Source organism: Rana temporaria, chromosome 3, assembly GCF_905171775.1.
Source record: "Rana temporaria chromosome 3, aRanTem1.1, whole genome shotgun sequence".
Taxonomy (NCBI): domain Eukaryota; kingdom Metazoa; phylum Chordata; class Amphibia; order Anura; family Ranidae; genus Rana; species Rana temporaria.
In genome coordinates, this window is record NC_053491.1 from 253948115 (window position 1) to 254076207 (window position 128093).

At 43.8% G+C, this 128093-nt stretch overlaps 1 protein-coding gene across 2 annotated transcripts; it reads left to right on the forward strand.

Annotated features, from left to right (window-relative positions):
• Positions 1–1001: 1001 nt before the first annotated feature.
• On the forward strand, positions 1002–76812 carry LARS1 (leucyl-tRNA synthetase 1). Of its 2 annotated transcripts, XM_040344584.1 has the most exons (32): positions 1002–1110; positions 8562–8680; positions 12215–12302; positions 14323–14403; positions 14491–14628; positions 18345–18506; positions 19669–19781; positions 20994–21057; positions 22527–22594; positions 24497–24722; positions 26782–26869; positions 26975–27051; positions 27378–27431; positions 30263–30403; positions 30504–30581; positions 30732–30817; positions 37326–37391; positions 37471–37553; positions 39702–39840; positions 43149–43361; positions 45427–45484; positions 45571–45634; positions 47062–47245; positions 54831–54921; positions 57735–57875; positions 58545–58685; positions 62151–62261; positions 64611–64721; positions 66788–66892; positions 68727–68822; positions 73437–73569; positions 76051–76812. In XM_040344584.1, exons 1-32 carry the CDS (start codon positions 1105–1107, stop codon positions 76254–76256), a joined length of 3531 nt encoding a protein of 1176 aa, XP_040200518.1. In that variant the 5' UTR covers positions 1002–1104; the 3' UTR covers positions 76257–76812. The 2 variants fall into 2 exon arrangements, with proteins under 2 accessions (XP_040200518.1, XP_040200519.1); XM_040344585.1 differs by lacking the exons at positions 1002–1110; positions 8562–8680; positions 12215–12302 and having other exon boundaries at positions 14491–14627; positions 18343–18506.
• The last annotated feature ends 51281 nt before the right edge of the window (positions 76813–128093 follow it).

The window sequence follows — 128093 nt, forward strand, 5'->3', positions numbered from 1 at the left end:
TATATATATATATATATATATATATATATATATATATATGCTCTTTTTTTTTTTTGTGCAAAATTGAAAAAAAAAAAAAACACATTACGTCATTTGGAAATAACTTTGCAATGCTTTGTACAAAAACTATAATTTTTGTATTATTTTAAACAGGACAAATTATAAAATAAACTGCATCCATCTACAGAAACACTGTGTATTTGTAAAGTAAGGCCCCTTTCACATTGAGGCGTTTTTTATGCGGTACAGCGCTAAAAATAGCGCTGCTATACCGCATGAATGAATCTTGCCCTGCAGGCTTCAATGTGAAAGCCCGAAGGCTTTCACACTGAAGCGGTGCGGTAGCAGGACCGCTCCAAAAGTCCTGCTAGCCGCATCTTTGGAGCGGTATAGGAACGGTGTGTTTACCGCTCCTTCCCATTGAAATCAATGGGAAACCGCGGTAATACCGCCCGCAATGCGCCTCTGCAGAGGTGCATTGCGGGCGGTATTAACCCTTTTTCGGCCGCTAGCGGGGGTTAAAAGCTCACTGCTAGCGCCCGAATATTGCGGTAAATATGACGGTATAGCGGCGCTAATAATAGCGCGCCTATACCGTCACCGCACCTCCACTGACCAATGTGAAAGCAGCCTTACACTTGTTTGTGCTATAATATTAGCCTATCCTGCCCCAGATGGAACAGTGAGTATCATTAGTTACTGCAAACCTATGGACAATAACTGGAATCCAATCTGCACATATCAGTTCTATGGGGTTTATTTCCTATGGTCAGGAGCTCCTTTCTCTCCATGCCTAGTAACCAGCTCGCCATGGCTCTTCCAGGTGACAGCTGACTGCCATGTGGCCCGCCTCTGTACCATGTCTGAGAGGGCGGTGTAGTGTCACCGTTTGCTCCCTATCGCAGAATGCTCCTGTCAATAGAACTGATGCAATCTCCGGACAAGGGGAGTGCCGGGAGTTGTAGTGTGACTGTGGTGTAAGCCCATGACTCTGCTAGAGAGAGAAACTACAACGACCGGCATGCTGTGCGGGAAGGAGACGGCTTTCCGCTGACTAACCGGCAACGTGTGATCGGAGAGCAGCTGTGTGCCGGGAGAGTTAGCATGACGGTCAGTGTTTGGGGATCCCAGCTGTGTATGCTATGCCCAGGGATTGGAGATCAGGGGTGTGTGTAGAGTGTTTGGAGATCAGGGCTGTGGGTAGCGTGTTTGGAGATCAGGGCTGTGGGTAGCGTGTTTGGAGATCAGGGATGTGGGTAGCGTGTTTGGAGATCAGGGCTGTGGGCAGAGTGTTTGGAGATCAGGGCTGTGGGCAGAGTGTTTGGAGATCAGGGCTGTGGGCAGAGTGTTTGGAGATCAGGGCTGTGGGCAGAGTGTTTGGAGATCAGGGCTGTGGGCAGAGTGTTTGGAGATCAGGGCTGTGGGCAGAGTGTTTGGAGATCAGGGATGTGGGCAGAGTGTTTGGAGATCAGGGCTGTGGGCAGAGTGTTTGGAGATCAGGGCTGTGGGCAGAGTGTTTGGAGATCAGGGCTGTGGGCAGAGTGTTTGGAGATCAGGGCTGTGGGCAGAGTGTTTGGAGATCAGGGCTGTGGGCAGAGTGTTTGGAGATCAGGGCTGTGGGCAGAGTGTTTGGAGATCAGGGCTGTGGGCAGAGTGTTTGGAGATCAGGGCTGTGGGCAGAGTGTTTGGAGATCAGGGCTGTGGGCAGAGTGTTTGGAGATCAGGGCTGTGGGCAGAGTGTTTGGAGATCAGGGCTGTGGGCAGAGTGTTTGGAGATCAGGGCTGTGGGCAGAGTGTTTGGAGATCAGGGCTGTGGGCAGAGTGTTTGGAGATCAGGGCTGTGGGCAGAGTGTTTGGAGATCAGGGCTGTGGGCAGAGTGTTTGGAGATCAGGGCTGTGGGTAGAGTGTTTGGAGATCAGGGCTGTGGGCAGAGTGTTTGGAGATCAGGGCTGTGGGCAGAGTGTTTGGAGATCAGGGCTGTGGGTAGAGTGTTTGGAGATCAGGGCTGTGGGTAGAGTGTTTGGAGATCAGGGCTGTGGGCAGAGTGTTTGGAGATCAGGGATGGGTGTAGCGTGTTTGGAGATCAGGGCTGTGGGTAGAGTGTTTGGAGATCAGGGCTGTGGGTAGAGTGTTTGGAGATCAGGGCTGTGGGCAGAGTGTTTGGAGATCAGGGCTGTGGGTAGAGTGTTTGGAGATCAGGGCTGTGGGCAGAGTGTTTGGAGATCAGGGATGGGTGTAGCGTGTTTGGAGATCAGGGCTTTGGGCAGAGTGTTTGGAGATCAGGGCTGTGGGCAGAGTGTTTGGAGATCAGGGATGGGTGTAGCGTGTTTGGAGATCAGGGATGGGTGTAGCGTGTTTGGAGATCAGGGCTTTGGGCAGAGTGTTTGGAGATCAGGGCTGTGGGCAGAGTGTTTGGAGATCAGGGATGGGTGTAGCGTGTTTGGAGATCAGGGATGGGTGTAGACCAGAATGATATAGGAATCTAATTGTTAGCTATGGTGTGTACACTATGTGTGTGTAGATTAAGGATAAGCTCTGGCGTGTTCGCATAGAACACGTGCAGAGCCCGCCAGGAAGTGTGCACGGCGCTGCGCTAATCACAGCCAGGGAGACATTGTCCCGATGCTCGGCTGCAGGGATCGTGAAATGTCTCCCTGGTTGTGATTAGCGCAGCGCCGTGCACACTTCCTGGTGTGCTCCGCACGTGTTCTATGCGAACACGCCAGAGCTCATCCTTAGTGTAGATGTAGATCTGTAGCCTCTCTAATTTTTAGTGGTGTGCCTGGCTTTTGACAGGGGTATCAAACTGGCGGCCCTCTAGCTGTTGCAGAACTACAAATCCCATCATGCCATTGCTTGTGAGAGTCATGCTTGTAACTGTGAGCCTTGCGATGCCTCAAGTTTTACACCTAACCCTCAAACACTCTTATCTAATAAAAAGTGTTAGTGCTACAATTACTGTAGCTGCGGAAAAATCAGGAGGGGGGTGGGGACATTAAGCATTTGTTCACACCAGGTAAAACATATATTTGTCGGTGTTCATTGTATAGCGGCAGTACAATGTTCAGTTACAAACCATCACAGTCTACTTGCTTTTTTAAATCCTGTTGAAGTGTCACAAAATGATACTTCATTCAACACTATGCATCAGTCCATTGCAACAATGTTGCACTGCATGAAAAAAAAAATACATGTTACATTTTATGCAGTGTACGCTAATGGCACACATGGTGTGAACAGAGCACAAAGAAAACAGATAAATAAAGGCTCCACCTCAGGAGGCAGGAAATACAAGGGGATTAAACCCATAAAGGGCAGCTACCGTCCCTCTTCCCCAGTCTTTTGTGTTTCCTCTACTGGAGGGGGAGGCTGGATGGAGCGCATGGTTCCCCAGAACCTAGGCATGGCGGGAGGGGAAAGGTGGTCTGCTTGTATCTTTAGGGGATGGCAGACTTCAGAATTTCCCGGTCAGGCTGCAGGAAGCTGAGACTGGTGCCCTTCTCCATATTGGCTCAGGGAGGGCTGGCGCTTCCTGCGTGGGTCTTCCTCTGGCTGGATACTGTGGTATCGCCTGAGGGGGACTTCTTTGGCACGTCACGGGTCTGTTCACGTGAGGAGTGTGGATGCCGGTTTATTTAAACGCCAGCTGGCGGTCCTGGATCCACCAACAAGCGTAGCAGCGATGCTTCAGGACGACGGCATGTACACAGAGTGGCAGTGGTGCCTGCTCAGGTAGGTAGACATTGGGGTGGTTTGGTCTACAGGGCTGGGGGAAGGGGGTGTGGACCTTCCTTTGCCCCCGCATATCCCACCCCCCGCTAATGCAGGATCCAGGCTAAAGAGTGTTGCAAATCTGGTCAATGGCTGGTGGGGGTGCACATAGGTATTGGTGGGGGCACGCTCGCTGTTGGCAAGGGTATCTGACAGCAGCATGTCCTTTGTTTTGCCCCCTGTTCTCTTTCTCTTGTTTCAGGCTTAGCCCAAAGAACCAGAGCGAAAGAAGTGCCTGTCTTGCACAAATAAATTCAAAGAGGGGTGAAACGAACCACTCTGCAAGCCTTGTATAGATAATTTGGTATACAAGCAGGTAACGGGGGCATGTAAGAACTTGATTTCTGGCATGAAAAAGGAAATGAAGGCAATTAAATCAATGCTGTCGAGCCTTGAGACCCCTAATCAACCAGCTGAAGTACCCCTCGCTACAGCCCCAGAGGCGGGTGACGGAATGGGGGGATCGGATTCTTTGGAGGAGCTGAGTGAATCAGCATCGTCCAAAGACATTCCGAGTCAAGAGACCAAGTCACCTAGATTACAGGCTCTTGCTCGTGGAGGTGGATGCCTTGCTGGGTGTGAGAGATTAGGAAGAACAGGGCCTCCTTGTTCCTCCACCATCAGATGTACCAGACCCTGAAAGAAGATCAAGGCAAGGTATTTTGGGTACACAGCGCGCTATCGGACTCTGTTAAGAAAGGACATTTTTACCTAAAAGCTTGAAAAGGTGGTTTCCCATTAGTGAGGATCCCTCTTGCATGTGGAACAAGGTGCCAAAATTGGATGTAGTCCACAGACTTCGCATTTAAGGACATGGGCAAAAGAATAGATGTGCTGTTTATACGGTCATGTGATGTAGTAATGACTAATTTAAAGCCAGCAATGGCGACAACCGTGGTGGCTCATAATTTAGAAGTCTGGCTGGACCAACTTCAGGTCCAAGGAGGGACCTCACGGAAAGAAATCCTGGATTCCCTACATTTGCTGCAAAAGGCGGCTGGTTATATGGCAGATGCTTCTGTGGAATCTGTCGAGCTCTTGGCTAAAGCTGCAGCCCTAGTAAATTCTTCTCACTGGGCACTATGGGTAAAATCTAAATCAGGGTACCCGGCCTCAAAAGTAAGGCTTTGTGGCCTCCCTGTTTGGGGTGGGGGGGGGGGGACCTTTTGTTCAGACAGGATGTAGAGACAGTCTTATAACAAACTGCGGTAAAAAGAAAGCTTTTCTGATAAAAATAAAGAGGCCCCAGGAAGACGTGTTTTTTTTTTTTTTTGTTCCCAAGGGCAGGGGGGGTCACAGGGGCAGACTCCTAAAGGATCAGCCACTAAGAAATAGTGGGTAGGGGGAAACAGAAAGGTGGTATCCTGTTTTTCCTCTCCTAAGAAAACCACAAAATCCCAATGACTTGGTCCCCGTGGGAGGGAGATTGGGGCAGTTCCTTCCTCCCACAGTGGGAAAAGATTCCCTTAAACGGATTCATATGGAGGATATTCAGGGATGGCTACCGAATTCAGTTCAAGGGCACTTCCCCCGCAAGGGCGTTTGTAATTTCTCCCAGAGATCCTCAGAAGGCGAACAGCCTTGCTGTCCCAAATTGGCGACTTGATAGACCAACAGGTCCTCATTCCGGTGCCACAGCAAGAAATAAACCAGGGTTTCTATTCACATGTTTTCGCGGTCTGGAACCATCGGGCAAATTCCGTCTGATATTGAACTTGAAGGCACTAAACAGATGGGTGGTCTACAAGACTTTTTATTTTTCGCCCCCTCCTCCCTCCAATTGTAAGGGGATCTGTGGGCGGCCATTTACTTCCTGGAAGATCTGGGTGGTTGTTAAACAGAGACGAATCAAACCTGACCCCACCACAGGCTTTGCGATACCTAGGGTTCTTGGTGAACTCGGTGATGCAGAAAGTCTATCTCAGGGAGGAGAAGGTGGAAAAGGTAAAGGCAACAGCAGCTTTTTTTTCAGAACAATTTGGTGTTTTTTGTCCATTCATCCATGTCTGGTCTAGGTCCTCTAGCAGCAACAATCCCATCTGTACCGTGGGCAAGGTCCCAGTTCAGGTGTCTCCAGGACAATATTCTGAGAAGCTGGGGTGGGACACAACAATCGCTCGACGTGACCTTCCGCTTATCTCCAAAAACCAAGAGGTCTCTGTGGTGGTGGAGGAATGAAGAAAACCTTTTTGCAGGGTCTGCAGTTGTCTTTTCCGGTGTCTGTATCACCACGGACGCCAGTGCCTGGGTTGTGGGCGGCCCACTGGGGGTCAAGAGTAGCCCAAGGGCACTGGGCCAAAACACAGTTCCAAAGATCAGCCAACTCGTGGGAACAGGCAATCTGGGAGGCACTGAGGGCATTCGCCAAAGTGTTGAAGAATCGCCATGTACAAGTCCTCTCGGGCAGTGTGGTGGCGGTCTCTTATAAACAAATGGGGGAACATGGTATCCTTCCTTAATAAAGCTGGTGAGCACCATTTTCACTTGGGCGGAGGTGACCCTGTGTTAAATATAAGCAGACCACCTAAAGGGAGTGGACAATCATCTGGCGGACTTTGGGTCGACACCAAATGTGCGAATCAGAATGGTAACTGAACAGGGACATCTTCCAGCTAGTAGCAGGGAAGTGGGGCCTTTTAGAGCTAGATTTATTCGCCAGCAGGGCAAATACCAAGGTTCCAGTGTACTTCTCGTTGGAAAGAGAGTTGTGAGGGCCAAGGGGATAGATGCCTTGGCTCAAAAGTGGGCATTTCGCCTATGATATGCTATGGCTTTCCCCCGGTCCTGAGAAAGTTTGCACCACAATAATTCTAGTGGTTCCGTATTGGCCAATAAGGCGTTGGTTTTTCCACACTGTTACGCCTTACAGCAGAGCTCCTCCTCATGCTGCCTGAGAGGGACGATCTGCTGTTTCAAGGCCCAGTCCTGTTGCCAAAAATACAGAGCCTAAAAATGTCGACCTGGTGTCTGAGGAAAGCTTCCTGAAGTCTAATGCCCCGTACACACGATCGGAAATTCTGACAGCAAAAGTCCAATGTGAACTTTTGAACAGAAATTCCGACCGTGTTAATGCTCCATCAGACTTTTGCTATCGGAATTTTCGCCAACAAAAAAATCCTATCGGAAAATCCGGTTGTCTGTAGCATCACTGCACATGCGCGAGTCATGCTGTGCTCTGCTATTGGTCAGCCAATCTTCTGGAACCTATGACGTGTCCAAGAAGATCGCTGGCAGGGAGAGGCAGCCTAGGGCGAGAGGAGAAGTCGCCTCGGTGGCCAAGAAGAAGAAGGAAGTGGGACAGATGAGGGTTCACTGATGGTGATAAAAGCTTCTGTGTGCAAAGGCGACCCCCTCAGCCCCCCTTATACTTACCTGAGCGCCCTCTCAATCCAGCAATTTGCACAAGAGCTCAGCTTCCCCCAGGTCTCTCATTCCCTATTGACTGAGTCAGTGGGAGCGATTGGCTCCTACTGCTGTCAATTACAGCCAATGAGAGAGCGGGGGCGGGGCCAAACCACAGCTCTGTGTGTCTTATGGACGAATAAAGTGGGGCTCAGGAGGCGAGCACTCACCAGTGCCCCCAAAGCAAGTGGCTTGTTATTGGGGTCACTGGCTGATTAAGAAGAGCACCGGCAGGGGCTAACAAAGAGGATTGGGGCTGATCTGTGCAAAATGATTACACAGAGCAGGTAAATCTGACATATAAATATATATATTCTCACTTTAAGAGTCTGTAAGGGCTGTGATGAGCTTGCCATATGTGGTAAAAATTATAATAATAAAAAATGTATAATACCAACAAAAATGTGTGACACTGAAGCTCATCTAAAGGCTAAACAATATGATGTCTGATGAGAGCCAAAAAGGCTGCAGTTTGCGAAAAGTATCCACTTTTATTGGCACAGTAAAAACACTTAGATTTAGCACCTTGACACAGTGGGGACAGAGAAAAGGGTTAGCGCGTTTAACGCCATACCATCGCTTCCTCATGACAGTCGTGGAAATACAATGTCAGACAATGCGGTTGATTTTCTAAATTAGTAGTGCATGCCCACTTTGCAAAGCGAATGGGGTAAAGTTGTGCTAGCTTAAGTCATCTAATCACGTGTGACCAAAAATCCTGTTTTTAATTGGGTATTCTTTGCAAAGTGAAATTTCACTTGACGTCACCTCATTCATTAAGCTGAGTGAAAATTCATTATGCTAAGTGCACATGCTCTATTTCTTTAGTAAATCAACCCCACTGTCTCAAGTTCTTTCTGAAGTTCTGCACCAGCATTCAAACCCGATAGTAGTGCCCCTGATGAGGTTCAAGCTGAGGGTCCAGAGCTCCAACACAGCATTGCTAACCACTCAGTGACTACGCAGCGACATTAAAATGTCTGCAACTGCTTACTGTTTTATGAGCAACAACAATCCTTATATTCAAGAGCACACCTTTAAACAAAAGCAATAAACCTTATTTGTTGTATGTGGTTAGCACATTAGGGTTGTCTGTTAAAATCCCAAGCACGGCTCTACCTGCCTGGAGTTTGCATGTTCTTCCTTTGCCTGTGTGGGTTTCCTCTAGGTACTCCGGTTTCCTCCCACACTCCAGAGACAGGCTGGTAGGTTAATTTGTCTCCTGTCTAAATTGGCCCTAGTATATGTATGTATGAATGAGAGTTAGGGGCCTTAGATTGTAAGCTCCTTGAGGGCAGTGACTGATGGGAATGTACAATATTTATGTAAAGCACTGTGTAAAATAATGGCGCAATATAAGTACTTGTAATAATATGTTTTTGTACAGGAAAGAAAGGGAACCGCGAAAGTTGACTTCCTAAAGAAAATCGAAAAGGAAATCCAGTTAAAATGGGAAAGCCAAAAAGTGTTCGAGGTCAACGCATCGGATCATCAGAATCAGAGCGGGTGGGTCTCTACTGTTTACATAGTGTGCCTAGCATGTTCTCCTACATTACAGTACTCCTCCATAGCTCATTATTAGCATTGGTATTTGTTCTGTATGGTGAAATTTAATCAGTCTTGTAATGTTTACTCCTATAAAATTAAGTTTGTGCAACCACTATAACGTAGAGCTCCATCCTAAGCGTATTGCTTAGTTTTGGATAATTGGAAACATTTAAGGGAGTGGAAAAGTTTTTTTATCTTAATGCATTATGTGCACTAAAGTTAAAAAAAAACTTATGTGTGTAGTGGCCTCCCCAGCACCCCATAATGCTTACTTACCTGAGCCCCATCTCTGTCCAGCAATATCCAGGAGTCCTTTGGCCATCCGGGACTCTCCTTCTGATTGGCTGAGACACAGCAGCGGGCCATTGGCTCCAACCAGAGGAGAGAGGGGGCGGGGCCTAACGACAGCTCCGTCTCTGAATGGAAACCCAGAGCTGCAGCACGGCTCGGGTGCCTCCGTAGCAAGCTGCTTGCTTTGGGGGCACCCGACAGGAGGGAGGGGCCAGGAGCAGCAAAGAGGGACCAGAGAGGAGGAGAATCTGGGCTTATGTGTGCAAATACACTGCACAGAGGAGGCAAGTATAACAGGCTTGTGTTGTTTAAAAAAAAAAAAAAAAAAAAAGACTTTCATTTTATTTTATTTACTGTGTTTTTACTGAGAAGATCTCACTTCCTGTTTGGTTGCAGAACATACAACAGGCACAAACATAAGTGAAGAAATCTCTAACGGAGATACAGACAGCAATAAAAATCTATTTATTCCAAAGAACTTCTATAACTGAGAACTTATATAGTCCACCACTTGCAAGAAAATGAACTCTAAATAATGTTTTACAGCATCTGCATATAATATGATTGTAATTAAAGTTCCTTGAAAATTGTTATTGATATTGTGGATGAACAAGGAGTCCCAACGTGGAGTCCAAATTTAGATAGCCTTTTAAAGCCTAAAAAAAAAGCACATGGGAAAAGACTTGCCTTCAGTCTGGACCAATGCCCTACAAACCACGTGGGGAGTGTCCACCCCCCCCCCCCCCCAGGAAGGTTTCACTGTAAAATTACAGCCTCTCCATACCAATTCTTTGCCCTGTGTACTTCCTCACTCCCATTTACTTCCCCATTCCCACTACATGTCATCAGATTTTTATTCCAGGAGTATAGAATGAGTTTGGAAATTCTAGAGAAATGCTTAACACCTTCCCTACCGAGCCATTGTAAAATGACGTCGGCGGGAACCCTTCCTCCTTCAGAGTGGACGTCATATGACGTCCTTGCATTCCCGGCCGGCTAGGGGGCGCGCGCCCCCGTCGCATTGCTCGAGGCCCGGTGTGCGAGCCTGGCGGCCGCGATGTCCCCCGGGCACCCGCCATTACCGCAATCACGGCAGGACCATGGATCTGTGTGTGTAAACACACAGATCCATGTCCTGTCAGCGGTGAGGAGACTGATGTGTGTTCCCAGTACAGAGGAACACACATCGATCTCCTCCCCTTGTAAGTCCCCTCCCCCTTACAGTTAGAACACACTTTAGGGAACATATTTAACCCCTTCAGGGCCCACTAGTGTTAACCCCTTCCCTGCCAGTCACATTTACACAGTAATCAGTGCAGTTTTATAGCACTAATTGCTGTGTAAATGTGAATGGTCCCAAAAATGTGTCAAAAGTGTCCGATATGTCTGCCGCAATGTTACGCAGATCGCCGCCATTACGAGTAAAAAAAAAAAAATATGGCATAATTCTTTTCCCTATTTTGTAGGTGCTAGAACTTTTGTGCAAACCGATCAAATACGCATATTGCGATTTTTTTTTTTTTACCAAAAATATGGTAAAGGAGGAAGAAAAAAGTTTTTTTTTTTTTAATTATGATATTTATTAAATCAAAAAGTAAAAGATATTGTGTGTTTTTTTTTCAAAATTGTCGCTCTTCTTTTGTTTATAGTTCAAAAAATAAAAACCGCGGAGGTGATCAAATACCACCAAAAGAAAGCTCTATTTGTGGGGAAAAAAGGGTGTCAATTTTGTTTGGGAGCCACGTCGCACGACCGCGCAATTGTCATTCAAAATGCGACGGCGCTGAAAACTAAAAATTGGTCTGGGCAGGAAGGGGGTGAAAATGCCCTGTATTGAAGTGGTTAAATAATGCACTACAATTTAAACCTATTCGATTTTAGTTTCACTAAAATGTACTGGGGATTTTTGTAGACTAACTTACGACTAAATGCTATGACTAAAACTAGATCAAAATTTGACATCAAAATTTACACTGATTGTAAACCCCTCACCTTGTAAAATAACCCATTCGGTTTAAAATAGAAATGAAAGGCAAAACATTTTTGTATAGCTAAAAAAAAACATTATAAATACTTTTTTCCCATTTTTTCTAAGTGATCACATTCCCTCTCTTCTCTGCTGCATAAGAGCTGAGGGAGGAGAAACAACAGGACGCTGAGATTGCTAATGAATGGCTGTGCAGCGGGGGGTTGTCAGGACAAGTCTGATCTTTTGGAGGAAAATACATTGAGCTACCAGCATAGCTAGAGAACCGACCACGGTGTGCTCTCCTGCTTTGTGTGATACATTTTTAATAGGAAAGAAAGGGGGCCGGTGGGAACATAAGGAATTTCACATAAAGGAAGCAATACAAGGACAAGATACTTTCTCATACAAGTACAGTGGAACCTCGGATTATGAGCATAATCCGTTCCAGGAGAATGCTTCTAATCCAAAGTACTTGCATATCAAAGCGAGTTTCCCCATTGAAGTCAATGGAAAACGAAAAAAATCTGTTCCGCATTGACTTCAATGGCATGCAATACCGCATGCGGCCAGATGTGGGGGGTGCGGAAAGAGCCTCGGGAACACACAAAAAGGCCAGAGGACAGCTCGGCTGACCTTGGGAACGGCGTATTTTGGAGACTTTCTGATTTCCAAATGGCGCCGTTCAGCTCCGCTCTGCTCTGGCGCCCCCCACCTCAGGCCAAACACGGTACTGCACACCGCTTTGGCTTGAATCCTGCCCATTTTGCGAGACAACACTCGCAAACCGAATTAAGATTTTTAAAAATGCAGTGCTCGTGTTGCGAAACGCTCGTAAACTGCGTTACTCGCAATCTGAGGTTCCACTGTACATGGAACAGCATCAAATCAGAAATATGAAGTGCTGGGGTGACATGCGCTTTAACACCGTTTGTGAATGCATTAATTTCCATTGATAACATTTGGATTATTGTGTATAACTTTTGGCTATTCCATGTCCTTATGGAAGCAATAGAAATCTGATGGAGGTTCTAACGTTTGTCTTGTATATTAAATACTAAAAAGAGTTTTCACGGAGCTCCCTCTATAAAGGTCAGATCCAGGTGTTCTCTGATAACTGATGGTTAAGTTGCCATTTTATTTTTGTAATTTGTGCAGTGCTGTACAATACAACAGTGAAGTATTGTGTTATTTTCTATGGATGGGAAAAGAGGTAACATTCCCTTTCATTACAGGAAAAGCAAGTACCTTGTGACTTTTCCTTACCCTTACATGAATGGGCGTCTTCACCTTGGTCACACGTTCTCCCTCTCTAAGTGTGAGGTAAGAAAAATAAAGAAATTGGTCACCTACAATTTTAGCTGTTTGGTAATGCAGTTCTTTTTTAAGAGGTCAGTTGTTTGCAAAGTTTTTCCATTTAATTTGGGAATTAACCCTTATTCTGGCAGGTCCACACACTTCTGGTGGCTGCAAGCTGACTTCTGGCTGTCAGATGGGAACAGTCGGCGCCTCCAGCGGCACTGAATTGCTTTCATTCCCCATGGTAGTGGGTGCACACGCCCCTGCCATGTATTCTGGGCTCTGCTTGCCCACCTGTGGTCCTGGGACTTGTCTGCTCTCCTCCCCTTCACCTGGGTTTCCTTGTAAGTTTCTATGGGCCAGTATGGCCAGGAAAATATCTAACGCAGTGCAATCTGCATTACATTCATTGGAGCACAGGGGAGACCTCAAGTAAGAACCTGTCCCCAAAAAATCATCACATAGGGGACTATGTGATGGGGGGGGGGGGGGGGGGGAGGGAGTGGCGAAAAAAAATAAAATACATTTAAGTTACGCCCAAGTATTTAAAATTACCCACAAAATGTTTTTTTTTTTTTTTTCACACGCCGAAGTGAGAGCAATATTTCTAGCACCAGACCTAGTCTGTAATGCTAAACTGCCGACCTATAGGGTGCTTTTAAAGTGTACTCGGCATCACACCGCCAGGAGGTGAGCAGGCCGGGGTCCAGTAGCAAATATGGGATATAGAGATTTAGCAGAAGCATTGTCAGTAAACAAGTCAAAGGTCGGTAGGAACAAGAGGAAGTGTAGTCGAGGAACAAGCCAAAGGTTGGTAGGAACAAGAGGAAGTGTAGTCGAGGAACAAGCCAAAGGTCGGTAGGAACAAGCCAAAGGTCGACAACTAATGGTTGCAGGTTGGGGAGCAAGTGGAAGAGTAGTCGAGGAACAAGCCAAAGGTCGACAACTAATGGTTGCAGGTTGGGGAGCAAGTGGAAGAGTAGTCGAGGAACAAGCCAAAGGTCGGTGGGAACAAGCAGAAGTGTAGTCAAGGAACAAGCCAAAGGTGGACAGCAAATGTTTGCCGGTTGGGGAGCAAGTGGAAGAGTAGTCGTGGAACAAGCCAAAGGTCGGTAACCAGTGGTAGTGGAGAGAAGGACAGCTGCAGGTACACAAAGGAGCAAAATATCGGCTGGCGAGAGCACAACAATCAAATCAAACAGGAAGTGTAAAGACACCTAAATCGGGAAGTTGATGGGAGGAACAAAGAGTTCAAGGTTCAGAAACAAGAGACAATCCAAGATTGTTCTAAGAGATCAGAGAGGGAACTGTCCAGTGTCTCACACATAGCAAGTCCCATTGGAAATATTTTCCTTCCTATGCGGTGGAAAGGGAAAATCGCCCCATATGTGGACATATGCATTAATAAAAACCTTTCCCACATTTTCCAAAAGGGGGAAAAAAATATTTTGACTGACGTTTAATTTTAAAGTGGTTGTAAACCTCAGACATGAAATATGACCAAAACGTATCCCTTTATAGTGTGTACTTTTCTCAATCCAAAACACTAAGTGTAATTTCTATCTGCTGCTTTGTTCCTCTGCTATCACAATGAGTCAGTTCTGACAAGATTTCCTGACACCAAGAGAAAAATGGTGACGGGGAGGGAGCCCCAGATGATTGACAGCCTCAGCTCTTTTCCTGCGTGTCACTGCCCTCCAATCTGCTCTCAGACCTCTCATTGATGTAACTTTAGCTCTATGCCCACTTTTTTTCAGAGCTGAATGATTGTAGAGGAAAGGCAGCTATAGATGAAGAGGTACAACTTGTGTAGGAGGATTTGTTTCATCTCTGAGGCCAGTCAGTTCACTGGGTATATGTAAGGGTTTAAGACCACTTTAAGTAAACCTGTAATTGATAAAATTCTGAGCATTACTGTGAGATTTATAATGGAGAATACTTCACTAATGCTTTAATTATTAGAAAATGTTCACTCTGCTGTATAACTACAGCCTTGTAAGTGTAACTCGTCCTGAAAATGAATGACCTTTTACTGTTTCTTTAGTTTTCTGTAGGTTTCCAGAGAATGAAGGGCAAGGTTTGCCTTTTTCCATTTGGTCTACATTGCACTGGCATGCCTATCAAAGTAAGTTCTCAAACGTTTCAATGCAGGTTTGATGTTGGCCAGATGTGTATGCACCTTTACCAATGTCTGCTAACTTATTCTTTTCAGGCATGTGCGGATAAACTGAAAAGGGAGATGGAGCTATTTGGCTGCCCACCTCAGTTTCCTGAAGAGGAGGAGGATGAAGAGGTACCGGCAAAGAAAGAGGAGGAGCTGGTTATTAAAGACAAAGCCAAGGGAAAAAAGGTAAATTGTGAGCTCCATACCTTCTAACAGACTGACATGAATCTGTTATGGACTCTTAAGGAATAACTTCAGATATGGATCTTTTGACATAGTTGCTTTGGCCCAGCTTGGACCAATGTAACCTGCATATACCATACCTGTGAGATTCCTCTAGGAGCTGAAAATCAGTGTAGCAGTCACCACTACTATAGTGATCTCTATTAGCTTCCAGGTCCCGTCCCAAGCTGCTGCTGCAAGAGGTTGGCTGCTCAGAACAGGCTAAATTCAGATATTTTCTGAATGCATGCAATGCATTCTCTAATTGGATGAGGTGGGACAGTGAGGTCAAGCTCTTTGCCTCATCCAATCAGAGAATGCTTTGCAATCTGAGAAAAAGCAAAGCATTCTATGAATGGTTGCAATGCCCAGCGAGTGACCTGCAGCTCAGCACAGGACCCAGAAGCTAGTGGAGATCACTATAGTAGCTCTATCTACTACAGCGGCTTCTAGAGTGATCTCACAGGTATGGTGTATGAAAAGTTTCATTCATCCAAGCTTGACAATGTAACTATATAAAATGATCTATACCTGGAATTCTTCTTTTGAAGTGATTGTAAAGTCTCTTATTTAAAAATAAAAATGTTATACTTGCCTGCTCTGTGCAGTTGGTTTTGCATAGAGCAGCTGCTGGATCCTCTTCTCAAGTCCCTCTTTACTTTTTGTAGCCCCTCCCTCCTGTCGAGTGCCCCCACAGCCAGCAGCTTGCTATGGGGGCACCCAAGCTAAACTGCAGCTTTGTGTGTCCATTCAGACACGGAGCTGCTGTTCGGCCCTGCCCCCTCTCTCCTGATTGGCTCACTGATTTTGACAGCTATGGGAGCATATGGCGCTGCTGCTGTGTCTCAGCCAATCAGGTAGGAGAGTTTCCGAAGGCTGAGGGACTCGGGGATATCGTTCAACAGACAGGGGCCTCAGGTAAGTATTAGGGAGTTGCTGGGGAGGCTGCTACACACAGAAGGCTTTTTATCTTAATGCATAGAATCCCTTTAGGCTTCATGTACACGGACGTTTTTACAACCCCTCCTGAACGATTTAACTTGACAGATAGTAACCCATGTTTAAAACGTCAGTTTTGCAGTGTTAACATGCCGCATTTAGCGGCATTTTGCCACGTTTGTGTTTAGAAGCTTTTAAAAAAATATATTTTTTTAAATGGCCAAAAACGGGTTACCGCGTTTAGCCGCTGAACTGATTTTTGTTGCCTTCAGAAAAAGGCCTATAAACGCAACTGCCTAAAAACGACAGTAAACGAACCGGTGTACATGTACACATAAGATAACATTAAATGTTGAAAAAAGCGTCCAACTGCCTCTGAACGTCCGTTTAGCAGCAGCAGTGTACATGAGGCCTAAAGCTCACCAACACGCCTTACAATCTTCTTTAGATCCACCAACAACTAACGTATTTTTCGCACCAAAAGACGCACCTAGATTTTAGAGGAGGAAAATATGGAAAAAAAAATACTCAACCAAATGGTGGACTAAAATATTTAATAAATTGTAACAGAATAATATTTCTACACTGACAACCAATGTAAGGGGGCATCCTACACTGATCCCCAATGTAACTGGGATATTTACGTGACCTCAACACAACAGGCGTATTTGCATATTGAGACATTTACACTGACCAGTGATGTAAATGGTGTATTTACAGTAACCCCCCATCTCTCTACTAATCTCTGCATTCTCATCTCCTTCTCAGTACAACATTGCCCCTCTAACTCATCTGCTAACCTCTATCCCTCAAACCCCTACTCTGCTAATCTCTACAATCCAACCCCTCCTTCCCATTCAACTCTGCACGCCTCTGCTCACCTCCTCTGCACCTCAAACCCCCCTCTTTGATGCCCCCTGTATTCGCCTGTATGCTGTTCACACCTTCTAGGTGATCGGCATGCAGAGGTGTGACCGTAATTTGCATATGAATCGTGGCAGCTGGCCTCATAAACGTATCAATGCCCGCACGATTTACATACCAATGCCGATCCTGTGGGGGTTAAATAAAGAACAATACCCTTTTGTTTCTCACCCTGTAGCAGCTGAAGGCAGGGGGGAAACAGGATTTAGCTGCATAGGGCATCGTTCTGCCGCCGAAACGATCCCCTTTCAGTGGCTCTCCTGGTCAGTATTCGCTCCATAAGACACACACATTTCCCCCCCGTTTTTTTGGGGGGGGGGGAAAGTGCGTCTTATGCAGCGAAAAATACGGTATGTGGTTCAAGGGCATGTCTGATTGGGTATTTTAGGCGCGTAAACGATGTACACTCAGATTGTAGTGCGTACTATGGAAAAAAGCTGGTTTCAGAATGCAAATTTTTATACTCGACAGTATTGTAGAGCGTTATAAGTCCTCAACCAGCCAGCCAGTAGAGCAACTGCTGCTTGCAATCAAAGATCATAGTACAGAACCCTTATATTCCTCTTTTAATTATGTCAGGAAGAGTTCATTGGTGCTTCCCGACAATCCATTCTTTTTTTAGTTTCCATGTGGAAAGCCTCTTTAAACAATATGAATATCTCCATTTTATATTGATCTGTGAGAAAGTCCTTTGTTTCACTAAAATCACTTAAAGGGTCACTAAAGGATTTTTTTTTTTTTTAGCTAAATAGCTTCCTTTACCTTACTGCAGTCCTGGTTTCATCTCCTCATTGTTCGTTTTTGCTTTGATGTTGCTGTAATTCTGCTCTGTTCTGGACACTTCCTGGTTGTCTGTTTCCTGATCACCACAGTACTGGGAGATTTCTCACTGTGGTGATTAATCAAGGAGGTGTGTCTAAAACCCCTCAGCACCAATCCAGTTTTGTTTTGCAAAACCTTCACTGCTCTCTATTGGCTCTCTGGCTCTGTACATCAGAGAACCAGGAAACAACAGCAAAAAACGAAAGTAAACTGCAGGTACATTATATGATTGGTTTTTATCTATTTTTAATCATTTTTAAAAGGAATCAGTTAACTTTTATGTCTCTATACCCTGTAAACAGTCATTTCAGCAAAAACATTTTTTTCCTTTAGTGACCCTTTTAAGTCTCTGTTCACACTTGTGAGACTTCTCATGCGACTTTGGATGTGTCAGCTCATTGTTTTCAATGGCACCCATTTGGGTCTGTGCAACTTTAAAACGATCCCTCCACTACTTTGATGTGACTTGAGTGCTAGAGAGTGTAATTGGGCCTCTTGCACACTGCAGCTTGAAAAAGCTCTGTATAGATTTTTTTACCATTAACTGTAATGTGCCTATGCACACAGGCGCATAAACGAGAACCGTGCATTCTTCAGTAAAAAAATAAAATAAAAAAATTTGCATTTTTGGTCAGTAATCTACACCTCATGCGTGCAAATGTGTGCACATATCCATTTACATATTGTGTGGAACAAAAACGTGAGAATACGTTTTCGTGCACGAAAATTGTGCGAACAAATATGTGCAAAAATGCATGAAAAAAAAATCTGAAAAAGTAGATGATCGAACAGGAGTATTGTGTGCAAGAGGCCTTAAAGTCGCACTGGAAATTGTGCGGCTTTGAAGTCGTGAACAGAGCCTAAAAACAAATCGCATCTTCTGCTAGAGATCTTGGATGGCAACAGACTGTTTTATAACTTTTTTTTTTTTTTATACCTAAAATTTTTTAATGACTAAATGTATGTTGTTTTTATTTGTTGTTCCTGTTTAACAGAGTAAAGCAGCGGCAAAGACTGGATCATCAAAATATCAGTGGGGAATTATGAAATCCTTAGGACTCACAGATGAAGAGATCGTACATTTTTCTGAAGCTGAACATTGGCTTGGCTATTTCCCTCCTCTAGCAATAGAAGATCTAAAAAGTATGGGGTTAAAGGTAATGATTACAGTAGAGCGCTATGTAAGGGTACCCAAAGACGTGAGATTACTGCTTTCGGTAATGTCCATTTCTGGCCAATCATTGTAAGGTAAAACCTTAACTGGGCAGATCAGAAAGCTTTGAATGAGAACATTCAGCCAGAGTATTCCTGTTTGTGGATCCACCTGGCAATGTTGATGCCTGAGTTTGGTTGGATGATTTGGGCACTTCTGACTGCCCGTATAGAGGTGGCTATTTGAAAATAACCCTAAAATTGGTAGACTGATCATAGGACTACACTACTGGCATATAGCAGTGCCTGCATTGTAATCATGTGACCAGTTCACAGATGTTCGTGGACTGATATACAGTATGTGCATCAACCTATCTTGTTGTACAGAATCCGTCATTATCTCAGATGCAACAAAAGGTCCAAGAATTGACATTTATTGTTATCATTAGGACTTTGTGGTCAAAATCTGATTTGGTTTTTCTCCTATTTTGCTTGTTGGATAAAAAAAAAATCTAAAAGCTAAAGCCCACTGTCAGCTGCCATCAGAGCTTGTCTAGGCTCTGCAGTGATCCGATAATTATGTCAGGATCCACCCAGATGCCTAACCAGCAGCTGGCTCAGCCTCTCGGTACACACCTGAGTGCCTAAGCCAGCTGCCGCCCGCCCCCTCTACAGCCTGATGCTCCAGTGAGTGCTGGAGGGGCAGAGGAGAGAGCTTCTGATTCAGTCGCCATTCTCTGCTCAGTGAAGACCCAGAACTGGGCATTCAGTGGTCATGTGATCGCTTGGTGTTTGAGAAAGTTGCAGTAAAGGTTATTATACAGATGCTGCAGCCATAAAGGTGTGTGTGTGTGTTTTTTTTTCTTTTTTATGTCTTGCCCCTTTATTTTATTTGATTAGCTGATGTTCTTGCACTTTAAAAGGATGCAAATAAGCGATAGAGTAAAAATCTGACTGTAGTGTATTGACATGTTTGGGTGCAAAGAATGAATCCATCTACTGAAATCTTTACCTCACCTGAAATGTAATAAATTATGCGTATAACATTTAGCAGACTTAAACCTTAATTTTTTTTCTTTTTTTTTATCAATTGCACAATAATTGCCTGTGGTTAATGTCTCTTGAGAACTGCAGTTGCATCTGAAATATAACTTGTCTTTTTTATAGGTGGATTGGCGTCGTTCTTTTATCACCACCGATGTAAACCCTTATTATGACTCCTTTGTAAGATGGCAATATGTAACCCTACGGGAAAGGAACAAAATCAAATTTGGAAAAAGGTGTGTTTTTTTTCTTTCCCCTTCATTTAGCGACGCAGCAGTACAGAGGAGCAAGTATAAGCCATACATCCCTATTGTTTGCGGAGAGAAAAGATTTTCCTCCTATGAAGAGTCCTGTGTTTTTTATGCACAGATGTGTGTGTGTGTGTGTGTGTGTGTGTGTGTTTGTTTTTTTTGTTTTTTTTTAGTAGATTCAGCCTGTATATTAATAATTTTATTTTTTCACCTAAAAGTTAATATATTCGGACACATTTACAGTGTTGGCAGAAACAGTTTTGACGTGTTTCACACACAGTGGTACTTGATTATAAGGCTATGCTGGTGACATTTACAATATTAAAATCCATGTGAACCCATCAAGAAACACTTACAATTAATTAAGAGCTGCACCAGGAACACTAAGGCTATTTCTGCTGCCAGTTGTATTTGGGCCTCATGCCATCACTCTTATCTCTCTGACGATTTGTTTTGATGGTATATTTAGCTGTGGCTAAGGCAAGGCTTTGTAGTAGGTTTTGGTGTATAGGATCCCTGACGCTAGCAGCTTTTCTTTTGACTGGAAGTTTGGAGGTAGAAGCTTAGTATTTATTTTGACTAGAACAGCCATTCTCAACCAGGGTTCTGTGGAACCCTAGAGTTCCTCCAAAGGTTGCTAGGGGTTCCTTGAGATGTGATTGATTGTCCTTCCATAGTTTTAGGGCCCCCTTGGGAAAAGTCATTAGCAGGACACCAATGATTCTATCTATCTATCTATCTATCTATCTATCTATCTATCTATCTATCTATCTATCTATCATATATATATATATATATATATATATATATATATATATATATATATATATATATATATATATATATATATATATATATATATATATATATATATATATATATCTCTATTTATAAAAATCAAGCTGCCTGTAAACACGGCATTCTGACCACCACTGTAGGAGTTTCATTCTTCTTATTGACCATCAATATAGAGGGCATTATCCCATTGATCTCCTGATTAACTGGTTTAGGTAAGGGATCCCAGGGACCTGAATATTATTTTAGTGGTTCCTCTGGAGTAAAAAGGTTGAGAGACTGGGTTAGAAGTTCAGGTTTTGCGGTTGTCCAGTTACAGGTGTAGTAAACCAGAGGTTATTTGTGGGACTTCAGGTCATTTTAAACTATACTATTTATAACCAATACTTTTCTTTGCCTCAGGTACACCATCTATTCACCAAGAGATGGCCAACCATGCATGGATCATGATAGACAGACTGGAGAGGTTGGTATTGTGTAAAATAGTTTTTCAGTCATTATTTTGCAAAAAAATAATTGATTTTCCTAAAATTTATTGTGCAGTACTGGTTTAGTTTAGGCAGACGGTTCTGGTCTTTGGTCATAAAACAGACTGAATATATTATACAGCTAATATCTCCTTTAAAGAGCATGTGCTGTGCTAGTCTTCTAGTCGACATCCTATTCCCTATTTTCCTAAACATTGAAACTGACTCAGAGCTAATTAAAAACACAACAGAAAGGATTTCCAACTGTGTCTTTAAGGCCCCTTTCACACTGGGGCGGGAGCTGCGTCAGCGGTTTTTAGCGGTGCTTTACCGCCAATTTTGCAGCGCTTTTCCGCCGCTAGCAGGGCTAAAGGGTTAAAAACCGCCGCAAAGCACCTCTGCAGAGGCGCATTACCGGCGGTATAACCGCGGTGCCCCATTGATTTCAATGGGCAGGAGGCGGTACACACACCGCTCCAAAGATGCGGCTAGCAGGACTTTTTTTATTGTCCTGCTAGCACACTGCTCCAGTGTGACAGCACCCTCGGGGCTTTCACACTGGAGACACAGCAGAGGCTGTTTCGGGTTGGTTTGCAGCGCCTGCAAACCACTCCAGTGTGAAAGGGGTCTAACTGTAGATCGGCTGTTTTTTTTTTTTTTTTTTTTTCAATATCCTTCTTGCAGCTTTCCTAAGACAAGATGGAGTTCAGTTTCTAATGATGGTGAAAATGTAAATCCATCCTAAACTTTGTTTTTATGTTTTTAATAGAATTAGGAAGGGTCAAATTTGTATAGCTGTCATTTGTTACATTTGGAGAATTTTTCATTCACATTCTGTCAAGGTGACCACTTTCCTTAGAACAGGAAATAAAAGGGATTCTCCCCAACAGAAAAGCAAACAATAAAAGCCTGACAGAGGTTTTAAACCTTTGCCAATCACAAAAAGTTTTTGCTGAAGTTCCATTTAAGGAAAACATCCTTCCCATATTATGAACAATTGCTAGGTTAGCCCACACAAACATAAGTAGAGACAAGACATAACTTTAACGTATTTTAGGTTGACTGATCCTGAATTATTGCAATGTATTCATTCACTGCTCTAATTATACGCATAAAAGAGGTATTGAAGAGTTGATTGGGCCATCCTTCTTTTTTTTTTTTTTTTCTTTGTTATTAAGGCAGTTTGTACTCTGGGCTAACCCCATTGAACCCTTGGGACATAACTCCCCACTATGTGACGCTAAGCTGTAGGTGCATTCTTATGCTGGAGTGCATTATTAGGTGGTTACAACCAATACATTTGTGGGAGAATGTAATTATTATTTTTTTTTGATCCCTGAAAACATTGCATGAAATAGACATAGCAAATGCAAGTGATTCATGCCAGTTCTTTGTAGATAGTAAAAAATGTAATCTCTCATTCTCATTTAGCTGTGGTCAAATTTTTGTTCTTTTTTTTTTTTTTTAGGGTGTTGGTCCCCAAGAATATACTCTTATTAAAATGAAGGTCCTTGACCCTTATCCAGCAAAGCTGAGGTAGGTCGGATTATTATATTACTGCATAAGTGGCCTAGGTTTTTAAGGGAATGATAGATTGTGGCTTTAGGATCCACTTCCAGAGCTCTTTTCACATTTGTTTGGACAGACTTGGCATACTAGGACAGCATGAAACACATTGAGGCAGAGGTATGGCTAGAATTTTCCCATATTATTGAACATTTTTTTTTTTTTTTTTTTTTACATTGAGAACTCAGAAATTGCGGCAGAAATGTAACTTTTTAGATAAAAATACTCCTATAATACTGATGCTTAGTGTAGTCTACTAAGGGTATGCTGTAAACGAAGGGTCGTTTTGTATATGTGCAGCATTGTTTTCTTGAGTAAGTCCCAGCATACCATGGCCCTCTGAAGCCACAGTGTATTACTTTTTGTATTTTGTGCATGCTGGGCCCACATGCATCTGCCGATCTCACACATGCACGGTGCAGCATAATAGCTCATAGGTCGGGTTTGCCTCTTGCCTTCTGGGATTGATGACCCACATCCCCCAGGAGACATTGCAAAGCCAGAAATGACGTGCAGGGCCAGGGGCCGTGGCCACTAAGGAGGAATTGGGGAAAAAAAAGATAAATGAAAATGCTGAATTACAGTAAGTAATCCCCCCCCCCCCCCAAAAAAAAAGCCAATTAGTTTTAAGGTTACATATTAGTGTTGGATGGAGTGTAAAATGCGGGTGGAACTCCGCTTTAATGATTACAGAACTTAAAGTGATTTTTAAGGTAAAATGCAAAAACAAAAAAAATGTCTATACATGCATGCTCCGTGGAATTGCACAGAGCGGCCACGTACCTCCTCTAATCGGGTCCCCCACCGGTGCTCCTGGCCCCTCTATCCAGTGCCCCCATGGGATGTGGCTTCCACCAAGGACTTGCCTCATCCCCCGCTCCCTCGTCACTGACTTTGATTGACAGCACTGGGATTCAATGGCTCCCGGTGCCCCAGCAAAGCCAACGAGACCCAGAAGTGAGGGCAGAGAAGAGCTGTAGACATGCATGGCACGGGATCGAATGAGGGCTCAGGTAAGTAAAAAGGGGGGGGGGGGATAATGACACCTAAACATGTTTTACCTTGAGACAAGGAATGCATTAAGGTAACAAATGTTTAGGCTTTGCAACCACTTTAAAGTGGTTCTCTACTTTTGGACAGAAAACACAATATACTACTGCTTGGGGGATGGAGGTCTACCTGTTATCCCTGCCAATCAGCCATTTTAACACTCGAGAAGCTCTGAGGCGTCCACCCTTCAATGTTTCTGGGCTTTCTTCCATGTAATGCAGACAGATCAATCTGCTGATAGCCTTTATCTGGGCAGCACAGCCTAGTGGAACGAATGGGTTTCTGTGTTGTGTTGCAATGAACAGCAACAAGAAAACTACCACCAGCAAATCAGCAGGGGTTATAAATGAGGAAAATGGTTTCTTATTTAGGCTTTAGTAGATAGAGAGTTAACCCACATGACAGGTTCTAATCTCTTTGATGCTCTCTAGGTGATATCTATGTGCTTGAGTTCCTCGCTCTGAATACCTCTTATTGTCCATTATGAGGTTTCCCCACCTTACCTGTTGTTGAAATATTAATTTTATGTGATGTAGCAGAGAATGCAACAGTAGTAGCTGAAATACTTAGTTTGGCAGAAACTCCCCATACTTCCCAGCTGCATATGAATAGGGTCAGACATTATGGCAGGCAGGTTTGGCGGTTGGGAGTATGCAAAACATGTAAGAAGCCTGGGCCTGACTCAGAATGCTAAACTCCACCTGTAAATAAAATTGTGTTTAGATGGATTTGCCATATAAAGAATCTGTTGTGTTTTGTATTGTACTGTGATGTGTGTGTAATATATATATAATTACAGTAAATCTCTCTTATTTTTTCTAGTGGGTTGAAAGGAAAGAATGTTTACCTAGTAGCTGCTACAATGCGCCCAGAAACCATGTTTGGACAGACAAACTGTTGGCTGCGGCCCGACATGCCCTACATTGCATTTGAGACTGCCACCGGTGATGTATTTGTGTGCACTCAGAGGGCAGCAAGGAACATGTCTTATCAGGGTTTTACCAAAGACAATGGGGTTGTTCCAGTGGTCAAAGAGCTCATGGGAGAGGTCAGTGCAAAAGTTAAAAAGATGGAAATCTTATTTTTTTTCCTTGACTAACTTCTACCTACACTTACACTTCTTTATTCGAGATCCTTTTTCTTATTTTTATGAAATCTGAAAAAAATATCCTTTTCAAACGTGTGTGTTTTGACCTTTGGTGTTATTTTCCAACCTTTCTCTTTTGCCTCAGTCTCCTCTTTGCATAGTGGGGTTAATTTACTAAAACTGGAGCGGCAAGATCTGGTGCAGCTCTGCATTGAAAGCAATCTTTTTATTTTTTTTGTCAAAGCTTGAAGTGGTTGTAAAGCAAATTCTATCTAACTCGGCAAAGCAGCAGAACTCATCTGCTCACAGTCTGGCTGGGAAAAGAGCAGCCCGTCATCTGTAATCCTCCCCACTTTGCTACAGTAAAAAAATCCGACACCTGCAAAAAAAAAAAAATGTGTCACCACGCCTCCTCTCCTGTGATTGACAGACTTAATAAGGAGAACATGAGTGAAGGGAGCGAGTCTCCCGCGGCCTGACTGAGGTGTACGTTTAATAAACCGTGATAAGCCGAGATCATGATGATCACGGCTTATCTCGGAGCATTGCCGGTTTATTAAACTGAGATAAGGAGAAAAGAACATGTTCTTCACTTCTCATCACAGCACAGTTTTGTCACAAACGGACAGCTTAATAAACTACGATCTGAAGATCTCACAACCCTTCCACTGATATATCTCCATTCCAGATTCACCAGCTCAGAGGTGGAGAATCTGGGAGAGAAGCTGGTGTGATAAGAGGAAGAAGGCTTATTTCTTCCTAATATCAGCACTAGTGGGTTAAAAATGAATATTAACCACAGAGTATGTATGTGTATGTATGTATGTATGTATGTGTGTATGTATATGTATGTATGTGTATATATATATGTATGTATGTGTGTGTGTATATATATATATATATATATATATATATATATATATATATATATATATATATATATACACACGTACACACACACACGTATGTATATACAATTGTGAGGGGTCTTGGCCAGCCGAAGGGTGATCGCGCCAGCCTGCCTTGAGCACAGTGTGGAGTGCTCTGTGCACACAAGACTAGCTGCTGTACGTGCTGTTAAGCCGCACTAGGGAGATTTCTGATGGCGTGTTACGGCTGGGAGGGGAGTTCAGTGATGTCACAACTCCACCTCACCTGCACCGGGCAGTGGACACGCCCACAGACCGAGAGTTATTCATTGGGCTGTAACAGGAAAAAACTACTAAATACTGAGGTACACATAATGCTCTTTTATTGTACAAACTGTAAAAAGAAGTGAGTCTTTTGATAATTGTTGCACAACCACTTTAATTGAACAAGCTGAAGTTGGAAACAAATTGGTTACTATGCAGAGCTGCACTCTACAGGTTTAGTAAATCAACCCCAATGTATTTCTGTACTAGTGACTTAGCTGACTACTTCACGCTTTCTTGATATTTTCTCTAAGCGACTCTACAATTGAAGTTTCAGGAGTTCTCCCTGTTACCTGCAGCTGCCTCTAATACTCAATTGACAGGATTCAGTGGCCTCCCTGTTACCTGCAGCTATCACTAATACTCCATTGACAAGATTCAGTGGCCTCCCTGTTACCTGCAGCTATCACTAATACTCCATTGACAAGATTCAGTGGCCTCCCTGTTACCTGCAGCTATCACTAATACTCCATTTACAAGATTCAGTGGCCTCCCTGTTGCCTATTGCTACACCTGAACTTCCTTCTTATAATGGTGGTACAGATAATTGTAGTACTGCCTTCTTCTGACTATACCTTCTGATAAAATAATGCTTTCAGCGTGAGTCAATGTGTTTTTCTCTGTGTGATTTAAGCACAAATTGAAAATCAAACTTTTCATTGGTAACTTTACTTTAAAAGTAGACTTTACGATGCATGGCAGGCTTGCAGTACCCTTCTCAGTATACCTTTTTGCACTAACTGAGCAGAAACCAATTTTTTTTTTAGTAGACCTCAAACTGAACCAATTGTAGGTGCTTCCTCTAATACCCTTTACTGTTCTTGCAGGACCTTCTAGGAGCTGCTTTGTCCGCTCCACAGACTTCTTACAAAGTTATCTATGCCCTTCCTATGCTTACCATCAAAGAAGACAAAGGTAAGGGTATTGCTCATCTATTTTAATAGATCCACTATGGAATAATTATCGAAGTAATTGATGCTTTCTGCGGTTATCTGAGACGAGGTTTGTGTTATCTTCCAGGCACTGGGGTGGTAACCAGCGTCCCTTCTGATTCTCCAGACGATATAGCAGCCTTAAGAGATCTGAAGAAGAAACCGGTTAGTTTCTAGTCATTTTATGTTCTTATGGTAACTTGTCAGATATCAAGTGAGCTCATTTACTGACACAAGGACTAATGGGTCTCCCTTAATGCTGGAGGAAGGGACTGGAAGGCAATGCCTTTAATATTCGAACTGATGTTTGATTTAATTTTCAGCAGGGATCTGATTGGGTGCCAAGGCTGTAATACATATTCATTCTTCTCCAGGCTAACATTTTAAATGAATGTGCAAATGCCATACAATTTTGCTGCAGGTGAAATCAAGGAATGCTTCAGTCTCATTGTTTACATGCATTTCTATTTCTTTCCTGTCCCTTTTTGCAGGCACTCAGAATGAAATATGGAATAAAGGATGAAATGGTATTACCCTTTGAGCCTGTGAGTATATAGTATTTAATTTGTCTATTTTTGTGTAATGGCTATACATACTAACAACAACTAATTTCTGCTACATTATTTTGGTGTTACACAAGAACATAACTATTATATAGGAAGAAAAAAATGCAAATATGCAGTTAAAGCGGAGTTCCACCCAAATATGGAAGTTCCGCTTTTCGGAACCCTCCCCCACCGGTGTCACATTTGACACCTTTCAGGGGGAGGGGGGAGCAGATACCTGTGTAATGCAGGCGTTTTGCTCCCCGAACCACCTGTGGGTATCTACACGCTCCCCCGCGCTGTCTTCTGGGAAACACACAGGTCCCAGAAGACAGCAGGGACCAGTGGCATTGTGCAGCGCGAGTCGCGCATGCGCAGTAGGGAACCAGGAAGTGATGCCGCAAGTCTTCATTTCCTGATTCCCTTACCGAAGACGGCGGCATCCAACAGCCGAGGGATCGATCGGCTTCGGGTGCCAACATTGCGGGTGCCCTGGACAGGTAAGTGTCCTTATTTTAAAAGTCAGCAGCTGCAGTATTTGTAGAAAAACAAAAAAACGGCGGACCTCCGCTTTAATATAACTAACAAACGTGGCAGGCTGACAAGAACTATTACTGATACATAAAAAAAAAATGCTACGGTAGTGTAAAGTAAACCTGTACCAGTCTATAATCAGTTGAACACAGAAATATTGCACAACAACTTTAGGGTACCTGCTTTTATTTTCTTAGCACTGACCCCATTGATCTGCTTACCAAGTCCCCAATGTAAAATACAAATATCCAGGCATGAGACACCGCTACATGCACATTTTATCTACATCATGCTGTACTCAATAACTGCTGTGGCTAAATTTGAGCATTGTTACATGGGGTAGAGGTCTGCTTTCAGGGCTAGTTCACACCAGATGCAGTTTTGTGTGCATTTTTTCTGCACTAAAAATGCATGCACAGTGTTTTCTATGTATTCCAATGGCTTTAGTTGGCTCTAGTTCACACCATGCAGTCAGTTTCCGTTGCAGAAACTGACCGGAAACTGACTGCATGGTGTGAACTAGAGCCATTGGAATACATGGAAAACACTGTGCATGCATTTTGTGCAGAAAAAAAGCACACAGAACTGAATGGAACGGCGTCTGGTGTGAACTGGCCCTCAGACTGTGTATTTGCATCAGAATTGTAAGGGTGCAGTAGTGGTAGGACAGGGAGGCAGGTTGACCTGAATGGTTTCAACCTATTGCCTACATTTGATGAATTATTTTCTTATAATTCTTTAACCATTTCCCACCCACCCTATAGTCAAACAATGGGCGGGGCGAGACATTTGTAATTCTGGGTTGACACCATATGATGTCCTCCTGGAACACGCTTCATGCAAGCCCCACAGGCCGTGCTGTGGCATGATCTGTAACCCGCTGTGTCCACTGGATACAGTGGATGACTGATCAGTGTACCGGCCGCTTCCGGTACCATGTAAGTGCTGTGGCCAGTCACCGCAAATCACATGACAATTGTTCACAATGAATGGCTTTGATTCATTGTGTACTATTGTATTGATCTCTGTGATTGGTCACATTGATCATATGGTACAGACAAGGCAATCACAGCCTATCGGTACTATGTGATTAGCTGTTGCCAATCGCAGCTAACCACAGTAGTAAACATGGAATGAATCCACTTCATTCAGTTAAAACGCATGTTTATAACCATGAAATTCATTGATATACAGTATATGCAATCACAATGTGTAAAAAAATTTTATAAAAATCTTGCTCTTTTTGTGTGAAAAATATGATACAAATTTCACATGGGCACAGTGCTGCATGACTGCTCAATTGTCATTCAAAGTGTGACAGCGCTAAAAATTTGCCTAGACAGGAAGGGAGTGAAAGTGCCCTGAATTGAAGTGGTTAAAATGCACCTTAAAGTGACACTAAAGCCCTGTACACACGATCGGTCCATCCGATGAGAACGGTCTGGTGGACCGTTTTCATCGGTTAACCGATGAAGCGGACTAATGGTCAGTCGCACCTACACCATAGGTTAAAAAAACGATCGTGTCAGAACGCGGTGACGTCAAACACAACGACGTGCAGGAAAAAAACTAAGTTTAATGCTTCCAAGCAAGAGTCAACTTGATTCTGAGCATGCGTGGATTTTTAACCAATGGACGTGCCTACAAACTATCGTTTTTTTTTTCTATTGGTTAGGTATCCATCGGTTAAATTTAAAACAAGATTTTTTTTTTTTTTAACCGATGGGACCCACACACGATCGGTTTGGTCCGATGAAAACGGTCCATCAGACCGTTCTCATTGGTTTGACCGATCGTGTGTACGCGGCATTAAGGTTCAAGTTTTTTTTTTTTTTTTTTTTTAAATAACAAACATGTCATACTTGCCTCCACTGTGCAGTTAGTTTTGCACAGAGTGACCCCGAACATCCTCTTCTGGGTTCCCACGGTGGCTCTCTCAGCTCCTCCCCACAATGAATAACCCCCTCTGGAAAGTTCTCTCCCGAGGGGGTTACCTTGCGGGCGCGCTCCTGTGTCCTCCTGTGACTCTGCGTCGCCCCCGGCTGCTGCATCATTAGATTTGATTGACAGCCGCGGGAACCAATGGCTGCGCTGCTATCAATCAATCAATCCATTTAAGAGCTGAGAAGACCTGAGAGATAGCAATGCGGGATCGCGCCCACTGAAATTCGGGGTTAGGTAAGTAAAGGGGGGGCGGACACTGCAAGGTGTATTTTCACCTTGATGCATTAAGGTGAAAAAACGTGAAGGTTTACAACCCCTTTAAGCTAGTATGTTGATGATTATTCTCATTCTAGGTGCCAATCATCGAGATCCCTGGCTATGGAAACCTGTCTGCACCTCAGGTCTGTGATGAACTGAAAATCCAAAGCCAGAATGACCGGGAAAAACTGACTGAAGCCAAAGAGAGAGTCTATCTGAAAGGATTCTATGAAGGTGTATGTATACTTACAGGATGTAATTCTTGTATCCATATATATTTCCTAATGGATAAATGTAATGTGAATTAATGTTTACATTTGTGCTTGCTCTCCTTAGATCATGTTGGTTCCTGGATATGAAGGGCAGAAAGTGCAGGACGTCAAAAAACCTATCCAAAAGAAAATGGTTGAAAATGTAATTTGAACCTGTTTTGTACAACTTCTGCTTTTAATGTGCAAAATCATTGGAACATTTGGGAATACACATTTATATTTGCTTTGACACTACTCCTGTAGTAGTTGTTCATTATTTTATATATATTTATACTTTCATTGTCTCTTGCAGGGTGAGGCTATGATTTACATGGAGCCAGAGAAGCAGGTGACCTCCCGTTCTGCTGATGAGTGTGTAGTAGCCCTGTGTAACCAGTGGTGAGTACATTGTTGAAGCATTACAGCTGTTTTCTATTCTTCTCAATTTATATTTGACATTCATTAAGGGAACTGTTTATTAGAGAAATATTTACTGTGCTATTGCTGACCTTCCTCTGAAAAAGTTAGTTACCTCGTTGCTTTCATACTCGTTCTTTGTACTCAGAACTTTCTTAGCAATGACTACAAAGCAAGTCAGATCTGTTGATTCACATACTTGTATGAGCATCAAAACAAAGCAAATGGTGGTTTCAGAAAGTGGTTTAGAAATGCAGCCGAGATAGATATAGATATAGATATATAATATATATATATATATATATATATAATGTTAAGACCTGCAGTGGTTATGGTACTGCGGCCTTCTTTCCGTCCCTCAATCGCCGAGCATAAGTGATTATCGCTACCATAGAAGGTAGGGGGATAGTGGAGATGAATGCAGTTTCCAAGATGAATGTTCCCCCCCAAACATGAGCCAAGACTTCATGAAGGGTGTCCAGATATTTAATAGCTTTAATGAGAGGCAGGTCTTATATACAGCAAAAGGAATACTTGAAGTAATCAGATGAACAATGACAATCTCCTCACACAACATCATACAATGGTTTACTAACGACCTCTAAGGAAACAGACGTCCTGTCTCCGATGTAATCCACATGTGTTAATTACTGGTCAGTTACCCAGACGAGGTGATGCAGAGATAAGCTCTTCTCACCTGCTAAACAATAGAAATTCACACAATGAACGCTTCTTGAGAGACAGACGAAAGTTCATTTACATGACACCGCAGACGATATTATCACAGCAAGCTCTGCCTGGGAGATATTGATATCAGTTAAGGAATAAACCAATTATCTCCAGGCAGAGAGCACCCCAAGTCTCCCAAAAGTTGGAGCACCCCTTTCCACACAAGGTATCCCTACAATTACATATCCCCTGATAGCTCCGATCTGGGGGATCAACATATCCAAATTTCACCCAGATCGGTCCAGGGGTTCTTAAAAAACAAACAGAACCTATGAGAAAGTCCAGAATAAAGTCTATTTTCTTCACAATACTCCCCCTTAGTTCCATGGGTCGGCATACCCGCCTAGACCCTGCCGGGTTGGCTAGGGGATGTCCGGGTCAAAATTATACTTCCAAGTCGGTTTGGCGGGAAAGCCCATCCGCATTGCCGTTCTGCTTGCCCGGGCGGTATTGCAGTGTAAAATTGTAGGGCTGCAACGCTAGACTCCAGCGCAGCAACCGGGGATTGTCTCCAGAGACTCGGTTGAGCCAGATGAGGGGGTTGTGGTCAGTGAGTAGGGTAAAGGCACGGCCATAAAGGTACGGTTGGAGCTTCTTTAAGGCCCATACTAGAGCTAGGCACTCCTTTTCCACGGTGGCGTAGCTGACCTCCCGAGGTAATAACTTGCGGCTGAGGTATGCCACCGGGTGCTCCATGCCGTCTTCCCCCACTTGGCTCAGTACGGCTCCCAGCCCAAACATGGAGGCATCTGTATGGACGAGAAATGTTTTGTTAGGGTCTGGGGCCGCCAATACTGGAGCTTCACTCAAAGCCGTCTTAAGTCCCTGGAACGCTGTTGCACACTCCGGGGACCAGGCTACCTGCTTGGGTAGGGACTTTTTGGTCAGGTCGGTGAGGGGCTTGGCTAGGGTGCTATACTCCGGGACAAACTTTCTATAATACCCTGCAGTGCCTAGGAATGCCAATACCTGCGTCTTGGTGCGGGGCTGGGGCCAATTGGCTATGGCCTCTACTTTCGCGGGTTCGGGGCGCTGTTTCCCAGACCCTACTCTATGCCCTAGGTATTGAACCTCTGCCATGCCCACATGGCATTTCTCGGGTTTCAGGGTGAGACCGGCTTCTTGTAACCTCCTAAATACCAAAGCCAAGTGCGTCAAGTGCTCCTCCCAGGTGCCGCTATAGATGGCAATATCATCCAGGTAGGCACATGCGAAGTCCTGCATTCCCTCCAGAAGTTGGTCTGCCATCCGTTGAAACGTAGCCGGGGCATTTTTCATCCCAAAAGGCATAACCCGAAATTGGTATAGCCCGAATGGGGTGACGAATGCCGACTTGAGGATGGCGGCCGAGTCTAGCGGAATTTGCCAATACCCTTTGCACAGGTCCAGGGTAGTTAGGAAGTGACCGCTGGCCATGCGATCGAGCAATTCGTCGATCCGTGGCATGGGGTATGCGTCAGTGATAGTCCGGTCGTTCAGTTTCCGGTAATCAATACAGAAACGAATCGTACCGTCTCGCTTCGGTACTAAAACCACTGGGGATGCCCAGGGACTTTGGGAAGGCTCAATAACTCCTAACTCCAACATTTCTTGGATTTCTTTCCACATGCTGGTCCGTACTGCTGCCGGGATACGGTACGGCTGCTGTCGTAATGGGGTCTCCCCCTGCGTCTCCACCCGGTGTACTGCGGCGGAGGTGTATCCGGGTCGGACCGAGAACAGCCCATCGTGTTCCTGCAGCAGTTGTTTTGCGTCCGTCTGCTGTGTGAGATTTAGTTTCTCCCCCAACCCAACTTGCTCTAGGCTACCTTGGTTAGCTGCCAGCAGGTTGGGTAAGGGGAGTCCTTCAGTATCGTCCGTGGACGGGGCACAGATAGCGGCCACGTCCTCGGATCGCTCGAAGTACGGTTTCAACATGTTCACATGAAAAGCTCGTCTGATCCTTTCATCCGAACATTTGGCCACAATATAGGTGGTGTCGCTAATCCGTTCCACCACTTTAAATAGCCCCTGCCACGCTGCCTGTAGCTTGTCCTTTTTGGATGGTCTGAGGGCTAATACTTTTTGCCCTACTTCCAGGTTCCTATCTCGTGCTCCCCGGTCATACCATTGTTTCTGTCGTTTCTGGGCCGCCTGTAAGCTCTCCCGAACTGATTCGGTCAGTGCCCGCAGGCGGTCCCGGAATTCCAGCACGTACGGCAAAACCGGGATCCCTTCCTCTCCTGTGTTGCCCTCCCAGTGCTCCCGTATGAGGTCCAGGGGTCCCCGGACTTTTCTCCCATATAGGAGTTCGAAGGGGGAGAACCCAGTCGACGCCTGGGGCACTTCCCGGTAGGCAAACAGGAGATGGGGTAGAAATTTCTCCCACTGACCGCAGGACTCTGTGAACGCTGTAAGCATCTGCTTAAGCGTGCCGTTGAATCGTTCACAAAGGCCGTTGGTCTGGGGGTGGTAGGGGGAGCTAAATAACGGTTTCACCCCGCAGCTCTGCCACAACTGTTGAGTGACAGTTGCCGTGAACTGGGTTCCCTGATCTGAGAGTATTTCCCGGGGGAATCCTACTCGAGAAAAGATCCTGACTAGAGCCTCTGCTACCGTCTCCGCCTCAATGTTGGAGAGCGCCACAGCCTCAGGGTACCTGGTGGCATAGTCCACCACCGTGAGGATGTAGCGCCTTCCGGAGGCGCTGGGTTTGTTGAGGGGCCCTATCAGATCTACTGCCACTCTGTAGAATGGTTCCTCTATTATAGGTAGGGGCCGTAACTTGGCCTTGGGGTGGTCCCCCCTTTTCCCTATCCTTTGACACGTGTCACATGTCCTGCAGTACGTCTGCAAGTCTTTTGATATCCCTGGCCAGAAGAACGTCTGGGTAAGGCGATCCTTAGTTTTCTTGATACCCAGATGTCCGTCTAGCGGGATATCATGGCTGAGCTTTAGAAGCTCTGCTCTGTATTTGCGGGGTACAATTAGCTGCCTTTTTATAACTTGTGCTGCCCCACTTCCCACTCCCCCTGTGACCCTATATAGCAGTCCCTTGTCCCAGTGGAAGTTCTCTTGAGCATTACCTTCCTTAGAGGTACCTACGGCCTTCCTGTAACCTGCTAAGGTGGGATCTGACTGCTGGGCTTGGCCAAAGTCTTGTGGAGTGCCCCAAAAGGGTATAGGGTCAGGGCATACTACAGGGTTTTCGGTTCCTACCTGTGGTTCCTCGGAGTGCATCTGTCCAGCTCGGCGGGCTTGCGCCCTGGTAGTCACAGGGCAGGTTCCAGCGGGATCTGGGGTAAGCAGCTGTGAAGTTAGGCACCCCAAATCGTTCCCCAACAATACTTCCGCAGGTAGGTCCGACATAATGCCTACTTCCATCTGCTTGACTCCGGTGCCCCAATTTAACTGCACTTGGGCTGTGGGTAGTTTGTGGATGGCGCCTCCTGCCACTCTTACTGCAACAGTCCTGTTGGTGCGTGCCTTCGCAGATACGGTGTGAGGCTGCACCAGCGTGAGGGTGGCCCCAGAGTCTCGTAGTGCCTCAGCCTCCTTTCCATCTACTGTGACCCATTGTCTGTGGTGCATCCGGTTGTCCCCCTCGGCTTGTGCTAGGTTCACCTCATGTAGTACGGTCCATTTCTCAGATTCAGGACTGTGGTCTTCCAGCGGCTCATGCTGATAGTGATGGGCGGCTGCCCTTGGTGGTGATGGCCGCTCCCAATTGCCTCTGCTCCGCTGAGGGCAATGTATCTTGTAGTGCCCTGGCTGATTGCATTGGTGACATACCAATGGCGGTCTCCGGTTAAAATTAGGGGGTGTCGTGGGTGGTACCGCGTTCGGTCGGTGGTGGGTCACAGGACCTGGCGTTGGGGTGCTGGACCTTACCAGAGGGCGGTTTCCACTAGCCTCTCCTTTTCTTCCCTCGTAATGCTCGTCTGCCAGCTTGGCCGCTTCCTCGATTGTGGCCGGCTTCCTGTCTCTGACCCAGTCCTTGGTGTCTGCAGGTGTGTGGTCAAAAAATTGTTCTAGCAAGAAGAGTTGTAGCACCTCCTCTAGCGTTGTGGCCTGGCAGCCCTGTATCCAGTTTTGGGCCGCCCGATACATCCTAAAAGCCCATTCGGTGTAGGAGTCTCGGCCCCCTTTCCGTAATGCCCGAAACTTTTTCCTGTAAGTCTCTGGGGTCACGGCATACCTGGCTAGCAGAATGTCTTTTACCCTGGCGTAGTCGTGTATGGCTGTATCAGGAACTGCTCGGTATGCCTCTGCTGCTCGGCCCGTGAGTTTGCTGCTTAGAATCGTGGTCCACTGCTCCGATTCCAGACCCTCCAAAGCGCATTGACGCTCGAAATCTTGTAGGTATGCGTCAATTTCCATTTCTCCATCCGAAAAACTTTTAAACGCAGCATAGTTGATCTTTCTCCGCTGCCCTCCATTTATAGATCCGGCTAAGGAAGCGGAGTCTCCCTGGTTTACGCTTGCCTGTTGTGCTCTGCGTTCTGCGCTCACCTGCTCCAGGACTTGCGTCACCATCTCTGGTGGGGGATTTGGCCCATATAGGTTTAGCCTCCACATCACCTTCTGTTGGAACTCTGCTTCCTCCTGGCTGACATTTGCCATGCTGCTGGTTTGGTCCCCCTCCATAAGTTCTGCTATGAGGGTAGCTTTCTTTTTGTTGCTTGCCACCTGACCTCGGGCTTCCAGCAGATCCTTTAGCGTAGTCCTCTTCAGTCTCTCGTAATGCTGGGCCATTCACCTGCTGTCTTTATGCGTCCCATTCAACCCCGCTGCTTGCCACCAGTTGTTAAGACCTGCAGTGGTTATGGTACTGCGGCCTTCTTTCCGTCCCTCAATCGCCGAGCATAAGTGATTATCGCTACCATAGAAGGTAGGGGGATAGTGGAGATGAATGCAGTTTCCAAGATGAATGTTCCCCCCCAAACATGAGCCAAGACTTCATGAAGGGTGTCCAGATATTTAATAGCTTTAATGAGAGGCAGGTCTTATATACAGCAAAAGGAATACTTGAAGTAATCAGATGAACAATGACAATCTCCTCACACAACATCATACAATGGTTTACTAACGACCTCTAAGGAAACAGACGTCCTGTCTCCGATGTAATCCACATGTGTTAATTACTGGTCAGTTACCCAGACGAGGTGATGCAGAGATAAGCTCTTCTCACCTGCTAAACAATAGAAATTCACACAATGAACGCTTCTTGAGAGACAGACGAAAGTTCATTTACATGACACCGCAGACGATATTATCACAGCAAGCTCTGCCTGGGAGATATTGATATCAGTTAAGGAATAAACCAATTATCTCCAGGCAGAGAGCACCCCAAGTCTCCCAAAAGTTGGAGCACCCCTTTCCACACAAGGTATCCCTACAATTACATATCCCCTGATAGCTCCGATCTGGGGGATCAACATATCCAAATTTCACCCAGATCGGTCCAGGGGTTCTTAAAAAACAAACAGAACCTATGAGAAAGTCCAGAATAAAGTCTATTTTCTTCACAATATATATATATATATTTATAGTTTTATTTTGTTCTTGAATTTACTCTGTTTTATAGAAAAATATTTTTAAGGATGCTACACCATGACCCTAATTTTCAGAAAGGAAAACAATTATACATTTTTACTTTTCTGCTTTAAATGGATGCACTCACCAAAATGAGAAATACATAGGACTCTATTACTAAGTAGTTCATTATTACAGAAACATACAAATGTCTGACTATAGTGAAATTGTCTGTTATTTTGCAAAGGTATTTGGACTATGGTGCAGAAACCTGGAAGACTCAGACTAAAGGGTGTTTGGAGAACCTGGAAACGTAAGCCAATTTTATATAGCTTTCCTTAAGAGATGCTTTTTTCGTTTTAAAAGGTTGACTGTTGTCATCTTTTCTGAAGGTTCTGCGAAGAGACCAGAAGAAACTTTGAAGCCTCTCTTGACTGGCTACAAGAGCATGCCTGCTCTAGGACGTATGGTCTGGGTATGTAGCGTTACCTCAAACAATCTGCCATAAACAAAAAACAGTTGTCGTATAACATATAATGCATTTATAACAATAAAGCATTAATAAACAATATATGGGGCTAAAGTATATTCAATAAATCTAAATGCTGTTCTATAGTGCACCTTTCCCTTCCTTATTCTGTTATAAGATAAGCCAAACACCAACCCCTTGTATAATAATTTATGAATGATATTGTGCACATAGTTGTAAATCAAGTAATACGTATGCTCTCCATTGTACTATAATGCATCTCTCTTGAAAGAAATATATAATTGTCCAAAATCCAATGTGCTTTAAAAATTCAATGTTTTTGTGCCGTATCCACACTTGAGCTCTTCCTCCCTGTGTCTCAAATACTCGCCAAAGTTTTAGACCACAAAGGAAAAAATGATAAATCAGCGCTTGTTCTCATGCTCCTGATGACAACCATAGTATTGACGAAACACATTGGGTGGGACCTTCCTATGTTACCTTTGCTGATTTGAAATGCACATTTGTGTTCCACAGACTGCACTTTTAATTTCACAATTTAAGTGCATATGGAGTGTTTTTAATTGTTAATTTAAAAAATGTGGGATCACACTATTTCTTGGGTCTTCCCTGTTTTTTTGGTGGCTGGCATGTTGGAGAGGAAGATATTGATCTCGGAAGGTGTGGATAGAAAGCCATAACCTGGTTTATCAATGGTTGGAGAGATATCTAAAAAAAAGATTCACAGGGTAAGGAAAATAAGTACTTGATGATTCACTTATTCATTTTGGAGAGTGTTTGAGACACGAGGAAAAAGCATTGTGCATATGACGCTTACAGTAGAAGAAGGTAATAAAGCACATTGGACAATCATATTTTTGTTTCACGAGAGATGTATTATAGTACAGTGGAAGCATACATATTGTTTGATATACAAGTGTGTGCACAATATCATTCATAATTATAAAACAAGGGGTTGGTGTTTGATTTTTGCTTTGACATATTTCACCCCATAGGGGCCCCAACTATTGGTTGGGAAAAACATGTTAGAGGGAGTTTTCCCATGTGTGGGAGAACAAGCTGAAGCCATTTTTCTACTAAGAGGGGCTCACTATATGCAGAGGCAATGTGTGGACGGCCATTTTGCAGCAGCTAAGGGTATTGAAGTACAGTGTTTCCCCGAAAATAAGACCTCCTGAGATTTTGGGGAAGGGCTGCAATATAAGCCCTACCCCAAAAATAAGCCCTAGTTTAGTGTTCTGGAATCCACTCTGTTGCAGTATTGTATAGTGTAGACTAAGGGGGTTATTTACGAAAGGCAAATTTACTTTGAACTACAAGTGCAAAGTGCACTTGATATTGCACTGAAAGTGCAGTTGCTGTAGATCCGAGGGGGACATGCAAGGAAAATAAAAAACGTAATTTTAGCTTGCACATGATTGGATAATAAAATCGGCAGAGCTTCCCCTTATTTCAGATCTTCACCTCAGATTTACAGCCACTGCACTTCCAAGTGCACTTTTCACTTGTAGTTTGCACTTATAGTGCAAAGTGGATTTGCCTTTCGTAAATAATCCTCTGTGTGTTTGGATCAAATTGTGCCAAGTACCTTTGGAATAGCTGCTCGGCGATCAGCTGATCTCCTGCTGCTCTCCTCCTCTCCTCCCAGCTGTCAGCAGGGGATTTCAGCCTCCCTCCCCAGTGCTAGGAGCAGGGAGAAGAGGTCTGATGAGCCAAGGGAAGTGGTGAGCTGCGCTCAGCTGATATCCCCCTCTCCAAGCTGTCAGCGGGGATCTCGGGGGGGGTGGAGCGCTGGAAGGTCACAAAACCGCCCAGCGGCGCTATAAGAAGATATGTAGCACTGGTTGGATTGCAGAAACATCCACCATTTGCATTGTGTGATACTGTAATGGAGTGGAGTCCAGTATTTTACAAGCACTTTTACACAGGGGATTCCTGACAGGCAGGGAGAGAAAATAAGCCCTACTATGTCTTTTGTTGCCAAAATTCATACAAGACCTGGGCTTGTTTTCGGGGAAACGCGGTAGGAACAAAGATGCAGGATATATTATGCATTGCCGTGATAAACAATAGTCATGTTTTCATTTTATAATGCTTTTTAATGTTAATTTATTGCACTTGTTGCTGTTGTAGGATCTCGCCTGCCTTGGGATGAGCAGTGGCTGATTGAGTCTCTTTCTGACTCTACGATATACATGGCCTACTACACGGTTTGTCATCTCTTACAAGGAAATAATCTTAGCGGCCAAGGAGAATCTCCTATTGGCATCAGGTAATTTGCATAACTTTTTACTTTGATAGTATTTCTCAATTTTTATTTGAGGTTGTTGTTCTGGCCAGGCTGCCAAAAAATTTGCTTTTTAGCTACCAAAACAAAGGAGATAAGCTCACATGCTCTGGTACAAAACCTATTATTAAATGCGCAATAAAAGAAATGCACTCGCATACGTGGGCAGATTCATAGTTACATAGTAGGTGAGGTTGAAAAAAAGACCAAGTCCAACCTATTATGTGTGTGATTATATGTCAGTATTGCCTTGTATATCCCTGTATGTTGTATTCGTTCAGATGCCTATCTAATAGTTTCTTGAAACCATAGATGCTCTTTCCGCTCTTACAGTAAAGAAACTGCTACGTAGTTTAAGGTTAAACCTCTTTTCTTCTCATTTTAATGAGTGACCACGTGTCTTGTTAAACTCCCTTCCGAGAAAAGGTTTTATCCCTATTGTGCGGTCACCAGTAGGGTATTTGTAAATTGAAATCATATCCCCTCTCAAGCATCTCTTCTCCAGAGAGAATAAATTCAGTGCTCGCAACCTTTCCTCATAACCAACATCCTCCAGACCCTTTATTAGCTTTGTTGTCCTTCTTTGTACTCGCTCCATTGGGCATTAGAATCCACAAAGGTGCATCTCTCAGCTGGATGGCTTCCTGCCGTGGGCTCACAATGTTCCAGGGGATAAGATGTACTTGTCAGCGTGCAGCCACCGACAGGCTGCATGCTGACCGCTCGCCCTCAATGGAAACACGCCGACTGTATAGTACACAGAGCTGCCTTACGTGTCACATGACCTAGAGGGCTAACAGCTGGCCTAGTGCGTTTATGGTAGCGTGCGTGGTTGTCAGGACTATGCATTTAAGAGGGTGTGGCCTCCTTTATCGGGTCCCCCATTGTGTTTAGCTGGTTAGTGGGCATGGGGGAGGAGGGGGAGGGAGGGAGTGGGCTGTCATTTACCACTGTGTATACACTCACATGTGTTACTCTATAGTCACATGGGATGTTCAGATGTGATAGGGAGGAAATGCTCAGCATAAAAACTCGCTGAAAACTAAGCATGTGAAGAGCTGCCAATACTGCTCTGCAAAATGCCTAACTGCAATGGGGACATGGACAGAAGGGGGAGATAGAAAACAGGATCAACCAGGTTTTTTTTTTACGGATGGGTCATATGTCCTCTTTAGGAGGTTGGAGACTAAGAAAAAGTTGTAATTTCTGAGCACTGAGGGAAGGTGTTGAATATATCATATTTTACTAGTTCCTCTATACTACATACAGTGCCTTGAAAAAGTATTCATTCCCCTTGAAATTTTACACATTGTCATGTTACAAACAAAAACGTTAATGTATTTTATTGGGATTTTATGTGATGGACCAACACAAAGTGGCACATAATTGTGAAGGAAAATGATAAATGGTTTTCAATTTTCTTTTACAAATAATTATCTGAAAAGTGTAGCATACGTTTGTGTTCAGCCCCCCTTATTCAAAACTTTGTAGAACCACCTTTCACGGCAATTACAGCTGCAAGTCTTTTTGGGGATGTCTCTACCAGCTGTGCACATTGAGAGAGCCCGTTCTCCTTTTCAAAATAGCTCAAGCTCTGTCAGATTGGATGGAGAGCGTTTGTGAACAGCAATTTTTAAGTCTTGCCACAGATTGTCAATTGGATTTAGGTCTGGGCTTTGACTGGCCCATTCTAACACATGAATATCCTTTTGATCTAAACCATTCCATTTTAGCTCTGGCTGCATGTTTAGGGTCGTTATCCTGCTGGAAGGTGAACCTCCACCCCAGTCTCAAGTTTTTTGCAGACTCTAACAGGTTTTCTTTTGCGATTTCCATGTATTTGGCTCCATCTGTCTTCCCATCAACTCTGACCAGCTTCCCTGTCCCTGCTGAAGAAAAATATCTTCACAATATGATACTGTCACCACCGTGTTTCGCGGTGGGTTTGTGTGATCAGGGTGATGTGCAGTGTTAGTTTTCCGCCACACATAGCATTTTGCTTTTAGGCCAAAATGTTTTCTGTGTCCCCCACATGGCTTCTCGCAAACTACAAACAGGACTTCTTATGGCTTTTTTTCAACAATGGCTTTCTTCTTGCCACTCTTCCATAAGGCCAGATTTGTGGAGTGCATGACTAATAGTTGTCCTGTGGACAGATTCTCCCACCTGAGCTGTGGATCTCTGCAGCTCTTCGAGAGTTTCCATGGGCCTGTTGGTTGCTTCTCTGATTAATGGTCTCCTTGCCTGGCCTGTCAGTTTAGGTGGACGGCCATGTCTTGGTATGTTTGCAGTTGTGCCATACTCGTTCCATTTTCGGATGATGGATTGAACAGTGCTCTGTGAGATGTTCAAAGCTTTAGATATTTTTTTATAACCTAACTCTGCTTTAAACTTCTCCACAACTTTTTCCCTGACCTGGTGTGTTCCTTGGCCTTCATGATGCTGTTTATTCACTAAGATTCTCTAACAAACCTCCTAGGGCTTCACAGAACCGCTGTATTTATACAGAGATCAAATTACACACAGATGGACTCTAGTTACAGTACTAATTATGTGACTTCTGAAGGCAATTGTTTCCACTAGATTTTAGTTACGGGTATCAGAGTAAAGGGGACTAAATACAAATGCATGCCACACTTTTTAGATATTTATTTGTAAAAAAAAAAAATGAAAACCATTTATAATTTTCCTTCCACTTCACAATTATGTGCCACTTTGTGTTGGTCTATCACATCAAATCCCAATAAAAAACATTTCCGTTTTTAGTTGTAATGTGACAAAATGTGGAAAATTTCAAGGGGTATGAAATTATTTTTTCAAGGCACTGTATGTACAAATGAAAGGTATATCAGCCAGTTTAATTACTTGTACTCGTGTTTTCCATAAAATGCCACTATTTTATTGAATACAAATCTGAGAATACACTCACATTAAAAAGTGCACTACCACTGGTGCACTACAGAGAAAAACACGTAAATCCACTTTAAGATCACCACTGGAGACAATTTTATCTATGAAGGCTTTAGCTTGTTGAACAATTGCTGTATATGATATGATCTTTAACACTGTCCCTTAAGTGCTGGGTTTTCTTAAACAATTCCTTGGCGTTTTCTTCTGCCCTTCTCTAGGGCTATCATCCTACGTCACCAGCTCTGCCCCTTGCGTGTGTATGCCACAGGGTGTGGCTTCATCTTAACTATAGAGCTTTTAAAAAAAATGGTTTAACAGCTACTTATTGCTTGCATTTAATCCACAGGCCATTCCCTTACCCCCACTCTCCATTTTCTCCACAGGCCAGAACAGATGACCAAGGAAGTATGGGATTACATATTTTTCAAGAGTGCTCCATTTCCAAAATCTACCATCCCCAAGGAGAAACTAAACAAGTTAAAGAATGAGTTTGAGTTCTGGTATCCAGTAGACTTGAGAGCATCTGGAAAAGATCTTGTCCCAAATCACTTGTCCTATTATCTATACAACCATGTGGCTATGTGGCCTGAAGACAGGTGGGTGTGGCTACTACAGCATTACTAAATTATTATTGGCCATCGAGGAAAGGGGTGTTATGGAAAATAAAACCTAGAAACTTTGTCTTTCATTACTTACCATTTTACAAAACCACTACAGCCCCATTTTTTGCATTACGGCACTGCGTTAATTTAACTGACAATTGTGTGGTCGTGCGACGCTGTACCCAAATAAAATGTATGTCCTTTTTTCCCCACAAATGGTTTTCTTTTGGTGGTAATTGATCACCTCTGCGGTTTTTATTTTTTACGCTCTAAACAAAAAAAGAGCACCAATTTTGTAAAAAAAAGTTAATTTTTTTACTTTATGCTATAAAATACATCAAATAATAATGAAAAAAAATCAATCACTTTAGGCCAATGTGTATTATGCTACATATTTTTGGTAAAAAATCCCAATAAGCGTATATTGATTGGTTTGCACACAAGTTACGCCGTCTACCCCCTTTGAGATTTTTATGACTTTTTTTTTTTTTTACTAGTAATGGTGGCAATCAGCAAATTTTAACATTGTGGCGGACAAATCGGACACCTAACTGACACTTTTTTTGGGAACCAGTGACATTGTTACACTGATTAGTGCTACAAATATGCACTGTTACTGTACTAATGACACTGGCAGGGAAGGGGTTAACGGGCGATCAAAGGGTTAAGTGTGTCCCAAGGGGGTGCTTGCTAACTGTGTGAGGGATGCTCTGACTGGGTAAAGACAGAGATCCGTGCTATTGCTTAGCAGGAACACAAGATCTCTATCTTCTGCCCTGTCAGAACGGCGATCTACCTTCTTTACAGTACATCTGCGGTAGGCAACTGGTTAAAGTAGAACTATAGTCAAAACTTTTTATTTTTTTCCATTTTGGATAACGAAAGAGCGGGTTATAAACTGTAAGATTTCTTTTCCCCATTTTTGTCCCATTGCGGAGATTTTCCTTCACTTCCTGTCCCAGAGCCAAATGGGAAGTGAGAGGAAAACCCTGCCAATTAAGGAAAATCCTTGGGGGCCTCCCAGCTCACCAGAACTGGTGTCCCCTATGAAAGATTGGAACAACCCAAAATTTGGGATTTCTTTCACTTTCAATAATAATGGTAAACAGGACAAATAGAGAGGGTGACTCTCCTTAGCGGGATCACAGACCGCAATGAAAACTGACAGGTGTTCTACTCCCTCTCCACTCTATCCAAAACTAACAAAAAATAATTTTGCCTTTAGGCCCCTTTCACACTGCCGCGACTTCAAACGTACACAATTTTGTGGCGATTTCAACGAATTTTTGCCGCAATTTCAGGAAAAGCCATCGCCATCAGACCATCGTAGTGCAGGGACTACTTTGAAGTCGTTCTAATATAAATGGTTGTCATTGGAAATCATGGGGAACAACTTGTCATGCGACTTTGCAGTCCGAAATCGTATGACAAGTCATACAAGTGTGAAAGGGGCCTTAGTTCTACTTTAAATGGGACCTATACAGGTAGAAATATCAGGGCTGCATTTGCTGTCTTATTATTATTAATATTATTATTATTATTATTATTATTGTTATTTATATTTTTAAGTCCCTGCTTCGGTACATGGTAAGTGACTGATTTGGAACAAGTATGTGCATATTGGTTGTCCGAAGAATTTATTGGCTGCTTGCTTGTTCTGGGTTGGTAATTTTATGATGTTAAGCAATGGTGGTGTTGAAAGCCCTAAAGCCTTTTACATTCAAATATTGGTCAAGAAATTATTAAACTTCAATTACACACCACAGATAATTTTGGAGATCTGCATAATTGTGTTGGAGTACTTCCCTTTTAAGAAATCTTGTTTTGTAGATTTTTCTGCCGTCTGCTAGTTATTTTATCTTGAAATAGGTTGGAAATTTTTACAGCACTTGTCTTGTGTGTTGGTGTTTTTTTTTTTGTTTTTTTTTAAACGAGTTGGTAAATAAATTCTTTTACAATTCTATCACATGATTTAAGACGTGCATGGCTCTTTTTGACTAAATGTTTTTTTGCAAACTAATTTAAACATAACATTTTTTGTTTCTTTTCCCTAAATTAGTGGCAAATGGCCTGTAGCTGTCAGAGCAAATGGACATCTTCTACTGAATTCAGAAAAGGTATGATGGTATATTTGCTGGATCGTATATTATGGATCTAATTGCAACATAAATCACTTACAGTTTTCTTTTTATTGCTTTTCCAGATGTCCAAGTCTACAGGAAACTTTCTCACATTAACTCAGGCAATTGACAAGTTTTCAGCAGATGGTTTGTGCATTTTAATATTTTCTGCCTCAACCTAAATGAATACAAATGCAGAATTCTTTTTTTCTTGTTGCTCATTGAGAGACACAGTACTACATGTTGTATGCTCTGCTTATAGGAGGATTGCCACTAACAAAGTTGGCATCACCATTAATGGGAAATGGCACCAACTGATTAATTTCAGTATGTCTAAGAGGATGGTATTCTAGATTTTTGCTGATCTATCTTTCATTTGTTCATATGTACTGTAGAGGATCTAGTAAAGTTATTAACCCAGTGTAAGCTCTGACATAGAATTTACACAGGGAGTAGACTCCAGGCTTTAGCAAGCAAACAGGGAAGGGAGCATAGAAGCTAAGTATCAGTGGAGGCGGGGGGGGCTGGTATCGCTATAATGAAATACAATTTTCTTATAGAATGGTGCTGGGCTTTGCAACGTACATAATTCAGGTTACTGGAATACTTTTTCCATGTTTGAGCTTATCTGCAGAAAGAAAAATCTTATGTAAATGTTTCTACAATAAATATGCATTTTATATATAGATATATATATTCTAACTGTATGGGGATAGGGCTGACTGGGGGAGGGGCCTTATCGTTCCTACTTAGTAGGAACAAACGATAGGTCTGCTCTCCCCTGACAGAACATCCCTGTGCTGGCTCTCATGCACGCGATTGTGCCCGCTGGCCACGTGCATCATGTCCCCCGCCGTGCAGCCCTCTGGTGGCTCTTGAAGGCAGAGCCTTACCAATATGGGGGTTTTGCGTAGCCCTGCCATTTTGCCGCAGTATATCTGCGTGAGCAGGTCGACAAGCGGTTAAAGTTTAGCTCCTGGCAAAAATGTATTTTTAAATGTTTTGCACAGTAGCCCTAAAGGATATAAATCCAATATGTTCTTATCCTAGAGTTCAGCTTAAGGGCAGGGTCACAGTTCTGTGGGTTGTGGGACTGCTTTTAAATTGCACGCTTAGCTGCACCTGCAGCAAAAATGCACCACAGTTGGCATTAATGGCACCCGCACGCACTGGAAAGCACATCCCTTTTTTCCAAGCCAGGAGCCACATAACACTATGTGGTTTCCCTGCAGCAGCGATTGCGATTTTAAATACAAATCTAGCCATAAAAACACTACAGCGTGGAGTTAAAACTTCTGAAATGTTGCTTGACCAAGGCAGCATTCCATAAATTTGCCAGCCTTGCTGTATGTTTCTCAGAGCACCAAGTATGGACTTCTGAATAAAGCCAGTAACAGGTTCTTTGATGCCATTTGTTATTACTGTGTCAGCGTTGAATTTTGACAGGTGAATATTATTTCCCTGTCTTGGCTGCTGAAGTCCTGAATAGTATACATCCACTTTTTACATATCACTTGTTATGTTACATGTATTAGGTGCATTGTGAATAATACGTTTTGCTTGCTTTCCTTCAGGCATGCGTCTTGCACTTGCTGATGCTGGAGATACTGTGGAAGATGCCAACTTTGTTGAAGCCATGGCTGATGCTGGTATTCTGCGGCTGTACACATGGGTGGAGTGGGTTAAAGAAATGTTAGCCAACTTCGACAGTCTAAGAAGTGGTCCGAGCCATACATTTAACGACCGTGTGTTTGAAAGGTATGGTTTAAAAAGAAAATGTATTTAGGGCCCCAGCCCTCTCGTAAACATAGATGCATACCACACCCTCCTGTTTGTAGCTCATTTCACCAAACTTGATGAACTGCAGTGCACCAGTAGAAAACCCAGTTCATGGTCCCTTTAGAATGGGGTATGAGGGGAAGTTGACTCTAGTAGAATACAGCCCCTACACAACTGCCTGATTGCTTTCTGTGACCCTTTTGGTCTGCACTCCTTAGGCTTCGGGGGAAGGCAGGGGAGACATCAGGGGTCTAAAAAGACTCCTATCTTACATAGTTATAGTAGGTGAGGTTAAAAAAAGACACAAGTCCTTAAAGTCCAATCTATTTGTGTGATTATATGTCAGTATTACCTTGTATATCCCTGTATGTTGTGGTCGTTCAGGTGCTTATCTAATAGTTTATTGAAACAATCGATGCCCTTTGCTGAGACCACCGCCTGTGGAAGAGAATTCCACATCCTTGCTGCTCTTACAGTAAAGAACCCTCTACGTAGTTTAAGGTTGAACCTCTTTTCTTATTTTAATGAGTCGCCACATGTCTTTTTAAACTCCCTTCTCTCATTAGAGAGAACATGTTTTAAAAATAGTATATCGCATAGGGGACTTTTTGTTCTCCGTGTGATATAAATGCATGTCCACTCACACAAATGTAAACGCACCCATAAGGTGTGTCCACCTTTGAAAACATTGCTTGTGATACATGTTACATATCGCCATGCATGCTGGAGCGAGAACAAGAATTCTAGAGTCACTATTCACGGTTAACTGTAAACGAATGACCTGTAGGGGCTTTCTTTATCGTACATCACGGGACACAGAGCGGCATTCATTACTATATGGGTTATATGGAGTACCTTCAGGTGTAGACACTGGCAATCTCAAACAGGAAATGCCCCTCCCTATATAACCCCCTCCCATAGGAGGAGTACCTCAGTTTTTACGCCAGTGTCTTAGGTGTTAGTCATGGTTTAGCTTGCCTCCGCATCCTTGGGATTAGGTGAGCTACCGGTTCTGTCCAAAAAAGCCTCAGCGCTAAAGTGGTCAGTAACCGGACCCCAAACCCTTGGGGTATAGCCCATAATGCTTTTCTTTTTAGAGAGCTGGACCCTGGGCCCAGAACTTAGAAACCTTTGGGTGCCTAATGCTTTCTGTTGCCAGGGTGCTATATGGGCCCAGGACAGTGGATCCTTCATAGGAACCCAGGGCCTGAAGGTCTAGACATCCCCACGGAGATGGGGGAAGATTGGGCCTCTTGCTTGGCAAAGTCCTGCGGCATGGAGCAGGTAAGTGAGGGGAAAACTTGCGGAACTTGGTTCTTAGCAGGTTTTTTCTGGGGGGTCACAGGGGACATGCCTAAAGTTATGCACTGCATCTGGCAAACTAGTCACATATCATAAAGATAGGATGGCTCTCTATGTATTATTCCCCATAAGATGTGACCTCCCTTGTAGTGTTGGAAAAGCATTGAGTGGGGCCTGTGTTATATAAAAATATATGTGTGTGTCAGAGAGCTGTGCTTACCTGCAAGCCTCCAGGCGATGCTTCATTCAGTCTTCCTCCTCAGAGCCTGCAAAGCAGGCAAAACGCTGACCTCCTCATGGTTCCAGGCTGCAGGCTGCAGTTTGCTGGAACAGAGAGGTCCCTTCCTCCCAAATCCTGTCGGGAGGGGCATTTCCTGTTTGAGATTGCTGGGGGGGAAGGGCGGGTCAGTGGCTTAAGGAAGGGGCGGCCCTTCCTTGTTTGTTCCATTCAATACTTTGGAACTGAGGAGAAAGACCAGAGCGGCAGCAGGGGGCGCCGAGGACACACAGTGGCCAGAAAGGATATTGCAGTCTTCAGAGGACTGTTTTTTCAAGCCTAGAAATAGGCTATTTCTTTTCCATCTCATAGTTTTTCTTTGCAATACTACTCAGGGGGACAGAATGTTTTTTCTTTCCTGGATTTGAAACAAAAACGAAAAAAAAAAAAAAAAAAGTCATCTAGGGGAGAGGAAGCATTTTTTATCCCCCAAACAGGTGTTTGGGCAATTAACTTTTATAGTTCCAAATACCAATAGGTAGCAGGTGTACCTCGGTATTGTACCATGACGCTGCTTTCCCCACAGGGAGCCTTGGGGCCATCGGGATCTGGGGCTGGAGCTGACGCGGGTCAGTCCAACCCTAAGATGGTCACAGAGGAGGTATTACTCACCTCTTTAAAAGAGATGCAGAAAAGCATGGGTAAAATGATAGCCGCAGCTATGCGGGGCAGTAAGCGGAATAGATCTCCGTCGCCCGAGCGCGGACCCTCAGAAGAGGAGGTCCTTTCCTCAGGGGAATTGGACGACCTCTTGGACAAGGACCAAGTAGGTTCAGGGATCGAAGATCCGGATACAGAGGAGTCTGGGGCAGTCTCCCTGAGGGAGAGCTGGTGGATTCAAGGATTGTCGGACTTGGTCCATAGGGCATTCAACTTGCCAGTACCAGATCTCCAGGTATCGACGGTTTCAGCTTTGGGCTCACTGAGGGCGCCTCAAAGCAATGCTGTGTTTCCGATCCATCCTCTATTAGAGGGAATTTTGTTCCAAGATTGGAACAAGCCAGATAAGATCTTCTTACCACCTAAAAGGTTCTCTGTCCTATATCCTATGGAAGAAAAATTTTCCAAAAGATGGGCTACTCCTGCAGTGGACGCAGCCATCTCATGTGTTAACAGATCGTTAACATGCCCTGTAGAAAACATACAGGTGTTCAAGGATCCAGTTGATAAGCGCTTGGAAGCACTACTTAAGAACTCCTTCACTACTGCAGGGGCAGTAGTACAGCCAGCTGTGGCTGCGATTGGGGTCGCTCAAGCATTATCGGATCAATTTAAACAGATGCTTAAACTTATTCCGGCCCAGCAGGCAGAAAAATTTTCGGATGTCCCTAAGGCCATATGTTTTACGGTAGACGCAATCAAGGATTCTATCCAGCAAGCGTCACGTTTATCGTTATCCCTTATCCATATGAGAAGACTCTTATGGTTAAAAAGCTGGGAGGCTGAGCCCCCATGCAAGAAGCTCCTGGTAGGGTTCCCCTTCCATGGAGGACGACTCTTCGGAGAAGACCTAGATAAATACATTCAGACCATTTCTAACGGCAAGAGTACTCTCTTGCCAACTAAGAAGAAGGTTCAGGGACCTGCGTTTAAACGACAGTATTCCCCTGGGCAGGGGCCCTCTAATGCCAAGCAGTATCGACGGCCTCCTGCAAAAGCAAACTTCGGCTTCAACAGCAGATCACAAGGACAGGCTGTTAGAGGCAAAAGGCAGTGGTTTCGCAAACCAGCAAAACCAGCCCCCAAGCCAACCTTATGAAGGGGCGCCCCCACCCACGAAGGTGGGGGGAAGGCTGCGACTCTTTTCAGAGATTTGGGAAGCCAGCATTCCCGACGAGTGGGTACGGTCTTCCGTGGCCACAGGCTACAAATTAGATTTCCTAAGGTTTCCTCCTCCTCATTTCCAGAAGTCGAGGATTCCAAACGATCCGGAAAAGGGAGCCGCATTAAGATCGGCATTAGATCATCTACTTTCCCAGGAAGTAATAGTAGAGGTACCAGTCCTGGAACAGGGGCTGGGTTTCTACTCCAACCTATTCATCATCCCAAAATCCAATGGAGATGTCAGGCCAATTTTGGACCTAAAGATGGTAAATGCATATCTAAAGATCCGCTCATTTCGGATGGAATCCGTGCGGTCAGCAGCTGCCACACTCCAGAAGGACGACTTCATGGCGTCCATAGACATAAAGGATGCCTACCTTCATGTTCCAATTTATCAGCCACATCAAAGATATCTACGCTTCATGGTGGCTTCGTGTCACTTCCAATTCGTGGCGCTTCCCTTCGGGTTGGCTACGGCCCCCCGGGTGTTCACGAAGGTCCTAGCTCCGATCCTAGCCAAGCTAAGGATCCAAGGGGTCACGATCCTAGCATACCTGGACGACCTCCTAGTCATAGACCACTCGTCTCCCGGCTTGGAGCGAGCAGTGGCCCTCACGGTCCAATACCTCGAGGGGTTCGGCTGGGTCCTAAATCGAGAAAAGTCAGCTTTCCAGCCCACAAGGCAGTTGGAATATCTCGGCATGAGATTAGACACAGAACAACAAGGAGTGTTCCTACCTCTGAGGAAGGTAAAAGCCATCAAGGAATTAATCCTACTGGTTCTAAGCAAGAAAGAACCGACTATTCGCCTATGTATGAGGTTACTAGGCAAGATGGTGGCCACATTCGAGGCGGTACCATACGCCCAGAGCCACACTCGCATCCTACAGGCAGCCATCCTGTCAGCATGGAGCAGAAGGCCACAGGCCTTGGATATCCCGTTGCCGCTCTCATCAAGAGTCCGACAAAGTCTGTGTTGGTGGTTAGACCCTCAGAATCTACTGAAGGGGAAGTCTTTCAGCCCAGTGGCTTGGAAGATAGTGACCACAGACGCCAGCCTGGCGGGCTGGGGAGCAATTTTGGATGGTTGCACTCGCCAAGGTACTTGGGCAAAGCCAGAGAAGCAGTTGCCCATCAACATCTTGGAGCTCAGAGCTGCTCGACTAGCCCTCAGGGCTTGGACGTCAAAATTGCAGGGGTTCCCGGTGAGAATTCAATCAGACAATGCCACGGCCGTGGCATACATAAATCACCAAGGGGGAACCAGGAGTCAAGCCGCTCAGAGAGAGGTGAGCTTGATTCTCCTATGGGCAGAGGCTCATGTGCCCTGCATATCGGCAATATTCATTCCAGGAGTGGACAACTTTCAGGCGGACTTCTTAAGCCGCCAGACTCTATGGCCGGGGGAATGGTCTCTGCATCCACAAGTCTTTCAAGCACTCTGCCAAAGATGGGGAGTGCCGGACGTGGATATCATGGCATCGAGACTCAACAAGAAACTAGACAGGTTCATATCCCGCTCAAGGGATCCGATGGCCTGCGGAACCGATGCGTTGGTTTGCCCTTGGCATCAGTTCAAACTTCTTTATGCGTTTCCCCCGCTCCAGTTACTACCCCGCCTGCTGCGCAGGATCCGGGTGGAGCACATACCAGTCATCCTGGTAGCTCCAGCATGGCCCAGAAGGGCATGGTACTCACTAATCTTAAGGATGGTAGTGGGAGACCCGTGGACTCTTCCTCTACGGCCAGACCTGCTATCGCAAGGTCCGATCCTCCACCCTGCCTTACGGCATCTAAATTTGACGGCCTGGAAGCTGAATCCCTGATTCTCAGGGGTAGAGGTCTGTCTCAGAAAGTAATCTCTACCCTAATCAGAGCCAGGAAACCGGTCTCTAGGGTGATTTATTACAGGGTCTGGAAGGCCTATGTAGGCTGGTGTGAGTCCAAGCGATGGCTTTCTCGCAAATTTACCATCGATAGAGTATTAAGTTTTCTCCAGCTAGGAGTGGATAAAGGATTGGCATTAAGCACAATCAAAGGACAGATTTCTGCTCTGTCAGTGTGGTTTCAGCGGCCGCTGGCCACCCACTCGCTGGTTAAGACCTTCCTTCAAGGGGTCTTACGTATTAGACCTCCAGTTAAATCCCCGCTTTGTCCGTGGGATTTAAATCTTGTTCTGTCAAGTTTACAGAAACAACCGTTTGAGCCGTTGGCTGATATTCCTTTGGTTCTACTGACAAGGAAGTTAGTATTTTTGGTTGCCATAGTTTCCGCAAGAAGAGTTTCGGAGCTGGCAGCCTTATCCTGTAAGGAACCATATCTTGTTTTTCATAAGGACAGGGTCGTTCTCCGCCCTCATCCTTCCTTCCTACCGAAGGTCATATCCAGTTTTCATTTGAACCAGGATTTGGTATTACCATCCTTCTTCCCTAAACCTACTTCCAGAAAGGAAGGGTTGCTGCATACCTTGGATATTGTCAGGGCCATGAAGGCCTATCTTAAAGCTACAAAGAAGATCCGGAAAACAGATGTGCTGTTCATTCTACCGGATGGGCCCAAGAAGGGGCAGGCAGCTGCAAAGTCCACCATTTCTAGGTGGATTAAGCAATTAATCACTCAGGCCTACGGCTTGAAAGGGTTGCCTCCTCCAGTATCATTAAAGGCTCATTCTACTAGAGCCATGGGCGCCTCCTGGGCAGCACACCACCAGATCTCTATGGCTCAAGTTTGCAAGGCGGCAACCTGGTCTTCTGTCCACACGTTTACAAAATTCTACAAGTTGGACGTAAGAAGGAATACTGATACTGCCTTCGGGCAGGCAGTGCTGCAGGCTGCAGTTTGAGACCCTCGGATTCCGGGGGCTCCTCTTGTTTGAGTTAAATTTAAAATTTAAAATTATTTTTCTCAACTAAGTTGGATTTATTATGATTTGAGTATTTCTCTAAATTAAATCCTTTTGTCTTGGAGATGTTCTCCCTCCCCTCATTGTAAGCATTGCTTTGGGACATCCCATATAGTAATGAATGCCGCTCTGTGTCCCGTGATGTACGATAAAGAAAAAGAGATTTTTAATACAGCTTACCTGTAAAATCTTTTTCTTGGAGTACATCACGGGACACAGAGCTCCCACCCCTCTTTTTTGAGGACCATTTTGGGAGGCATACTGCTTGCTACAAAACTGAGGTACTCCTCCTATGGGAGGGGGTTATATAGGGAGGGGCATTTCCTGTTTGAGATTGCCAGTGTCTACACCTGAAGGTACTCCATATAACCCATATAGTAATGAATGCCGCTCTGTGTCCCGTGATGTACTCCAAGAAAAAGATTTTACAGGTAAGCTGTATTAAAAATCTCTTTTTTAAAGTGTCGCCTATGGGAAAAATTAAGGGTACAAACGTTTGTGGCCGTTTACAGACACAAATTTTAAAGCATGACATGTTGAGTATCTATTTGGTAAATCTTTCTCATTTATATTTTTATCAATATCTTGAGTAAGATATTGCAGTTTTGTGCCCTAAAGTGAACGTAAATGTATTTGTAAATAAAATATTAAGCGAATACTAACCAGGGAACACCATTTTATTTTCCCTGGTCTCTGCTTTGGCAAAATATCTAATGTTTGCAGCTTTTATTTAATCTTCAAGCCTAACATGTCTACATAAAAACACAAATCTAGCCAACCAGATGCCTATCCGTACACAATTTCCTTCTTCAAAAGCAGTCGGATGTAGACTTAGCCAAGTTTTGCATACTGTACTTGCATGCTGTTTTTACTTGCCAACACATAGCGTACTATATACACCTCTGTACCTTACAGTGGAGTCACCCTGTGGATTATACACTTTATTTCGGTTCTTTGTGTAATCTAATATTTAATATAAAAATTACCCTTTTTAATCTGTTATTCCAGATAGATATTTTTTTGTAGGAAATAAAATGGTCTCTGGTGCTGAAGCCTGCTTAAGCAAGAGCAGAAAGAACAAAAGTGCATAAAGGGCTAGCTATGGTTATGACAATTGAGTCATTTTTCACCATCATATAGAGTCATATACAGTGCATCTTGACCCCCCATGTAAGACTGCTGTTTTCCCGTGAGCTGGCTTTTTTATGAATCTTTTATAAAACGAAAACATTTCTTTTACCAATTTTACATGTTTCCAGTGAGATCAATGCAGGAATTCTCAAAACTGAGCAAAATTATGAAAAAATGATGTTTAAAGAGGCTCTGAAAACAGGATTCTTTGAATTTCAGGTACGTGTGGTAGACTATTATTGAGCATGTGATATTTAGTGTTATTAATTTAACTCCATATAAAAAATTCCTCTTCTGTTCTGTAATTATTATTTTCTGGATGGTTTCAGTTTTCTTTGAGCTGATGGTTTTCCAACATTTATTGAATGGGTACCGTATATACTCGAGTATAAGCCACGTTTTTCAGCCCTTTTTTTTTTTTTTAGGGTTGAAAATGCCCCCCTCGGCTTATACTCAAATCAGTACCTGAATTCTTGCCAGGCGTCCATTTTTTTTAAAAGTCGCGGCTTCCTCCTGGTGTTCCGTTCCGTGATAGGCATTTGACACGGAGTTCCACCTATCACGGAGGTCCTCTCATCCTCGGACAGTTTCCCAGCAGACACTGTGTTCATTGTTCTGCCAATCGCGGACGTCCTCTTGTTCGAGGATAAAAGAATGTCCGTGATTGGCGGAACACTGGACACAGTGTCTGCTGGGAAACAGAGTCCGAAGATGAGCGGACCTCCGTGATAGGCGGAACACAGTGTCAAATGCCTATCACAGAACAGAACACCAAGAGGAAGCCGCGACTTTAAAAAAATGGACGCCTGTCAAGATTGCAGGGCACCGTGAGGTATGGCACAGTGAGACTGCAATGGGCACAGTGAGGTATGGCACAGTGAGACTGCAATGGGCACCGTGAGGTATGGCACAGTGAGACTGCAATGGGCGCAGTGAGGTATGGCACAGTGAGGTTGCGATGGGCGCAGTGAGGTTGCGATGGGCGCAGTGAGGTTGCGATGGGCACAGTGAGGTTGCGATGGGCACAGTGAGGTTGCAATGGGCACAGTAAGGCGTACAAAATGGGCATTGTTGACCCTCTTTTCAGGTTACAGTAGCTTCTGCATTCTCACCTTAGGATTATACTCGAGTCAATAAGTTTTCCCAGTTTTTTTGTGGTAAAATTAGGTCCTCGGCTTATACTTGGGTCGGCTTATACTCGAGTATATATGGTAATCCAATACAATACCAGGCTATCTAGTTGTCCCCAGTATATAGTATGGTTTTGAGTAAAAGTGGTTTTCTAAAGCATTCCTTATGAAATAAGGGAAAAGGAGAAGAAAGCTGGGTTAAGTTGGTCATATTCGGATAAAAATACAGCTGGCTTAGCAAGGACTTGAATCGGTATGTGACCATCTTCGCTCAAAAGAATTTGATCGTTTAGCCATGATGGAAAATGTTCAAATGCTTTTGTGGATGGAGGAATTTTTTACTTTTTTTTTTCGGATAGTAAGCTTTAGCACAAAACTTTTAATAAAAAGAAAGGTAAAATAGATTAATGTTTTTTTTACATCTTCTTTTTTATTACAAACTAGAAGTTCTTGTTTAAGGTAATGATTGTAGCCAGCATTAAATAAGACTTGTTTTTGCCATCTAGAGGTTCTAGAAAACCACGTTAATCTAAAATCGGAGAACATTATTTCTTGCTAGAAAAATGATTGCACAAAAGTGGATTTTAAAACCTCATCAAAGTGGCAGAATGGATATCGGCAGTTAATTTGAATTTGAAATGAGAACAGTTGACTTTTCAGCATAGGGGAGCTCTAAACACACATTTCAAAAGGTTTCATCAAAATAGCTGTGATAATACAAAACATGCTATAAGATAGGGATTGTTGGAGTAAAAAAAAAAAAAAAAAGATCTATAGATCATATCATATATCATTTATTTATTTTTTCCCCAGAAATAAGATGGATTACGATGTATAGTGTTTTTTAAAATGTAAAGTTGACTTTAGTTTGGTAATTTATTTTGTCGATGTAATTTGTTCTGTGTTGATTTTTTTTTCTATGGTGTGTATATGTTTGTTGGGGATTTTTTTTTTTAAAGTAATAAAATATGAATATTAACCACCTGCCTACTGGGCACTCTGAACCCCTTCCTGCCCAGGCCAATTTTCAGATTTTAGCACTGTCACATTTTGAATGACAATTGCGCGGTCATGCAACACTGTACCTAAATGTTTTCACCCACAAATAGAGCTTTCTTTTGGTGGTATATCATCACCACTGTTTTTTTTTTATTTTTTTACTAAACAAACAAAATAAGATTGAAAAATGTTGAAGATTTTTTTTTCATAGTTTATTATAAAATTTTGTCAATGGGTAATTTTTTCTCCTTCACTGATGTGCGCTGATGTAGCTGCTCTGATGGGCAGACTCAGCGATCAGAGTGTGCCGCAGGGGGCAGGGAGCGCGGTCACGGGAGGACGTCAATAGACGCCCACCCAGCAAAACTAAGGCAGGCAGTTAATTGTACAGTTTCCAAAACCTAAAGTTTATCTACATGAGCATGAACTGCCCTGGTGTGAAAGTAGTATACATAAAACCGTGAAACAGATACACAATGTAAGTAGCATAGCAGGTACTTTGTTTACCCGTGATGCTGGGCTTTGGGGCTTTATTGACCACCAGGAACCTCTTTTGTACTTTTTGCATTCTACTTGTCTTTTCATGCACAGTTCAAATTTGGTAATCATTTATTGCATTTGTTTAATTCACCCTAGGGTGTTTCTAAGGAGATCAGAAAATGTGAACCTTTTATTTTGGAGTAAGAAAGTGTTAGAATCGCCTGTGTAGTTTGTGAATGTGATATCTGTAATAGAAATAGTACTAATGAAAATTATCCTAATCATTCAAGCAGGAGCCATTAAGCAGTTATTATTATTATTATTATCGCATTGCAGCATATTGTTTTTAAAATTCTGTATACCAAAGATCATTTGGGAGTTTGGAAGTCTTTATGGATTGCTGGATCAATGATTTTGTTGCAGGCTGTCAAGGATAAATACAGAGAACTGGCAATTGAAGGCATGCACCGTGACCTTGTGTTCCGGTTTATCGAAATCCAGACTCTCCTTCTGGCTCCTATCTGTCCACATTTGTGTGAATATACATGGTCATTACTGGGGAAGGTATGTAATTTTATTGGCTGCCTTAACAGCTTGATCCATTAAAGTATTTGTAGCTGCTGACTTTAAATTTTTTAAGTGAAGTTCTTTTTTTAAGTACCTGCACTTACATGTGAATGCATATCTTAATATGCACCCTGGGCAATGTGTTTTTATTCAGAAATCTTATGTAATACCTCTTCTTTAACGCATGTTCACTTGAATGAGCAAGGAGTAAAGGCCCCCCTTTTTATGAAATCACCCCGCATTAAAATGTATGGTACTTTTTGTTACCATGCATATTGGCACAAGATTTCTAACATTTGCACAAGTATCAACCTAGCCCTGTGCCAGTGGTTGGTTTTTTTAATATATATATATATATATATATATATATATATATATATATATATATATATATATATATATATATATATATATATATATATATATATATATATATATATATATTGCTTTATTTTCTAAATGATGCATCAATGCCTAGGCACTGATCTTGTACATGCACGTCATCCTTCTCAGTACCTCCCACATTTTACACTTACTGCACGGTTTAATGTTCCAACACACACAGATTGTGTTTTAGCATGTATTTAAGGTTTGATACTACTTGAAGGAACAGGGATGAGCCTGAATATATCCAGTAAAGTCCTGTATTTGCTGCTTTTATTCCAGACTGATTCCATCATGAACACCTCATGGCCTGTGGCAGGTCCAGCAGATGAAGTGCTTATCCGTTCCTCCCAATACATAACAGAAACTGCTCATGACCTGCGAATACGCCTCAAGAATTACATGGCTCCAGCTAAGGGGAAGGTAGCCAATGATGATGATTTTTTAAGGCAATGTACAGAGGCTTTAAATGCGTTTTTAAATATTTATTTAATGTAGCAAAGACTAAAAAATACAACTGTTATTTTTATGCTGTAAGAGCCGGTTCACACAGGGGCAACACGACTTCCAGCACGGCTTTGGGAGGCAACTTGGACACGACTTGAGTATGAATCATCAGGCAACTTACAAGGCAACTTCAAGTCACCTCCGGGACAGGAGGCTTTCCAGTGGCCAATCAAACAATCAGCTCTGTGGGAGGGAGGGGGGAGGGAGGGGTTTGCCTGAGAAATGTATGTTATCTTCCTGTATTGTTGCTTCAGTTAAGACAGTGATCAGACTTCTGAGGCGACTTCCATTGAAATCAATGGGTACAAGTTGCCTACAAGTCGGATTGAAGTAGTACAGGAACCTTTTCTGAGGTCGGAGCGACTTCAAACATTAAGACGGCTCCATTCACTTCCATTGATTTTCTCAACCACACAACTTGGGACGACTTGGGGTAACTTCAAGTCGGATCCCAGGTCGCCCCTGTGTGAATCGGCTCTAACTATATATTTCAGAAGTATTAGGAAAACTAAAACACCATTGTAAACACTTACACACAAAATAATTATGTAATTACATTTACCCAAACCATTGTAGATTATCTGCATTGTCTATATTTTATTACTCTTTTCTAGTGCTTCTTTACACTTGGTTCATGTGATATGTTCATGTGATATGTTCATGTGATATGTTCATGTGTTATGCATAATACAGCATAGCAATAATAGGTGCATAAAATTATTGTATTATAATAGAGAAAACCCAGCCAGTTCGGGGGACAGAAATGTTATGACATTCGCATTCTGTTAACCGTAAGGTGCATATGCACACCTACATTTAATTATTTTTTTCATTTCTTTTAAATTCATATTTGTGTTGAATAATTAACAGTAACCTATGAAAGCTGAACGTTGGGTTGAAGCCAGTATGTTAAAGTAGTTGTAACCCTAAACAAATACAATAAAAACTAAATTGATCCTGTTCCTTTAAAGCAGGGGTCTCCAAACTTTCTAAACAAAGAGCCAGTTTATTGTCCCCCAGACTTTAGGGGGGCCATACTGTGGCCATTGGGGGTCGAAATTTTTCTTGCCATCAGTGGGAGTAAACATTGCCCCATTGTTGGTTTCATTGGGAAGAATATACCTCATTGTAGGTGTCAGTAGGAGAAATGGTACACCATAGTTGATATCAGTTGGCAGAATTGTCTCGTCTTGGTGGGAACAAATGGTGCTCCAAGGGCCGGATAAAGCCAAGCAAAGGGCCACATCTAGCCCCTGGACCATAGTTTGGAGACCACTGCTTTAAAGCATGAATAACAGCACAGTGCTTGTGCTGTGTTTCGCTCTTTGTATCATCTAAAATACCTTGTTGATCCTGCCTGGTGCAGCCCTCCTGTTTGTAAACTGACCACGTTTATCATGGCTGCTGATCCATGATAAATGTGGTCAGTTTACGTGCCTCCGTCATCCCACTGTCTCTCCTTGCTCCCTCTCTCCCCCTTTCTTCCCTGCCTGTCAGCTAGTGTCAGTGCTGACCCCTCCTGTGCTATCATAACTGGTGTGATATTTCTGCAATCCACTGTGTTACATTTAAATGATGTGCCCAGTGTATGTGTTTTAAAAATCTTAATCTTATTTATCTTAATTCATAGCGGCACTCGCGCGACCACCTGCCGCTTTACTCCTCCCGGCTGACAGCGGAGTATTCTCAGCCCCTCCCGCTGTAGTTATCAGATTGGGAGAGGAGAGAGACGAGCAGGGCTATGAAATAAGGTATACAGCCGCATATTTTTTTTTTCTAAACGCATAGACTGGGCACGTCATTTATTGTAACCGTGGATTGTAGCAATATCACACAGTGGCTTTACAACCATAGAGAAAATACAATACACTCCAAAGCGGGTCACTTAAAAGTAGCACAAGTTTTTGTTTCTTGCCAGCACTGTGTGGTGTAGCTTATCTACCCGTGTAGAGGTCACTAGTGCCATCTAGGCACAACTGTTCAGCCCAAGTCTCTCCCCTTTTAGTGGGGGAATAAACCTTAAAAGGAGAAGTATAACTAAAGCTTTTTTAGAGTACTTCTCCTGTGGATCACAGAAGTGCAGTTTGTTCTGTACTCCTGTGATCCGTTTTTAGCCTCTCAGTACAGGCTCTGGAAAGGGATCCGCCCAGAAGCCTGAATCAGCAGCTGGTTCAGCCTCTCGGCGATCCATCGAACGCCTGAGCCAGCCCCTCCCACCCCCTTAACAACCGAGCACTCCAGTAAACACTGAAGGGGAGAGCAGAGAGCCGCTGACTGTCAGTCACAGCTCTGTGCTAGGATTGGAGGGAGAGAACTGAGCGATCAGCAGCACTTTATACCTCAGTTTTTACTACAGAACGACTGGGGCAGATACAGCATTGAAACAAATTTACATCCACCTAGGTGAGCATAAATATTTAGTTTATTTTTTAAGCCATACTTCTCTTTTAAACCTGATAATTACCTTTTTAAAGGGGTTGTAAAGGTAAAAACATTTTTTCCCTAAATAGCTTCCTTTACCTTAGTGCAGTCCTCCTTCACTTACCTCATCTTTCCATTTTGCTTTTAAATGTCCTTATTTCTTCTGAGAAATGGTCACTTCCTGTTCTTCTGTCTGTAACTCCACACAGTAATGCAAGGCTTTCTCCCTGGTGTGGAGAAAGCCTCTTGAGGGGGCGAGCAAGAGTGTCAGGACGCCCACTAACACACAGCTCCTTTCTCTATCTGCAAAGTAGAGAGTGTCCTGACTTGCCTTCTTGCCCCCTCCCCCCTCAAGAGGCTTTCTCCACACCAGGGAGAAAGCCTCACATTACTGTGTGTAGTTACAGACAGAAGAACAGGAAGTGAGGATTTCTCAGAAGAAATAAGGACATTTAAAAGCAAAATGGAAGGATGAGGTAAGTGAAGGAGGACTGCACTAAGGTAAAGGAAGCTATTTAGGAAAACATTTTTTTACCCTTACAACCCCTTTAAGCACATTGTCAAAGATGAGAGCACCACACATTTGTAATCGGTTAAGCAGGAGTTTCCTATGCCCAATAAAATGTCAGAAAGGAAGGCCACATTTGGGGGACACACTATTGCAAGATAGTGGAAGTTATTTAATCAGCAGTGCGGTCACCAGCGGAGAGTGCAAATTGATTGCGCTGTCATCTTTCACACTCTGCTCAGACAACTTCATGGACCGTCAAGCCCCCCTCATGTACAAGAGATCTGCTTCTCGCTATCTGGTTATAAAACTTGATTTTCCCTTTTGAGCTCGGCACTCATAATACATCTTTTTCTATACCTCAGGAGTATAAAAAAAAGACATAGCTAGTAGCTAGGCAACTCTTGGTTCACAATAAGACAACCTACAGATTTTCACTTTGTTTTTTTTAGAAAGCAGATAAACAGCCACCTCAGAAGCCATCTCATTGCATAACCTATGTGGCCAAGACATACCCCCCATGGCAGCACATCACACTATCAACTCTTCGCAAGCATTACCAGGTAAACTATTGATGTCTCATAGATGTGTAGAATGATCTTCATTTCCCATGTTCTGTTGTATTTACAGTAAAATGAAATGCCTTATTTAAAATGTTGTTTTATAATTAATAATGTATACTAGGGAGCTGCGGTGGCTCAACGCGATTGGCACTGCGCTGACAAGCCATTCACCTCTGCAGCTAGGGGTTCGGATCCCGGTCTCAGCTACATGTGAATTGAGTTTGGTGGTCTCAGCCCGGCTCCCGGTGGGTGTGCTATGCGAGGTAAGCCTGCGCTTAGTACGCCCACCCCCCTCCCACAAAAACCACCACACTTACACGCACTCGAAATTGGGTTAACATGCACGCACTTTGACCACACGGTCTCTATAAAGAGAGGCAAAGGACTAACGGGGCTGGTTGAGCGGGCTAGATCCTCTCACTCCCTTATAGGGAGTCCCTCTGCCCCGTTGGGCTTCAAAGCGGAGCAGGTAGGGCGGGCTGTGTGGGAGGACCCCCTCACACACCCACCATTGCCACCCGGGGCATGGAGAAAGGTGGCAGATTGCCTCTGGGGGAGGCCTGCCTACTCCCAACTCCTGCAGTCCGGCTCCTCTCTCGAGTACACGCACAAAATACACTTAAAAAAAAAAAAAAAAAGAAGCTGATTGGCTACCAAGCATAACTGCACCAGAGTGCTAAAATAAAAAAAAAAAAAAAAAAAAAAAAAAAAAAAAATAATGTATACTAAACAATTGTCTCTTAAAGGGGTTGAAGGTTCGTTTTTTATTTTCTAAATAGGTTCCTTTAAGCTAGTGCATTGTTCGGTGGTTGCGCTGTGCAAACCATTGCACAGAGAAGGCCATTATAAGATGTTTATTATTTAAAAAAAAAAAAAAAATAATCAAACCTGCAGAATCACTAAGCTCCTTGGGCAGACTTTGGATTTAATTCCTATAGCTTAAAAGGGGTGAACACAGCATCTCCCCAAAGGGATTTAGTCCCAAGGGAGGGGGCGAGTACGCTGACTAACCCCCAGCCAGAACATGGGGGCAAGCTTACTGAGGAGAAACAGGAAGTGAAAAATTCAGACAAAGGGAAATGGAAGGAAAAGGAAAGTGAACCAACAATGCACTAGCTTAAAGGAACCGATTTATAAAATAAAAAACAACCCCTTTTAAGCTATATTATTAAATCCAAAGTCTGCCCTTAGTGATTCTACAGGTTTGATTATTTGTTTTGTTTTTTAAATAATAAACATCTTATACTTATATGCTCTGTGCAATGATTTTGCACAGCGCAACCACCGAACCTCCTCTTTTTGAAGTCCCCTGCTGGCGCCTTTCGTAAATAACCCCCATGTGTCAATGTACATGTAGGCTTTTAGCAGAGTTTAGGAGCTGCTGCGTTTTAGGTAAGCTTCAAGCTCCTTCTCGAATCGCGTTCAGGATAGGAACACTTTGACCGCCGGCCAGGATTTTACCGCATTTTGCCACGGTTTATATAGGCCAGTGTACATGAAGCCTAATGATGAACTCCAGCCACAGCAAGTTAGTTATATAGTTATATGTTTGCCTTGCACTGATCTCTGTTTTGATTTCACTGCACTACTAGACTGTGGGAAATGTTTCAATTCAGAAGCGATTCAGTTCGCATGCGCCGCGCTTTATAAGTTTTTCATTCATTCATTCAATTGTATTCATGTTGCAGTAAGGCGTTGTGAGCGAGAATGGTCTTGATCTCGCACCTTCTAGGTTCCCAAGGGTGGTCTTGCAGAATAATTGGTAGCTTCATCCTACAGTTCTAATATTTACATGTCTAAAAAAAAAAAAAAAAAAAGTACAATTGGTAACATCTTGTATTTGGCTTGCTATTCTGTATAATATCAACTAAAGCGTAAGGTAAAGCTGTAATAGATTTATCTTAACTAACAGCTAAATACATAACATACATACATAACATACGGCACATGCGCGGCCTTTGTGATTTAGTCCCCCATGTAGGGGTGTTATTTGATCTGACATATCACTGCAAAGCAGAATGGAAGGGTGATTTTCTGGATCGGTTACCGTAGAGGCATTATTAAACTTCTGAAACATCATGAGTATGTCAGTATGGATGTATGTTACTTTGGCGGTGATCAGCTTTGAGCATTAGTAAACCTAAAGTACGTTATACTTACAGTAGCTTTGCATACCATCCTCTAATATGTAATGGGAAGTTCTATTGCCTTTGTATATTTGAAGATATTGGACATTCATGATAGCGTTGTAGTTAAGTTAATCGTTTACCATTAAAGAATGACTAACCAGTAATTATTCTTGAGTGTAGCATGGTTTATTTTATTTGTTCCGATTTTGTCTTTTATTAGGCAAATGCTGGTAGTCTACCAGACAACAAAGTTATAGCCACAGAGCTAAACAGCCTACCAGAGTTGAAGAAATACATGAAGAGAGTAATGCCTTTTGTTGCCATGATCAAGGTAATCTTGCATTCAATTGTGTTCAGTATGACATCGGTTTATATTTATTTGGACAAATAGTATGGGCATTAGATCTTTGTTCAATGCAGATAAAAGCACAGAATTGGAAGGTCTTTTGGGTAACGGATCTCTAATGAACTCTAAACCATCTGTGTTTAGAGATTGCATTTCATAGCCTAAGACAGTGTTTCTCAACTCCAGTCCTCAAGACGCCCCAACAGGGTCATGTTTTCAGGCTCTCCATTATTTTGCACATGGTATTTGATCAGTTTCGCTGCTTTAGTAATTACCACAGCTGTTTTAATCTGAGGGAAATGCTGAAAACATGACCTGTTGGGGTGTCTTGAGGACTGGAGTTGAGAAACACTGGCCTTGAGAAACACTGGCCTAATGAGAGGTAGGTGGGGCCGAGAACTAGGTGCTGTAGAATGTGGAAAATAACAGACCTAGGAGATTGTCACCTTTTGCAAGAAGGAATCTCTAGGCAGCAGAGAGCTAGCATGTTTATTCTTGGCAAAGAACCCTATGGATCTGATTATCTATTGTGATACTTCAGAGGTAGTCAGAAGGAACTTAGCTAGCTAGCCCATAAGGAACTTCCAGACCCAGACAATGAAGATGTCCCAAATGTTTTCTTGCAATCTACCAAACTCCCCATTGGCAGACGAGACTTTTTGGGGACGTTTCTACTGTCCCGGCATTTTTATTTCATATCGTTAAGGAAGACAAAAGGGGGGAACATATGTTTTTAACTGACAGTAGGGGAAGTGTTTTTTCAAAATTTGTGGGGGTTTTTTTGTTCGTTTTTTTGCCTTTTTTATAGTGAAGATTAAGCAAAACCCAGTGGCTATTGAACATCTCCAAATGCAAAATCTGTCTCATAAAAAGATGTAAAATTAATTGTAAAATGTATTTGGATACACTACTGCAGAGCCAAGTAGTTGCCAGTTAACCTCCCTGGCGGTATGATTCTGTCAGAAAAAACATGCTAAAAGCGGTACCATTATTTGCAAGGAAATTTGGCGTTTTATATTGTAGGTCTGTAATTTTTAGAAATAACTCACTTAAATCTGACCAAACAAGATTCTAATAGGCATCCCGGGTATGACATTTTTTTAAAAACAAAATTATAAATTATAATATAATAAATAATTATAAATAATTATAACAAATAATAATATAATTATAATAAAAATTATTCAATAATGTAATCAAATCAAAATCACTGAAATTTGCTCAGTTGCAGAATTGTCGCTGTCATTATTTTTTTTTTTTTATGACGAATTTCCCCACAAATCGCTATCGCACAATTCTGCAAGTGATTATAATTTATTATCGCTGTTTTCTAGCTGATCTAAAACTATTTTTGACATAAAGGGACACTTTTGGTTGCTATGGACAATCTACAGTTTGCAGGGAGAAAGAAACGTTTTTATTATATAAAATGACATGCATGACACAGGACAGACCACTAGGGACAGGGGGGGTGTGTATTTTTTACATACAGTACTGTAATCTATAAGATTACAGTATACTGTATGTAAGGTGTTTGTTTACTTTTTTGAATTTGGCGCCGTTCTCCGTCCCCGTGCGTCGTAACGTCGCAGGGAACGGAGATCGGCGTCACACGGAGGCACTGTGTGAATCGAGCGAGGTCCCACTCGCTCACACAGCGCGGTGGCATCGCTGGATCCAGGGACAAGGTAAGTAACTTGTGCCTGTGGATCTAGCGAGGCAAGCCCGAGTCTGACTCGGGGTTTCCGCTCGCAGCAGGAAAATCTAACCCCGAGTCAGACTCGGGAAGACCGCCAGGCAGGTTAAACTATCACAGTACTAAAGAATGGCCTGATAATAAAGGGATCTATACAGGGTAGTACTTACTTTTGCAGCATTTTATGTTGTTGAAGTATACTTTTAAGGCTTTCAGATATCCGATTCAAGAAGTGGCATCATTTTAGCTGTATAAAAAGAAATAAGCATGGTAGAGCACACTTGCCACATATGCATTTTGTTTAGTAACAGTGCCGGTGTTTTATTAACCATTCACTTTTTGTTTATCTTTATAGGAGAACCTTGAAAAGAAAGGACTTCGTATTCTGGACCTAGAGTTGGAATTTGACGAGCGGGCTGTTCTTTTAGAAAACCTTGTCTACTTAACCAATTCACTAGATGTTAGTATTCTTGGAATCTTCTCCTTCCTGATCTGTTTATCTCTATAAAACTTCACATAATTTAAAAAAAAAAAAGATCAGTTTTCTTAAAAGGTTGTTTAGTTTGTGGGTAAATTGAAAGGATTCTCTTTTTATATTAAACAGAAGGGAACTCCAAATCACAACATGGCATTGGCTAATAGTTTTCTATTTCTGCTTGGATCGGTCAGTTAGGATTGTTGGCCACTGTGCGATTCTGTCCATAGACTTTCGCATCTATAGGCACATCTTTAAAGCCCTGTACACACGGCCGAGATTCTCGTCAGGAAAAAAATGTTTTCCTGACGAGATTCCTGGCAAGATTTTCTTGCCAGCTAAGTGTACACACGTACCATTCAAAAGAACCGCCATTCTTTTGAATGGCATGAACGCGGTGACGTCATCGACTACGACGAGCAAACGCTCGTCACATTCGATGCTGTCGCCGCCATCTTGCTTCACCCTACTTATGCCTTGGAAGCTACCGCGCATGCGTCAAAGTCATTTCGAGCATGCGCGCGTTTCCATTGAGACAGGAATACACACTCTCTGGTTTCTCGGCAGGAAAACACTGCTGAGAATCACGATGAGAAAATAGAGAGCAGGTCCTCTATTTTTCTCGTCTAGATTCTGGGCAGTTTTCTCGACGAGAAACCTCCAAAGCCTCGTACACACGCACGGTTTACTCGGCAAGAAAGCTCTGCCAGCATTTTTCTTGCCGAGAAAACCGTGTGTGTGTGTGTGTAAGGTTTAAATCTGATGGCAGCTGAATTTTACACTTTGACTGCTCTGTTGATACCAAACTTTGCTTAACTAATTTTACTATAGGCCAGACGGGAGCTTACTGGGCGAACGTCATATGATGTCCTCCCAGGGTTGCGCCCCATGGACCATGCTGCGGTGCGATCTGCCGCCCGCTGTGTCCATCGGACATCAAAACGGTGTATCCACCCGCTGCCGGTAATATGTGATCACTGTGACCAATAATGACAATTGTGCATTATGGATGGCTTCCATTCATGCCAATTATTGTGTACTGTTGGGATGATCTCTGTGATTGGTCACAGTGATCACATGGTAAAGGCAGGCCCAATCACAGCCCACCTGTACCATGTGATTAGCTGCGGCTAATCACAAGAGTACACACTGAATGAATAAATGAATGGATTTCACTCAGAAAAAATAGTTGTTTATAATGGGAGATATTCATAGTGTGTAAAAGTGAACAGTACAATGCGCTGGGATCTGTGTAATCAACACTGCGCTGATCTGGCCGCACTGCACCACACACCAACCGCTGCATGAACGGCTGGTGTGAATGGAATTTTACTGTGTCCCTCTTACTTTTTTTGGAGTCTATTGCAGGGCATAGGTCTCGCACACCTTTGTCTATGAGCATGTACTGAGTACTGCTTGGTTACAAAACTGAGGCATGCTGGTAGTACGGAGGGTTATCCTAGGCTGGCCTACAGTGTGTTTTTTTGTTGTCTGCCAGTGCTCCTATAGACTGTAGCATTACCCAAATGTTAAAAGCCTATGTGTTCTTTGAATTGACTCCAAGAAAAATATTTCATGGAAAGTACAAAAATCCTATTCAAATCAAGGATTGAAAGAATTGTATGAATCCTCCAGCACAGGATTTCATAATTTAATAAAAATAAAAAAAAGTTTTTACGTTTGCACTAAAATATTTCAGCCTCCGTATATACAGTATCTTCTTTCCCTTCATTAACCACAATTGTTCTCTCCGGTGTTAACTGATTAGTCATTTGGAAAGACCTAAACATGATTTATGTTTGATTTTTATTTTCCCCAGCTGGACCAGCTTGAAGTGAAATTTGCTTCGGAAGCCGATGATAAAATTAGAGAAGAGTGTTGCCCAGGGAAACCATTTTCTGTCTTCAGAACAGAGGTGTGTAAAAGAGGGACCCATCTTAAAGGTTACCATAAACTTCCGTGCCTAAATTGGCTGCTTGCAGGCTTGCCTTTGTTAATTTTGTTATACCCTGTTTTCTCATATCAATTCCATTAGAATGGCTTTCAAGAGATTGCATCTATGAGTATTGACTTTTTCCTTTACCTAGTTTTCAGGATTTATGTGGAATGCGCACTGTTGTGGGTTTTCTTTTTTGAGCAGTTATTGTAAGACTCTTATGAAATTATTAGTCACATGTTTTAGGCTTTTTATGCCGCTTGTGTTTTCTACAGTAGGCCTCAGTCTGCTTAAAGGGAATGTACAAGATCATATGTGTTTTAAACATGTTTGAGGTTATAGTTTGTGGTTTTACTTGTACACATAAAGGCATAGTCACTTTCGAGTGCAACATATTAATTTGCTTCTGTGGTATCTGTATAGCACAGAAGCTGATTCTATTGCCTGTGCTTGATATTGAACGTTGTTGTTTTTATTATACAGGATTTTAGAACTGCACGATTAATCGCGGAGAGAATCGCGATCTCGATTCTCCCCGCCCGCGATCTCCCCGCGGGATGACCCGCGATTCTTTTGTGTCACCGCCGGTTCCACGTAACCAGCGTGGAACACAAATGGCGCCGATATCGGAACCGACGTCCACCTGCGCCGCTGGATGGATGCCTGGGCTTCTCTCACAGTTCTGTACAACTGTAGTGTGTATCCATGCGCCACCCAATGGTTGCTGGCGGTACTGCTTCTGATGTATAAAAAAGAGACCAGTGATATGTCTCTATAATGTTAAAGACCATATAACTCCTATGAAAAAAGCAGTATCAAAGTTTGATTCTGCTTTTTTCATAGGAGTTATATGGTCTTTAACATTATAGACACATCACTGGTCTCTCTTTTTTATATATTCACATTTTCAGATAAATCACGGGTTTATTTATTTGGGGGGGGGTTCTGGCATTCAGTTTTTGAGAATCGTGATTTTTAGTCTAAGCAAAAGAATCGCGATTCTTCTTTTGACCAGAATCGTGCAGCTCTGCAGGATTTATATAGCGCCAACAGTTTGGTAGCGCTTTCCAACATGAGGGCCAATAGTACAGTTACAATATGGGAGGAGTCGGAGGGCCCTGTTTCTTAGAGCTTTCAATTCTTAAAGGCTAAGAATATGATCGTTATTACAGATACAGACAATCCTTGGATGTCTTTTGGGACATCTTTACTGCAAAGACACAAATGCTCAGCTCATTACCTACATTCTCCCACTTAGTTTGATTTTTCATAAAACATATCGCAGGCTGCTCAAACATTTTGTTTATCAACTGTGTTCGTGTGTTGCACAGCATGTAAAAATCATTTTAGGCTCGGTTCACACCAGTGCGACTTTACACTCTCTGGCACTCAAGTTGCATAGAAGTAGCGCAGGAACGTTAAAGCTGCTATATGGTGGCGTACTCAATGTTAAGTATGGCCGTCCTTCCCGGGTACAATTTTGAATTTTTTGCGTAGGTCGTTCGCGAATAGGAATTTGCGTAGAATGACGTCAGCGTCGTAAGCATTGGCTGGTTCCGGTTTAATTTCGAGCATGCGCACTGGGATACCCCCAGGGACGGCGCATGCGCAGTTAAAAGAAAACTTTGTTTACGTTGGGTCACGACGTATTAACATAAAACACGCCCCCATCACAGCCATTTGAATTCCGCGCCCTTACGCCACGAGAGATACACTACGCCGCCGTAACTTACGGCGCGGATTCGTTGTGGATTTAAACTAAAAAAGATAAGTTGCGGCGTAGCGTATCTTAGACACAGCCCTGAACACAGGTCAGAGAGTTTGTCACTGGAGAAATGTCAAGATTGACGTCAAGATCTTCAATTCAAGTTCTCATGTCCAGGAAATGTGGGACTCTCCACTTTTGCATGAGAATCTTGTGTCTGATGTTAAGCCTCCTTTTGAGGCAGTACCTTTGCCAGTATCTCCAGACCTCTACAACACAACATTCTATTGTCCAAGGACAAGCTAATCTGGTCCATGAACAGACTGATTCGTTGGCATCGAGGACCGGATTGTCACTGGCTTGGTGGCTCACAGATCCAACTTGTAAATTGTCTTTTCAAGACCATGAAAAAAAATAAAAAATAAGAGTAGACAAACTTACATTGTAGACAACCATTATTCCAGCATATTGGTCAAATTGAAAACGGTAAAATCAATGCCGAAGATATTCTAAATTGCTCACACAGTAAAAAGTGCTGCCTATGAACTCCATGGAAATGTAGTTTGTAGTCAAGCAGGTTGGACATGGTTTTATCCTCCCATCAGCGCAGGGGAACCAGTATTGAATTTAGCAAAGAGTGATGACCTCACAGCAATAATATGTTGTATACCTGCAAAAATAAATGTCTGATCACTAAATCAAAAATACTGTTTTATTTGCTGTATATTTTGAGAGCTGTGACTAAGAGCTAAAATAAATCCTGACGTTGAGCTTTAAGTATAATATTAAAGCTTTATCTCCCTTCTTGCTTGCTATTCATGCACTATGCTTTGCGTCTCATTCTACTATAGTTGTTTCAGACAAGAAAACCGCCTTTCCATAATTTGCACTGGAAAAAAAAAACAAGGCAGTTGATTTCTTTTTATGAAACGCACCATTCTTCCTTTTGACATTTTGCCAATTTAATGCAAAATTGTCTCATCAGCAGATGAAACCCAAAATAACTCCAGTGTTAAATAGAAGATACCCCACTGGTGTCATAACTTTCCAGTAACAAACCTGCAAACCGTAACCATTCATTCACTTAGGCCTCGTACACACGACCGAGTTTCTCGGCAAAAACCAGCAAGAAACTTGCTGTTTTTTTTTTTTTGCAGAGGAAACCGGTCGTGTGTACATTTTTCGACGAGGAAACTGTTGAGGAACTCTTCGAGCCAAACAGAGAGCATGTTCTCTTTTTCCTCGACGGGAATGGAGAAAATTGGCTCGCCGAGTTCCTCGCCTGCCTAACAAGGAACTCGACGAGCAAAACTATGTGTTTTGTCCGTCGAGTTCCTCGGTCGTGTGTACGAGGCCTCACCCTATTAATAAATCTGTACTTTTAGGCATGGTGCACACATGCATGCTCCCTCATGACCACCTACAATGTAGTGTTTAGTGGTCAAGAGGCCCAAATAAAATATATAAATAATCAAGCCCTGTCCTCATGGGGGTGTCTGTGGCTTGCCTAGCAGTACATAAGTGTCTACTTCTAGAAAAGTCAGTTTTTCTTCCATTCATTGAAGCCAGTTTGTTGTTGCCAGGACACATGTTGCAACCAAAATAAAAATACGCCCTAGGGGTGGTCCCCTGCTGGTGGCCATACCTCCTATCTGCACCACACAGCTCAGTGTTTTGGCATAGGGCTTAGGAGTTAGGACCTATGATTTGTTCCTTCCTCCTTGCTTTCAGGATTTTGTTTTTTCCAGTTGGTGGATTTTTTTTTCCTCTTCAATCAACTACAGTCCTGTGTGACAGGCTGGATAAAGATAGTCGTCCCCCCAGCATTGATATTGAGCACATGCAGTTCCCTGCTGTGATGGGATTGGCTGTGACAACTCTACTGGAGCGACCTGACTCCTCTGGCTTGTCCTTCTGTCATGGCAGTCAATGTTTGCTTAAAGAGGGGGTTCACCCAAAAAACACATTTTTAACATTAGATTGAGGCGAGTTGTTAGAAGCACAATCGTTTTTTTTTTTTTTTAAATCTTTGCAGTACATACCGTTTTAGAGATAGATGTTCTCCGCGGCTTCCGGGTATGATCTGTGGGACTAGGCGTTCCTAATTGATTGGCAGGCTTCCGACCATCGCATACAGCGTGTCATGAGTTGCCGAAAGAAGCCGAATGTCAGTGCGCAGGCGCCTTATAGAGCCGACTCGCAGTCCGGTGATCTGCCGATATGGTTCCGGCTAACGTGAAAGTTCCTGCGCAGGCGCAATCTGATATGCTGATATGGTGATATGGTTCCGGCTAACGAGAAAGTTCCTTTAAGGTCCTTGAAGGATCTTTCTCGTTAAGGGAACCTTAAGGACAAGTCACCGGCTTCTTTCGGCAACTCGTGACGCGCTGTATGCGACGGTCGGAAGCCTGTCAATCAATTAGGAATGCCCAGTCCTGCAGATCATACCCGGAAGTTGCGGAGAACATCTATCTCTAAAACGGTATGTACTGCAATGATTAAAAAAAAAACACCCGATTGTGCTTCTAACAACTCGCCTCATTCTAATATAAAAAAAATGTTTTCGGATGAACCCCCGCTTTAAGCTCTTTGTGGGGCCTGCAGTGCTGATCATCATGGTGGATAGGAACACAAGCCTGCCTGCTATACATCAAGGGTTTAGTTATTTAAATTACTGAACACCTGCCTTTAGTTGTATATATCATGTTGTATATATTGTGTATTTGCCAATGAGCTCTATTCAAGGAGTTGTCACTGTATTGTATTTTTTTTTATATTGGGTAATGTATCACAGCAAAAAAAAACTTTTTTATTATTGCCTTTCACTTTATTTCTATGTTTTATATTGTACTGTGTTCAACACATCAGATGCTCGTTATGTTTTGTAGCCTGGAGTGCCTGTATATCTAGTGAACCCACAGCCCTCAAATGGCCACTTTTCCATGAAAATTGAGATCCGGCAGGGAGACAGCAGAGACTCAGTAATAAGACGCCTAATGAAGACTGATCGGGGGATCAAAGGTAACTTCCAGACAGAAAGGGGGCAGTAGAGTGATGAGCTGGGAAGAGTGTTCTTTATGAGTCTCAGAGGATCTCTACAAATCACTTGCAGTAAGGATGGATTTAATGAGCAATTATTACAGCCTGAGTGGAATACAGTTTTTATGATCAGAATTGCAAAGGCAGAAGACAACGACTTTCCGTAACCATCCTATTACCATGCATAATGACCAAACACCCCTGAGATCCTGGGAAAGCTCTGTGTAGTGCTTAATATGGGTCCTAGCAATTTGCAAAGATCATACAGAATGTGTTTAATTCTCTGCACATTATTAGCATTTTTTTTAAGTTTAAGATGGATTGGCTCACAATTACATTGTAACCCTCCTGCAGCAATAGATACCTTTTCTTGGGATTTAATGATGTGCATTTGTAACATGCCAAAAAGAATTTCAGTGAAGCATCTAAAATTGATCGTATGCAAGGAAAAAGGGCAAAGTCAGACTTAAAGGGCAACTGTAGTTTTAGAGAAAACACTATGCTGCCATAAAGACGGGTATGAGAAACGAACGAGGCTTTGTATTGTTTTTTACACTTATGAAGGATGTAGACTATTTAGGAACAATAAACCAAAAATGGCCCTTAACCACTTAAGGACCTTGGGTGTTTTTCAGATTTGGTGTTTACAAGACTAAAACATTTTTTTTGCTAGAAAATTACTCAAAACCCCCAAACATTATATATATATATATATTTTTATTTTTTCTAACACCCTAGAGAATAACATGGCGGTCATTGCAATACTTTTTGTCACACCGTATTTGTGCAGCGGTCTTACAAGCGCACTTTTTTTGGAAAAAATTCACTTTTTTTAATTAAAAAATAAGACAGCAATAAATTTGGCCCAATTTTTTTATATATTGTAAAAGATAATGTTTGCCGAGTAAAATTATACACAACATGTCACGCTTAAAAATTGTGCTCGCTCGTGGCATGACGTAAAATTTTTACCCTTTGAGCTACAGAGTAGGTCTAGGGCTATAATTATTGCTCTCGCTCTAACGATCGCGGTGATACCTCACTTGTGTGGTTTTCATATGCGGGCACTACTCACGTATGCATTCGCTTCTGTGCGCGAGCTCGTCAGGACGGGGCGCTTTAAAAAAATTTTTTTTGTTTTCTTATTTCTTTTTATTTATTTTATTATTTTTTACACTGAAACAAATTAAAAAAATTGATCACTTTTATTCCTATTACAAGGAATGTAAACATCCCTTGTAATAGAAAAAAGCATGACAGGTCCTCTTAAATATGAGGTCTGGGGTCAAAAAGACTCATATTTAGACTTAAATGCAAAAAAAACAAAAAAAAGTGGTTAGGGGTTGTAAAGGTACAATTTATTTTTTCCTAAATGGCTTCCTTTACCTTAGTGCAGTCCTCCTTCACTTACCTCATCCTTCCATTTTGCTTTTAAATGTCCTTTAGTTCTTCTGAGAAATCCTCACTTCCTGTTCTTCTGTCTGTAACTCCACACAGTAATGGGAGGCTTTCTCCCTGGTGTGGAGTGTTGTGCTCGCCCCCTCTCTTGGACTACAGGAGAGTCAGGATGCTCTCTACGTTGCAGATAGAGAAAGGAGCTGTGTGTTAGTGGGCGTCCTGACTTTCCTGTAGTCCAAGGGAGGGGGCGAGCACGACACTCCACACCAGGGAGAAAGCCTTGCATTACTGTGAAGGAGGACTACACTAAGGTAAAGGAAGCTATTTAGGGAAAAAAAATTGTACCTTTACAACCCCTTTAACTCTTATGTAAATGCCATATTAACCTGCCCCCCTCACTCACAATTGGATTTGTTTTTGACATTTTTTAATGCCTTTTTTACATAGGCACGCATGAGCTTTTTTTTTTTCAGCACGCTTGCACGTGAACAGATGTGCCACAGAGCTTTGGTTTCTGAGTGAGCCTTGTGGCACATCTGTGCACGCCCAGGTTTTAATGTGCATGTGCAAAGATTGCAATTTCGGAAGTCCCAAACCTTTGCCATCTTTGATCATGCATAGGAAATCTCCTGCATGTGTGCAAAGGTTCTGAAGAATACTGCCAGGACTGGAAGGCAGGGCAGAACCCTTTGGGACATCTGCACACATGCCATAATGGTGGTCAGAGGTCAGGGACAGAGCCAATAAAGAGAGGACTGAAGTTTTTTTTTGAAACGACAACTGTACCTTTGCTACAAGTCACCCTTTTAATGAATACAGCCGCTTCCCTTGCTGTGAGTGTATCTCGCCTAGTTGTATACAGTTAACCATTACGTCAACCTTACACGGTACCCTCTCACTTACACTGTACCCATTTATCATTCTGTAACGCAATGCTTCAATGACTGGATGAGTGTGTACGATGAAAAGTTACTATTTATTTTCTGTGTGCAGTTTTGGTGAAATTTTTAGTATGTTGTTGCATGAATTCAAATAAACAAGTGTTCTAACTCTAATTCTTTGTAGATGTTGCAAAGGTGAAGCTTATGAGGTATGATGACCCAGTGCTTGGTCCTCGTCGTGTTCCAGTACTGGGAAAAGAAGAAGCTGGTAAAACTGTCATCTCCCCACAAGCTGCCTTCCACATTGACCTTAATGAGAAGAGAGTGCACATAGCAGATAATGGTCTAAAGGTGGACATTGGAGATACTTTGGTGTACGTGGTTGAGTAAATGGAAAATATGCTAAATACAGAGATGCATTACCATAGCCTGATATTTTATTAAACCCACTCAACATATTGTGTTAGAGAGTCCCTCTACACGACAGTAGATTCAATCACAAACTAGCTTCTCATATTTTTCAGACACTCTGGAGATATTTTGTCAGCTCAAAGCCTCCACTGTTATCAAGAGTCTTTTCTTTCATGTCAGAATTTTATATAAAAAATGCAGTAGAAGGAGTGAGACTCTGAGGTTGGGAGAGGGGAGGAACCTGGAACTCTACAAAGAAGATCTTGCAGCTAGAGTGTAGGAAAGATATTGGAAGCCAAGGGATGTTAGTCCACCCCATCTATACATGGTTACAATCTTGACTATGGACAGATGGATCCTTTAACAACATTGTGTTATGCATTTGATTAGGTTCCAGAAAAGGGGAACTCCGTGCTAAATGTACTGTTAAACATCAAAATGATACCCTAAAGCATTCAGTGTTCTCTATCTTATGTATTTACCTCTGTTGTCTTGTTTCTCAAATATTTAAAATAAAACCGGATCTTGTAATAAAGCATGTCTTTGTTTTTTTATTGGTTTATTATGAAAGTTAGATTGTGTTCCAGTATTTTCTTTACCATTTTATTTGATGGAAGATGTTAACGTGGACGTTAAGTGAAAGTTTAGCTCATCAGCATGTCACGCCATCATCCTTGCTTTAGTATCAATAGTCTCCTACTTGTAGCTGACCAACACTCTAGATTCTGTCACCAAGACCCCATTTATAGAACTTATGTGACCCTCAAAGTTTATATTAAAGACATTTTTTTTCCCTTTTTTTTTTTCATTAACAAACATGTTGTTATACTTGCCTGCTCTGTGCAGTTGTTTTGCACTAAGCAGCCCAGATCCTCCTTCTCTTGGGTCCCCGGTCGGAGCTCCTGGCCCCTCTCTTCTGTCAAGTGCTCCCAGAGCAAGCAGCTTGCATTGGGGGGGGCATCCAAGCAGGCACGCTTCCAAGCTTCTGCTCTGTGTGTCCATTCAGACACAGAAGCTCAGCTTGACCCCATCCCTCGCTTTCCTTATTGGCTGTCTGGCTGTGATTGACAGCAATGGGAGTCAATGGCTCCTGCTACTATCTCAGCCAATTAGGAGGGAGAGGCCACGACAGTGCCAATCACTGCCTAGCAGCAACACCTGTCAGTACCTCATCATCAATGCCACCTATCAGTGCTGCCTATTGGTGCATATCGGTGCCCATCAATTCTACATATTGGTGCCATCATAGTCACTGGAAATTTGTATTAATAAATGTTCATTCACTTTTGTAATTGCGATACTTTATCCTTGTAAATTTTTAGATTATTTACATTTTATAGATGTTAATCCATTTTTGATACTGCACAAGTATATCCTTGTCATCTCATTTAGATGTTATACCTATGAGTAGTTCAGTAGGATAGTAGCAAGGCATAGGGGGTTAATTACGAAAGGCAAATCCACCTTGCACTACAAGTGCACTTGGAAGTGCAGTCGCTGTAGATCTGAAATGAAGGGAAGCTCTTCTGATTTTATCATCCAATCATGTGCAATCTAAAATGCTGTTTTTTATTTTCCTTGCATGGCCCCCTCAGATCTAAAGCGACTGCACTCCCAAGTGGATTTTCCATTCATAAATAACCCCCATAGTCACTTGCATTAAATTTAGCATACAGTTAAGGTAGAGCAGGCGCTGTCTAATACACATTCTATACAATTTGCCCTCCAGTGGGGATAATATCTGACAGCAGTGACACATACAGTGCCATTATTCCAAGACGCAAGTGTTTTCCGTTTTCCATTTGTAACTTGTGTACAATACATCCAGTAATAAAGTGAACTTCTCATAGGTGCAGTCCAGGTAATATCAAGGTGATCCCCAACTTCACCACTCTATGGATGGAGTGGACTGCCGGGGACTGGAAGAGAGATACAAATAGACATTAGTGATTAGACATTAGTACATGGCAAAGAATTCCAAGAGCATTAAAGCCCCGTATACACGATCGGAATTTCCACAAATGCTGACAATACTTGCAGATCCCTGCCTGTGGTATTAGTATGAGAACACCAGCAATTGTATTCACATAGCTTTAGGTGCACACTGTGCAGAGAGCACAGTACACCAAGTGAAAATACTTGCAGATCCCTGCCTGTGGTATTAATATGAGAACACAATTGTATTCACGTAGCTTTAGGTGCACACTGCGCAAAGGACAATAAAACTGAATACTGTATGTCCCTGCCTGTATTTGTATGAGAACATCAGCAATTGTATTCAGGTAAGCTTTAGGTGCACACTGTGCAAATGACACTAAGTGAAAATACTGCAGCTAGCGCAATCACCTGCCTGCCTGTCAGTATATTAGGAAGAGCATACAGGAACGAATCTAGCTAAACTCAAGACAGTGTATAAATATAAACCGTATTTATCGGCGTATACCGCGCACTTTTTTGCCCTGAAAATCAGGGCAAAATCGTGTGTGCGCGGTATACGCCGATACCCGCTTTCCCGCGCCGAGTTTGAATACTGCGCCGACATATACCGATCGCAGTATACTCGGGTATAGTCGGGCAGCCTCGGCTCCTTCCGCGCTCACGTTCTGGACGTACAGGACGTCAGCGCGAGAGTTGCCGAGCCTGCCCGACAATACACGAGTGTACTGCGCTCTGTATATGTCGGCGCAGTATTCAAACTCGGCGCGGGAAACGAGCGGGGAGGACGCCAGACCCGACGAAGAGGACACCCGAAGCCGCAGACGGACGCCGGACCCGACGAAGAGGACACCCGAAGCCGCAGACGGACGCCGGACCCGACGAAGAGGACACCCGAAGCCGCAGAAGGACGCCGGACCCGACGAAGAGGACACCCGAAGCCGCAGACGGACCCGACGAGGCCGCTGATGGACGCCGCGCAAGACACCAAAACTGTAAGTACAAAAAAAACTTTTTTTTCCCACAGGATTCGGGTCAACTTTAGGGGTGCGCGGTATACCGAGATAAATACGGTATACACAACACCTGGGATGCATATATATCCTCTACACACTGTAACTGACTCGCATGCCTGCCTGCTCTATCTAACAATTTAAATGACACTGTCTCTCTCTTTCCATCTTTAACCACTGCCGTAACGACCTTATATAGTGTGTGCCGTGTACTAAATCCCCTGAGGCATAATTGGCCAAAGCCACCCTAGCTTTGGCCAATTACGGCTCTCTGTACAGGCGGCGCTGTGATTGGCCAAGAATGTGGGTCATAGTGCATGCTTGGCCAATCATTAGCCAGCAGTGCACTGCCGCAGTGAATTATGGGCCGTGACGCGCCACTCGAATTTGGAGCGAACGACCCATAATCTTCGCAATTCGACGAATAGTCGAACATATGATGTTCGAGTTGAACATGAGTTCGACCATAATAAATAAATAAAGGTTATGTAAAAAAACAATTTACATAAAGAATCAAAGTGTATCTTAACACAATCAGGTTATGTTCAAAACCTCTATACATATGGACCATATAAATTGGAGATATTTTCCCAAAAAGTGATTTTTATCTGAAATTTAAAGCGATTAATTTATGCTACCATGTTAGTATCTAATTAGTGCTTAGCAGAGTTCTTCTTTAGGCTTGCTTCTCCTAAGCTATAAAGGCAAAATAATAAAATACATTTCAGTAAGTGATACCATAGCTCTATAAAGAAAAAACTTGTGTGGATTTATGGAATATTTTTTTATTGCTATTGTTTTATTCTTTGCCTGAAAATACATGCCAATTCTGCAGAGTAATCCGTCTGTTGTACTTTTACACTTACACAATTGCCAGTGGAAAAAGTAATACCAGATCATTTATTGCTGTGCATAGCGTGTGGAGTACATCAGACAAGATTAATTCACACCTACTTGCTATTATTCCTTTAAAATAAGACCTAAAGCAAGAATTTTAAGATGTTTAAAGCATCCAGAATGCCCATCAAATAAAATTGCAATTCATTTTAAGATCTGAAGCATATTACGGAACTAAAACATAAAAGAAACAAAACCAGCATAGATAAATAAGATTGAATAAAAATGTTATAGTTATTTTATTATTATCGGTGCCAGGGGCAGATCCAGAGTCTAGTCTCGGGAGGGGCACTGACAGAAAATACATTTTTTTTGTGGGCAGTTTATCGGGGAAATGACTGGTGTTGGTGCTTCAATCATCTCGGCACCAAGGTTGTTATGGTGTCAGGATGAAGCGCATTATTTTTATTATTACATTGTAATATAAAAATAAATGGTTCAACTCACCATAATGCCGAATCAATGGGAGCCCTGAGTGTGTCACTTGCCATCATCGCCTGCCAAAACTTTGTGAATTGTCACTTGCCACTTCACCTGCCACATGTTGCAGATTGTCACTTGCCTGCCACCAGATGCAGATTGTCACTTGCCACATCACCTGCCACACCTTGCGGATTGTCACTTGCCTGCCACCAGATGCAAATTGTCACTTGCCACGTCCCCGCCACATGTTGTAGATTGTCACTTGCCACGTCACCTGTCACACCTTGGGATTGTCACTTGCCTGCCGCCAGATGCAGATTGTCACTTGCCACGTCACCTGCCACAGTTTGTGGATTGTCACCTGCCACATGTTGTGGATTGTCACCTGCCACATGTTGTGGATTGTCACTTGCCACACCTTGTGGATTGTCACTTGCCACCTCTTGGGATTGTCACTTGCCTGCCACCAGATGCAGATTGTCACTTGCCACAGTTTGTGGATTGTCACTTACCACGTCACCTGCCACATGTTGTGGATAGTCACTTGCCATGTCACCTATCACACCTTGCGCATTGTCACTTGCCTGCTAAGGTGATATTTTGCTTGTCTCTTGCTGTGATAATGTAATCTCTCTGCTGCCCACGCCCTTACTGTGCAGACACAGATCTTTTTGCTGGAATCGCCAAGTGCAGTGTGATCTGGGTCAAGTCCCCTTCTATGCGGACATTTATTTATGAACTGTGCAGTGCCGTCAGCTTAAGATTTTGGCATCCACTTTTATGAAGATTGTTGCATACATATTCTACAGCCGCCTTACGTTATCACAGACGTATAGTCTTTGGTGTTGTTTTGCAGTTTTATTACTGTATTTGTTACACATTTATGATATATATGGTAATTTTCACTATAGGTGTTATTTATCATTAAGAATAGCCATACAGTTATTGTCATGGATCTTAAGATATTAAAGTGTTTCTACTGGACATCTGTTACACAGGAGAGGGACATTCAATGCAAGGACACCGGCTATTGAAATGCTAAGTGGAACCAGCTTGTGAAATACCTTTTATTGTGTTCTGCAGGTTAAGAGCGGGTGTCGGAGACACTCCGTCTGGCTAAAAAACTATGGATTGAAGGTTAATTGAATCTAGAATGTATGTGTGAAGATGTATGTGTTTATTGTTCTAAAGGTCAGAAGCCTCCTGTCAGCTGTATTGAATTAGCATTCTATTGTCTAAAGCAATGTAACCTCTCAGAGGTAGTAATTAAGTAGCCCGGGTTATTGTGTACATTGATTACCCCCTGGGGCTTCTGTCTCAATACACAAGTCTTTCTATCCAAGCTATTGGACCAATCCCTGTTGACAATTTCAAGTCCTCATTTGCATGGTCAAGGAGGACTTGAGTGAAGACTGGATATACTTTACAATTGACCAATAGGAAAGCGGTTGTTGGGAGTGGGATGTTCCAAAATTCTGTATAAAAGTGTGCTGTGTACTTGAAATAAAGAGTCCTGTTGGAACTTACATACAGCCTGCCTGGTGTTTGTTCTTAATGGGTCCGAATGGCACATAGCTGTAATTCGGATCCCGGAACCTTGGATGACTGGACCATCAGACGTTGCAATCTGCAAGCTGACTCACTGGTAGCAGAGGAGTGTCGGGAGAGCAGGACCTGGGCGAGGAAGGATCTCGTCACATTGGTTGGCAGCGGTGGGATTTGCTCTCCAGTTACTGGGACAACTCCAAACCACCACCATGAATGACCAGCTATGCAGCCTGGAGGAGAACCATGCTAAAAGACTTGCTTGAGAGCCGTGGAGGGACCGGTGGGAAGAACAAGGCCACCCTGATCATTGCGCTAGCCGAGATGGATCAGAGGGATGGTGATGCAGGACCCCGGTCAGTTGAAGACTTGTTCCAGCAGCGAGTTCAACAGCGGTTGGCATTATATGGTGCGAACCCATCAGAGACCGCCATACAGAATACCATTAGAGACCTCCAGCGGCAGGATGAGAGAGAACGAGAGCGACAACAGAGAGAACGAGAGCGGCAACAGGAGCTGAGAATTGCAGAAATACGGCGATCGGTGACAACGCCTAAAGAAGCAGCACCAAATGAAAGAAGAGGAGAGGTACAGATATCAGTAACCATGGAAGAGGAATTCAGAAGGAGGTTGCGAGAGAAGCAGATACAGCGCAGAGGACCAGTATCAGAGGAGGTCCTGCTTGGATGGTCTGATTCGATCCGCTGCGAACTCTGGAAAGAAGCGCTAGCCCGCGAGCAGCGACACCAGGGAAAAGCTCTCCCCTCCATCCATGTAAGGTACTGGTCACAGTATGAAGTACGGATGCTGTTATTGGGGGAACAACCAAAGCAGGAGTGGACAGCAGAGTTAAGCAGGCTGATCCGGGAAGAGATGCGGTTGGACGAGAGCTACAGAGCCCTCCGGTGGTATGTAGTCCAAGAGTGCCCGTGGTCAGCGGATGACAGCCCCACGGAAGGCTTTGACTATGATGGCCTGGGATTGTTGTATTGGAGGATGTCCAGGGATCCCAACTTTGGGAGCGATCGGGAGTGGCGTTGGGAGGAAATAATGGAGCACAGAGAGCGAAGACTGAATGTCCCGGAAGTGCACTGGTTACAGGAAGATTTGGAATTCCTGGCCGCTCAAGAATGGGAACTGGAAATCACCTACAAACAGCTGCTAGACTCCGCTCAGCAGCAGGGTGAGGTTCCCTTTACCTGGGACTATGAGGAAATATCAGCTGACAGTGATGAAATCCTGGCTGATGAATCAGCAGTGGAAAATCGGGAGCTTGCCATTCCCAAAGCTGAAGTGCTGACCGCACGGCCGAGCTCTGCTAACCTCTGCTCAGTACCCATAGCATCTTCTGGGTTCCATGGACAGGAGATGGTGAACCTCTATCCCCAGACACCAGTTGTAGAGACAGGGGATTGGATAGACTTTTCTGCTGAGGAAGAACAACCTGGGGAGCCTCCAACAGAAGAGCTGGTATCAGGGCCAAACTTCACTGTGCTCTGCCCAGCACCAAGTACAGTATTTGTGGAGTTACAAGGAACTTCCCCAGCTGAAGCGCTGGTCACCGGACAGAGGGATCAAGACCTCTGCCCCACCCCTGTGGCAGTTCCGGAGGCTCAGGGTGAGAAGATGGCAATCACTCCCCAGCCACAGATTACAGAGTGTATGGACTGTTCAGAGGATGTTATGGATTATGCACCCCCAGCAGAAGTGCTGGCAACAGGGCAGAATGCTAGCCATCGCTGCCCAGCACTGGGACCAACTGTGGAGTTCCAGGGAGTCGGGGCGGTTGGCCCCCCTCCCCAGCAACAAGCTGAGGTGGTAAAGCTCGTACTCCCAGCTGAATCACTGGCAGAAGGACAGGATGCTACTGGCGGCTGCACCCCACTACAGCTTGAGCGGATATCGGTGGATGGGACTGTGGTCTCCACTCACAGCAACCCAGCGGAAGAGCTGGCAACAGAGCAGGGTGCCCCAGGCCTCTGCTCTCAACTAACAGGAGAGGGGGTTCCTGTGGTAGTGGATGGGACTCCGATCTCCATGGACACAACCCCAGAACATGGTGCGGCACTGAGACAGGAGGATGTCGGCTTTGCTTTGCAAGCACCGGGGGATTTTTACCTAGCATCAGTGGATGGGACTGCAGTCTCCACTGGTATACCCCAGGAATGGTGGCCAGTTGGCCCAGATTCCCAACGGCATGATGAACTGAGCCCAGCCACCCTGTCTTCTCTCCAGCGGCTGAAAGGACTCCAGGGAGCAGGGCCAGTCCAGGCCTCTCCCCAGCGGCAGGCGTGTTCTCTGAGAGAGGCAGAGATTGGCTGGGTGAGTAATGCTCTGTTTGGGACAAGTTATCTGGGGTACTGGGTGGGTACCGGAATTGGGGTCTCTCCCAGTGTTAGTCTCCTGCCAAAGGGGGAGATGTGTGACAGACCTAGCCGGGACAGGGGCTTTTGGAGAGGACTGAATGTGAGCCTCTTGCCATCCGATTATGGGCCAGGACCTCAAAACAGGAAGGCAGATGGGTCATCCCAGCGGACAGTCCTGGAACCTTAAGACTACTTTTCCAACATCCTCGAGTTGACCCGTTTGGGTCCCACTGCGGCTGTTGGACTGTTTCCCAGGGGAAGTAATGTCATGGATCTTAAGATATTAAAGTGTTTCTACTGGACATCTGTTACACAGGAGAGGGACATTCAATGCAAGGACACCGGCTATTGAAATGCTAAGTGGAACCAGCTTGTGAAATACCTTTTATTGTGTTCTGCAGGTTAAGAGCGGGTGTCGGAGACACTCCGTCTGGCTAAAAAACTATGGATTGAAGGTTAATTGAATCTAGAATGTATGTGTGAAGATGTATGTGTTTATTGTTCTAAAGGTCAGAAGCCTCCTGTCAGCTGTATTGAATTAGCATTCTATTGTCTAAAGCAATGTAACCTCTCAGAGGTAGTAATTAAGTAGCCCGGGTTATTGTGTACATTGATTACCCCCTGGGGCTTCTGTCTCAATACACAAGTCTTTCTATCCAAGCTATTGGACCAATCCCTGTTGACAATTTCAAGTCCTCATTTGCATGGTCAAGGAGGACTTGAGTGAAGACTGGATATACTTTACAATTGACCAATAGGAAAGCGGTTGTTGGGAGTGGGATGTTCCAAAATTCTGTATAAAAGTGTGCTGTGTACTTGAAATAAAGAGTCCTGTTGGAACTTACATACAGCCTGCCTGGTGTTTGTTCTTAATGGGTCCGAATGGCACATAGCTGTAATTCGGATCCCGGAACCTTGGATGACTGGACCATCAGACGTTGCAATCTGCAAGCTGACTCACTGGTAGCAGAGGAGTGTCGGGAGAGCAGGACCTGGGCGAGGAAGGATCTCGTCACAGTTATGGTTTCATTATAGTCACTTTTCATGGTTGATGGTTTGGTCCATTGATCCATTTCTCACAGCGCTACACTTTATATTACATACACCACCATTTATTAACCTCATCATCTCCCGACTACTGTCCCACCACCATTTATTACCCCCATCATCTCATGACTACTGTCCCACCACCATCTATTAATCTCATCATCTCCATCTATTACCCTCATCATCTCCAGACTACTGTACACCACCATCTATTACCCGTGATGGGTGACTCTGCCCCCATCTGACGCCACAGGAAACCCCTGTGGCATCAGAGGGGGGCGGGGTCACCTGCGTACGTCATGGGTGGTCCTTAACTATTCATCTTTTTATCCTTTTTTCCATCTTTTGGTCAGGGTGTAGTTTACTATACTTATAAATCTTATAGGAATTTCTGTCACATTTACTCCTGATAAATGGAGATATCTACGAAACACGTCAAGCTTTGTTGATGCCACAGCCAAATCACATCACGGAATCTTGCTTACTCATTACTAATCATTTCTGATGATGCTGCTATTGTACAACTTAGTATGGTTTTATATTTAATGTAAACAGACATGCCAGTATTGGGCATGTTGCCGTTTGTAGTTTTATGCCATGTGACCATATGTATATAGATGAATTTATAGTATTTATTCATTTATATTTTTAGACTTGCATTGTGTATGTACTATATCTGTATTGTTATATGAATAAACACTTTACAGACACACTATGTTTATTTGCGTCCTTTTTGCATGCTTCATTTAAAGTCCCCAAAACCCCTTTGTTCTTTCATGCCAATAGGGATGGAGATGTTGGACTAATACGTCCTACACCTCATTCAAAGTCCTAAATGTTCTCTTTTTTTTTTTTATATCTATACAGGAGAGTGCATAAAGGGGTTGTTTCTTTCTTTATTATATTTTGTAATATCAGAAACCTTATCTTGTGCAGCCTGGCTATGAATCAGATGGCTGAACACTGACATCCAGTATTTCTCTACCAGTGTATGAATACAGCTGTAAGCCATTGTAACCTTCTGACCAGATGATTCACTGATAATCACCCTGCTATCATCATGTTGATGACAGTGTGGCTGCATGTAAAATGGATTAGTTGAAGGGTGGAAAAACAAAGCACGTTGCTCATCCTACTAATTTCAAATTGATTGAAGCATACGTTTCTCTTTTCTTTATAATGATATATGTTCTTAGTTCTTTATCGTACATCACGGGACACAGAGCCGCATAGCCATTACATGCGGGTTATAGAGTCTACCTTCAGGTGATGGACACTGGTGTAATCAATTAAACAGGAAGTTCCCTCCCTATATAACCCCTCCCCTACTGGGAGTACCACAGTTTTTTCATCAGTGTCTAAGGTGTTGGTCACAAGTTAACATGTGCTCTTAGGAGCTCCACTGGAGGGATCCATGCTGGATGTAAAAAGCCTCCATAAATCTGGATCCGTCCAAGGTGCTTCATAGCCAAAGTGGACGGTACCCGGGCCTCGGTACGAAGAACGAGGTTTAGCCTATAATGCCTCTCTGCGGAGGGCTGGATCCTGGGTTCCAGAACTTTGTGCCTTCTAAGGACCAAATGTTTTTTCTGCTGCCAGGGTGCTATATAGGTCCAGGGGTGTGGTGTTCCTGCCATGGACCCCCGTCCCTGAAGGTCTAGGACTATACCCACGGTGAAGGGGGAAGATTGGGCCTCTTGCTTGGCAATACCCTGCAGCGTGGAAAGGTAAGAGAGGGACCTACGGGACTTGGTTCGACAGTAGGTCTTCTGTAGGGGACTATGGGTCTCGCCTATTTTATGTTTCTATGCATGGGCAATGTAAACCACAATGTCTTCTGAGACAAAATGGCTCAGGGCACCCATATACCTCCCCTAGCCGGCATGTAGCCTGGGCCACTATGTCTGTTCAGACAGGATGGCTGTAGTACCCATATATCTCCCCTTGAAGGGGCTGGTACATAAAAAATGCCCTTAATCCTATGCAAAGGATTGTCTTCCATGAGTAGCTGCAAGTCTTATCTGTTTTTCCACTACTATGGGCAGTAAAAGACATGCCTGATGTTTTTGCTTACCATGCTTTCCAAAAATGGAAGCTTAAGTGTTAGCTGGTCTATTGTGCGTCCCACTTCCTCAGCTTCAGGCTCTACCATGTCGCACGTGCTCACCGGCTCAGTGCAGTCGCAGAGAGGGCTCTTCAAAAAGGCCCAGACGTCAGAGCTCTGTAAAGCTAGGGGGACACAAACGTAAGCACCTTGTGTGAGTTGGATACAGATTCATCTAAGACGCCTACTCCGCATATAGCTGTGCAGATTAGCAGGCATTGTTGCTGCCAGACTAAGTTTAGCTGTTGATGCACCTGGGTTAAGTTCCTCTGTTTTTAGCTTAGGACTTTTGTCTCCCCATTGAATAAGGTCAGGGGTAGGAATATAAAAAGGAATCGCCACCTGAACCTGGTGGCCCCTTATTCTCCCCTGTAGAGACTTAAACAGCTCACAGATTGAGCCATCAGGCCTGTCAGCCAATGCAGCCTCCCCCAACATTGCAGCCACTCTGCATGTGTTTTGTTTTTTTGCATCGCATTTGTTGTTCTACAAGAGGTTAACTGCTATGTTCGCAGCATCCTCACAAGAAGCAAAAAAAAAAATAAAAGCAGGGTGTGTCCCTTTCATGCTTTAATCCTTAAACAAAGAGATTAGAAGAGCTGGAGATGAAGGTTCACTGTCAGAGGACAGGAGACAGGAGCTGCAGCCTAACGAGGAGAAGCTATCAAAAGCCCTACAGGTTCTGATTGCACCTGCAGTCTTTTCATAGATTCATGCTGCATATAACTTCCCTCTGCCTATTCGGCCAAAGCCTCTATCTTCTCCTTAGAGTGTAAAGAGAGTTTTTCCTATAGGTGGCTAGTAAGACCTCCATATGATCCTCAGCCTGGTGTCGGCTTCAGGCTAACCAAATGCACATCTGAGGGATGCACAGTTGCTGGTACACATTGCCAACGTCTCTTAATTGAGGAAACGCACATCTACAGAGGATAACTTCCTCTTTACCAGTCCGCATGTTGCATAAGATACATGAGTTTGGAATGCATGTGGGATAAAAGCAAGTAACAGAGCATGTTTTATTGTGGATCGCATAAGGATACATGTTTCTGTCTGTATGGTGTTGCATGTTTGTTAGAGTTGCATAGAAATGCTTGAGTGCATAAAGATGCTAGTTACCTGATCACTCAAGTCCTGGATTACCCAAGGATATTTGGTCACGCAGAGAGACTTGTTTCCACAAAAAGGCCTAAAATCACATAAAGACGTTTGTATGCATAAAAATGCTGGATCACACATGGTTACCTGATCACCCAAATCCTTGATTACCCAAGGATGTTTGGTCACACAGAAGAGGTTTGTTTCCACAGAAATGCCTAAAATCGCATGAAGTTGCTTGGATGCAAAAAAGATACTGGATCACACATGGTTACCTGATCATCCGCGTCCTGGATTACCCAAGGATATTTGGTCACACAGAGAGGCTTGTTTCCACAGAAGTGCCTAAGTTCGCATAAAGATGCTTGTATGCATAAAAATGCTGGAATCACACATGATTACCTGATCACCCAAGTCCTTTATTCCCCAACGATATTTGGTCACACAGAGGCTTGTTTCCACAGAAATGCCTAGAATCGCATAAAGAGGCTTGAAGGCATAAAAATGCTGAATCACACATGATTACCCGATCACCCAAGTCCTTGATTACTCAAGGATATTTTGGTCGCACAGAGAAGCTTGTTTCTACAAGAATGCCTAAAGATCGCTTAAAGATGCTTGAATGCAAAAAGAAGCTGGATCACACATGGTTGTCGGATCAACAGCGTCCTGGATTACCCAAGGATACTTGATCACATAGAGAGGCTTGTTTCACAGAAATGCCTAAAGTCGCATTAAGATGCTTGAGTGCATAAGGATGCTGGATCGCACAGGGGTGCTTGGTCACACAAGAGTCCTTGGTCACACAAGGGTTCTTGTCCGCACAGTAGTGCTTAAAATGCATAAGATGTTGATCGCATGGAAGATGCTGAATCGCATAAGGATGCATGATTACTTTAAAGTTGCACATGGCGGCCTAATTAAGCAATGCAGGATTCCTTGTGTTTGCATAGAAGTACGTGTCTGCATGGGTTCATGTTGCACATTGTTGCATAACACGTTTATAGCGCATGCTTGCTTGCAAGATGCTTGTTCCAGAGCACACATGCTATATGCATGTTTTGCTTAAAACATATTTATATGAATTCATGCTTCCAGGAACACACGCTGCCATGTACACACACTTCTATTGAGGCATATGGCTTTAACACTTGCCACATACACATATGGGGAGCCAGTTGCATATGTGTTTATTTACTTGGGTCTGCAGAGGTTGTCTGCGTTTCGCAGGGGAACAGCACTATCTCCAGTTGGTGGTCTTGCCCTTTTGGGTTAGCCTCCGTGCCTGGGTTGTCAGGGTGCTAGGGCCCGCCTCTAGCAGGTCTGTAGGCCCAGGGTATAGCAGTAATGGCATACCGAAGCAAACTCCTGCTGATGGGTCAGTCAGTAGCATGGCTGGACCTAAGGGTGTCCAGCATGGTCAAGTATCTGGAACTCCTGGGTTGGGATTCCAGTCTAAAGATACATTCTTTCATTTGACAAGAAGCTGGGTATGTTTGGCACAGTCCAAAAAGGAGAATTTTTTGGCCTCAGACAAGACCATCGCTATAAGAAAACTGGTCTATGTGGTCACGGCAAGGAACAGTTCCTTACTTTTGGCCTTTTGATTAAGGCACTAGGGAAGATGCTGGCTTCATTCAAGACAGTTCCCTATACTAACTTGTATTCAGGGCTGTTATAAACAGTATTTTGTCGGCATAGAAAGAGTGGATCTTGACCTAGCATTATCCAAAGAACCCGGTCCCAGAGATATGCTGGAATTCCTCTTGGTGATTCTTAACTAAAAGGGTTTGCCAGGTCAGGAAGAGACCATGGCCCAGGGGAAGTAGTCAAGCTCCAAGGGAGCCTTATCTGTCAGCTAGAGCTACCAATGGAGCATCTGGCTTAGGGGCCTGAACGTTCAGGTGGCAGGTTGGTTCTGTCAGAGTACAATCAGACTATGCCATACTAGTGATTTACTTAATTTACCAAGGAGGAGCTTGTGCCTTGCCTATTGACATTCGTCATTTCATGAAATGCAGAATTGGCAGGCGATTCGCTGGAGCCGTCAACAAGTGTCTCCGGGAGAATGACCTCTACACCCCGACTGTTTTCCTGACCAAATGTCACAGAAATAGTACCCTGTACATAAGATGTATTGGCGTCCAGGCTCAACAAGAAATTGAACAGCTTGGGGTCAAGGACAAAGGATCCACTCGCATGCGGGGCAGATGTGTTCGTAATCCGGGGGGACCAGTTGTCACTGGTTGTGTCTCTCCCCCCAGTGCCGCGACTTTTGTGGCTTCTATGCAACATTAGAGGAGAACGGAAGCTGGCCTGATTACTCCGGCATAACCCTGATAACCTCTCGGTGCAGGAACAGTAAGGGTGGTAGTAGAGGACCCACGGTCCCTTACATCTTGTCCAGGCCTACTTTGCAGGGGGTATTACATCCTGCCTTACAACAGGTGAATTAATGGTCTGGCTATTATAGCCCACATTCTCGAGGATCGGGGCTTTCAGAATCAGCGGCAATTCCCTTGATTCATACAAGAGAGCTGGCCTCCAGGACCAGATATCCTACGGTCTGGAAGGCCCATGTTCCTGGTGTGAAACCAGATGGTGGCATCTGTGGAAGTTTGTCAACGATAAAATTCCTGCCTTCCTACATTTGGAAAGGTGACAGAGCTAGCCTTAAGTTATATCAAGGATCCGATCTCGGCCTTGCTTCCAAAGGTCGCTTGCTTCACACTCTTTGGTCCGGGCTGTTATACAAGGGGTGACGTGCATAAGTCCACCAGTTGGGTCGCCCTTGTGCTCGGAGGATTGGCTCTAGTTTTGTCGGCTTACAGGGTCAGCTCCTTGGGCCGATGCACCATATTTCCCTTCACTCTTTAACAAGGGAATTGGTGTTCTTGGTTGTGGTAGCCTCCAAGAGAGTTTCAGTATTGGCAACTTTCTTGGTATAGAGCCATACTCAATTATTCTTACAAGTAGAGTGATTTTCATCCTCACCCAACCTTATTTACTAGAAGGATCTAGTATTCATTTGAATCTAGATATTCTTACCTTGCCTTTTTTCAAAACCTTGTTTCACGGAAGGAAAAGTTATTGCTTTTCTCTCAATTGAGATGAGAGCAGTTAAATACCTATCTGAAGGTTTCAGATATAGAAAGCTGACGTTTTTATTGGGCTGCCAGAAGACCCTAGATGGGCAGGCAGTGTTCAGGTCAGCTATTAAAATGGTTACACTCTCTCTCTCGTTGGAGTAAGAAGGGTCTAGGCCTATCTGAAGCGGCTGCTCGGATACGGAAAACTGATGTTGTGGCGCTACCAGGAGGCCCCAGGAAAGGGCAGGCAGCGTCTAAAATCAACTGTTTTTAAGGTTGATTAATCAGGTTATTATTCAGGCTTGTGGTTTAGTGTAGGATTCCCCGCAACTTGGTCATCTGTGCTTACGTTCACTAATTCCTATCAGGTGAACATAAGACGGCAAGAGGATGCAGCTTTTTGGCGCAGTATGCTGCAGGCAGCATTATAGGTCCTCACGTCTGATGGCGGTCTGCGTTGTTGGTGTCTCCCTCCCCTCAGTAAGCATTGCTTTGGGACATCCCACATGTAATGGCTATGCGGCTCTGTGTCATGTGATGTACGATAAAGAAAATAGGATTTTTATAACAGCTTACCTGTAAAATCCTTTTCTTGGAGTACATCACGGGACACAGAGCTCCCGCCCCTCTTGTTTGGGGATATTGGGACACTTATTGCTTTGCTACAAAAACTGAGGTACTCCCAGTAGGGGAGGGGGTTATATAGGGAGGGAATTTCCTGTTTAATTGATTACACCAGTGTCCATCACCTGAAGGTAGACTCTATAACCCACATGTAATGGCTATGCGGCTCTGTGTCCTGTGATGTACTCCAAGAAAAGGATTTTGCAGGTAAGCTGTTATAAAAATCCTATTTTTAGCAGGTACTTACCAAATTCCCTCTGGTGTCAGTCAGGTTATCGTAAGAACTCTTTAAGTATAATTTTTGTTCATACTATCTCCAGTATATATCTAATCCTTATGCTTCAAAAAAATAAATAATCAAAATTAGTTCTCCAATTAGCCCTTATATAAGATTTGGTATTTACCTAACTTTCAAGGTGATACAGACAAGGGGCGAACCTAGAGCATTTGGCACACGGGATCCTATATCTGCCACCCCCCTCCACGTTAAAATGTAAAAACACCCACTGTGCCCCCTGCATACCTCTGCATCCCCCAATATCTCTTTGTCCTTACTGTGTACCCCCTCTCCACAACTGCACCCTTTTACATTACACAGCACCCTGCACCTCTGGACCCCTTTACATTACACAGCACCCTGCACCTCTTGACCCCTTCACACAGCACCCTGCACCTATTGACCCTTTTACATTACTAAGCAACCTGCACCTATAGACCCCTTTACATTACACAGCACCCTGAACTTTTGGACCCCTTTACATTACACAGTCCCCTGCACCTCTGGACCCCTTTACATTACACAGCACTCTGCCCCTCTGGACCCCTTCACACATCACCCTGCACCTATTGATCCCTTTACATTAGACATCACTCCGAACCCCTTTACATTACACAGCACCCTGCACCTCTGGACCCTTTTACATTACACAGCACCCTGCACCTTTGGACCCCTTTTACATTACACAGCACCCCGCACCTCTGGACCCTTTCACACAGCACCCTACACCTATTGACCCTTTTATATTACTAAGCAACCTGCACCTATAGACCCCTTTACATTACACAGTCCCCTGCACCTCTGGACCCCTTTACATTACACAGCACTCTGCCCCTCTGGACCCCTTCACACATCACCCTGCACCTATTGATCCCTTTACATTAGACATCACTCTGAACCTCCGAACCCCTTTACATTACACAGCACCCTGCACCTCTGGACCCTTTTACATTACACAGCACCCTGCACCTCTGGACCCCTTTACATTACACAGCACCCCGCACCTCTGGACCCTTTCACACAGCACCCTACACCTATTGACCCTTTTACATTACTAAGCAACCTGCACCTATAGACCCCTTTACATTACACAGCACCATAAACCTCTGGACCCATTTACATTACACAGTCCCCTGCCCCTCTGGACCCCTTCACACATCACCCTGCACCTATTGATCCCTTTACATTAGACAGCACTCTGAACCTCCGAACCCCTTTACATTACACAGCACCCTGCACCTCTGGACCCCTTTACACAGCACCCTGCACCCCTTTACATTACACAGTCCCCTGCATCTCTGGACCCCTTTACAGTACACAGCACTCTGCACCTCTGGGCCCCTTTACACAGCACCCCCACCTCTGGACCCCTTCACACAGCCCCTCTGGACCCACTATATATTACATAGACCGCCCCCCTTCCTACCTTAATCATGCAGCCAGAGGGAGAGACACAGCAGTGCTGAACAGAGGAACTGCTGAAGTTATTTTTCATATTAACAAGCTAATGATTGGTTGCTGGGTTTCTAGGACCACCTAGCAACCAATCACCTGCTGGTTAACTTAAAACGTTAACTTCAGCAGTTGCTCGGTTCAGCGCTGCTCACTGTGTCTCTCTCCTCCTGGGGCATAGGAGGAGAGAGAATGTCTTCTTTCTCCTGCACCCCTCGGCCGGCTCTGGATGTCACCCGGGTAGTGGTGTGTTCTACACCCAGCCTGGGCACCCCCTGCACCCTGTCACAGCTTGGCTCTCCTTGACTGCACTGTCACCGCTTCACCACCTCTGTGGTTTTTATTTTTTGCGCTATAAACAAAAAAAGATCTAAAATTTTGAAGAAACAAAACAATATTTTTTTACTATAATAAATATAAAAAAAAAAAAATCATTTTAGGCCAATATGTATTCTTCTACATTTTAGAAGTGTATATTGATTGGTTTTCACAAAAGTTATAGACAAAATAGGGGATAGATTTATGGCATTTTTATTATTTTTATTTAACTAGTAATGGCGGCGATCTGTGATTTATTTTTAGCGGGACTGTGACTTTTTTTTAGCGGGACCATTGAAATTTATACCGGGATAAGTCACTGGCAGGGAAGGTATTAACACTAGGGGGAGATCAAGGGGTTAAATGCTTCCTCATGAGTGTTTGCCCTGTGGGAGGGGGGGGGGTGGGACTGACTAGAGGAGGAGACATATCGCTGTTTCTGATTACTAGGAACAGGCGATTTGTCTCTCCTCTCCTGTCAGAATGGGGATTTGTGTGCTTACATACACAAATGCCCATTCTGGCTCTTGTGCCCGCGATCATGGGTGTCCATCGGGTATCGTGGCTGCCGGCTCTTAAAGGGGCCAACGTACAGTAACGACAAATCGCGGGAACGAGCTGACCTGCTGCAGTGTAATAACGGTGGCTGGTCGGCAAGTGGTTAAAATATAACTAAGGCTTCATTTCCACTGGCGTTTTTACAGCCACTGTTGTTAGCCTTTTTTACAGCTTAAAAACGCCTGTCCATGTTTATTTTGTAAAAAAAAAAAAAAAAAAAAATTTTTTGGTGAGCTGGAGCTTTAAAAATGCTGCGGTAGCGTTTTTGAGCGTTTTCGAGCGTTTTTTAACGTCTGGCGTTTTTACAGCTCTACTCTGGAGCTTCAGAACGCCCTGGTCCTGCGTTTTTTTTTACAGCTCAAAAACGCCTATGCCATTTGCAGCTCAAAAACGCCTATGTGGGCATGATGCCATAGAATAACATGGACAGGCATTTTTAAGCTGTAAAAACGTCAGTGGAAATGAAGCCTTAATGTTTTTGATTAGCTTTGGATAGAGTGGAGACTAATTAGAATATCTGTCAGGTTTTTATTGCTGTCTGTGCCCCATTAGGGGGTTTTATCCTCCATATTTGTCCTGTTTACAGCTTAAACCAAAAGTGAAAGTAAAAGAAAATCCCAGATTTTGGATTGTCATCAGAGCAGTAATAAAGAGAATCCTTCCAATAGGGACACCAGTTTGGCCAACTCTGGCGACAGCCAGGGATTCCCTTACTTTGAAGGGGTTTCCTCCTTTCTGCTTTGGCTATCGGACAGGAAATCCTCACAGTGGGATATAGATGGCACTTTGCCACCATGCTATCCAAAATAAAACAAAACACGTTTTGCATTTAGTTCTACTTTAAAATGTTCTAAAAAGAAAAAAGTATAACACATCACATTATATCAGTTTATATCAGTTCCAATTGTCGTTAAATTATTATATTTAGATAAAACCAGTGGTTCCATTTTGTGTTTTAAGTTGTCTTGTGGGGTTATTTTTTATTTTTTTGTTCCATAAAGTTTTTATTGAAAGAACATATCATCATAAACATAAACAAACAATGTAACAGTGACAAATTCTCCTGAATGTAATAGTATTACATTGGTAATGTATTACATTTTACTTAAGGATATTACTATTGACATGTCAATTAAAAGTTAACAGGTGAAATAGAAGTAAAAAATGTATGCGAATGTTATGCATGTGTAGCGGCCTGCTACCTTTAGCTGGCGCTGCTTTAAATTTAGAGGGTAGTCTGAGGTCTCGTACACACGACCGAACATGTCTGCTGAAACTGGTCCGCGGACCAGTTTCCGCGGACATGTTCGCTCGTCTGTACGGCCGACCGGACCGAATTCCCGGCCTAGCGGACAGGTTTCCAGCGGACAAATGTTTCATAGCATGCTATGAAACATGTCCGCTGGAAGCCTGTCCGTCGGACATGTTCGGTCGTCTGTACAACTCACCGGACATGTCCGCTCGGCCGAAAGCCCTCGCATGCGTCGAAGTGATTCGACGCATGCGTGGAAGCATTGACCTTCCGGGGTCGTGCACGGCGCCGCGTCATCGTCGCGGCCACGTCACCGCGTTCGCTGTCCGCGGGGATTTTGGTTTGATGGTGTGTACAACCATCAGACCAAAATCTCCGAGCGGACATGTCCGATGAAAACGGTCCGCGGACCGTTTTCATCGGACAGGTCCGCTCGTCTGTACGTGGCCTTAGAGTTAGGCCTCGTACACGCGACCACACATGTTCGCTGAAACTGGTCCGCGGACCAGTTTCCGCGGACATGTTCGGTCGCGTGTAGGGCTTACCGGACAGTTTTCCGGCCGAGCGGACAGGTTTCCAGCGGACAAAAGTTTCTTCGCATGCTAAGAAACTTGTCCGCTGGAACCATGTCCGTCGGACATGTCCGATGGTTAGTACAACTCATTGGACATGTCCGCTGGTTATGACGTGTAACCAGCGGCCCGAAATCTGTTCCAGCCATGGCTGTACTGTGAGTGACCACAATTGTTGTCTGGGGTGTCGTTACCACCGCAGGCCAAGGGTGGCAGCAGTCAGGTCAAGGTGTTTTGGGTGTTCCCCTTCGGCAGCCAATCAGTGGGGGTTGGTTGTCTCGCTGTACATGCTGGGAGGAGTACTTAAGGGACAGATGTCATTGGACCAGGGTCGTCGATCCTGGGTCTGTCGTCCCACCACCCCCCCTGTGTGGCAATACTGGCCGTGAGTCCATGTTCAAGTGTTCCTGGCTCTGGGACCACGTTGGTCTGGGTTGTGATCTACTAAGTAGGCACGGTAGTAATAATAAAAAAAAAGGACATGGGGGAGGCAATGATTTGGAACAAGTATTGAAGTATATGCCAGTGAATCCTTATTACACGCTACTGTAAATAGTTTAATCTATTATATATTGAGTGTTTTATTGGCTGGGGTGTTTTTAATCTCTTGGAGTGCACTTGAAAGTTCGGTCCCCTAAATGCCTCTGATTGGAATCAAATAGGGTATAACACAAAAACAGCCTCCCCAAACGTACTCGCGATGGAGGCAAATTATAAAATATTAACAAGATGGTACTTAGTACCGGCTAGGGTAGCAAAATATGTGCAAAATTATTCTGCACAATGTTTTAGGGGATGTTCTGATACAGGTACATATCATCATATTTGGTGGTCGTGTCCAAAGGCGTTGACATTGTGGATGGAGATTTTTAATATAGCAAGTATATTGACTAAAAAGAAAATTCCTTTAGACCTCAAAACAGCATTGCTCAACTTGAAACCTGATAATATAACACATATGCAAGTTAAACTGCTATTGCAGCTCTTCACAGCAGCAAAGCAGACATTGGCAAAGGCCTGGAAATCTCCTAATCTGATAGTAAATGAAGTTAAAGAAAGGATGAATAACTCTATGACCTATGCTAAAATGACGGACACGATCACCAAGTTTGAGAGAATATGGAAACCTTGGATTACATATGCAATGCCAATATCCTTTAATAACAAAGGGCCAGATTCACAGAGGAGATACGACGGCGTATCTTCTGATACGCCGTCGTATCTCTGAGAGTATCTATCCGACTGATTCATAGAATCAGTTACGCATAGATAGCCCTAAGATCCGACTGGTGTAATTGAGTTACACCGTCGGATCTTAGGATGCAATACTTCGGCCGCCGCTGGGGGGAGTTTGCGTAGTTTTCCAGCGTCGGGTATGCAAATGAGCTTTTACGGCAATCCACGAAGGTTTTCGCGTTCGTTATGTCGTCGCTAGTAATTTTTTCCCGTCGCAAAGTTAAGCATGCTTTTACATGGCTTAACTTTAGACGAGCCATGTTAAAGTATGGCCGTCGTTCCCGCGTCGAATTTCAAATTTTTTTTTTGCGTAAGACGTCCGGGAATACGAAAGTACGTTACGCACATCGCCGTTCAAAAAAATTACGTCACTTCGCGCAAAGCACGGCGGGAATTTCAAAACGGAGCATGCGCAGTACGTCCGGCGCGGGAGCGCGCCTAATTTAAATGGTGCACGCCCCATTTGAATTAGGCGGGCTTGCGCCGGACGCCTTTACGTTACACCGCCGTAAGTTTACACGCAAGTGCTTGGTGAATCAGGCACTTGCGCTGAAAACTTGCGGCGGTGTAACGTATAGACGATACATTACGCCGCCGCAGTTATATGTGAATCTGGCCCAAAGTACTTATGCCATGGTAGCCTAAGCATTATAAATACCTATTTTACTTTTTAGTCAGTGGCAGTGGATCTCGTCCTGCAGACTCTTTTATTTTACTCCCCCCCCTCTCTCTTCTTCTCGGTTTTTCTTTTTACTTCTTTTTGTTTCTGATTCACTACTATGTTTTCGAAACTCTCATTATTAGCTTGATATTTATTTGTATTAACCAAAATTCTAACTTAGGAATTTATTAATACAAGACGTTATTGTAATGAGAATCACTTTATAGCTTCTTGCCTATATGTTATCGATAGTAACTAAAAAATGTTATCAAATATGGTATTAGTTAAATCTTCATTGGATTAATATACTGTTGTATATGCGCAAAGGAGTTTTTACCCTATGTAATGTATTTGTTATGTGTTACTTGTACAGTTCTTTCTGAATCACATAATAAAGATATTTTGACAAGGAAAGTTCGGTCCCTGTAGATCTGAGGGGGACACGGAAGGAAAATAAAAAAACAGCATTATAGCTTGCACATGATTGGATAATAAAATTATCAGAGCTTCCCCTCATTTCAGCTCTAACCCTCCGATTTACATTTACATTTACTTTTAGTACCATTTCAAGTGCACTTTGCGCTTGTAATTTGCACTTGTAGTGCAAAGTGGATTTGCCTTTTGTAAATAACCTCCTTTATGTGATAAACCAAATTACATCCAGAACAATTTATTACTCTCCAATATAATCCCATATTAGCAACTGCTGTACAAACATTAGCCAGAAGATGGCAGGCCTGACTAATGTTTCCTTTTCAACACTTCTATAACGTTCGTACAAAATTCATATTGATTTAAAAATATTTTCACATAGTTACTTTACTTATAATAGTGAAGGTTACATTTTGCTTTTGCATAGTGTTTTTATAATTATGTTATTTTCAGATGTTTTAAGCTGCTTAAAGGGTCACTAAAGGAACATTTTTTTTTTTTGCTGAAATGACTGTTTACAGGGTATAGAGACATAATAGTTAACTGATTCCTTTTAAAAATGATTAAAAATAGATAAAAACTAATCATATAATGTACCTACAGTTTAGTTTAGTTTTTGCTGTTGTTTCTTGGTTCTCTGATGTACAGAGCCAGAGAGCCAATAGAGGGCAGTGATGGTTTGTAAAACGAAACTGGATTGGTGCTGAGGGGTTTTAGACACACAGTAATCACACCTCCTTGATTAGTCGCCACAGTGAGAAATCTCCCAGTACTGCGGTGATCAGGAAACAGACAACCAGGAAGTGTCCAGAACAGAGAGGAATTACAGCAACATCAAAGCAAAAACGAACAATGAGGACATGAAACCAGGACTGCAGTAGGATAAAGGAAGCTATTTAGCTAAAAAAAAAAATTCCTTTAGTGACCCTTTAACAATGAAGGACCTAATTATTGTTAAAGTGCACTAGACATGTGCAGGATGAAAAAATTTGTTTTGTTTTGATTTGTTATTTAATTAAATTCGTTTAGTTAAGTTCGTTGCATTCATTACATTCATTTTCGGGATTCATTCCGTATTCGAAAAAACACTACCGCATTCTAAATAATTCTAACGCATTCGAAAACAAATCTACCGAATTTGAAAAAATTTATCAAATTCGAAATAATGCTACCACATTTAAACAAAACTATATATAACCATTTCCTGAAATTCAAAATTTGTGTAGAATGAAATCGAATTTGAATAGAAAGGATTAAAATAGAATCGAATACTAGAAAAGAATAGTATAGAAAAACAATAGCACAGAACAGAAAAAAAATATTATATATATATATATATATATATTTATTTATATATAACATCTTCTGAAATTCGACTTTGGTATAGAATGAAATCGAATTCCAATAGAAAAGATTAGAATAGAATAGAATAGAAAATAATAGAAAAGAAAAGCATAGAAAAACAATAGAACAGAATAGAAAAAAAATATAATATATTCTATTCTAATCTTTTCTATTCCAATTCGATTTCATTCTATATGAAATTCGAATTTTGGAAAATGATTATAAGTAAAAAAAAAAATAGAATGTGGTAGTTTTTTCTAATTTAGTCGATTTTTTTCAAATGCGGTAGTTTTTTCTAATGCGGTAGAATTTTTTCAAATGCAGTAGATTTTTTTCTAATCTAATTACATTTTTCAAATTTGATCGATTTTTTAGGAATTCGGTCAAATTTTTTTCAAATTCTAATATGAAACTAATCTTTTATAATCTTTTCTCTTCATATTCGATTTCATTCAATAAGAAATTTGAATTTCGTATAAAATGAATTCAAATTCGAATAGAAAGGATTAGAATGGAATAGAAAAGAAAAACAAGAGAATAGAATAAAATATAATATATATTATAATTGATCCTATTCTGTTCTATTGTTTTTCTATTCTTTTATATTTTAGTTTCCATAAATTTTAATTATTTTCCAATCTATTCTAGAATTCCAATTTTTACTATTCGAATTTTGGAAGACTGTCATGTTCTATTTTATTACATTCTATTAACTTCTATTCTATTCTTCTATTCTATTCTTCTATCGAGCCACCCCCGAAATCGTAAAAGAACCTTTTTCTAAGTCGGAGCAACTTGTGTCGCTCCTATTAGAACGGTTATATTGCATAGAATGGGACGCGACTCGTCAGGCGGCTGAGCCTGAGCTGAGCTTGTGGAGGTGGGCTAGATGCATGACAGTCACCATGCATATATATTTACAGTAATTAAAAATCAACAAATAGTATAGGGAATGATATGAGGAACAAAATGAAGATCAATTAACCAGATGTTAATGAAACAAAACTGACTGAGGGACCGTACTGGTTAAAATGATATTAGATATTTGGCTGGTGTGGTGGTTATAAAAGGCAATTATTAATATCTTTTTTAATCTTTGAAGGAGTTTGATACATTTATGGAAGGTATTATTGAAACTGTCAAAATGACATCTGATGGAGAGCAGTATGTATGTGGAAGAGACAAAGGACTTGTACACAGTGGTGTATTTAGGATTTGTGCTGCCCTAGGCCTAACTAAACTCGTGCACCCCCTAATTTAAATATGACCCACACCCTTCCTGTCAAGGCCACACCCCTTTCTGTTTAAGACCCACCCTGAAATTTTCGAGTTGGGACACTAGTTCTCAATGCCTGGGTGGGGGGAATGGATTCCCTTAAATTGTATAGATTTCCTATCACTTCCTGTTTAGCTATGGGGCAGAAAGTGAAGGGAAATCCCTGCAATGGGACAGGGATAATAAAGAAAATAAACTGACAGGGGCTATAACCCTCCATTACTCCAAAATGAAAAAAAAAAGTGTTGCCTATAGTTCTACTTCAAGCACAAATTTCTGATAATTTTATGGAGAGTACTAAGAAGATATAACCATGCTAATGGTACAGCAGAAAAGCACAGTGAGGAAGGTTTGTGGTCCAGGATGATAGCACAGTCAAAATTAGAAACAGCTTGCATTACACCAACAGTGTAGCACAAGCCAGCGGGGATACTTTCCGTGCTTCCCTAGGCCTGGGCCTTGTTGGCCTAGGCCAGGATACAGCGTTGGTGAAAGGCCCTCTTTATGGAGAGATGCAGGGTCAATATGATCCCACATCTCTCCTCCAGGCTGGAAAGCATGAGATCGGGAAAAAATTCACCGATCTCATGCTGACAGCTGCAATTGTGGCTTTGTTTACTTCAGAGAAGCTGGGCGTGACGTCATAACGTTGTGCCCGGGCCTCCGACGGTCATAGAGATGACTGGCGACTATCTGGTCACCGGAAATCTCTATTGTCGTGAGCTGGCGCTGGACGATTCTTTCTTCGGGCCCCCAATGGCATGGAAAAGCCCGGAGAAGCACCAGATGGCGGCAGGAGAGGGGGACATCACCTCCCATCGCCTAGCGGCGTCAATCGGCGGAACTGCTGCTATGATCATTCTTATGGTGCACAGAATTGCCGGCTATCTGAATGATGCCTGTAGCTGCACCCATCATTCAGATATCCCCACTGAAAGTCCAGGATGTCATATGACGTCCTTGGGCGGGAAGTGGTTAATAAATAAATACACAACATTTACTCCAATTTGTTTGTATCATGTACCAATGTATTGCAATATAGTAGTGATGGTGTCACTCTCTCTGCAGCCATACGCCCACCCGCTTGCTCCCCAATCACTGTCTGTGTTGGATCCAGGATCACACTGCTGCATGTCCTGTTAGGCTGTCAGTAATGGGTATGGGAGCCACCCCTAAATCCGGGGACAGTGTCCTCAATACGGGGACTGTCCCCGGAAAACCGGGATGTCTGGTCACCCTACCCCTGGGACCACCGGGCCCCTTACTGGTGTACTGCCTGTACCCCCCTGATAGCAGCCCTGGATGTGGTGCATGTGCAAAGGCACAGCTGATTGTATTAAAGTCAATGAAAGGCGGAGCCAGGCTGCCTGTGACAAGTACAAGAGGGTTGAAAGAGAGCCTAATCTCTGCCTAAGGGCAAAACACCCTGAATATGCCCATTCTCGGTCTGTACACGGAAGCTAAGCATGGTCGCCTGGGGTAGTACTTGGATGGGAGACCGCCAAGGCTGTTGACCTCCTGGGAATCCACCAGGTGCTGCAGGCTTTTGCTTTTCTTCCAGCAGGGGTCACTCTGCTCCATGGCTCTTCTTACATTCATTTTTACCCAAACCCCCTGACCTGAAAGGGGCCCGGTGGCCCCCAGGGGCCCGGATGACTTCCTCCATTTTTTTTTCCGTCAGCACCCAAAGCCCCCCCCCGACCTGTAAGGGGCCCATGGTCCCTAGGAAATTCCATCCAGGCCCCTGGGGACCACCAGGCCCCTTACAGGTCGGGGGGCTTTTTTGTGCTGATGATCAAAAAATAAATGGGGGGTGCCATCCGCTCCCCTGGGGACCACCGGGCCCCCTACAGGTCAGGGGGGGCTTTGGGTGCTGACGGACAAAATAAATAAATAAATGGGGGATGCCATTCGGGCCCCTTACAGGTCGGGTGGGGGGGGGGTTTGAGTAAAAATGAATGTAAAAAGAGCCATGGAGCAGAGTGACCGCTGCTGGAAGAAAAGCAAAGCCTACAGCACCTGGTGAATTCCCAGGAGGTCAACAGCCGTGGCGATCTCCCATCCAAGTACTACACCAGGCGACCATGCTTAGCTTCCGTGTACAGACTGAGAACGGGCGTATTCAGGGTGTTTTGGCCGTAGGCAGAGATTAGGCTCTCTGCCTACAGGGTGGGTACTGCTTGACAAAACCAAAAATCGAATTGAATTCAAATCGAAACAGAAGAGGGTATAGTTCCTCTGCCAACATCTACAGATGACAAAGCATCGGGTCTACTTTGTCATGCTTAAACAGGTATGCTGTGATGATCAGGGTGCCTCTCTACCGATGGATTCCATAGATGCTCTTGAATGGGCTGCCCATGAGGCTGCAACTGCTCTGATAGAGTATGCCAGTGTTTCCCAACTCCAGTCCTCAAGGCACACCAACAGGTCATGTTTTCAGTCTCTCCATTATTTTGCACAGGTGATTTGATCAGTTTCACTGCCTTAGTAATTACCACAGCCGTTTCATCTGAGGGAAATCCTGAAAACATGACCTGTTGGTGTGCCTTGAGGACTGGAGTTGGGAAACACTGGAGTATGCAGTCACTGCTGAAGGAGGCTCATCACCCCCGCCCCCCCCGCACAACCAAGCCTGCTAGAGTGCAGGCAGTAGCCTCTTTTTCCTGGTGATTCCCAGCTGGAACGATGAAAGGCTCATTAGATGATCTGAAAGGAGCAATTGTGGACAGGTACTTCCTCAAAGTTCTGAACACGCCCAATTCACGTGACTTTCTGTAAACTGGAGAGTTAGGTAATGCTCAGATGTCTGTTAAATAGAGGGACATCACTACTTTTGGTAAACAAAGTGACCTCAGGCTGCGCTCCTCTGAAGAGCGTCCACCTTCCCTGGCTCTTGACCTTTGAGAGCTTGAACATGTGGGGCTGAAAAGCATCAAATCAATCCGGATAAGGAGGCACTCTTTTCCTCTTTTCACACACACACACACACTTTTTATTTATTTTTTTGTGACATACCTGTGAAAAACATCAGGGGGCGCCAAAGGGAAGCCGGTGTTCTGATGAATAAATTTGCCCCGGTGTATAAGGACCCCCCCCCCCCGTACTGCACAGGCGTGAACTGAGCTCCGAAAATAGCCGAACGTAGAGCTGAGAGTCAGCTCGAGATGGCGCCTGCGCAATGACGGGTGGGTGCTTTTGAAATGTCGATGTAACTAGTTATTGCAGCAGGTCCAGGGCGATGTGGACCTCGCTGCAAGTGGCCAGTCGGCCTTCTGGCTCTTTTTTTAACATTCTCCATGTCCACAGGGATGTTAAGGAATGAGCCTGGATGTTGGTGTACACAGGCGCCATCTAGAGCTGACTGTCAACTCTACATATTCGGCAATTTTCGGAGGCTCAGTTGACGCCTGCGCAGTACAAGGGGGTCCTTATCCGCCGGGGGAACTTTTTCGGCAAGACAGTGATACCGGCTGTCCCAGGAACCAAAAAAAGGATGATCTAGATCCAGGTAAAGGAGGCCTTGTTCCACAAGGCATAAAAGACAGCCAGCCCCCCCCCCGAATTGTCCTGGAGAGTGAGAGGTCTCCCCCAGAACTCCAGCCCCCTCACTGCTGACAAAAGGGCAGCTTTTGCCCACAAGCAAGGTGGTGGTCGGCATTCCCGCTGGCCAGCTCACATGCGCTGCCTGGCACAGGCTAATGACGTCCTCCAGAGCGCCCCAGCCAAGAACAGCAGCATCTGGCTGCCGCTCTATAGGGAGGCCGGGGACATCACAGGCAACGCGGTTCAGAACCATACATGGGCAAGCAAGAGGGAAATCAGATGCTACTAAAGACGGAGAGATGGGAAGAGCACTCCTGAGAGACAGACCAAGCTAAGAGAGAACACATATAAGAATATGGGGAGACAGACAAGAGAAAAGGGGAAAGGCTGCACTGTATGGTATAACAGACCAAAAAAAATGAGAGAAAGAATGAAGTAGCAGGCACCTCTAAGCCTCAGCCCGGAGAGACACTTAGACGATGACAGATTTCGTTCCTAAAGAGGAAACACTGCAGTTCCCCATCAAGACCCACAGAAGAGGCTCCCAGGCTATTCAGTGCATTTAGCTGCCTGAGTACAAGGACTTCACACTGGGAGAGGCTGAACCCAGACAGACACTGCCCTGAGGCAGAGGTGGGGGACATAATACTGCTTACTCTTCACTGGTGCATGGAAGTATGAGTAAAAAAAGAATGGAGGAGCAGCGAACTAGTCCTTTTTTATGCTATTCACTGGTCCTGAGGGAGTGGTCAAGAGGTGGAGCTCTATCACTAGAATGCTGCCAGGTTGGCGACAGGAAAACGTTTTTTGAGACATCTGTTCCATTTTATAATTTTAATGGGATCAAATCTACTATCATTTTCAACTGTAGTGATGAAAAAAAAATCATGAATTTGTGAAGTTTTAATCATTAAAAATTGAACGTTAAAAGAAAACAAAATTTTAAAGTACTTTTGAACAACAGTCTCTGGTGGCATTATTGAATGTATTATGAGATTTTTTTTCTTTTTTTTTCATTAGCTAAACATTGCTTAGTATTTTCTACTTTGATTCCCTGTAACACCAGTATCATGGGTGTACCCTATGTGCAAATTTTACATGCATATTAAAATAGAAACCTGAAAGCACTAGTTTAAAGGTATAAAACCCAGTATTTTGTGAAAATAAAATGGGTACATCTTTTTAGAACTGTGTTGTATATGAAGGGTGGTATGAGGCAATTCAAGCTACCAGTTATTTTTAGCTTTTATCTAAACTTGCCAAAAAAACAGACTAGTGACACAAATCAATCCAGTTTAGTCACTGTCGCATAACCGCAGCTGCCCTGGTGACCATAGAAGCCAAATCTGAGCTGAATAAAAAGTCTTCCCTCTCCTAAAATGAATGCCATACTATCATTTATAGGATAATAAAACATTTAGTTATTTGATAAAAGTACACCTTCGCTGCATGGAAGGTATCCATTGCTTAAAAACAGATGTTGCTCTCTGGGCCTCACAGATGGGCTGAACAGCCGGTAATGCCTGTGGTAAAGCAGCCAGGCAGAACAGGCCAGAGTACCTCAGCTGTGACTCACGGCGTGCAGACCTGAGGGGAATGCAGACTTGGCCTATTTGATGCCTTTACTTATGCACCAGTTTGACAGAAATTAGCTTTTTATTTTTTTCCCCCATTGTCTGTTATTAAAATGAAGATTTCTATAAGTCCAGTTTAATGGACCAGCAAAACTTGAAATAAGATTGTACTTAACAAATCGGTAGGATGGCATTGTCATGCTTGTCTTGAAATGCTAGTTGCCTGGCTGCCAAGCTTCTTTTGCTTTAGTATTAAGTGTGGATTAATACTTTTGTTGTGCGCCATTCGTTCTGCAGCATGCCGCAATACAAGGTAAGGTAGCAAGGTGCACCGCTTTGCTAAAAATGTTGAATGCACTTTTTTTTATGTATGTTCTGGTGCATTCAATTTTTTTTTAGACATATTTAAAAAAAAAAAAAAACCCTAAAGCATTAGTTTGAAGCTATAAAAACCAGTGTTTTTCAAAAACAAAGTGGGTACAGCTTTTTAGAACTAGTGTTTTATATGAATGGTAGTATGATGCCGTCCAGGGCCGCTGATAGGCCAGTACAGCTGGCCCTTTTGTACCGGGCCCGGCCAGCAGGGGGGCCCGGCAACCTGATCAGATCAATAAGTTAATGTAGTAAAAAAAATCCTGCAGCCGTGTCCCTTAACGTCGATCAAATGCCCATCCACCACAACCATTTGATACTGCCATACCACCGACACCCCCCAACCCCCCGTTCTATTAGATCGCGGCAGGGAAGGGACTATTTTGTCTATTTCGGGTGCGGAAGAATACCACTACCGCACCGCTCCCTGTGCTGGCTCAAGTCCCGGCCAGCGGGCAATTGCATTGCTAGGCAGGTGCGGCCCGGGTGACACCATCCTGACTCTCCTTAGTTTTTTTTTTTCGCTGACCCTGCTGGAATAACACGCCCAGCTCCGCAGCCGTGCCTGGCGTGTGTCCTGCTTCCTCCTCCCTACTGAGCCAGTGACATCTCACAGACATGATGATGTCACGATCTCCACCCGGGCGGCGCGGCTGCACGCGATCCTCGTCTGAGTCTCCTCTCCAGCTGCAAGCGAGTGCTGCAACAGGTAGGAGGGAGGAAAGGGTGATGCTTACTATGGGATGTCCACTGCCCAAGCCTGAGCCTGAAGTGAGGTGTGAGGTGTACACAGACCAATGGAGGGACACTGCTGTGTATGCTGAGCTAAGATTTGTTTGGACTGTATTGTCGTAGATGGAGGAGGGGCACAGAGTGTGGAGTGAGGGAGGGGTCTCTATACTTAGTGTAAGGGGGGTTTGTACTTAGTATAGGGGTTCTGAGCTGGGGGAGGGTGTCTGTACTTAGTGTAAGGGTGGCCTTGTACTTAGTGTAAGGGGGGCCTTGTAGTTTAAGGGGGGTCTAGACTAAGGGAGGGGGGTCTATAGTGAGGGGGTGTGGTCTGTACTGAGGGGGACTATAGTTAGTGGAGATGGGAATCTGTACTCAGGAAGGGGGTCTGTACTATGGGAGGGGGTCTGTACTATGTGAGGGGGTCTGTACTTAGTGGAGGGGGGGTAAATACTGGTGGAGGGGGGTATTGACTGAGGAAGAGGGGGTCTTTACTTAGTGGAGGGGTTGTGTACTAAGGGAGGGGGGTCTGTACTTAGTGGAGGGGGATCTGTACTTAGTGGAGGGGGGTCTGGACTGAGGGAGGTCTGTACTTAGGGGAGGGGGCTCTATACTGAGGGAGGGGGGTGGTCTATACTGAGAGAGAGTGTCTGTACTGAGGGGGTCTGTACTTAGTGGGGGGTCTGTACTGAGGGAGGGGGTTTATACTGGTGGAGGGGGTTTGGACTGAGGGGGGGTCTGTACTGAGGGGGGACTATACCTAGTGGAGTGGGGGGCCTATACTAAGGGGTAACTGTAGTTAGTGTAGAAGGGGGGCTGTACTAAGGAAGGGGAGGGTCTATTCTTAGTGGAGATGGGGGTCTGTACTGAGGCTGGACTATACTTGGTGGAGGAGGGGTGGCTCTGTCTGCCCATAATGCATGTGCTGCCTGCAGAGACAGTGCCACCCATGCCATAATGTGCTGCAGACAGTGCCACCCATGACGCTAATGCCATAACGCATGTGCTGCCTGCAGAGACAGTGCCTACCCATGCTGCCAATGGCATTATGCCATTGGCGGCATGGATGACAGTGTCTGCAGCACAATATGGCATTGACGGCATGGGTGGCACTATCAGCAGGTAGCACATGCGTTATGGCATTTGGTCATGGGTGGCACTGTCTGCAGCACATTACGGCATTGGTGGCATGGGTGGGACTGTCTGCAGGTAGCACATGCATTATGGCCCATAACGCATGTGCTGCCTGCAGAGACAGTGCCACCCATGCCGCCAATGTTGTAATGTTCTGCAGACAGTGCCACCCGTTCCGCCAATTCTGTAATGTGCTGCAGACAGTGCCACCTATGCTGCCAATGGCATTATGCCATTGGCAGCATGGGTGGCACTGTCTGCAGCACAATATGGCATTGGTGGCACTGTCTGCAGTACATTATGGCATTGGCGGCATGGGTAGCACTGTCTCTGCAGTACATTTATGGCATTGGCATGTCCCGATGTCAAGTCGCTGGGCCAGGGGGCGGAGCCAGGGGTGGGGCTGAAGGAGGGACCAGGGGCGGGACTGAAGGGGCCCCGTCAGGTAGGTTGTACGGGGCCCCATGATTTCTATCAGCGGCCCTGATGCCGTCTTGAACATCAATGCACCTCATAGATGTAAATGAGGCGCTACCTCTTTCTCTCTATACAGAGTTTCATTAAACAAAAAGGCCCCATACACACGAGAGGATTTATCCGCAGATACGGTCCAGCGGACCGTATCCGCGGATAAATCCTCTCGAGGATTTCAGAAGATTTCTATGCGATGGCGTGTACACACCATCGCATTGAAATCCGCGCTGAAATCCTCTGGCGATGACGTGTCGCGCCGTCGCCGCTATTATGACGCGGCGACGGGCGCGACGCTGTCATTTAAGGAATTCCACGCATGCGTCAAATCATTACGACGCGTGCGGGGAATCCCTTTGGACGGATGGATCCGGTAAGTCTGTACAGACGAGCGGATCCATCCGTTGGAATGGATTCCAGCAGATGGATTTGTTGTGCATGTCAGCAAATATTCGATCTGCTGGAATCCATCCCAGAGGAGATTTCTCCGCGGAAACAGATCCGCTGGCGTGTACACACCATAGGATCTATCCGCAGAAACCCATTTGCTGGGATTTATCTGCGGATGGATTCTATCGTGTGTATGGGGCCTAAGATCTGCTGTTCACAACAATGTAATGAATATCTAGAAATTAAATTCATTATTTGATCTTTAGGGCTATATTCACAGCTGGTGTTATGGGAGGAAACCGTAGAATGGGAGCACCCCAATTAATTTGGGAATCAATCAACCCATTTTTTATATAGCATTTCCTGTCATTTATTTCACTTTAGGTGCACCAAATTAGACAAACAAAATCCAATGCCAATCCAGGTCAGTCTGGATGTCAGCCTTGGCATGCCCCAGGTGCAGGTCTGTCTGGCCTGTTCACAGCCAACATTGGAAGGATGCCTGCACTCACTACAGGTTGCTGTAAATCTTTATTAACATTGTGACAACAAGATAAAAGCTCTTACATGTTCTGCACTGCTCTCCATGCCTTTTCAAAGACTGAAGGATGCATAAAATTAGGTTTGATTCCCATCTTTGATTTGTTCTATCTGCAATATAGCTCTCCTCAAACTGTGCAGCTCAAAGCTTCTGGTCCTTCACTTTACTTTCTTATCCCTAGTATTGATGATTTTGTGGCAACAGGAGTATACAAGTCCACCATATGCAGTGACTAGGTCCATTACAAAAATACCAGGTAGAGAGTACATGAACTGAAAACCCTAAACTAGCCAGCATTATCTGGAGTTCCACTTTAAGATGTCCACATCATCTATTCTACATAGTATTACCTTTTTGTGACTGCCCTTCTCTTAGAGCCCATTCACACCTAGGCGTTTTGTCGCCTGTAGCGCGACGCTCACAAACGCCAGAGGGACCAAAATACATTAAAGTCTATGGGGATGGTTCACATCTGAACGCTGATGCGTCTGACGCCCATCGCCTGTAGCCAAAAAAAGTTGCGGACCCTTTTTTGTTGCGCGTATCGGGCGGTTTGGGCGTATTTGAGCGTTTCCATTTCCCATAGAAAGTAACGGAAACGCTTGATTCAAGCGACTTGCGCGACAACGGGCGTTTGCTACGGGCGTTTCATCACTTTAATCAATAGAACTTGTCGCCCATGCAGAAGATTAAAAAAATCTACCAACATAGCAACAAGTGATGAAAAGATGATAGTTTTTCCTATTGGCTAAAATAAAAAACGTCAAAGTACAAAAACGTCGGACGACGCTGTATGCAAACGCGCAAATAAGCATGAATACGCGCGACAAAACACCGGAAAAAAACGCCGAAAAAAACGCCGAACGACCGACGCTCAGGTGTGAATGCAGCCTTTGGCCTCGTACACACGACAGAGTTTCTCGGCAGAATTCACAGAGAAACTCGGTCAAAACCCGGATTCTGCCGAGAAACTCTGTCGTCTGTACACTTTTGGCTCGATGGAGCCGCCGAGGAACTCGTCGAGAAAATAGAGAACATGTTCTCTATTTTCTCGTTGTTCTATGGGAGAAGGCGGCCCGCCGAGCTCCTCGGCGGCTTCATCCCAGAACTCGACGAGGAACTCGACGTGTTTGGCACGTCGAGTTCCTCGGCCGTGTGTACGGGGCCTTACTGCTCATAGAACAAAACCAATCCTTTATAGCTGTAACAAACTATCTTGCAAGCCTATTTCAACCAGGGTACATAGACGCCCTGGGGTGCCTTGAGGTTCCTTCAGGAGTGCCTTGGCAAAATGCCCAAAAATTGCTCAAAAATGATACAAGTCAGTGAGTGGATGAAACCTGCCTATTAGTTACACAAAGACACAGGTTTTCATTATGCATCATTATGACCTTCTAGCTGCCGGTGTCCTGCCGAGAATTGGCGGATTTTGCCCGCTCTGTTATGCGCAGGTGCAGCGGACCTCTGAAAATAGCCAAAGCTTAACACAGCTGTGAATCACCTGTACACGGCGCATGCGCTATAAACACAATATTGTGCCACACGCTGACGCACGCTCACGATGCTCGCTCCACTCTGCAAGGGGCGTGTATATTACTATTATATCGTCTGCAAGGGGGCGGGTGTTTGAAATGAAGGGCGAGTTGATGGGCGAGTTTGTGCCATCCGCCCCTTACACGATATAATAGTAATACACATCTGCCCCTTGCTCTAGCCATCCGCCCCTTACACGATATAATAGTAATACACCCGCCCCCCTTGCAAAGATGAGCGAGTGGCAACAACTGTCACAATGCCCTGTTCATTGCGCAGGCGCAGTCTACAGCTCTTCCTGTTCGGCAATTTTTGGAGCTAGAGCGCTGCGCCTGCGCAGTCCAGGGCGGGCATTATCTTCCAGGGGAACACATCTTGGCAGAACACCGGCATGCTAACAAGCAATGACATCATCAGTTGATAAGGAGGATGTTGGTCACCTACACAGCATCCTTGTTTGATTCTCTGCTGCCCCTATCCGTCAGCACTGGGGTCACATTAGCTGAGTGATGGGGAAAAACTGAGGAAGAAAAGAAAGAAGAGAAACACTAGAATACTAGTCAGTAACAATGTGGAAAGGTGTATTTGATTTGGAAGAAAAAAACAACTCTAACAGGCTGTGTCCTACGTGTGTGGATGTTGATGCATTATGTAAAACTATTACAATAACTTTTTACATTTTAGAATGGGGTGCCTTGAGATTGTCCTTAATTTTAAAGGGTGCCTTGATTGAAAAAAAAGTGGAGAAACACTGGCCTAGTGAATCCAAATATATAGCTAAAATACAGTAATTAGAAAACACAGTAAAAATAAGAAATATCTGCAGGTATTATTACTAACCATTTTTAGTCTTTGAAGTTTATGAATTAGTAACAGTAATATGTGGCCACAAGGTGGCAGCACAGGACTAAAAACAAAAAAAGAAAGAAAGAAAAAGAGTAAAAAAAAAACCCATTGTATCGCATGTGGCTTACATATAATAAACACATGATGATTGATTTCAAACATTTTTCAATAAAATACACAAACCTAATCAGTAAAATATCAATACTCTGCAATTGGGTGTGTTGAAAAATATCTGCCTACCTAATAAATATTAAATCCTGAAGCATTCAATGTAAGAATTAGAGAATATATCAAACACGATCTGGTATATTTGTTGGAGGCACACAGGCTTCGGCTCGGTACAAGAAAAACTAGCAATTTGCAGTAATTTAAAGGGAAATTCGCCAAATGCATTTCACAAAATGCTGGGCAGTATGTGCCATGGTGAGCTTACCACCTTCACAAATGAGAAGGGTCACTTTAGAATCACATACATCATATATAGACTTGGATCTCTATGATAACAAATACCCGTTTGGTTGTGACAAAATGAACTGATATGAACTGAAAATGAACTGATATAACTGCTCCCTCTGGCCCTCAAGGTGAAGAAAAAGCAAATGAACCTTCGATCCTGGAATGATCTACACATCCAAATGGAAAAACTTCAAGGAGTGGTCTTGTAGAAAAAAAAAACATGTTCCCTTTGCCCAAAAACCTTTGCCACATGCCCCTTAATATTTCTCTTATATGTATATTGTGTTAAAGCGGACCTTCAGTAATTTTTTTAACTTTCTATCTAATAAATCTTCTGCCCTTGTTGTTTTAACTTTAGATAGTAAAACATTTATTTTCTGCCAGTAAATACCTTATACAGCCCACTTCTTGATTCTTGTCCGATCATTAGCCTAGACTTATGACGACATGCACAGCTCTTTCTCTCACTCTAGTTTGCCAGAAAGGGAAGGGGGATGAGTCATAAGAGGGTCAATGAGAGCTGCAGAGCTAGAGGTGTGCCTCTGTGTAAATCCAGGAAGTGAACAGGCAGCAGCTTCAGCTGCCTACAGTTAAAATGGTTGCAGCCAGACTCAGTGGAGGGAGATTTCTGCGGCATATTTGGCAAGTACAGTATATATATAAAAAATATGCAAAGTGGTTTAGGGAAGATTCAGAATGGCAAAAATGTTTTTATTACCAATTATCTGAGCAGACTGCAGTTCCTCTTTAAAATGTCTGTATCCTGCCTCATTCTTAGCACACTGAGAACAGAGCTTGGTGTAAGGGATGATGTCATGGCTGTGTGCATGTGCAGGAGTAACATCACCAGTGGCCATCCAATGGCCAAAAAAAGAGTGCAATGAAACCCAGAAAAAGCAACAGGGGAGACCTGTTATCTTTGAAGGAAGGCACCCTGAGAGGTAAATTTACAATAGTAGGCAAGTGTGCTGTGAATGCGTGTACATTTGGGCAACAACCCTCCCCTGTCCCCCCATGCAGAGTTAAGTTTCACTTTCCTGACGGCTCCATGTCAGCACAGCTGGGTGAGGCCCCGCCCACCCCTACGTAATCAGGACTTAACTATATTTTTTTAAAATTTTTTGGTCACCGCAGCCTCAGCATTACTTTTTCTTCCTCCTAGGTCAGAACTAATGGTGTCTCCCCCTCTTAGCTGGTATAAACTACTGGCGGTCCGTCCGGATGTGTCTGCTGCCGGATGCAGTCCCTGCGTTGTAAGGTTCCAACAGTAACTTGGTCAGGGAACCCCGCTGCTGATCCTCGGGGTGGCTTCATGCGACCTTAAACAGGTGGCTTGGGGGAGCTGGTTGTGTGCTGTGTCTCTCCTCTTAGAGCGATTTATGGAGCCTGTTAAGGGCGAGCCGCGCTCACTCTCTGCCTTTTGTAAGGCATTAGCCCGGCATTAGCAGCAGACAGGCGCCCTGTATTGTGACATGACGGCAGCGGCGGCAAGGGGAGTCGTGGGGGGGGGTGTTTAGTATTCGCTCCATAAGACGCACAGGCATTTCTCCCCATTTTTGGGGGGGGGAAAGTGCGTCTTATGGAGCGGAAAATATGGTACTTATTGTAATTTTCATTTCCTGACTAATAGTTACGAAACGCTGAAAGCTGCGGTGAGCAAAAAATGTATAGTTAAGTCCTGATTACGTTGGGGGTGGGCGGGGCCTCATCCAGCTGTGCTGACATGAAGCTCGTCAGGAAAGGAAAATTACGGTAAGTATTTGAATTCAAATTTCCGTTTCAAGTACCAGGCTGTAAACTGTATATCAATGTAAAGAGAATGGTGGTTATGTATATAATGACCTTATTTTGATCACGGCTAGTAATGTTTTTTTCAAATCACTTATAGCAAAAGATTATTTTACTTTCTGTTTTTTGGTCAGCAGATGGGGCTTTAGGCTCCTTTTCTCATTTTAAAGTGACTATCAGTCAAAAATAAAGAAAAAAGGGGTTTAGTTACCAAAGCCGGAGAATGCAAAATATAGTCCAACCCTGCATAGAAACCAATTAGTTTTCAGGTTTTATTGCCAAAGCTCAATTAAATGAAAGGCTGTTGGAAGTGGATTGAATACCATGCACAGCTGCACCAGATTCTTAGTGCCCCGGTTTTCGTAAATCGACCCCACTGAGACACCGGGAGAGACGACATCTGGAGAGATGGTGGCTCAGCTATTTTACTAATAAAGGAATTTGTCAAAAACCGCCTGTTTTAAAAAATTTTTTTTTTTACTTTTCACTGCTTTTTTGGCGAATGGGTAGGGGTACGATGTGCCCGATATCCATTCACATAGAATGGGGGGGGGGCAGGGATCTGGGGGTCCCCTTGTTAAAGGGTGCTTCCATATTCTGATAAGCCCCCCGCCCACAGACCCCGACAACCACCGGGCAAGGGTTGATGGGAAGAGGCTCTTGTCCTCATCAATTTGGGGGCAAGGTGAGGGCATTCAGCCTGGTATGGTTCAGGAGGGGGGGTGCTCGCTCGTCCCCTCTCTTTCCTGACCTGCCGGGCGGCATGCTTGGATAAGGGTCTGGTATGGATTTTGGGGGGGCCCTACGTTTTTTTCTTTTGGTGTGGGGGTCCCCTCCGAATCCATACTAGACCCGAAGGGCCTGGTATGGACCTGGGGGGGGGGGGGAAACCTATGCCTTTTGCAAATTTTTGTGCGGCCATTTTGTTTTTACATTCAGCTTTCAAAGGGGAACCCTGCTGGCAGCTGATGACTTATTGGTTGCTAAGGACGCGGTGGCTGGCTTCCCGGCCCCCTGCTTAGCAACCAGCTATATACAGTGGTAAAATAAGAACCGCAAAATGCAAAACACATCAAAAATCGCATCACAAACGCACCACTTGCGAATCTGGTGAAGCTTCATTGAAATCTATTAGCCGCAAATCGTGGGAAAAGAGTCCCAGACCCTTTCCAAAAATGCACCAGTCACAAAATGCATAGATGTGAACTAGTACCATGGGAATCTATGTTAAATGGACTGTAGTGCGTTTCTGCAAAATAAACTAAAAAGCATATAGGTGTGATCGTAGGGTAAAGGCTGTGAATGAATGAATGAATGAATGAATGAATGAATGAATGAAAAACTTATATAGCGCAGCACATGCAAACTAAATCGCCTCTGGGCGCTCGTTGTTCCTGTCTCTCTTGATATCAAAAGAGATGAGTTTTAATCTTTCTTCTGAAGGTCAGGTGGTTTTCCTCCAACCGAATGCTGGTTGGTAAAGCATTCCATAGTCTGGGACCTTGGAGCGCAAATCTTCTTTCTCCTTTGGACTTGAATTTGGCTTTGGGTATCTGAAGCAGATTTTGGTTGGTGGATCGCAGAATGCGATTGGCGTTGTGAGCTTTTATCTTGTCGCAAAGATATTGCGGAGCCTTCCCATGGATGCACTTATGTGTCAGGCAGAGTGCTTTAAAAGCAATTCTGTCCTTTACTGGCAACCAGTGAAGGGTTCTCAGCGAAGGTGAGATTGATTCCCATGTTTTTTTCCCAGTCACAAGTCTGGCGGCCGTATTTTGTACGACTTGCAGGCGAGCGATTTGGTACTTTGGAAGTCCGAGGTAAAGGGCATTTGCATAGTCCAATCTGGAGTTCACAATTGTTCCCACCACGACTGCTATGTCCTCTTTGGGGATAAATGGAATAAGTCTGCATAGTAGGCGCAGCAGATGGTGGGATCCGCTGCCTACTGACCCTATTTGTGCGTCCATTGTCATGTAGGTGTCGAAGATGACCCCGAGACTTTTGACTTTGGAGCTAGGGGTGATGATTTGGCCCAGAATGGGCGGGGGGGTCCAGGTTGTTGTCCGTTGACTCTTACGGCTGGCGTGTAACAGAAGAAGTTCTGTTTTGGAACTGTTGAGTTTAAGATAACTCTTAGTCATCCAGTTTTCTATCAAAGAGAGGCATGTCTCTAGATTTGGATGATGATCCTTTTTGTTGCGGATGCGAAAATACAGTTGCGTGTCATCTGCATATGAGTGATAAAGTAGTTTTTGGCTACTGATGATTTCAAAGAGAGGGCGAAGGTATATATTGAACAGCACCGGTGACAGAGGGTATCCCTGGGGGACTCCGCATGAAACCGTGCGTTTTTCAGAAGTGAAAGGTCCCAATTTCACTGTTTGTGATCGGTTTTCCAGAAAGGAGGAGAACCATGCTAAATCACCTTCTGTAACTCTGGCTACTTCAGCTAGCCGAGTCAGTAACAGTTTGTGGTCTACCGTGTCGAAAGCTGCGCTTAGGTCCAACAGAACCAGGAGACAGGATTCTCCTTTGTCTGCGGCCTCGAGGGCGTCATCCCAAATTTTGAGCAATGCTGTTTCCGTCCCGTGTCCGGGACGGAAACCCGATTGAAATGGATCAAGTAGATTATGGGTGTCCAGATGCTGTTGCAGCTGTTGTACCACTGCTTTTCCAATACCTTGGAGAGGGCGGTTAGGCCTGTTATCGGACGGCGGTGAATTGGGTCCTTGGGGTCTAGGGTGGGTTTTTTCAAGATGGGCTGAATTGTGCCCTCTTTCAGCTGTGAGGGCACTATGCCTTCCTTGAATGACTGATTTATAAGCTGCGTGATAGGCGGCGCCAGGATATCGGCACATTCCTTCAGCAATTTAGCGGGGATAATATCATTAGGCGCTGTGCTGTTTCACAAAGTACTCATGATATTTTTAACGGCATCGATGGAGATGGGTTTCAGAGTGAACTTTGTAGATTCTACCAAATTTCTATGGGTGTTGTGTGAAAGATTGAGGGGGGGTTGTAATTAAAACAAAATACTGACATAAGAGGGTGATCCTTTTTCCAACTAAGTGCTTCTGTTTTTGTTTTTCTGACATGTTGGGCCAGATTCCCATATCCTGGCGTATCTTTGTGCGGGCGTAGCGTATCCTATTTACGCTACGCCTCCGCAACTTAGACGGGCAAGTGCAGTATTCACAAAGCACTTGCTCCGTAAGTTGCGGCGGCGTAGCGTAAATGGGCCGGCATAAGCCCGCGTAATTCAAATGTGGAAGAGGTCGGCGTGTTGTATGTAAATCAATCGTGACCCCACGTAAATGACCGCCTAACGAACGGCGCATGCGCGCGCATGCTCAGTATCATGTCGAATTTACTCCATAAGATACGCCAGGCCCATTGCCTGTGACGTGAACGTAACCTACGCACAGCCCCATTCACGTACGACTTACGTAAACGACGTAAAAAGATACGCTTGCCGACGTCCATACTTTGCATTGGCTGTGCCTCATATAGCAGGGGTAACTTTACGCCGGACGTAAGCCTAACGTAAACGGCGTAGCGGCCGCAAGTACGTTCGTGAATTGGCGTATCTACTTAATTTACATATTTGACGCGTAAATCTACGGAAGCGCACCTTGCGGCCAGCGTAAATATGCACCCAAGATACGACGGCGTAGGAGACTTACGCCGCTCGTATCTTGGCCAAATCTATGCATAACTGATTCTAAGAATCAGGCGCATAAATACGACGGCTCACATTCGGACTTACGTCTGTGTACGTGGAGATATGCCGTCGTAAGTCCGCTGTGAATCTGGCCCGTTGGTTTTATACTATATCTGTCACTTGGATGTTATAAGTTGCACTAATAAATACAGCTTCATTTCAGGCTGCAATGCAACAAAATGTGATTATTTTAATATACCCACTGTATCTATCTATCTATCTATCTATCTATCTATCTATCTATCTATCTATCTATCTATCTATCTATCTATCTATCTATATTTAGATATGTCCCTTTAGATCCCAGTCATCCAGAAATGGGAGTTTAAAAAAAAACAAAAAAAAAAAAACTTGCTTACTTATTTTCTGATGACAGAAGCAGCCACATTCACCATAAATCAAAGAGCAGACACACATTGGAGTGAGATGAACTGCATGGTCTGCGGGGCACACAGCTTTGTCACCTTAATACAGCCCAGAGCAAGACAACAGCCCAGAGCAAGACAACTGTAAACTGGTAAGCAAAGGAAAAGTCATCGATCCCACATATTCCAATGTAAAATCACTTACACTTCATTGATGCATTACACCACAAAGTACCCCAAACCGCTAAAACATTCCCTGTGATTACAATAGAGACCCCTTCCCAAAGGAAATGGGCCCTTGTGTTAGATCTGGAACCTTATCTCTCCTGTTTGGAGTATGTACTAGATACGTGAAGTCCCAGGATCTAGTACTTTACATTTTTGGAATGTAAATGGTCTAGTTTTTAGTTAAAGTGGAGTTCCACCCATAAATATAACATTACATCAGTAGTTTTAAAAAAATGTCATTAGTCCTTTACGAATTTTTTTTTTTTTTTTTAGATGCCTTCAAAGTGTTGTTGCTAGGCAGAATAGTTAATCTTCCCACTTCCTGCACCTAGGTGCTTAATGCTTCCTAACCTACACCGCACAGACTCCTGGGAATGTAGTGGGTGTAACTTTCCAGGAGTCTGTGCACTCCCCAGTCTCAAAGAATCATGTGACTTGGACAGCACAGGTGCTGAAACCTGATCTGACACTGCTTGTGCAGCACTGAGTATGTGCGAGATCTGAAAGGCTGAAATCCAGGAAGTCATACAGTCTGGCTTCATGATGCCCACACTTAAGATGGCCCCAGTCAATTTCTATTTTATAAAGTGTCTAAATGCTTTAACAACCTAACAAAACGGACCTTAGTTTACAGACTAACTTTACTAGAATACATTAAGCTTGTGTATTACAGGGGTATTTATATTTAAAAAGTGAAATTGTGGCCGGAACTCCGCTTTAATAATACGCTTGGGTTTTCTTCTTGTATAAACAAGTGCAGTGTTCAGCTTCTCTGTTCTTTTGCTGAGAGTCTTTTGTTATTACTGTATTTCTGAACATTGAAACACTCTGTCCTTGGAGAGTCATCCACAGGTGACTGTCTGTGAAATAATCAAAATGACAGAAAGTCAGGATGTCCCACTTCAGTTCCCAACATACAGCTTTTGTCAGTTGGTGCGATTTTCAAAGCCATTAAAAAAAGAAAATATCTCTTCCTTCATCCTACAAATTGTACTTGGCAACTGAATGCAATAAAATAGACTCTGTCAACACCAAGCATACAATAAACTAACACTGTAATTTCAGGGTGTTTCTTTTCAAGTTTATTTCTATATACTACAGTACTTTAGTCATCCAAGGCAGTGGCCATATTGCTCGACATGTATTCTGGGAGTACGAATGTTTTTATATTAACCACTTCAGCCCCGGAAGAATTGGCTGCTCAATGATCGGGCCATTTTTTAAGATTCGGCACTGCGTCGGTTTAACTGACAATTGCATGGTCGTGCGATGCTGTACCCAAACAAAATTCACATCCTTTTTTTCCCACAAATAGAGCCTTCTTTTGGTGATATTTGATCACCTCTGTGGTTTTTATTTTTTGCACTATAAACAAAAGAAGAACGACAATTTAAAAAAAAAAAACTTTCTATAATAAATATCCCATTTTTTTTAAAAACAACAACAAATTTCTTCCTCAGTTTAGGCAGATATGTATTCTTCTACATATTTTTGGTAAAAAAAAAAAAAAAGAAAAAATCGCAATAAGCGTATATTGATTGGTTTGCAAAAAAATTAATAATATCAACAAAATAGGGGATAGATTTATGGCATTTTTTATTATTATTATTTTTACTAGTAATGGTGGTGATCTGCGATTTTTAATTGGGACTACGATATTGCGGCGGACAGATCGTACACCTTTGACACATTTTTGGGACCAGTGACAATTATACAGCGTTCAGTGATATAAAAATGCAATGATTACTCTGTAAATGTCACTGGCAGGGAAGGGGTTAACGCTAGGGGGCGATCAAGGGTTTAACTGTGTTCCCTAGTGTGTAATCTAACTGTAGGGGGGATAGGAGTGACTAGGATGAGAGAAAGAGAGATTAGTGTTCATACTCTCCTCACCCCTAAGCGAACCAGGATCGGTGTGTTTGTCACGAGCGATCGCGGGTGCCTGGTGGTCATCGCGGCCGCCGGGCACTCAAGTTCTCCCTAGTGGCCAAAAGGCAAAGCAATGCAAGGCAACGTCGTTTCGCCCAGGGAAGCCAACCTGCCGCAGTTTTGCTCCGGCAGCTGGTCGTGAAGGGGTTAAACACAGAGACATAACTAGAACCTTCAACCAAAACCCTTTCCTTTGGTCTCGGGGCCTTTCTCTCCTAGCCTAGTGCCCTTCCCACTGATGTTGGGGCCCTATACTCCTGTTGCGGGGCCCTTTATTTTGACACGATTTGAGTGCCATAGACTGCAATTTTAAATCACAAAAGTCGCAAAGAAGTCTCAAGGACATCACAAGCAAGTTGAAAGGAAGTCGCAAGCAAGTCTCACAACTTTCGGGTTGCAGCAGTGTGAACCAAGCCCCTGTTCTGCAGCAGGCTCCTGTCTTGGGGCCCCTCCACAGTGGCAGTACACAGGGCCCAGTTGTAAGTGTGACCTTTGCGACCCAGGTAGTCTCACCACTGGTTAAGCACTAATTGAACAAGAAGACGTTGGAAGAATTATTCCTTCCGGCTGGGTTCACACTATACTACACGACAGTAGTACAAATTTCATCCTACTTTGCTCTGCGACATCAGTCCTACATCGGTCCTACATCCATCTGACTTTCATGAACAGGATACTACTTTGATCCGACTTTGTGATAGTCTGACTTCTTTCGCCAAACAAAACAATCCCAGTGTGAGATAAATTCTTTTTACTGCTGCTGTAATCACCATAAAAGTCGGATGGTAAGGACAATGATATTTAATGGGCTGAAGTAGGATCAATGTCGGACCAAAGTAGCACATGGAGCATTTTCAAAGTCGGACCGACTTGTATCAGACCAGTTAAGACAGCTCTCATAGGGAAACATTGATTTTCACACGTCATGCGACATGAGCTCCCAATGTCGGAGCGTTTGTCGGACCAGTGTGAATCCGGCCTCCCAAAGTGAATTTTTGATTGCAAATGGAGTTCACTTGCTGGCTTCTTATATCTCCATGCTAACTGCATCAGCATGATTTCCACATACTGCTGACCCATGCACTCTTTATACTTTGGAAAATTGAAGGGTGTTGAGCCAGTGGTGACGTCATCTCCGCTCGCGGCCAACAGCGCAGAAGATACTGCTTGATGTGCTTGTTAGATCGTCATAAATGTAAGTGTATCCACCTTTGTTATTAAAACGGTAAAACAATATGGAGCCTATTCTTTTCTCACGTCTATTGCTGGGAGCCATCCGTCCATGGTAAAGGTTGTTAAGCCGCTGCCAGTGTGGATTTAAAGAGGCCTGTTTAAAAGCTAGCTAAGAGTCATTCATCCATGGTTAAGGTTGCACTGCTATTCAGGAGCCGCTGCCAGTGTGGAATTAAAGAGGCTTGGTTACAAGCCAGCTAAGGTGAGAGGCTGAGGGAAACAGGGTCATCTGGATTGGAGCACCTTACACTTGTGAATTGTTGTGAATTGGAGCACCATACACTTTAGGAATTGCTGTGGATGTTGGATTAGTCTGCATGATACTGGACTTTGTTTCATTTTGCACAGAGACTCACAGTTGCACTTTAATATTTTTTTGCATGAAGAAAATTACACACTTTTTGGGCATTTCATAATTGCATCAATTATTTTAGTTATATATTTAATTTTTGGGGTCTGTTTACACAAGTTCACTTGATATTATTTATTTCTGACAGTGGACACGTACTGCTGCCTATATTGTGTGTCTATTCACTGGGGGCCAGATCCAGAGAGAATTGGATTGGCGCAGCGTATCAGAGATACACTACGCCGCCGTACCTTACCTGGCGTATATTCGAATCTTCAGCGAGTTTGCGCCGTAAGTTACGGCGGCGTAGTGTATTTCTGGCAGCGGATTTCAATTTGGGCAGGTTGGGGGCGGGTTTCATTTAAATGAAGCACGTCCCCGCGCCGATTGAACTGCGCATGCGTTGTCCAGAAATTTCCCGCTGTGCTTTGCGCGAAATGATGTCGCAACAATTTTTTGAACTTAGACGTGAGTTACGTCCATCCCTATTCACGGACGACTTACGCAAAAAAAAAAAAATTTAAATTTCGACGCGGGAACGGCGGCCATACTTAACATGGCAAGTCTATCAATACGCCGCAAAATACCAGCTTTAACTATACACCGGAAAAAGCCGACTACAGACGACGTTAGAAAATGCGACGGCCGCACGTATGTTCGTGGATCGTCGTAAATCGCTAATTTGCATACCCGACGCGGAAAACTACGCAAACTCCACCCAGCGGGCGCCGAAGTATTGCATCTAAGATCCAAAGGCGTACGAAGCCGTACGCCTGACGGATCTTACCCAAATGCCGTCGTATCTTGGTTTGAGGATTCAAACTAAAGATACGACGTGGGAAATTTGAAAGTACGCCGGCGTATCAGTAGATACGCCGGGGTACTTGCTCTCTGGATCTGGCCCTGGATATTTATGCACTTTTTTGAATTGCACTATTGATTGCACATAGCACTTTATTGGATTATTTATTATTGTTTAGTAGCAAGCGCCTCAACACCCCTCAATTTTACAATCTGATAAGTGTGTGAACACTTTTATGGTTGTGGCAGCTGCTGTTTTTAATAAATAAAAAATAGCGCTGCTATACCGCCTGAAAAACTCCTGCACTGCATACTCAATGTGAAAGCCAGAGGGCTTTCACACTGAGGCGATGCGCTGGCGGAAGAGAAAAAAATCTCCTGCCAGCAGCATCTTTGGAGCAGTGAGGGGAGCGGTATGTATACCGTCCTTCACCGCTCCTTCCCATTTAAAACAATGGGAAGCCGCGGCAATACCGCCCTAAAATGCGCCTCTGCAGAGGCGCATTGCGGGCGGTATTAACTCTATCGGCCGCTAGCGGGGGTTAATACCGCACTGCTAGCGCCCGAATCCCGCGGCAAATCCGACGGTATAGCGCCGCTATTTTTAGCGGTGCTATACCGCCACCGCGCCTCCTGCCCCAGTGTGAAAGGGGCCTTAGAGTGTGGTTTGCGCATTAGTTTCATAATACTCTTTATACTTTGCTGTATGTTACATAGTCCTGATCCATGCACTGTATATGACTCGTTAGTGTTACAAGGTCTTGGGTGTGAATGGGGAGCAGGTGTGTTACATTTGGTGTTAGCGCTCTCACTCTCTCATACTGGTCACTGGAAGTTCAACATGACACCTCATGGCAAAGAACTCTGAGGATCTGAAAAAAATAATTGTTGCTCTACATAACGATGGCCTAGGGCAGTGATGGCGAATCTTGGCGCCCCAGATGTTTTTGAACTACATTTCCCATGATGCTCAACTACACTGCAGCGTGCATGAGCATCATGAGAAATGTAGTTCCAAAACATCTGGGGTGCCGAAGTTCACCATCACTGGTATATGCTATGTCATAGGTTATATAGTCCTGACCCATCCAGTGTTATAGGTTGCATAGTCCTGATCTCTGCACTCTTTATATGCGGTGTTGTTATCATTGACCTCAGTACCCTATAAGCTGTGTTGTACATTACATACTTACTGAGGTATGAGTAAGCACTAAGTGTTAGTGCGAAACGCGTCAGCTGTGTGTTCTGATTTTTTCTTGCTGTGGCATGTAGTGTTTTATCCAATTTTACAAATAAAGGCTATTTAAAGGGTCACTAAAGGATTTTTTTTAGCTAAATAGCTTCCTTTACCTTACTGCAGTCCTGGTTTCATGTCCTCATTGTTCGTTTTTGCTCTGATGTTGCTGTAATTCCTCTCTGTTCTGGACACTTCCTGGTTGTCTGTTTCCTGATGACCACAGTACTGGGAGATTCTAGTTTTGTTTTCCAAACCAATACTGCTCTATGGGTCTGTCTAGCACAGAGGCATCAAATAACATGCAAAAACGGAGCTAGATGCAAAAACGAAACTGAAACTAGGAGGTACATTATATGATTGTTTTTTATCTATTTTTAATCGTTTTTAAAAAGGAATCAGTTAACTATTATGTCTCTATACCCCATAAACAGTCATTTCAGCAAAAAAATGTTTTTCCTTTACAACTCCTTTAAGGAATTCTTTCCTGGAGTGCGGCTGTCCAAACATTCTCTTCGCTCTTCGCTATATGCATTGCCAGCACCCATGGTCTCTAGGAGGGGACTGATTACTTAAGCATATTCATCTGGAGTGGTTACCTTCCTTTTCCCCATACTTACTGAGGTGTTTGTAGGTGGGGTGCAGCATTGATGCAGCAATAATAATTCACACAGTCAGGTGCAATTGAAAACTTGTATTCAAATAGCAAAGCAACAGCTCACAACAAGCCCAGAGGGAAACCAGCTGCACTCACAGTTTCCATTAATGTGAAGAGAGCAGGTATTAGCTAAATTGACAGTGTCTGTAAAGGGATCAGAGTGCAGCCTGGCCAGAATGATGCCCAAGAAAGTTGCGACCCCACGCTCTCCTTCCTCATCAGGAACTTTTCCCTTACCATTAGTACTATCCCTAACAGGCAGGGTACCTGTTGCTATTCTACCAACTCGCAATGCATGCCAATTGCCAAACCTGGGAGCCAGGGCCTTAAATAAACTCTGCTTGACCCAAGATGGCTGCTAAAGTCACATGGGGCGACAGCATCCAATAGAACATCTTCCCGGTGACCCAAGAACCCATAGAGGAACCCTCTTGATTTCCTCTCTCCAACCAAAAACCAGTGCCACTGCAGAAGAGCGCCACCTGCAGTAGGGAAAGTAGACTTCATCTGCCTATATGTTTACTCAACAGTGGCTGGTTGCTAAGTAGTTTACAACTGGTATAATGAAGTTCTTCTTTAACCTCTTGCAATCATGTAAGACATATGTATGGCAGCAGGCAGGGTAGGCTGGTGGGCCCTTAACACCCACACACTGCAAATTTGCATTCATAGTGGGCGAGATCTCTGTGCTGTCAGAAAACACAGTGACTGAGCTGGCACAAACAGCTTCAGGAAAAAGTGCTAACCCTTTGTCTGAGCCTTCCTTAATGATTTACTCTACCCCTGTAAACAGCGAACCCAGTTAAAGGGCCAATGCGCAGGAGTGACGCCATCGCGGCTCCGGCCAATCACAGCGCTGGAGCCGCGATACCCGGAAGTAACTCGGGTATCAATGGCGGCGACAGAGGTGAGGAACGAGAGTCGCTTCGATCTCAGGTAAGTAATTCATAATGAGCTGGTATGCTATGCATACTAGCTCATTATGCCTTTCTCTTGCAGGGTTTTTTTTTTTAAGAAAGACTTTAGAGGGTTTACTTCCTCTTTAACTGCAGCTTAACACTATTTCAATGTGATGGCTGTATTAATTTTCTTTTTGTAGGCTTTTCCTGTTGATCCAGCCAATAAATCTGTTAATTTCAACAATTTACCAGATCAAGGTCTCCATCAAAAGTGGCAGTTAGAGGTTTAAGACAAACCATTTAACACTGAGAGCACTGACTGTGCTTACAATGATCATCTTTTATTTATTTATGTAAAACCTTTATCTCAAAAGGAAAAAAAAAACTGCTGTAAGTGAGTATAAAGTGTTAGCTGAGTTCAGCTTCACTTTGTTGGTGAAGTCCATATAAATCTACTACATGTTTGTATGTGTATAAAGGAGTGCCTTAATCTCTCTTACATGACTTTTTGAAACATTTAATGGTTAAGAGTATCAAATATAATTGATGCATTTAGACAACCTCGGCCCTTCAGCTGTTTTGAAACTACAAGTCCCATGAGACATTGCAAGACCCTGACAATCACAGCCAGGCATGACTCCTAGAGGCAAAGGCATGATGGGATTTATAGTTTCACCACAGCTGGAGGGCCAAGGTTGCCTACCCCTGATTTAGGTGGAAAACTCCTCCCCCTTCTTCAGGGCTTGAGCAGTCAGTGTAATAAAAGAACAACAGAATGCAGAAAGATTGGCCTCTTCTGACATTGTAGGCGGACTGCTGCTACTTAATGTGCAGATGTGCATGGCAAGGGAAGTGAAGGATTAATATACAGGTCATTAACCCCTTAGGACAAGCCCTGCGCATATTTGCGTGAATTGCAGTCAATAAAGCTGTTCCGAGAGTGCGTGCCCTGCGTGCTCCCGGGACAATTACCAGCGCCTAACCAAAAGCTTCCGATCGGTTCTTGGGATTGGGAGTTTTCAGATCACGTGACCGTCGCGATTGGCTGTCACGGCACTCACGTGATCCAAAATCTCCCAGTCACAAGAACTAAGAAACAGCATGGAGATCAGTTGTATAGGAGAGGAGGGGGACAGGAGGGATAAACATTTTTCTTTAATCTGCTGCTGCCTTGATCTGTACAGTGATCAAGTCATCCCCTCTCTCCATTGTGAGAGGAAGGGGATAACTTACATATGTAAACACTGTCAAAACATGTGTGATCGCTGTGATTGGTCTCTTTGACCAATCACAGTAATCCTAAAGTACAGAGCTGCTTGGATTGGCTCTGTACACAGTGTGTATGAACTTAGGCCTCGTACACACGACAGAGATTCTCGGCAGAATTCGCCGAGAAACTCGGTCAAAACCCGGATTCTGCCGAGAATCTCTGTCGTCTGTACAGTTTTGGCTCGATGGAGCCGCCGAGGAGCTCGACGAGAAAATAGAGAACATGTTCTC

What these genes read in the sequence shown, in the direction of transcription:
- LARS1 (XM_040344584.1), top strand. An exon ending in CAGGATTCTTTGAATTTCAG is followed by an intron (nt 54,922 to 57,734) that starts GTACGTGTGGTA and finishes ATTTTGTTGCAG; the next exon opens with GCTGTCAAGGATAAATACAG. An exon ending in CTTTTGTTGCCATGATCAAG is followed by an intron (nt 64,722 to 66,787) that starts GTAATCTTGCAT and finishes TTATCTTTATAG; the next exon opens with GAGAACCTTGAAAAGAAAGG.